The sequence below is a fragment of the Salmo trutta genome, chromosome 4 (genome assembly GCF_901001165.1).
Source record: "Salmo trutta chromosome 4, fSalTru1.1, whole genome shotgun sequence".
Classification (NCBI taxonomy): Eukaryota; Metazoa; Chordata; class Actinopteri; order Salmoniformes; family Salmonidae; genus Salmo; species Salmo trutta.
The window spans coordinates 58,232,819-58,346,462 of NC_042960.1; the positions used below are offsets into that span (position 1 = coordinate 58,232,819).

At 40.7% G+C, this 113,644-nt stretch overlaps 7 protein-coding genes and 2 pseudogenes across 12 annotated transcripts; 1 reads left to right on the top strand and 8 right to left on the bottom strand.

The window, feature by feature from the left end:
* Positions 1 to 1,105: 1,105 nt before the first annotated feature.
* On the bottom strand, positions 1,106 to 5,165 carry LOC115192713 (troponin I, fast skeletal muscle). The gene is made up of 7 exons (XM_029751500.1): positions 4,993 to 5,165; positions 3,540 to 3,570; positions 3,404 to 3,440; positions 2,195 to 2,323; positions 1,816 to 1,905; positions 1,556 to 1,729; positions 1,106 to 1,387 (listed from the first exon to the last, which is right to left on the bottom strand). Exons 2-7 carry the CDS (start codon positions 3,545 to 3,547, stop codon positions 1,307 to 1,309), a joined length of 519 nt encoding a protein of 172 aa, XP_029607360.1. The 5' UTR covers positions 3,548 to 3,570; positions 4,993 to 5,165; the 3' UTR covers positions 1,106 to 1,306.
* Positions 5,166 to 7,975: 2,810 nt separating this feature from the next.
* LOC115192714 (troponin I, fast skeletal muscle-like) lies at positions 7,976 to 24,987 on the bottom strand (annotated as a pseudogene).
* A 673-nt stretch (positions 24,988 to 25,660) lies between these two features.
* Positions 25,661 to 33,096, bottom strand: LOC115192711 (troponin I, fast skeletal muscle). 2 transcript variants are annotated; one of them, XM_029751496.1, is made up of 7 exons: positions 32,951 to 33,096; positions 28,304 to 28,336; positions 28,171 to 28,213; positions 27,888 to 28,016; positions 27,626 to 27,715; positions 26,153 to 26,329; positions 25,661 to 26,042 (listed from the first exon to the last, which is right to left on the bottom strand). In XM_029751496.1, exons 2-7 carry the CDS (start codon positions 28,309 to 28,311, stop codon positions 25,947 to 25,949), a joined length of 543 nt encoding a protein of 180 aa, XP_029607356.1. In that variant the 5' UTR covers positions 28,312 to 28,336; positions 32,951 to 33,096; the 3' UTR covers positions 25,661 to 25,946. The 2 variants fall into 2 exon arrangements, with proteins under 2 accessions (XP_029607356.1, XP_029607357.1); XM_029751497.1 differs by having other exon boundaries at positions 32,932 to 33,023.
* A 1,481-nt stretch (positions 33,097 to 34,577) lies between these two features.
* Positions 34,578 to 43,042, bottom strand: LOC115192712 (troponin I, fast skeletal muscle-like). The gene is made up of 7 exons (XM_029751498.1): positions 42,957 to 43,042; positions 36,647 to 36,679; positions 36,499 to 36,535; positions 36,192 to 36,320; positions 35,816 to 35,905; positions 35,528 to 35,704; positions 34,578 to 34,861 (listed from the first exon to the last, which is right to left on the bottom strand). The coding sequence occupies exons 2-7, from the start codon at positions 36,652 to 36,654 to the stop codon at positions 34,766 to 34,768; spliced, it is 537 nt and encodes a 178-aa protein (XP_029607358.1). The 5' UTR covers positions 36,655 to 36,679; positions 42,957 to 43,042; the 3' UTR covers positions 34,578 to 34,765.
* Positions 43,043 to 47,447: 4,405 nt separating this feature from the next.
* LOC115192715 (uncharacterized) lies at positions 47,448 to 53,982 on the bottom strand. Of its 2 annotated transcripts, XM_029751502.1 has the most exons (5): positions 53,725 to 53,982; positions 52,949 to 53,046; positions 52,751 to 52,837; positions 51,875 to 52,059; positions 47,448 to 48,625 (listed from the first exon to the last, which is right to left on the bottom strand). In XM_029751502.1, exons 2-5 carry the CDS (start codon positions 53,034 to 53,036, stop codon positions 47,720 to 47,722), a joined length of 1,266 nt encoding a protein of 421 aa, XP_029607362.1. In that variant the 5' UTR covers positions 53,037 to 53,046; positions 53,725 to 53,982; the 3' UTR covers positions 47,448 to 47,719. The 2 variants fall into 2 exon arrangements, with proteins under 2 accessions (XP_029607362.1, XP_029607361.1); XM_029751501.1 differs by having other exon boundaries at positions 52,949 to 53,982.
* A 6,109-nt stretch (positions 53,983 to 60,091) lies between these two features.
* Positions 60,092 to 65,477, bottom strand: LOC115192716 (synaptotagmin-1). 2 transcript variants are annotated; one of them, XM_029751503.1, is made up of 9 exons: positions 65,328 to 65,477; positions 63,299 to 63,421; positions 62,688 to 62,857; positions 62,362 to 62,448; positions 61,920 to 62,087; positions 61,599 to 61,766; positions 61,323 to 61,440; positions 60,861 to 60,994; positions 60,092 to 60,653 (listed from the first exon to the last, which is right to left on the bottom strand). In XM_029751503.1, the coding sequence occupies exons 2-9, from the start codon at positions 63,405 to 63,407 to the stop codon at positions 60,414 to 60,416; spliced, it is 1,194 nt and encodes a 397-aa protein (XP_029607363.1). In that variant the 5' UTR covers positions 63,408 to 63,421; positions 65,328 to 65,477; the 3' UTR covers positions 60,092 to 60,413. The 2 variants fall into 2 exon arrangements, with proteins under 2 accessions (XP_029607363.1, XP_029607364.1); XM_029751504.1 differs by lacking the exon at positions 65,328 to 65,477 and adding an exon at positions 64,823 to 65,281.
* LOC115192717 (cathepsin D) lies at positions 63,417 to 89,766 on the top strand. 2 transcript variants are annotated; one of them, XM_029751507.1, is made up of 9 exons: positions 63,417 to 63,565; positions 75,414 to 75,564; positions 75,747 to 75,870; positions 76,782 to 76,900; positions 76,984 to 77,180; positions 77,381 to 77,503; positions 88,613 to 88,757; positions 89,043 to 89,141; positions 89,507 to 89,766. In XM_029751507.1, the coding sequence occupies exons 2-9, from the start codon at positions 75,451 to 75,453 to the stop codon at positions 89,651 to 89,653; spliced, it is 1,068 nt and encodes a 355-aa protein (XP_029607367.1). In that variant the 5' UTR covers positions 63,417 to 63,565; positions 75,414 to 75,450; the 3' UTR covers positions 89,654 to 89,766. The 2 variants fall into 2 exon arrangements, with proteins under 2 accessions (XP_029607367.1, XP_029607365.1); XM_029751505.1 differs by lacking the exon at positions 63,417 to 63,565 and adding an exon at positions 74,937 to 75,095.
* Positions 89,767 to 91,607: 1,841 nt separating this feature from the next.
* On the bottom strand, positions 91,608 to 110,402 carry cdhr5b (cadherin-related family member 5b). Of its 2 annotated transcripts, XM_029751508.1 has the most exons (15): positions 110,183 to 110,402; positions 102,365 to 102,540; positions 102,104 to 102,154; positions 101,481 to 101,570; positions 101,114 to 101,200; positions 100,900 to 100,998; positions 100,570 to 100,746; positions 100,286 to 100,376; positions 99,995 to 100,092; positions 99,340 to 99,546; positions 98,772 to 98,888; positions 98,559 to 98,625; positions 98,161 to 98,352; positions 94,521 to 94,696; positions 91,608 to 94,130 (listed from the first exon to the last, which is right to left on the bottom strand). In XM_029751508.1, exons 1-15 carry the CDS (start codon positions 110,271 to 110,273, stop codon positions 93,576 to 93,578), a joined length of 2,274 nt encoding a protein of 757 aa, XP_029607368.1. In that variant the 5' UTR covers positions 110,274 to 110,402; the 3' UTR covers positions 91,608 to 93,575. The 2 variants fall into 2 exon arrangements, with proteins under 2 accessions (XP_029607368.1, XP_029607369.1); XM_029751509.1 differs by lacking the exon at positions 98,161 to 98,352 and having other exon boundaries at positions 110,183 to 110,401.
* LOC115193109 (uncharacterized) lies at positions 95,395 to 95,453 on the bottom strand (annotated as a pseudogene).
* Positions 110,403 to 113,644: the final 3,242 nt, after the last annotated feature.

Consider the following 113,644-nt stretch of genomic DNA (forward strand, 5'->3'; position numbering starts at 1 on the left):
TCAGAACAATGTTTGACCTCAGGAATCCATTTTTTAAGGATTTTTAAAAAGGAGAAAAAAGTGTTACTCACCATTTGCAGGACTAGAGTTCCTCAATCCAACTTCATTTGCATTGCAATACACCTGTAAATTGAATATCTACAAATAATGACAAATTCCCGAGAAAAAAGTGGGCAAGCAAAAAGCCCTCTGTGAGATGGGGAGAAGGAGCGAAAGATTGAAAGAGAGCGAGAGAGAGCGATAGAGAGAGATGGAGAGAGGATATTTATTTATATATATATATATTATATTACTAATTATATAATAACTATATTATTGTAAATTGTTTATTATATTCTTTATTAAATTTTGTAATGTTTAATTAAATATAAAACATATTTTAAATGATTAATACACATCTAAATTGTGTAACTAAATCAAGCCAATCGTTATTGAGTTTAAATTAAATTGTGTTTTCATCAAGTTATTTCGCATGACACATTATATTCTAATGACGTTGACATTTATGATGAAATGTTTGTAGGAAATATAATCCTATATTCTTACAACAAATATATTAGATTCATTCACTCTGCGGGGTTGCAAAAAGCAAATGTTTCCGGTTTTCAGGGATACAGTGTTTTCAACCTAACTTCAGTTTCTCCTGGAAACCGGAAGTGTGGACTCTGCTTAGCCGTCTTTTTACACCAGTATTATGTTATGCTAGGTGGTGATTTTCAATGTTCTTGTTAAGTCGATATTTCATTTGGGGCGGGAATAGAGAACCTTGACACAGCTGTCTGGTAGGTGCACATAAGTGACGTAAGTGCAACCCATTAATATTTGGAAAAGCCCTACTTATGGATGCCCCACTATTTCAGTGCCAAATTAGTAATAAAGAAATAAACATGCATACCAATGTTCAAACACAGGAGGTTGGAAAGGACGGGTTCGTGGTAATGACTGGAGCGGAGTGGGTGGAATGGTATCAAATACATCACACATATGGTTTCCATGTGTTTGATGCCATTCCATTTGCTCTGTTCCAACTATTATTATGAGCCGTCGTGCCCTCAGCAGCCTCCACTGAATTCAAGAAATATACATATCAAAAGTAACAAAAAAAGACTGTCTTCTTCAAAGCATTTATTTAATTACTGCGCTTTGGCATGAATGTTAGACATAGGTAAAATACGTTTTCTTCAATAGCTTTTTACTGTTGACATAAGACATACGTTTAAGTTAAATAGATTGACAAAATGACTCTAACTCTGTGACGGTACAACAAAATAACCTAAAAGATGTATTAAAAAACACATTCAGTCATTTATGCGGTCTCAAACTTCTTCTTCCTGCCGTCCATGCCAGCCTGTTCATCAACGTTCTTACGCCAGTCACCGACTTCCTCCTGCATGACATAAAATGTACGATGTGACATTCTTAGTGTTTGAGGATGTAATATGAAATTCATGTAACTGATCCTTTCCTCAAAGTTCTGAGCACGTTCGGGACAACTGCCGCCAACTCCTAAGGTACTGTGATTCTCTGCTTCGTAATTTTCCCCACAAATACCCACCTCCTCTTTGACCTCCTTCTTCACTTCTTTCAAGTTGGCTCTGAAATCCATGGAAGCCTTGTGCTTGGTGCCCAGCAGAGCTGCAAGCATAGCATCAGCAGACATACGCACTTTCTTCAGAGCTGGCTTCTTTATGCCCTGGATCTCAACCACTTTCATCTTCAGGTCCTCGATCTGTGAAGAGGGTGAATCAACACATAGTCAAGACCAGTGCTATATGTTTCCAGGATGAGGACAATATGGAATGCAACGTACTGTACCTCTTTGTCTGTCTTCTTCACTTTTGCCTCGGCGTCATATCTATCCTCATCAACCTTGTCAATGGTCTGGGCCAACTTTTTAAGCATTTCCTGTTGACACACAAACATATCACAGATCAGTTGTATGAGAAACACAGTGTATCTTAATGGTCTCTTCAGCTTTTGGCACAGATCAATCTCATTCAATTCATTTTCATTTCTATGCAAATCAAATAAATCCAAATGCAGCTTTTACACATCTCAAAATCAAATATGTAACATGAAAGATAACTAGGTTAGGATGTTTGTGGTACCAATTGTATGGTTGTATGAATTATTGTATATGTCTGGTATTCAAAGCAGACTAAATGAGAATTAACTGGTTAGAATGGTAAAATACCTGCAGCTCAGGAAGACCCCCAGACAATACCGGAGCAGGGCAGTTTTCGGCTATAAAAGCTGCCTTTTCCGTTATCAAGTCTGCTGCTTCTTTCTCCAGGAGGTCTTTGGCAATCGCAAGCATCAAGCTCTGGAGGCCAGGGGGAGAATAGGTGTCAGAGCAGCTAACATGACTACACCAAAACATGTAGGACTCACCAATGCAAAGTTAGGCCTAGCACAGAGTAGGTGAACGGATGATCATGTGTGGTTCCCAACGTGAAGCATGGAGGAGGAGGTGTGATGGTGCTTTGCTGGTAACACTGTATGTGATTTATTTAGAATTCAAGGCACACTTAACCAGCATTGCTACCATAGCATTCTGCAGTGATACGCCATCCCATCTGGTTTGCACTTAGTGAGACTATCATTTGTTTTCAACAGGACAATGACCCAACACACCTCCAGGCTGTGTAAGGGCTATTTGACCAAAAAGGAGAGTGAGGGAGTGCTGCCTCAGATGACCTGGCCTCCACAATCACCAGACCTCAACCCAATTGAGATGGTTTGGGATGACTTGGACCGCAGAGTGAAGGAAAAGCAGCCAAAAAGTGCTCAGCATATGTGGGAACTCCTTCAAGACTGTTGGAAAATCATTCCTCATGAAGCTGGTTGAGAGAATGCTAATAGTGTGTAAAACGCTATCATTTTATTTTAATATTAAAAAAAAGAAATTCACCTTTATTTAACCAGGTAGGCTAGTTGAGAACAAGTTCTCATTTGCAACTGTGACCTGGCCAAGATAAAGCATAGCAATTCGACACATACAACAACACAGTTACACATGGAATAAACAAAACATACAGTTAATAAATACAGTACAACAAAAGAAAACAAAAAGTCTATATACAGTGAGTGCAAATAAGGTAAGTTAAGGCAATAAATAGGCCATGGTGGCCTACTTTGTAGAATCGAAAAAATATAAAATATATTTTGATTTGTTTAACAATTTTTTTTGGTTACTACATGATTCCATATGTGTTATTTCATAGTTTTGAAATCTTCACTATTATTCTACAATGTAGAAAATAGTAAAAATAAAGAAAAACCCTTGAATGAGTAGGTGTGTCCAAACTTTTGACTGGTACTGTAGATGTTCAATCAAAGGAGAATAAGAACAAAACAGCTTTTCATATTGGAAGCTGAAATTGGGTTAAATCAGTATATTTACCTTCAGATGACCCCTGCGACTCGATGTCATCTTTTTCCTGTGAGAGGAAGAAGTAGATACATGAAATGTTTGCGATGCACTCAGACAATCAATCATCTCTCAGATTTTATTGAGACTAATGTAATATTATACTTACTCTGACATCTTGCTTGTTTATTTTTTCACACCTTGTATAAGACAGAAATGAAAAGATTCAAAACTTTGACAGAACAAGTGTTGTATAAATGTATATGTTGTACTGTGATAGACTCAGAAGTAATAATGCCAAAATGAATCCACCAAATTACAGGAGCACACAACAAGATATAGAGATCACTTTAATTACACAGCAAGTAGGAGTCTACCCTGGCTCACTGTACTGGGTATGTATTTATTTTTATTTTTATGCTGATGCAGGACATGTGGACAATCTGCGATTTTAGCATATTATTTGGCAGCTAGACACTGGCAATAGAACACCTTTCAACTAGTTTCACATTGCAGATATAAGCATGCAGTTATAAAATATTCACAAACATGTATCATATTGCTGCTTGCCACTTCGAACAATTTTATGCTTTAACAGATAGGGTTTCAACTTATTCAGATGCCAAAAACATATATCCATTCTCAATGATAGTTTCTTATTTCCCTGAGGAAGACAAATCTAAGCTGGTATTTGGCATGCTAAACTTTGATCTACTTAATTACTGAGCTGCTGACCTACATTTGAATATAACTACAACTACAACTACATTTTTGCTAATTTGTTAAAACAACGAGTCGCTCTTTATAATGTTGATCCTTTAAAGGGATAGTTAAACAATTTTTTTTTTAGATTGTAGCTTTTCTTACAATTTCTTTAAGTTGTTGTTGTTTTCTCCAAACCATTTCAAAATAACTAGCTAGCTAACCAAGTTAAATAACTAGCTAACCAATTGAAATACAGGTTGAAGGAAACCAATAACTAGCTAACCAATTAAAATACACAGTTTGTAGGAAACACCCTAAAGAAGTCGAAAATATGCTAATATTTCCAATAAGTGAACTATCACTTTAAACGGTGATATATTCACTTTTTTACTCATGAATGTTAAAATCTTGCAAATAAATAATGTAAAATGTTTTATTCATTCATGATACACAAAAGGTTTCATTTTCTGATGATTATTTATATTTAATTTCTGTCAATTCCAGACATCTAGAACAATACCTGTTCAGGAAAAAATTGCATGAGATTGCACACACATAGCAGAACAAAAACATCCAGGTAACAAGGTTCCCTTGAGCATCATGTTGGGCTGATACATGCAATCTGCCTATGAGGTAAAATATTTCTAGTGACCAAGAAGGCTCAAACTGTTGAGATAGCTATACTTCCTGAATAGGTAGATTCACATCTGGTGACACAAAACAATTCAGCAATTCAATTAAAACATTCAAATTCCTCTACCAACTGAGCTATACAGGACCATGTTACTACTGTGATCGTATTATCTGTCAATGTGCAGAAACCAACAGCTGCAACACTAGATCCAGTTCAAAGCAGTCGAGAGACAGGAGCACATTATGCATGCTGGAGCACTATAAGATCACACTATTATCCTCACCTGTGAGAAAAATAATGATGAAAAATGAAGAGCAGCTGTAAGATGGAGAGGGAGAGGATGGCAAGCCAATAGCAGATTACATGAGGGAGTACACAGTATTAAATACTGATGGGTGGACACCAGTGGTTTATCCCTCCCTCAACATGGTAATGTTTACTCCAGTAGGTTAGTCTTTATGGTAGTGGTCAGTGATGCTGCCGGCCCCCTGTCAGCCTGATATACTGCCCTGTCATGCCCTGTAACATGCCCGTTATCTAAATATAGGCTCCACATTGCCAAACCAGATAACTACAGTATCAATAATATTTCCATATCTTGCTCTGTAACTTAAATAATAACAAGCAATGTGCAACTGCTTGTCACAAGATCAAGTCTTAATCGATGAATGATAAGTGAATGTGGTCAAAGTAGGCCTACACTACAGGGCCAGATATAATAAGTATTGGAAATACAGCATCTTATGGTAGGAACTTACCCGGTAAAATAAGGGTTCAATTTAAAATTTAAAATAGGTGTCTGATCCCAAACTTTGACCTAGGGCCGGCTCCAGCCTTTTGGGGGGCACCCACATCACGGCAAAACATTTGAGAGGCACCACTTTTGACGGTGGAGAGAAAAATGCTTGTTTTAAAGGCCCAGTGTATTTTCCTTTGTTTTATACATATTTCCATACTATGAGTTTGGAATACACTGACAATTTTAAATGAAAACAATCAAAATCAAATCCAATTTCATTTGTCACTTGCACCGAATACAACAGGTGAAATGATTACTTAAGAGCCCTTTTCCCAACAATGCAGAGTTTAAAAGTAAGAACAATTTGCCAAATAAAAAAATGAAATAGTAGGGCCTCCCGGGTGGCGCAGTGATCTAAGGCACTGCATTGCAGTGCTAGCTGTGCCACCAGAGACTCTGGGTTCGAGCCCAGGCTCTGTCGCAGCTGGCCATGACCGGCAGGCCCATGGGGCGGTGCACAATTGGCCTAGCGTCGTCTGGGTTAGGGAGGGTTTGGCCAGCAGGGATATCCTTGTCTCATCGTGCACTAGTGACTCCTGTGGTGGGCTGGGCGCTGACCAGGTCGCTAGGTGTACAGTGTTTCCTCTGACACATTGGTGTGGCTGGCTTCCGGGTTGGATGTGCGCTGTGTTAAGAAGCAGTGTGGCTTGGGTTGGGCTGTGTTTCAAAGCAATCTACCTAGTTTGCCATGGATGGAGATAGTTTTTTTTGCAGTTTTAAAGCAAATGTTCTGCAATTATACAGATTTTGTAATGCCATGTTAATATGATATGAGTGAGAATGACTAACAAAACCTCTGGAGGTCAGGGACCCTGGGCACGAGCCCTGCGTGCACGGTCGGTATTCAGCCATGATTACTATAGCTGGCTAGACTTACTACCAATAAAAAAGTGTTAGCCGACATGGCTAATTGAGTGACTGTCATTGACTGACATAAAAAGAGAAAAACTGCTGACGCACAACCACATTTTGAAATTGCACCTGGTGTATTCTACTATTCTCACTCTGAAATAGTAAGTTGAGATCTGACTGAGTTCCCCCCAAAAATGTAATAAATAAATAATAATAATTTGTTGGGGGCCCTGCAGCAGCCGGGGGCCCTAAGCGACCGCTTATGTTGCTTATGCCTAGAGCCGGCCCTGCTTTGACTGTCCTCCATCCTGACTTTTTATTTAGGTCATTTGGCGCCAGAATAGCTGGCTGGCTAATCTTGTAGGCCTAGTTCTATATCCACCAGCCATCTGCTAAAATGTAATGGCCCCTCCTAGAAATCTTTTGGGGGAATTTGTGGTGGCAAATATTTCTGTGGCTCTTTATTACAGTTTAGTCATTTAGCAGATGCTCTTATCCAGAGTGACTTACAGTAGTGAGTACCTACATTTTAATATTTTTTTCGTACAGGTCCCACGTGGGAATCGAACCCAAAATCCTGGCATTGCAAGCACCAAGCACTACCAACTGAACCACAGAGGACTTTATATGATATTGTAGGCATCATCTAATTTGTCCTTTAAAGAGGGAGACGGTTTTGCAAATGTGCCTTACTGCAGGCAAGAAGAGATACAAACATGGGAATCATGCATCCTCTGGTTGATTAGTTCTAGAAGATTTTGTCATGCATTGTTCACACAGTTATTTCTCCAATAGGCTTTAACAATGCAATCACAACTACAACCATTTCTCTTTCATCTCATAAAGCACCATGATCTAAAAACAATCCTTACATTACTCACCTAATATCCTTTGTCCATTCAGTATATATATCTACCCAGATTTCATCTACCCAGATTGAATTCAACACTGTAATTGACAATAAAACCAAAACACTTGTCAATAAATCACATCAAAGTTGTAGTAAGCAAAAACGCAAAGATGATCTATTACACAGATGATCTATATCTGAATTGATTACTATGGCCAGCCAACAGGTTTCTTATTTCTCCCATACCTGCAGTTGTGTGCGCTACGGTGAGGCAGTAGAGGGCGTCATATCCATGCTAGTCCACCGCTGTCTTGCTCTAGCTACAGCGGAGTTGTCACAAGATACAACACCAACCTATGGTGTCATAAGACACAAGAAAACATAGGTTTTTCATCATGAATACAAGAAAACATCATGAATACTCAACTTAACCTGGTCAACACACTATGCATGCTGATTTTTGTGTGAGAAATACTTACAATCCAATATTCGGTAATGCTTTACAATAACTTTCACGAATTAGCCATTATAGGCCACAGTTAAAATACATGTTACTAATGCTTATGAAATGTAATGCTTTCTATGCTTCTAAAAACGTATACATGTTTATAAATGTTTACAAATAATGAAATACTTATTTACTAATAGATTATAAATAGTTTATTAATGCGTAGTCATGAAAGTTGTTATAACACGTTACACTATATTTATTCTTCATTTTTCATATAAAATTTGTGTTTATATTTTTGTATTAGTATTAGTATTGAACAATTGATTAAATCTACAATTGATTAAATCCTAGCCTAAATATGTTTGTATCAGTTTCCATGCACAAGATGCCCAAACAATAAAGAGATGCTACCAATTCTAGGAGTCGTTATTACAGCAGGATTCGGCAGAGAGAAAAAGAGAGAGAGAGGGAGAGAGAGAATATACAGAGCATATACCTTTTGGTGTGTGTGACATGTTCTAAGAAATGATGTCCTAAGCTTAAAGTTCTTCAGTCGTAAAAAATTTTTTTTACATCTAGCTTCTAATTGCTATCTGCTATTGAATAACATTGAATAGTGTGCTACTCATACCCAAATCAAGTAGGTAACTGCATAAGCTGTGTTCTCTTTTTTTTAATCACAAAACCCTAAAAGACATGCAAGCAAAATAAAACTGCTATTCCAGTTGTAAACGTTCAAATATTTATTTAATATTCAGTCATATATACTTAAGTACATTTCTTCATACAGTAAGTGTTCTTCAAAATATGTTCAAGTTGCTGTGAAAAGGGTAATTATCTCAGTCGACAGCATGGTCATACAAATCCATATCTGACTTAACCACAATACCCCTTTATATATCTAACACAAAATACAGCCATGGCTGACAACAACTGACTTATTTTTATGACACAGAGAAAGGCAGGTGAAATGGGACTGAGTCGTGCTACAGCGTTTATGCGGCCTCAAACATCTTCCTTCTGCCGTCCATGCCTGCCTTGTCATCAATGTTCTTACGCCAGTCACCAACTGCATTTTTGTCCTGTAAGGGTAGAGTGGGTGTTACAGCAGAGAGATCAGGTCAAGAGAGAAGCTAAGCTATTTGTTTAGGTTATTTAAAATTTGAGCTTTAAGGGTTTTGTAAAAAGGAAAGAAAGTACATTCATAGAGTGATATTAGTCAATATGGAGTGATATTAGTCAACAAAATAATATAATATGACAAAAATTATTGACTTCAAATGCAATGTGCTGTACAGTTGTGGCCAGAAGTTTTGAGAATGACACAAATATACATTTTCACAAAGTCTGCTGCCTCAGTTTGTATGATGGCAATTTGCATATACTCCAGAATGTTATGAAGAGTGATCAAATGAATTGCAATTAATTGCAAAGTAACATCATGTCAGTGATTCTCTCGTTAACACAGATGTGAGTGTTGACGAGGACAAGGCTGGAGATCACTCTGTCATGCTGATTGAGTTCGAATAACAGACTGGAAGCTTCAAAAGGAGGGTGGTGCTTGGAATCATTGTTCTTCCTCTGTCAACCATGGTTACCTGCAAGGAAACAAGTCCCGTCATCATTGCTTTGCACAAAAAGGGCTTCACAGGCAAGGATATTGCTGCCAGTATGATTGCACCTAAATCAACCATTTATCGGCTCATCAAGAACTTCAAGGAGAGCGGTTAAATTGTTGTGAAGAAGGCTTCAGGGCGCCCAAGAATGTCCAGAATGCGCCAGGACCGTCTCCTAAAGTTGATTCAGCTGCGGGATCGGGGCACCACCAGTACAGAGCTTGCTCAGTAATGGGAGCAGGCAGGTGTGAGTGCATCTGCACGCACAGTGAGGCGAAGACTTTTGGAGGATGGCCTGGTGTCAAGAAGGGCAGCGAAGAAGCCACTTCTCTCCAGGAAAAACATCAGGGACAGACTGATATTCTGCAAAAGGTACAGGGATTGGACTGCTGAGGACTGGGGTAAAGTCATTTTCTCTGATGAATCCCCTTTCCGATTGTTTGGGGCATCAGGAAAAAAAGCTTGTCCAGAGAAGACAAGGTGAGCGCTACCATCAGTCCTGTGTCATGCCAACAGTAACGCATCCTGAGACCATTCATGTGTGGGGTTGCTTCTCAGCCAAGGGAGTGGGCTCACTCACAATTTTGCCTAAGAACACAGCCATGAATAAAGAATGGTACCAACACATCCTCCGAGAGCAACTTCTCCCAACCATCCAGGAACAGTTTGGTGACGAACAATGCCTTTTCCAGCATGATGGAGCACCTTGCCATAAGGCAAAAATGATAACTAAGTGGCTCGGGGAACAAAACATCGATATTTTGGGTCCATGGCCAGGAAACTCCCCAGACCTTAATCCCATTGAGAACTTGTGGTCAATCCTCAAGAGGCGGGTGGACAAACAAAAACCCACAAATTCTGACAAACTCCAAGCATTGATTATACAAGAAGGGGCTGCCATCAGTCAGGATGTGGCCCAGAAGTTAATTGACAGCATGCCAGGGCGGATTGCAGAGGTCTTGAAAAAGAAGGGTCAACACTGCAAATACTGCAAATATCAACTTCATGTAATTGTCAATAAAAGCCTTTGACACTTACGAAATGCTTGTAATTATACTTCAGTATTCCATAGTAACATCTGACAAAAAATATCTAAAGACACTGAAGCAGCAAAATTTGTGGAAATTAATATTTGTAGGCACTGATACATAGCCTTGTGAAGTATCAAATCAAATGTATTCATATAGCCCTTCTTACATCAGCTGATATCTCAAAGTGCTGTACAGAAACCCAGCTTAAAACCCCAAACAGAAAGCAATGCAGGTGTAGAAGCACGGCAGCTAGGAAAAACTCTCTAGAAAGGCCAGAACCTAGGAAGAAACCTAGAGAGGACCAGGCTATGAGGGGAGGCCAGTCCTCTTCTGGCTGTGCCGGGTGGAGATTATAACAGAACATGGCCAAGATGTTCAAATGTTCATAAATGACCAGCAGGGTCACATAATAATAATCATAGTAGTTGTCGAGGGTGCAACAGGTCAGCACCTCAGGAGTAAATGTCAGTTGGCTTTTCATAGCCGATCATTGAGAGTATCTCTACCGCTCCTGATGTCTCTAGAAGTAGGGGTGCTGGAGCACCCTCTGATACATGTAAATATATTTGCCAAAATTAAAGAAAATTATAGGTTCCTGTCTGTACAAAAATAAATGAAATCATTCAAATGAATGTACCAGAGGGCTTAATTTAGCCACAGAGGATCAATAGCTTCTTTAGCTGTGGATTGTGTGTAATCACAAGCGCATACAGTCAGGACGCCTGCTGCAATTTGGGCAGCACTTGTGGCAAATATCAAACAGCTGATTGTTGAGTCGCCACTGTGAACAGTGAGCAGCTAAAATAGCCTGGTCTTTCGCAATATTTCAAAATACAATCATGGGAAAAACCGTTTGGAAAGCAAATAGCTACTGCTGAATAAAGACTATAATCTGTCTATAGTCTGTTGTTAGGCTAACAAAATATGTGACAGTGGTGTAAAGTACTTAAGTAAAAATACTTTAAAGAATTACCTAAGTCGTTTTTTTGGGTATCTGTACATTACTCGACTATCTATATTTTTTACAACTTTTACTTTTACTTCACTACATTCCTAAAGAAAAGAATGTACTTTTTACTCCTTACATTTTCGCTGACACCCAAAGGTACTCGTTACATTTTTAATGCTTAGCAGGACAGAAAATGTTTCAATTCACACACTTATTTAGAGAACATCCCTGGTCATCCCTGCTGCCTCTGATCTGTCGGACTCACTAAACACAAATGCTTCATTTGTAAAATATGTCTGAGTGTTGGAGTGTGCCCCAGGATATCCGTAAATTAAAAAAACCAAGAACATTTTGCCATTTGGTTTGTAAATATATGAGGAATTTTTAATTATTCATACTTAGATTCTTACTTTTGATACCTAAGTATTTTTAAAACCAAATACTTTAAGACTTTTACTCAAGTAGAATTTACTGGGTGACTTTCACTTTTACTTGAGTCATTTTCTATTAAGGTATCTTTACTTTTAATATTGAGCGAACTCCCAATATTGAGCGAACAGCATTGTTTTACAAAGTATCTTTGAGGGATAGGTTATTGGCACGAGTGCATCTGCCATCACCGCTGAGCGCACATACAGTGCCTTTGGAAAGCATTCAGACCCTTTGACTTCTTCCACATTTTGTTACATTACAGCCTTATTCTAAAATATATTAAACAAAATACAATCCTCAGCAATCTACACACAATACCCCATAATGACAAAGCGAAAACAGATTTTTAGATTTTTTTTAAATGTATTAAAAATACAAAACAGAAATACCTTATTTACATAAGTATTCAGACCCTTTGCTATGAGACTCAAAATTGGGCTCAGGTGCATCCTATTTCCATTGATCATCCTTGAGATGTTTCTACAACTTGATTGGAGTCCACCTGTGGTAAATTCAATTGATTAGACATGATGTGGAAAGAAAGGTACACACCTGTCTATATAAGGTCCCACACCCCTTGAAGTTTGCCAAAAGGCACCTAAAGACTCTCAGACCATGAGAAACAAGATTCTCTGGTCAGATGAACCCAAGATTGAACTCTTTGGCCTGAATGCCAAGCGTCACGTTTGGAGTAAATCTGGCACCAACCCTACAGTGAAGTATGGTGGTGGCAGAATCATGCTGTGGGGATATTTTTCAGCGGCAGGGACTGAGAGACTTTTTATAGTCCCATACCCCTTTAAACATTCAACCTCCAGCTGCATACCCCCTCTAGCACCAGGGTTTACACACTCTCAAATGTTGTTTTTTGCCATCGTTGTAAGCCTGCCACACACTGTCACGTCCTGACCCTAGTAAGATGTCATTTTCTATAGTAGAGTAGGTCAGGGAGTGACAGGGGATGTTTTGTGTTTTTCTATGTTTTCTATTTCTATGTTTGTGTTCTAGGTTTTCTATTTCTATGTTGTTGTTTTTTGGGTTGATCTCCAATTGGAGGCAGCTGGTCCTCGTTGCCTCTGATTGGAGATCATATTTAAGTAGGGTTTTTTCTTCCTGGGTTTTTGTGGGTAGTTGTTTTCCGTTTTGTCAAGTGTACCTGACGGAACTGTTGGCTGTCGTTTTGTTTAAGTGTCTTCATTAAAATCAAGTATGAGCACTCTACATGCCAAGCCTTGGTCCTCTTTATACGACCCGCGTTACAGAACTACCCACCATGATTGGATCAAGCGGCGTTCCCAGGCAGAAATGGACACCTGGTCTCATAAGGAGTGGACGGAGAGGAGAAACTGGACTTGGGGACAGGTAATCGAGCGAAATCGGAGCCTACCTGGGAAGAACGAAAGGCAGCCCCATTTTTTGGGGGGGGGGCACACGGGTAGTTTGGCTGGGCCAGGGGTGAGGCCTGAGTCAACTCCCCGTGCTTATTGTGGTGAGCATGTGCCTGCCTCTCGCACTCTCCCTCCAGTGCGCCTCCATAATCCAGTACGTCCTGTGCCTGTTCTTCGCACTCTCCCTCCAGTTCGCATCCATAGCCCAGTACGGCCGGTGCCTGCTTTGAGCACTCGGTCCTCAGTGCGTCTCCCCAGTCCGGTGAGACCGGTTCCAGCTCCACGTACAAAGCCTCCAGTGATAATCGATGGTCCGACGCCTGTAGAGATGATCCACGGCACTAAGCCTCTAGTGATGATCCATGGCCCGGAGCCTGTAGGGATGTTCCATGGCACGAAGCCTGCAGAGGTAATCCATGGCCCGGAACCTGTAGAGATAATCCTTGGCAAAAAGCCTGGAGGATTTATAAATGGTCCGGAGCCTGTAGGGATAAACCATGGCACGAAGCTTGTAGGAATAATCCATGGCCCGGCACCTGTAGAGATAATCCATGGTAAGAAGCCTCCAGTGATTATCCAGGGCGCGGAACCTGTAGAGATGATCCATGGCATGGAGCCAGCAGCAACGGTCACTAGTCCGGAACCTAGTATGACGCCTCCCAGTCCGGAACCTCCGGCAACGGTTCTCCGTCCGGAGCCTCCAGCAACGCTCCTCAGTCCGGAGCCTCCAGCGACGCTCCCCAGTCCGGAGCCTCCAGCGACGCTCCCCAGTCCGGAGCCTCCAGCGACGCTCTGCAGCCCAGAGTCTTCAACGGCGGTCTGCAGCCCAGAGTATTCAATGGCGGTCTGTAGCCCAGAGTCTTCAACGGCGGCCTGCAGCCCAGAACCTCCAACGGCGGCCTGCAGCCCAGAACCTCCAGCGGCGGCCTGCAGCCCAGAACCTCCAGCGCCGGCCTGCAGCCCAGAACCTCCAGCAGCGGCCTGCAGTCCAGAACCTCCAGCGGCGGCCTGCAGCCCAGAACCTCCAGCGCCGGCCTGCAGCCCAGAACCTCCAGCAGCGGCCTGCAGTCCAGAACCTCCAGCGGCGGCCTGCAGCCCAGAACCTCCAGCAATGATCTACAGTCCGGTTCCTTTGACGATGATCCACGGTCATGTGGTAATAAAGCAGAAGGATCAGCGGGTGGAGTACGCCCAGAACCAGAGCCACCTCCTATGCTGGAGATTAAGGTTATGTGGACTGCATTTGAGCCGCCATAGACAATTATCACCCTCCCTACCCTCCCTTTTGTTTTGTGTTTTTTTTGTTGGTTTGTTGCATTCGGAGTCTGCACCTTTGGGGGGGTACTGTCACGTCCTGACCCTAGTAAGATGTAATTTTCTATAGTAGAGTAGGTCAGGCCATGACAGGGGGTGTTTTGTGTTTTTCTATGTTTTCTATTTCTATGTTTGTGTTCTAGGTTTTCTATTTCTATGTTGGTTTTTGTTGGGGTTGATCTCCAATTGGAGGCAGCTGGTCCTTGTTGCCTCTGATTGGAGATCATATTTAAGTAGGGGTTTTTCTTCCTGGGTTTTTGTGGGTAGTTGTTTTCCGCTTTGTCAAGTGTACCTGACGGAACTGTTGGCTGTCGTTTTGTTGTTTTGTTTAAGTGTCTTCATTAAAATCAAGTATGAGCACTCTACACGCCGCGCTTTGGTCCCCTTTATACGACCCGCGTTACATACACACACACTAAACAATACATTTATTAAACATTTGTCACAACCCGTCTCATGGGAAGTGACAAAGAGCTCTTATAGGACCAGGGAACAAATAACAATATAATAATAATCAATCATTTTGCTCTTTATTTAGCCATCTTACATATAAAACCTTGTTTGTTCATCAAAAAATGGTGAATAACTCACCATAGGTTAATGAGAAGGGTATGCTTGAAAGGATGCACATAACTCTGCAATGTTGGGTTGTATTGGAGAGAGTCTCAGTCTTTTTCTACACACAGTCTGTGCCTGTATTTAGTTGTCATGTTTGCAAAGGGCATCAGTGTCTTAACAGAGCGATTTGCCAAGGCAGGATACTCTGAGCGCAGCCCAATCCAAAATCTGGCAGTGGCTTCTGATTAAATTACATTTTCACAGAACCGCTTGTTGCAATTTTGATGAGACTCTCTTGTTCAGATATCAGTAAGTGGACTGGAGGCAGGGCAAGAAAGGGACAACGAATCCAGTTGTTTGTGTCATACGTTTTGAGAAAGTACCTGCGTAATTGCGCACCCAACTCACTAGGTGCTTCGCTATATCACATTTGACATGGTCCGTAAGCTTGAGTTAATTTGCACAAAAAAATCATACAATGATGGAAAGACCTGTGAGTTGTCCTTGTTAATGCAGACAGAGAAGAGCTCCAACTTCTTAATCATAGCCTCAATTTTGTCCCGTACATTGAATATAGTTGCGGAGAGTCCCAGTAATCCTAGATTCAGATCATTCAGGCGAGAAAAAACATCACCCAGATAGGCCAGTCGTGTGAGAAACTCGTCACCATGCAAGCGGTCAGACAAATGAAAATTATGGTCAGTAAAGAAAACTTTAAGATTATCTCTCAATTCAAGAAACGTGTCAGTACTTTGCCCCTTGAAAACCAGCGCACTTCTGTATGTTGTAAAAGTGTTACATGGTTGTTGCCCATATCATTGCATAGTGCAGAAAATACACAAGTTCAGTGTACCCAAGTGGGGTCAGGAGCAACTGCTTGCACTCACATTACCACTCCACTATGTCTCCCTGTCATGGCTTTTGCACCAATCAGTACAGATACCAGCACATCTTGACCACCAAAGTCCATTTGATGTCACAAAGCTGTCCAGTACTATAAAAATGTCCTCTCCTGTTGTCCTGGTTTCCAAAAGAGGATGTCTTCCTTAATGACCCCTTATAAACGTAACTGATATTTATCAGGAGCTGTGCCAGGTCCGCCACATTTGTTGACTCATCCAGCTGTAATGCATAGAATTCATTGGCTTGTATGCAAAGCAGTAATTGTTTCAAGACATCTCCTGCCATGTCACTGATGCGTCGCGAAACAGTGTTGTTTGATGAAGTCATTGTCTGTATAGTTTTTTTGTTGGCCTTTTTCCCCAGCATTGTCCCAGCCATATCCACAGCAGCAGGAAGAATTAAGTCCTCCACAATAGCATGGGGCTTGCCTGTCCTAGCCACTCGGTAGCTCACCATATAAGACGCTTCTAGCCCCTTCTTATTAATGTCTTACTACTCGAAAGTCGTCTTAATTCTCGCTCAAAAAACTCCTGTGGCTTATTTTTCAAATTGTCATGTTTTGTTTCTAAATGTCTGCACAAGAGTGAAGGATTCATCGAGTTGTGAGATAGTACTTTTGCACATATAACACACTGTGGCTGAGGAAAGGCACCACTCCCAATATAAGTGAACTCCAAATCAATGTAGTTCTCATCATATTTGCACATCTTCGATGGTCCGACGTCCCTGTCTGTTGTTCGGTGCTTTCCCGGGTAAGGAGGCAGTAGCTCTTCAGCTGCATCAGATTCACAACTGTCAGTGTCCATGCTAGCTGGGCTAACAACAAATGTAGAATTACTGATGATAGCATTGGATGAATTGAACAACTTGTGTCGTCGACAGGTGCAGGTGTAGTACTGCTGGTTGTAGCAATACTACCAGTAGAGCTGGTATGTGTCTCTATGGATGCGGGCCTTACTTTTTTTTAACCATTTATCCATTTTCGAGCAAACGGAATGAGCAGCAGCTACGTTTGGCTACATATGGACCGCTGGTGGAATTCCCCCAAGAGAGTAACGGTTAATGTGATTGGATGTTAATTATTTGACTAGGCTACCTGTATTTGACATTGTGTTGTTATGACGCTGAACACTAGATGGTTTCATTTCATTTTTGCCAGTGAAACAAGGCTACTCAGGCAAGAAAAAAAACTCTATAAATGGACTGTTTGAAAATGTGAAGGAAAAAAAATATATATATATATATATTTAGATTTTTTGAATGTTTTATTTGACGTATCGACGGTATTTTGCGTACCCCAGTTTGGGAATACTTGGCCTAAGCTATTGGTTGCATTCAAGACTAGGTTGTTTCTATTGATCTCAGTTTTTCAGGGTCAGAGTACACTATCATTACGGTTGTTTCAGGGTCAGAGTACCCTGTCATTATGGTTGTTTCATGGTCAGAGTACCCTGTCATTACAGTTGTTTCAGGGTCAGAGTACCCTGTAGTTATGGTTATTTCAGAGTCAGAGGACCCTGTCATTATGGTTATTTGCTTGGTATTAAAAAATATTTTGCAAATGTCTCCCTTCATGTAAAATTATGTAGAATTGCATGAAATGCATTTTGTTAAATCATAGAATGTCTTCTGCTTCTGTCTTCTGCGCCACTATACGCAAATTCGATGATAGAGACAGGCAAAGCTTTATTATAAAGGTGACCCCCCCAACTCAAAACATCTTACATCTTCCCATGGGTATGCACTGATATCCTTCCATAGTATTATACCAATTCTCTGCTTTGTAGGTTTCCACACAAATACCCACCTCCTCTTTGACTTCCTTCTTCACTTCTTTCAGGTTGGCTCTAAAATCCAGACACCTTGTGCTTGGAGCCCAGCAAAGCCTGGAGCATGGAGTCAGCAGACATACATACTTTCTTCAGAGCTGGCTTCTTCATGCCTTGGACTCAATCACTTTAATCCTCAATCTGTGAAGAGAGGAAGTCAGGAAAAAGACTAGATCTGCACTCTTAACAAGAGAGAAAATCAACAAACATAATCAACCTCAAATGGCTACAATAGGATTTCATTTGACAGATTAATTATGGTTTCTGTACCTCTTTGTCACACTTGCCCAATTTTGCCTGCCAGGTCGTATCTTTCCTCATCCACTACCAATCTGGTGATGAATTGTCTTGCACAGTTCCTGCAGGAAGTTATTAACAAAAGGAACCTTGAACAACTAAAGATTGAAATTAAGAACTGAATGTAATAAAAACAACCCACATGCACTGTGGGGCAACGAAAGTGAATTTCCTGACAGTGTAGATTGAAAATGTAGTTTAAGCATTTGATACTGTACTTACAGTTCCGCCAATGACCCAGGCATGTCCAATGCAGCGCAGATCTCATCCATGTACATTTTTTTCTCTTCCACTGCCTCTATGGCCTCTGCTTCTAGCAAGCCCTTAGCAATCTGGAACATCAAGCTCTGGAGAAGGAGAGAGAAGCAGGAATAGTGACACAACTGGATGAAGGTTAACAGTGGAATACACATCACAACACACAAAGACTTTCATTATAATGTAATATTATAATATATTGTGCTCAAGATAAAGTTTAATTACAAAAAATTGAATTCAATTTGACTTGTGACAAATTACCTTCAGATGATGCTTGCGACTCGATGCCATTTTTTTCCTGAAAGAGTTGATCAATAGATGTGTGAATTTCCTAGAAATGTTTACATTTCTGATTTTAAAAAATGGGACATGGGGCACTGGAGAGGTAAAGATGAGTTTTCAACCATTAATAAAAAAAGGCCATTTATTTACATGGATGTCCAAGATCATGAAGTATACATCATAGAGTGAATGCTATATTTATTTTTCCACATTGAGCATATATAAAATGTCCCATCTTACCCCACTTGCCCCTAATTGGAGGCTATTCCATTGATGAACACCAATATAGTAGTGAAGTTAATATTATTCACACAGGGCAGACAAATATAGTCACTGATATCATAAGAACATATTGGAACTTACTCAGACATCTTGGCCTCTTGTTTGCTTCAGACCCCTTTGGAAAGAAACGACAATACAACAATGTAATAAACTCAACACAGAGAATATACAATACACTTGCAAATATTTATGCACTCTTGACAATTTTTTTTTCATTTGAATAGCATTTGAATACCAATAGCAATACTTTACCAAACAGAATTGACTTCGATGAATGAGAGGTAACATTGTGCTTTCTCATGTAACAATTAAGAATGTGCCATACGCACACTCCACAGCTAGCTTGAAATGGCGCCAATGGCGGCATCGAATTGGATCCTTTTCTACAGCACAACTGGTTTGGCGGTCACGTGTGTTTGCGACCAGAGGACCACAAGCTCAAGCCCAGCAAGGGGACAGGGTCGGCACTGTTAGCAGCACACTGACGCCAGTTTCACTCAAGAGGGTTAGGATAGTTATTTCCCTGCTGTGTTCAGGGAAAGGAGCTCATTTCTAAAATTGTGTCTAAGGAAGGAGACAGCTGTCTTCTTGGGATTCTCTTCTGATACTGTCAGTTGTCATCAGCAGGTCAATTATAACCTAACACTTTCTCATGTGCCTTCAAACCGTACTGTAGCACAGGACACCACTGAGACAGCCAAGGATGATTTGAAGGAGCTTCACCCCCAACATACAGAATAATCAATAGATTTACAACCACGCAGCCTTCGCCCCCTAAAAAAAATGATTGGACAAAATGATGAAGCATGCTACATGTACTTTACAATATTTGTAAGCATCTGCCAGTGACTGAGGATGTGGTCTTGAAGGACAGAGGTGATTATCTGTGATGTACGTGACGACCCAAGACATATTCGCATTCCAAATTAAAACGATTTCAAACTAATCTTTGAAGATCCAACAACAATCAAAATGGAAATGCTAGTAATTATAAACTTACAAAAAATCCTTACATTTGTAAACAAAACCAAATGTACTTTGGCATGATGCACAGGACATAAATACATGACAACTGACAAAATCGAATTAGATGTATGTCCACTGACGTCAAAGGAGACTGACGGGTATAGCTTTCTAAGTGAATTTCTCATGTAGGAGTCTGGTTTCAAAATATCAAGTAGCTGGCAATGTTCCCAAGAATTGGCTACACCTCATTGAACAGCGATGTTCGCCAGAATTTGCCAAGTCTGATTCGGTCACGTCAGTTACAAAATTAGATATATTTAACACTACATTCCAGACTATATTGAACTCAAACCAATGTATTAAACAAGATAAACATGTTTTCCCTGCACATTGTTATTTCTTGTGAGATTAATTTTATGACAATTTTATGATTAAAAGACAAGTGAGCAAAGTTGTTAAATAAGTGATAATGCTCGAGAAGCCGGTGTTTTTGCGCTTTTAACCAATCAGCATTCAGGATTAGACCCAACCGTTGTACAACGCTCTATAATATGGGTGGTTTGACAGGACTATATCCCCCCTCAACATTAAAGGTTTATCATTAGTTTCTTTATCATCAAAGCTTTATCTAAACCAATTTAAACAGTACTTTTGCACACAGAGAGACACCTGGTCTGATCTCACGTGTGCAGCTGATTGCAGGGTTTCCAAACCGAAGGAGGAGTGCTAATCCAGAACAGTAAAGCCAGTGGAGTTGCTGAAATCCTGTGATGCTTAACCAAGCTGAAAACAGGGAGCAGATAGAGTCAGGATAGACAGGTGAGAGGTTCTCACCTGTTTACATTTACATTTTCGTCATTTAGCAGACGCTCTTATCCAGAGCGACTTACAGTAGTGAATGCATACATTTCATACATTTTTCATACATTTTTTAAATTTTTTAAATGTATTTTTGTACTGGTCCCCCGTGGGACCCCTGTTAAAGAGAGCTGGCGATCGAGCAGTACACACATTTGGGACTGTGACAGGCAACTGAAATGTTATGAGGGTTTTAATGGGATACTGTGATGGGTCAGCAGAACTCTGCATTTCTCTTTATGGAATTGGATTGAAGCCCCGCTCCAGACCAATGGTTCAGCAAGCTGCTGTAACTCTAGCAACAACCCAACCTCCCTGCTGCCTTCATATAAATAAGCAACCCTTCAAGATTGTTATTCTAGTTGTATTGCTTATTTATTTAACCGCCTGTCAATTGCAAGATGAGTTACAAACGTACAGTGAAGACCAAGACTGTATAGCAGAATTTTTCAGCCTATTTGTTCTTGCGTTGATGCTGGATAATTAGTTCTGGTTTCGGAGGACTCTGCAAGTACTGTCTCCCCTCTAGGATCTTAGGGTGTAGGATTCCTGCTGTAGGCAGTTCCTACTGCAGGAAAAGAATCTTGCAGCAAGCAACAGGAAATGTGAAGTATTGTGTGTATTATAATTAATGGACATATTTGTAGGGGTTGATACATTTTTCGTAAGGGAAAATCAAGTCTGAAATTTTAAAGTGGGAATTACAAACTTCAGAAGCCTTTTTGAACCTCAAATACACTAGAAGTTTTACATTTCCTGCATTACAGGAAAGTTATCCTGCAACAGGGTGAAGAGTCAGTGGGATGTCTCTATTTTTTGTTATTATCTTGCTTGTCCTTTTCTGTACCCTGTCCAGTGCAGTTTGCTGCTTCTTTGTGCAGCCCACCAGCAACACACTGGCATACTCAAGGCATGGTGGGATCAGTGTGGTGTAGATTTCCACAAGGTCCTCAGTGGGAAGACTGTTTCTTGCCATCACAGTCAGGAAGGGTAGATGCTTTGAAGCCCTTTTCACTGCCTGGTCAATATGTTGGTTACCACTGAGTTGGTTGTCCAAGTGGAAGCCAAGGTATTTTGTTCCAACTGGAACAGCCTGTCTACCCCGGATCATTGGAGCCTGCTGGGGAGGATTTCTAGAGAAGCAAATTCTTAGTTGGACAGAAGTATGTTGTTGTCTGCCGCCCATTCATCCAGTTACTTCACCTCCTCTTCCATTGAGGTGTCATTTTCAATGTTTTCTAGCCTTAAAGAACAGGACAAATCAAAGATGACTCTCCGAGTGCACATGTGGAGCAGAAAGAGGTAAGGCGAGACAACCCCACCCTGTGGGACCCCAGATGTTACCTCTGTCCATGAGCTGTACATTCCATTTGCCATCCCCCTCTGTGTTCTCCCTGTTGTGTAGCTGTGAAGCCAGGTGAGTAGCCTTGGACACAGACTCAGACTGGTCAGATGCTGGAGGAGTTTAGCATGGTCGACACGATCAAAAGCTTTTGACATGTCCGCCAGCAGAACCTGAACCACCGTGGATTGCTTTAAGTCTGTCTCTGTAAGCCAGGTGTGTGTGACTCTGACCAGCACATTTGTTGTGTTGTGTTTAGCCAAGTATGCATACTGGCTTTTGCATTCCTGAAGAGCAACTAGGTAGAAGCTCTTCACAATGAACCTTTCCTGGAATTTGCCCAGACAGGATGGCGGAGAGATTAGTCTCCAGTCACTTTTCTTTGCAGGACTGGGGACCCCACTGAAGGTACATAACCCAATAGGTGTTTACTAAGTGTGTGACCACCAGAGATTGCCCCCCCCCCCCCGCAATCCTCCCTGATACACGTGTACATACTGGACTATAAATTGGGCCTTCATGTATTATACTTATGCTGAAATGCCATTTACTTTATGTTCTTATCTTTTCTTATTTTTTATTGTTTTGCATTGTTGAGAAGGAACCTGCAAGTAAGCATTTTGTTGGACATTGTATACTATGTGTTCTTTACATACGAATAATAAAACTTGAAACTAAACTGAAACTAGCTAGATCCTCCGCAAATTCCTTTATTAACCGGGGGGGACATCTGGACAAAATGCTTTCTATATAATAAGAATCATTTGGTGGGTGCTTACATTTGTCCTATAGTGTACAAAACATTGAGGACACTTGCTATTTCCATGACACAGACTGACCAGGTGAATCAAGGTGAAATCTATGATCCCTTATTGATGTCACTTGTGAAATCCACTTCAATCAGCGTAGATGAAGGGGAGGAGACAGGTTAAAGAAAGATTTTTAAGCCTTCAGACAATTGAGACATGGATTATGTACGTGTGCCATTCAGAGGGTGAATTGGCAAGACAACATATTTAAGTGCCTTAGAAAGAGGTATGTTAGTAGGTGCCAGGCAGACCAGTTTGTGTCAAGAATTACAATGCTGCTGGGTTTTATATGCTCATATCCCGCTGCTGTTTTTTTTGCATATCCCAACACCCCCTTTCACGGCCACTGTGTCTTAAAATAACTTGTTACATTTGTTAGAATATAATATGCATGTAAACTGTGCTACTGGACGAATAAATACATATCCTCAATATACAGTGCATTCAGAAAGTATTCAGAGCCCTTGACTTTTTCCACATTGTTACCTTATAGCCTTATTCTAAAACTGTTAAATAGTTTTTTCCCCTCGTCAATCTACAGACATTACCCTATAATGATAATGACAAAGCAAAAACACGTTTTTAGAAATGTTTGCAAATGTATGCAAAATTCTTTTGAAATATCTTATTTACATAAGTATTCAGACCCTTTACTCAGTACTTTGTTGAAGCACATTTGGCAGCGATTACAGCCTTGAGTCTTCTTGGGTATGACGCTACAAGCTTGGCACCTGTATTTGGGGAGTTTCTCCCTTTCTTCTCTGCAGATCCTCTCAAGCTCTGTCAGTTTGGATGGGTTGCTGACCAGCTATTTTCAGGTCTCTCCAGAGATGTTCGATCGGGTTCAAGTCCGGGGTCTGGCTGGGCCACTCAAGGACATTCAGAGACTTGTCCCGAAGCCAATCCTGCTTTATCTTGGCTGTGTGCTTAGAGTCATTTTCTTGTTGGAAGGTGAACCTTCACCCCAGTCTGAGGTCCTGAGCGCTCTGAAGCAGGTTTTCATCAAGGATCTCTCTCTACTTTGCTCATCTTTCCCTCGATCCTGACTAGTCTCCCAGTTCCTGCCGCTGAAAAACATCCCCACAGCATGATGCTGCCACCACCATGCTTCACTGTAGGGATGGTGCTAGGTTTCGTCCAGACGTGATGCTTGGCATTCAGGCCAAAGAGTTCAATCTCTGTTTCATCAGACCAGAGAATCTTGTTTCTCATGGTCTGAGAGTCCTTTAGGAGCCTTTTGGCAAACTCCAAGCGGGCTGTCATGTGCCTCTTACTGAAGAGTGGCTCCCGTCTGTCCACTCTACCATAAAGGCCTGATTGGTGGAGTGCTGCAGAGATGGTTGTCCTTCTAGAAGGTTCTCCCATCTCCACAGAGGAATTCTGGAGCTCTGTCAGAGTGACCATCGGGTTCTTGGTCACCTCCCTGACCAAGGCCCTTCTCCCCCCGATTGCTTTGTTTGGTCGCGCGGCCAGCTCTAGGAAGAGTCTTGGTGGATTCAAACTTCTCCCATTTAAGAATGATGGAAGCGACTGTGTTCTTCGGGACCTTCAATGGTGCAGACATTTTTCGGTACCCTTCCCCAGATCTGTGACTTGACACAATCCTGTCTCGAGCTCTATGGTCAATTCCTTCGACCTCATGGCTTGGTTTTTGCTCTGACATGCACTGTCAACTGTGGGACCTTATATAGACAGGAGTGTGCCTTTCCAAATCATGTCCAATCAAAGGAAACAAGATGAACCTGAGCTAGATTTTGAGTCTCATAACTAAGGGTCTGAATACTTATGTAAATAAGGTATTACTGTTTTTTTTTTATTTGATAAATTTGCACAAAAAAAATCTGTTTTCGCTTTGTCATTAAGGGTGTGTAGATTGATGAGGGAAAAAATATATTTCATGCATTTTAGAATAAGGCTGTAACATAACAAAATTTGGAAAACGTCAAGGGGTCTGAATACTTTCCGAAGGCACTGTAAAGACACTTACCACTGAAGTATCAATAAGATTCCATCTGATGTTTAAGTGAGTATTTATCTGTTGAGAGTAGGAAAGTAATAAATTACAGTAAATGCAAATTGTAGACAGGAAACATTTAACTACAATTTTGAAAACATAAAATTGCTTAGTCAATTTCTTTCAATTGTATGAAGCGAACAATGAAAAAATGTACTTGCTTTTACTTTGTAATACAAAAGGGAAAAATGCAAAATAATGAAGTAACTCACCTTAATTTCAGTGACAATGACAAAGACCTCAAAAAGACTGCAGAAAAAATTGCTGAGCCCAATTGTTGACGTTTTTTTTCTTCTCATATTAGCCTGAACTGTTGAATGAATAACTCTTAAAAACAAATATAAAATCTATAAAACAAATCTCATGATTTTACTTAACACGAAGTTTTCTTTATCCAACAGTAACTGAATAATGTTCCAGATAACGTGGTACAACATGACAGAAAGCATTGATTTCAAAACCTCTAGAAACATGTTACTGTACATGCTGCTCAAATTAGACTAGAAAATCGGAGACGAGTATTAAAGAGATTGAACGGGATTTTAAGATTATTCATTTTTTTAATTTGGAGGATGTAACGTATCATACAAAATGGGTGACGTTGCAAACAATTGTGCACAATTTTCAGGAGCCCGTTTTGACTTTTGAGCACTACTTTCAAAACTACTGTCTGAAATTAATCAAAACCTTTATAACGCATCTTTAACTATAGGAGTGATCTGCATATATGACTTTTGAAAAGAAAGCGATATGGGCAACTCAGCACTCCAGTCTAGAACATTACCAGGGAACCACTATAGTGGTTGCAAGATTTAGCATTTTAGTTCTCTTAGTGTATCAGAATGACAAAATATAAATACTAGAAATTTTGAATGATTTCCTTAAGATAATTTATTTGAAAAGTTTGTCACTGTACAGTAGGCTACTTTACTACAGGGAGTAAAGCAGTAATCCAACAGAGACCATTACACACATCTTCCTAAGACTTTCTTACTCTCTGTTTCTGTTTCCTTCTATTTATTTTGTGTCTTCAAAAGAAACAAAGATGTGTCATATAGTTACAGTACTGGTTGTAATGGGTATCAATCAGTATGTGGTTGACAGTAAGACATTACAGGACAGTAGTCAGTCACATCACACAAACACAGCCCAATGATCTAATTATCTCCCTGAAACATCTTCTTCCTGCCGTCCATACCGGCCTTGTCGTCAATGTTCTTACGCCAGTCACCAACGTCACGCAATTCCTTATCCTGTAATGGTAGAAAGGGTGAGAAGACAATGAAGTGTAGAATATCAAGGCCTAAAGTTCGTTCAACATTGACAATGTCTCCCGATGCGATATCCAACCTAATAGACCCACCTCTTTCTTCTCATCTTTCTTCACTTGTTTCAGGTTGGATCTCAAATCCATGGTCACCTTGTGCTTGGAGCCCAGCAGAGCCTGGAGCATAGCATCAGCAGACATACGCACTTTCTTCAGAGCTGGCTTCTTGAACTTGCCCCTCAGGTCAACTATTTTGATGTTTAGGTCTAAAACCTAGTGGGTGGAATTTTGGAACAGGAAAATCAGTGTTCAGGTGGGCTCAACAGAGGAACTGTATACATATAAAATATATTTATCATATACCATAAATATATATATATATATATATATATATATATATATTGTATATACAGTGCCTTCAGAAAGTATTCACACACCTTGACTTTTTCAAAATGTTATTTTGTTACAGCCTGAATTTAACATTCATAAACTTTTTTCTACACACCATACCCCATAATGTCAAAGTGGAATTATTTTTTGACATTTTTCAAGTCAATTACAAAATGAAAAGCTAAAATGTCTCGAGTTAATAAGTATTCAACCCCTTGGTTATGGCAAGCCTTAACAAGTCACATAATAAGTTGCATGGATTCACTCTGTGTGCAGTAATAGTGTTTAATATGATTTGTGAATGACTACCTCATCTCTATAGCCCACACATACAATTATCTGTAAGGTCCCTCTGTCGAGCAGTGAATTTCAAACACAGATTCAGCCACAAAGACCAGGGAGGTTTTCCAATGCCTCGCAAAGAAGGGCACCTATTCGTAGATGGGGAAAAAAATAAAACAGACATTGAATATCTCTTTGATCCAGGTGAAGTTATTAATTAAACTTTGCCAGAGAGGAAGAAAACCGCTCAGAGATTTTAAGGACTGGGCAAATTTTCAGGATAAAAATGGAACGAAATGGCGCTAAGCACAGGCAAAAACCTAGAGGAAAATCTGGTTCAGTCTGCTTTCCACCAGACACTGGGAGATTGATTCACCTTTCAGTAGGACAATAACCTAAAACACAAGGCCAAATCAATACTGGAGATGCTTACCAAGAAGACAGTGAATATTACTGAGTGGTCGAGTTACAGTTTAGACTTAAATCTACATTAAAATCAATGGCAAGACCTGAAAATGGTTGTCGAGCAATGATCAACCAATTTGACAGAGAATGAAGAATTTTGAAAAGAATAATAGGCAAATGTTTCACAATACAGGTGTGGAAAGCTCTTAGAGAATTATCCAGAAAGACTCACAGCTGTCATCACAGCCAAAGGTGATTTTACTCAGAGATGTCTCTGTATTTCATTTTCAATACATTTGCAAAAATGTCTAAAAACATGTTTTCAATTTGTCATGGTGGGGTATTGTGTGTAGATAGGTGAGAATCAAAATCTATTTAATCCATTTTTAATTCAAGCTGTAACACAACAAAATGTGGAATAAGTATTTCTGAAGGCACTGTATATTTATATTGAAGCATTAAAAAAAAGGAACAGACAAGACAGTTGCTTACCTCATTGCAAACCATGATCACTTTATATTCTAAGTTGTATCTCTCTTCATCAATCACATTAATTTTGTCGTACATCTTCTTGCAAAGCTCCTAATGAAAGAATGCAACAAAGGAAAATGTAACTGTCTTCATATAATACCTATTTTTATGCTTGAACTTAGTACAGCTAAATCGGATAAAAGCACAATTCATACAACACACTGTATCAAGCAGGTATGATATGTTTTCATATTGTCTGTCTTTGAATATCTGAATATCATACCATCAAATCATCCTTGGAGTGGGACATCTCCAGAGGAGGGCAGTTCTCTTCCATGTATCTCTCCCTCTCTTTAACTTTCTCTAATGCTTCAGCTTCAAGCCAATCCTTAGCAAGTGCCAGCATACAACTCTGGAGACAAATTATGACAGTTGACAGATAATTGACCTATATCTCCCTTTGTTTTACTACTTTTTAAAAGTATGTTATATTGTGATTTTTATACATTATTAAATGTTTTATTCTACGTAAAACATTAAAGGAATGGCTGTGTGGGATTCCTTACCTTCAGAGTGTGCTTACGGCTTGAGGACACGTTGCCTTTCTTGCTATTGGACCAAGGAAAGAAAGTCAGATTAAGTACAACTACCTAAACACTTGAAACACAACATGTAGACAATGTATTGGTCTATACTTACTCAGCCATCTTGGCTGTTTTGTGTCTTCACTTCCTAGAAATGCAAAACAATAGTAATCATGAATTATGTACTCATAACAGCCAACATTTTACCAACAATACTGGTATATCCTCAACTATACCAATTACAAAACTACACCAGTAAGATTACTGATTCTAGTATATAGGATAAGGTACATGGAGAATGCTGGACCGGTTAATACAAAAAAGTAGTCAAAGTCTGAAAAAAGTATATATTTTTTAAGCACATTGAATAAGAATACTCTAGGCTATTTCTAATTTGTGTAATTGTGTCTGTCCCTTTTTACAATTATCCCTGTTCTGCCCTACTTCCAACGGGGGCCATGGCATGCAGCTATGATTTACAACGGTCTTCTTACTTGCTTTTGTAATTGAGACAAGGGATAAGAATACATTCCGAATTCCTTAAACTCAGTAGACTCCAAATCTTTGGTCTAGGCTCTGGGTATTGTTTCCCTGGAGATGGGGAAGTTATCTTGTGTTGAGGAGATCTAAATTGGGCCCAGATCTAGTCTAAAATGGCTCTGTGTTATTGTAGGCTTGTCTCCGAGAGGTCACAGTAACCCAACACCGCAGCTGGTGGTGCCAGCCCTGCCAGCAGCCCTGCCATTGCCTTCTAGAACATCCCTTAGATGACCAAGACGTTAGGCCTTGTCTCAAAAATAACTGCTGCTGCTCCATCAGGTCAGTTCATTGTACTCACTCAACTGTCTCCATTCTCCATGATTAACTACACTGAATATACACTACCGTTCAAAAGTTTGGGGTCACTTGGAAATGTCCTTGTTTTTAAAAGAAAAGCAAATTTCCATTATAATAACATCAAATTCATCAGAAATACAGTGTAGACATTGATAATGTTGTAAATGACTAGCTGGAAATGGCTGATTTCTTTATGGAATATCTACATAGGCGTGCAGAGGCCCATTATCAGCAACCATCACTCCTGTGTTCCAATGGCACGTTGTGTTAACTAATCCAAGTTTATCATTTTAAAAGGATAATTGATCGTTGGAAAACCCTTTTGCAATTATGTTAGCACAGCTGAAAACTGTTGTTCTGATTAAAGAAGCAACAAAACTGGCCTTCTTTAGACTAGTTGAGTATCTGGCGCATCGGCATTTGTGGGTTCGATTACATAGCCAGAAACAAAGCAGTTTCTTCTGAAACTCGTCAGTCTATTCTTGTTCTGAGAAATGAAGGCTATTCCATGTGAGAAATTGCCAAGAAGCTGAAGATCTCGTACAACACTGTGTACTACTCCCTTCACAGAACAGCGCAAACTGGCTCTAACCAGAATAGAAAGAGGAGTGGGAGGCCCCGGTGCACTTTCCATTCTGCTTAGAGCAAGTTTGTGCTGTTCTGTGAAGGGAGTAGTACACAGCTTTTCTTTCAAAAACAAGGACACTTCTAAGTGACCCCAAACTTTAGAACGATAGTGTATGTATTATAAAAATGTGTTTAATAGCATCTCTTTTTCTATCCGGGGTGATTATTTTTCAGATTCAAATTCAGATTAGTTTATTGTGCAATAAACCAAAGCCATGAATGTCCAATAATACTGTTTAAAGCAGTACAGTTCTGAAAAACTCTCGTCCTTCATACCTGCAGAAGAGAGGGAACTTCACAGAGCTGAACATTACTTTTAAAATGTTTAATTGAAATAGTATCACTCCAGCTTCAATAAGCTCAACTAAACAGGTATAGATGTATTTACAGTACAGCAACTCTTGTGAGCTGACATGCAGGGATAGAAATTATGGTTGACGATGGCTAGAACTTTTCACACCGGGTTAGTTGAAAATGTACCCAACTAGTCCGCCGGCTAGTGAAATGTTGTCTTTTCAAACATCACATAGCACAGATTTTGGACCGGGTCTCGTAAAAATGTCAGTCTATTGTAGATGTAGAAAATAGTACAAATAATTTTTAGTATTTTCTACACTGTAGAATAATAGTGAAGACATCAAAACTATGATATAACACATATGGAATCATACAGTTATGAAAAAAGTGTTAAACAAATCAAAATATATGTTATATTTGAGATGCTTCAAAGTAGCCACCCTTTGCCTTGATGACAGCTTTGCACACTCTTGGCATTCTCTCAACCAGCTTCATAAGGTAGTCACCTGGAATGCATTTCAATTAACAGGTGTGCCTAGTTGAAAGTTAAATAGTGGAATTTATTTCCTTCTTAATGCATTTGAACCAAACAGTTGTGTTGTGATAAGGTATAGGTGATAGCCTATTTGGTAAAAGACCAAGTCCATATTATGGCAAGAACAGCTCAAATAAGCAAAGAGAAACGACAGTCCATCATTACTTTAAGACATTAAGGTCAGTCAATACCGAACATTTCAAGAACTTTGAAAGTTTCTTCAAGTGCAGTTGCAAAAACCATCAAGCTCTATGATGAAACTAGCTCTCATGAGGACTGCCACAGGAAAGGAAGACCCAGAGTTAGCTTTGCTGCAGAGGATAAGTTCATTAGAGTTAACTGCACCTCAGATTGCATCCCAAATAAATGCTTCACAGAGTTCAACAGACACATCTCAACATCAACTGTTCAGAGGAGACTGCGTGAATCAGGCATTCATGGTCGAATTGCTGCAAAGAAACCACTACTAAAGGACACCAATAATAATAAGAGACATGCTTGGGCCAAGAAACACGAGCAATGGCCATTAGACCGGTGGAAATCTGTCTTTAGTCTGATCAGTCCAAATTTGAGATTTTTGCCTTCAACCACTATATCTTTGTGAGACGCAGAGTTGGTGAACAGATGATCTGTGTGGCTCCACCGTGAAGCATGGAGGAGGAGGTGTGATGGTGTGGGGGTGCTTTGCTGGTGACACTTATTTAGAATTCAAGGCACACTTAACCAGCATGGCTACCACGGCATTCTGCAGTGATACACCATCCCATCTGGTTTGCGTTTAGTGGGACTATCATTTGTTTTTCCACAGGACAATGACCCAACACACATCCAGGCTGTGTAAGGGCTATTTGGCCAAGAAGGAGAGTGATGGAGTGCTGCATCAGATGACCTGGCCTCCACAGTCACCCCACCTCAACTTAATTGAGATGGTTTGGGATGAGCTGGACTGCAGAGTGAAGGATAAGCAGACAAGTGCTCAGCATATGTGGGAACTCCTTCCAGACTGTTGGAAAAGCATTCCAAGTGAAGCTGGTTGAGAGAATGCCAAGAGTGTGCAAAGCTGTCATCAAGGCAAAGGGTGGCTACTTTGAAGAATCTAAAATATAACATATATTTTGATATGTTTAACACTTTTTTGGTTACTACATGATTCCATATGTGTTATTCCATAGTTTTGATGTCTTCACTACTTTTATACAATGTAAATAGTCAAAGTAAATAAAAACACTTGAATGAGTAGGTGTGTCCGAACTTTTCACTGGTACTGTATGTGTAATATATATATATATATATATATATATATATATATATATATATATATATATATATACATATACACACCACCACAAGACATAAATCTGAAAGCGATTGTCAAATGTTTTCCTTCCTCTCAACACTATATTTTAGACATACCTACACAGCCTGTTACAACGTTATAGACATCTCTGATACATCACCTAATTGGCAATCTGGACAAATATATATATATATCTATATAGATATACATGTCTATAACGTTGTAACAGGCTGTGTAGGTATGTCTAAAATATAGTGTTGAGAGGAAGGAAAACATTTGACAATCGCTTTCAGATTTATGTCTTGTGGTGGTGTACCCTTTCTGCATGTCACATCATCACTCCATTTACATCTATCATTTATCACCCCATAGATAATTACACGGTCTGCTCACTAAAACACATTCAATACACTACTGGTACCTGAGAACATTTTCTTATGCAAATACTACTATTGAAAGTTTACAAATTAAGATACACCGACAAAATAAATCATGAAATACTGTACAAAACAAATAAAATATCTATAAAATGTATTGAAATAAACCAAGTAATTGAGTAATTGAGTTATGATTTTTGAAACTTTGGGGTCAATATTTTTCTAATTATATATCATTTGAGTCATTTAAACATTAGTGACAGACATTAAATATTTTTGAATAAGGATAAGATGTCATATAAAAAGAGCATTACTACATAAAGCAACAATCCAAACACATCAGTTTATGACTACAGGAAAGACATTTAACACTCTTGGACTAGAGCCAACAATAACAACCAAATACAAATGAATAATTAGCTACAGTGCAATACAATTGCAATACACAATACAATTCACATTCATTTCACAAACTAAAATGCATTTCACATGCTAAAATCTTTATAAAAAAATCTTATTTTCCTCAACCAACAGTCAAGTATTGACATTAAATAGGCATATCATTATAATTCTGCAATTTCTCATGAATAATTTAGCGCAAAGACCACAATGCTTCTGTATATCACAGCTAGAAAAAAGACCACAATGCTTCTGTATATCACAGCTAGAAAAAAGTAGTTTCTCCGAAACCTAAAACATGAGTAAAATCTTAATAAATCTTCTCTCCTTCAGATAGTGTCTAAGAAGTACAAAACAGACAGAGAGTGACATACTGTAAGCGTTGGTTCTCACCTCGGGACTAAAGAGAGCAGCACAGGCTTGTTAAGGGATCCCCAACTGACTGACTGACTGATCGCAGGCAGCTCAAGTGTTAAGAAGGTATATATTGCATTTTCTGATCCCTCGCTATAATCCTCCATTTCTCTTTATGGAAGCGGATTACAGACCAAACCAATGGGCTGACAAGGTCATGAAATACAGTACGGTGTTTCCCTGTTCCCTCCCCTCCCCCAGCGGCTCTAGTATAAATAACACGTCCTTCAAGATGGTTGTTCTTATTTCATCATCTTTTATTTAGCATATGCCATCACCCATAAGGAGCATGCATGGCCAGTACTCAGAACTTTAAAGGCCACTCACACCAACAGTAATAGAGAATGCTATAATTCACACATTTTCAGAAGGCCAGACGTGCAACTGGCACCCATGATGTTTATCGTAAAAGGATGCCAAACTATTGAACTGGTCGTACCTCGGAGGCATCATGTGTCTGAGATTTATGCCCGTGGCTTCTGAGGCGCCCAAAGGACCTGATGACAGTTCTGTCACTTTCAGATCTCCCACTGAAAGACAAGTAAGATGGACAAGGATGGTTCATGGATATCTTTTTCCTCTACTAACTCAATGTTTCACTATGGATGAAAGAATGAAACTGGAAACATCTTGAGTGCTACTTGAAACCATCCATCAATGCTACCTAATTACTAACATTTGTAATCAGTTCTCACATATTTAATCAATTAACAGAGCCATGGCCAGGCAGTAGGCCTGCCTCGTGGCTCACCTCACTTACCCCACTTCCCAAGAAGAGTTCTTCTCCTGTTCACTCACACACTCCACAGCTGCACCACCTGACAACATCTTTATATCCAATAAGTGGTTACCCAGACAACAACCAATAGTGCACTGCTTGTTTACTATCAACTGATACTGTACCTCTAGCAAACCAGAACATACAATTAGCCAAACCTCTACCCACTGGTTGAATCAACAATGTTTCAATGAAATTACATTGAACCAATGTGGAATAGACATTGAATTGACACCCATGCCCAGTGGGTAAGGTCAGAATGTGCTATTACTGAGGGTTTAATGTGGTCAGGTCACATTATATCTGTCAGTCAGGTTGTAAATCACTGGCTGGCAATTCCTCTAGAGGACTTGTGAATATGATTCTAGAGGGATAGACATTGGTGGCACTTCACTCCATATCACGTGATACCACTGTGCCTATCATGCTGCACAGGCTTACATGTCAGGCTTACATTTACATTTTTACATTTACGTCATTTAGCAGACGCTCTTATCCAGAGCGACTTACAGCAGTGAATGCATACATTCCATACATTTTTTTTTTTTTTTCTGTGCTGGCCCCCCGTGGGAATCGAACCCACAACCCTGGTGTTGCAAACACCATGCTCTACCAACTGAGCTACAGGGAGGGCTTAGATGTGCTGTAAGGTAATTGTGTCTATTGTTACAATAGATGTTACATCAGGAATAGCAAAAGAAGATAAAACTGGCAGAAAATATGTTTGTCATATATATTTGAACTAACAAACATAACACATGTTCTAGACTAGAGGTACATTTAGACAAGACAGAGACAAAACAGATCTGATCACATAGGTACAAGAAATTGTGGCAAACTGAAAAGCATTTATTAACACACGCTTCTGTTCCACTCAAAACATTTAATTGTCCTTTCGTTTTACCAACACATACACTGGTTCAAATGACACCATAGCGCTCAATAAGAGAAATGTTCAAAAAAGTGAGAGTTGTGTGTTGCTTAGCGGGATCTATACAGGGAAATTATAGACTAAATTAACCCTCGGACTCAAACATCTTCTTTCTCCCGTCCATTCCGGACTTGTCTTCAATGTTCTGACGCCAGTCTCCAACATTACGCAGTTCCTTATCCTGCAATAGCAACATAGTCAAAGGTTCAGGGTTATAAATTCAGTAAATTATAACCTTGAGATATTTGAGTGCTGAAGCCAAACAACATGTCGTCATGTCGGAGTGGAGCAGTTGTATAGCTGTAGATGACCCATGAACCAAATGCTATGAAAATATATCTGACCCTGTATCAGTGGTTTGGCAACTCTATACAACATCAAATCAAACAGCCTTATAACATGGGTGTGCTCTGCTGAGCTTATCTATGTGTGAACTCATTTCAGTATGATGAACCTCAGAGTAGATTAACAAGGCCTCAGGTTGGACAATAACAATGTCTGCCAATGGCTAATCTCAGACACTCAGAACAAAAATCTTGATTAAGTCCTAAGTCCTAAAATGTACTTTGTACTAACGAGACTCGTAAATTCTCTACCCCTCTAAACGGAAACTCTCAGCCAGTTTTGTACAAGTCTATGGGCCAAATGTCCCCTCCCCTTGCGAAATTGTGATTTGTCCAAATGATCAGTGATGAAAAATCTGATTCTCGCAACAAAGTTGTTAGTCGTCGCATCCCAGTCTGTCACCAGATTCTACCACCATTTATGTTACGTGCCTCTATCCACGAGAGATTACCCAAAGTGACATCTCTACAATATTCTGTTATCTTACTGAACAGTTACCCACCTCCTCTTTGACCTCCTTCTTTACTTGTTTCAGGTTGGATCTCAGATCCATAGACACCTTGTGCTTGGAGCCCAGCAGAGCTTGGAGCATAGCATCAGCAGACATACGTACTTTCCTCAAAGTTGGCTTCTTGAACTTGCCTTTCAAGTCAATAACTTTAATGTTCAAATCTTCAATCTGACCAATGGAAGAAGAGGAGAACAACATTGATCTAACCGGCACCACATAATTACTCATGGAATGCATTCCAAGTTTTAGTAGGTGTGAGGTAAAGTGAATACAGTTTACCTCCTTAGTGGCTTTGTTCACTTTGCTCTCCAGGTCATATCTCTCCTCATCTATCACGTCAATCTTATGATGCAGCTCTTTCAAGAACTCCTGAGGTGATATCAACAAAAATCAAGCATTAATAATAATCATCATCATTATAGTAATAAAACGATTATATAATACCATCACTGCTGCTGCTGCTACTACTACTACTAATCAAAATAACAATAGTGAACACTTTATTCAATACAGTAACTAATTATGTAATCATCTTATATATGAAGGCATATATTTTACATTGATTTGGGGTTTGACCAAATTTTGATTGTTGAGTGAACTACCACTTTAAATTGTGGGATTATATAGTATTGCCTTGATTGATTGTTTGGTTTACCTGTAACTGTTGAGTACCCCCTGGCAGGGACAGGGGAGGGCAGTTCTCCGCCATCCATCTTATTCTCTCTTGCTCTTTCTCCTTTGCCTCGTCTTCCAGTAAGCCTTTAGCAATGGAGAGCATCAAGCTCTGGGAGACATGAGGCATGCAGGTTACACATATGAAAAGCCCAGCCATACCAGAATTAGGACATTTTGTGTAAAACATGAACCTTGAGATATTGTATACTTGTGTTCCCCTCTATTCTCCTTGTATTGATAGGTGTTGACAAGTATCAAATTAAGATCAGATATTTGAAAGTGTTTACCTTCAGGTAATGCCTCCGACTCGAAGACATCTTTTTCCTGAAGAGATAAAAGTATGAAAAGGTGAGAAAATATCATGTTCATTTTCATGTATTATACATCGACATCCAAAAATATGAGATGTGATCAATCAATGTATAAGCTACTCACTCCGACATCTTGGCGTTTGTTTGATTTCACACCCTGTGAAAAAAAAGAAGGTCATTATTTCATATAAATTTCAAGCTAATTCAAAGAAATACAATTACTGCATTGCCAATCGCCTGTCATGTCAGTTAAATATTTTCTTAACTTCTATGGGCTAGATGGGACGCTAGTGTCCCACCTGCGGGACACAGCCAGTGAAATATCAGGGCGGAAAATTCAAAAACAACAAAATGTCATAATTCAACTTTCTCAAACATACAACTATTTTACACCATTTGAAAGATACACTTCTCGTTAATCTAACCACATTGTCCGATTTCAAAAAGGCTTTACAGCGAAAGCAAAACATTAGATTATGTTAGGAGAGTACATACACAAAAATAATCACAGCCATTTTCCAAGCAAGGACATGTGTCAATAAAACCCAAAACACAGCTAAATGAAGCACTAACCTTTGACGATCTTCATCAGATGACACTCCTAGGACATTATGTTACACAATACATGTATGTTTTGTTCGATAAAGTTAATATTTATATCCAAAAACAGCATTTTACATTGGCACGTGATGTTCAGAAAATGTATTCCCACCAAAACGCCGGTGAATGTGCACATCAATTTACAAAAATATTCATCATAAACGTTGACAAAATATATAACAATTATTTTAACTTCTAGGGGACCCCTTCCCGTTCTTATCCCGTTAACGGGATTGATTTTGACAACAGCCAGTGAAAAATCAGAGCGCCAAATTCAAAACAGCTAAAATCTCATAATTCCATTTTCTCAAACTGTCACGGGTGTCGTAAGGATTAGACCAAAACGCAGCAGGAATGTGTATACTCATCTTCTTTATAATAGGCAGAAAGAAGGAAAACAAAACACACGTATACAAAAACAACGACTATAACAGTCTTGTCAGGCACACAACTAAACAAGAAACAACTGCCCACAAAATCCCATAGCGAAACACCCCTCTTAAATAGGACCTTCAATTAGAAGCAATTAGGAGCAGCTTCTTCCAATTGAAGGTCAACCCAACAAACACCACATAGAAATAGACATACTAGAACATAACCCAACAAACCCCAAAACACTAAACAAACACCCTTCTTAAAACAGAACATAGCCCAACAAACCCTGAAACACTAAACAAACACACCCCTGCCACGTCCTGACCAAACTACAACAACAAATAACCCCTTATACTGGTCAGGATGTGACACAAACAATCAACTATTTTACACCATTTTAAAGATAAACTTCTCGTAAATCCAACCACATTGTCCGATTTCAAAAAGGCTTTACAGCGAAAGCATAAAATTAGATTATGTTAGGAGAGTACATTGACAAAAATAATCACACAGCCTTTTTCCAAGCAACTAGATGCATCACAAAAACCCAAAACACAGCTAAATGATGCACTAACCTTTGACGATCTTCATCAGATGACACTCCTAGGACATTATGTTACACAATACATGTATGTTTTGCTCGATAAAGTTCATATTTATATCCAAAAACAGCATTTTACTTTGGCGAGTAATGTTGAGAAATGTTTTCCCTCCAAACGACCGGTGAATGAGCACAATGAGCACACATATTACAGAAATACTCATCATAAACTTTGATCAATATAGAAGTGTTATGCACAGGATTATAGATACACTTCTCCTGAATGTAACCGCTTTGTCAGATTTTAAAAAAGGTTCACGGCAAAAGCACAATTTGCAATAATCTGAGTACAGCTCAGAAGAGAACAAGAAGCAAACAGAAACCCGCCCTCTTGGAGTCAATAAAACTAAGAAATTACATTATAAATATTCACTTACCTTTGATTATCTTCATCAGAAGGCACTCCCAGGAACCCCAGCTCCACAATAAATGTTCAATAAAGTTAATATATATGTCCAAATAATCAATTTTGTTCGCGTGTTAGGTTCACTATCCAAATCCACAACGCGCATGCTTACTTAGTCCAGACGAAAAGTCAAAGAAGTTATACTACAGTTTGTAGAAACATGTCAAACGATGTATAGAATCAATCTTTAGGTTGTTTTTATCATATACCTTGAATAAAATTCCAACCGGACCTATACGTTCTCTTTAGGAGTGAATATGAACTCAGCTCGCTCCCAAGTCATTGCGCATGACTGAGCCCATGCCTTATAATGGGACACCTACTTCCTTGTGCTGTTATTCCCATCAATTTCACCATAGAATCTTCAAACACCGTTCTAAAGACTGCTGACATCTAGTGGAAGCTTTAGGAAGTGCAAAATGAACGCTAAGTCACTGTATACAGTCTAGGCAATCACTTGAAAAAAACTACAACCTCAGATTTTCAACTTCCTGCTTGACAGTATCTCAGGTTTTTGCCTGCCATATGAGTTCTGTTATACTCACAGACACCATTCAAACAGTTTTAGAAACGTCAGAGTGTTTTCAATCCAAATCTACAAAAAATATGCATATTCTAGTTTCTGGGCCAGAGTAGTAACCTGTTCAGATTGGGTACATTTTTCATCCGGCCGTGAAAATACTGCCCCCTAGCCCCAACAGGCTTTAGGCTGCAAAACATTTTCTGATTTACAAATTGCAAGTGGAAAACACATTTATTTTTATGTGTACTTTCTGTTATCAACTGCATGGCTTTGTTTTACAGAATAAGAATACAATTCACAACTAGGTACATTTATGTGATATATACTGTAACTACAATGGTCAAATGTCCTAACTTTTGACATGTTCTAATGTTGAGTATGTTGATTATCAAACTATCAAATTGTTGATGTATTTTCAATTTATTTTTCAGACGAACATTTATTGAATTTAGGTGGAGATAATTAGATATTATTTTGTTCACCTAATCTAAACAGATGTACCAATTAATCTCTCCAGGAATCTCTCAAGGAGGATCAATCAGAAGTTATGCTGAGTTTAATCACCATGGAAGTTCCTTATACAGGGCAGTCATGCATAATTGTTCCACTGAGGGGAAACACTATAGCCTATCAACACAAGTGAGGGCTGAGGGGAAACACTATAGCCTCCCAACACAAGTGAGGGCCATTTGGCCCTGGAAAAGCAGCAGGGTCTAAATTAGTCTAAGAATATGAAGGCCAGCTGTTCTCCTTGAGTAGCTCCATAATGGAAGGCTGGGAGATTATCAACAACCTGATACCACCTCTGTTGATGCCCAGCCTACCCTCTAGAATATCCCTGAGATGGCAGAGATGTTACATCATCACATCTGAAATAAGGGCTCACCTGCCTGTAAAAGTCCACTTGATCCAGCACTTCAATAGAGCTTTGACTGTTTAAAGGGGCAATCGGGGATTCAAACATTAATAAAGTGGCCACCCTAACACTGTTTTGGGTAACAGCGGTGGGATGGGGCTGGAGAAATGTAATCACTTTCAAATTCAAAAACAGCTATATATCTTTAATTTAAAAGTAAAAAAATGGATGTACCAATCACAGATTGCCCTTTTATGGTTAGAAGACCTGTCAAACACCAAAATAAAAGCCTCTGGATAAATCTGCTGAACCTAAATCTCTTGTAAACAATGTATTGTAAATTGATAATCCCAGTGCTTTCATAAAGGATGAGATGTGGCTTTGAATCTTTATCTTTGGCAGATAGTACCATGGACACTGACTATCCTCAGTAAAAAAATCACAGTGTTAAATTGAACACCTTCTTAGTCATTATACGTGGCCCACCAAAATAGTGTTAAACTAACACTTTTGAAAGTGTTGATAAACTAACACCTCAAGAGTTTAGGGTCCCTAACACTATGGGTATTGCAAATTCCAACTTAAATGAACACTTTATTACAGTTGATGCTTTCTCAGTGTTAGGGAATTAGCACCTGTGGTGTTACAGTAACTGGTTTTTGAGTGTTGTTTTAACACTGTAGGCAGGGTGTAAAGTCTTATTTGCATATGTGTTTCCCAGGGTGCCTTTCGAGTGAATTTTAGAGGTACCACCCATGACTATGTTTGCTAGTGACATTTCTGTTAAATCTCTGATTGAAAAGCAGGTGGGAGGGGTACTTGTTATCATATTTCCTAACAAGCTTTGTTCCAGATTGATTGTTAGAAATAGTTTGTTTTAATATCTCTGTCTGCATGCACATTGATTAATTTATCTTAAGCTATATCAAAGGTAAATTACTTACATTTTCTAAACCAATCTAATCTGTAAAGGGTTGGATTTATTGCACCCGTTACTGAGATGGTTATTCCAGTTTACATGGTTTAGGTAGTGTTGTTTGTCAAGTCGTTCACCATAGCAATCATTCTGAATGCAGGTTGTGAGTGATAAAATATTCAAATTGTTGGATTTCCTCCATTTGGCTGGATTCCGATAGGAATTACTAATCACTTCACAAACCAGTGTATTGTGACTTGCAGGTCTGATGTGCAAGGATTTTCATACCACAATGTCGAGGATAACTAGGCCATAACTAAAGGCCTTATGAAATGTATAATATATGGTCATAAAGGGTTTACTTTAAATGTAAACACATTCACTTAGGAGGTCATTTCAGGGCTAAATGTTATTGAATGCAATTACCATGTCTCTGTCACTTACAAACACAGTCATGGGTAGGTATTGCTTACATTCAATTGAAATCAGTAGTTTATGTGTTGGGGGGCTAGGGTCAGCCTGTTATATCTGGAGTATTTCTCCTCTCTTATTCGGTGTCCTGTGTGAACTTAAGTATGCTCTCTCTAATTATTTCTTTCTTTCACTCTCTCGGAGGACCTGAGCCCTAGGACTATGCCTCAGGACTACTTGGCCTGATGACTCCTTGCTGTCCCCAGTTCACCTGGCCGTGCTGCTGCTCCAGCTTCAACTGTTCTGCCTGCGGCTATGGAACCCTGACCTGTTCACCGGACGTGCTACCTGTCCCAGACCTGCTGTTTTCAACTCTCTAGAGACAGCAGGAGCGGTAGAGATACTCTGAATAATCGGCTATGAAAATCCAACTGACATTTACTCCTGAGGTGCTGACCTGTTGCACCCTCGACAACCACAGTGATTATTATTATTTGACCCTGCTCGTCATCTATGAACATTTGAACATCTTGGCCATGTTCTGTTATAATCTCCACCCGGCACAACCAGAAGAGGACTGGTCACCCCTCATAGCCTGGTTTCTCTCTAGGTTTCTTCCTAGGTTATGGCCTTTCTAGGGAGTTTTTCCTAGCCACCGTGCTTCTACACCTGCATTGCCTGCTGTTTGGGGTTTTAGGCTGGGTTTCTGTACAGCACTTTGAGATATCAGCTGATTTAAGAAGGGCTTTATAAATACATTTGATTTTAAAGGCATGCTGGAAAATATGCAAACATGGCTTTACACCCTACAGTGTTAAAACAACCCCCTCCCCCAAATACTGTAACACTACATGTGTTATTCCCTAACATGGAGAAAGTATAACAGCATCAACTCTAATAAATGGTGTTAGGGAACCAATTGTTAGTTTTACACTATTTATAAGTGTTACATTTAACACTGTGGGTGTTAAATTCTGATCTAAAATTTGATGTGTAATGCCACACTTCATTAAACATTGATATAAAATATAGGATTACCTTCAACACACAAAGAAAGACATGTTTAGAAACCCTGACAATCACTTCATCACATTACCCTTGCAGGACGAAGGTAACAACTGATATTACCTCAGTGATAACCTGGTATAATCCTCTATGATCTACTTTATTATCCAATTCGGCAACCTGCGTTAGCTTCTTTATGCCTTCCCATCTCCACAACCAACATAACATCCTCCGTGTTTGAGATTATATTCCAGCCAAATCCTCCTCTGTGTTATATAGTGAAAAATTGTTTGCGTTGACACCAAGATAAACACTGGGGGTATCGCATTTCACATCCATCAGTTAAAGGTGTCTAGTAATGTCAAACAGCCCACATAAACAGCATCTAGGTCTAGAACAACATAGATTGTCCTTGTGTAATGTAGAAAGTGCTGGATAATGTCTCCTTCACAAATGTTTGCATTGTACTTCCATAAAAACCTACACTAATCATCAACGGATTGACAATATCTAATTGAAACGGCATGAAACCAGGCAAAATGCTTTAATAGGCAACACCCACCACAGAAACCACCACATCCAAACAAAGAAGCAATAAGTCCCAAAGCCTTAAAATAGAACCCGTACATAAACCGGCACAAACTCAATTGAAACCAGATGGACCACTGAATAAATCCAAACAATTCACCAGTAGCACAGAGCAGTCAAGCTAGAGCCGGCTTAAAGAAGAGCAGTTCTCACCTAGGAGCTGAGCAGGAAGAGGAGCGTGACAGATTTTGGAGGAGGGATGGGTGAGACCGGCTAGTGGCTACGGCAGCAGATGGAATCATAAGATGGTATATATTGCAATTCCCAATGGCCAAGGAAATCCCATCTTTCTGTTTATGGAAGTAGATTCATCCACAGACCAATAGGCAAGCACCTGAAATACTATATCTGACTCCCACCTCCTCCGTTATAAATAACCTTACTCTGATGATATTGTGATTGTTATGTGATAATTCCTTTAGACAACAGCCTTATTTAGTACAGAAGAAAGTGGTGGTCTGATGCTTCCTTTCTGATTAGTTGTGGGTAGCTTGGTTTACTGCTGCGAGTCAGATAGTCACTTTAGCTTCAGAAAGTGTGAAGAATTGAGAGACAGGGCTAGGGTTGTTAGTGCGTTTGATAGGGAGATGACCATTCAGAAAGAGTTCTACAGATAAGTGGCAGTGTGATAACACCACCACCAGTTTGAGCAGGCTGAAGAAAAGAAGGAGGGAATGCTCAGTGATGAAAGTTAAGGAGACAGCAGGTGTGAGAATGGTCCAGGGAATTTGTTTTGGCTGCACAGTGAAGACTATTCAGGAAGCTGTACATGAAATGACCAATAGACTTGTATAATTAACCAGAAGTAACAACAGCACAGTGCAAGCTACTTTAGAGAAACAGTGAGCAGTTAATGGTGATGTGTTAGAGGAGAATCAACATATACCAGCATCATGCTTGGGCATTTCTTCCAGAACATACCAGGTTGAGGTGGCGGTCACAATAGCACTGAGAAAAAGTGTTTATACTAAACAGAAGAACGTTTGTTTTAGTAATAATATGATATGTAATATCTGCCATTGAATATGAATGTTTAATTTAGTGCCATATTCAGTATGGTATGACGTTAGCTGAAGAGCTGTTTCTTCCAGACAGCCGGACTACATTGAATCTAACACTGTGTTACAATGGGCAAAGGGTTGGAATGATATCAAATGCCCGATCGCATGTAAAAAGGCTCTTTGCAGACGTCACATCACTAATGGGTTGGACAGGTGGGTAAGTGAATACAGTAGCCTCAACATGCAGCCTGGGAATGGGGGAGATGGGAGGGGAGGAGAGAGGCAAACTGTGGGGACATGTAGCACTTAAGGACCAGTGAGAGCCAGAAGAGGGACAAGGCGATGGAATAAAGGAAGGGAAAGCTGAAGTTGTGCAGGTCATAGAAGTCATGGAGGCTGGTGACAGACAGGCCACAGCAGCAGAGAGTGTGTTAGCCGTGTGTGGGATAAGGCTAATAATACTGTGATGGGGTCAGGGTCAGCAAGCCCCCCCTCACCCTCTGCAGGAATGTCTGATGTCGTCAAGATGCAATTTCTTCACGAATGTGAATGTTTAAAGCTGATTATTTTAAAACTGGTGCCTGGCTCCTTATTCTGCAGAGGGTATTTTGTGTGTGTGTCTCCTCTTCAGAGAGCAGAATAATAGTTTCCTGATGCTCGACCTCAAACTTTGAAGCCCACATTTTCCTATGATTCTCTAACCTTTCCGCCCTCCCCGAGTGTGCACTTGTTCACATCACGAATGATATTGATGGGGGGAATCCAAGATTAGCCTCGTGTAAATTCACTAGACATCAAACGGAAGAAAACGGACAGAAATGGGGATGGACTACCTGAACCTGAACTGATAAGAAACAAGTCTTTGATGCAAAACGTTTTGCAACATTTGCTATGGTATACACTAATGAATAGAACCCTGAGAACACTAAGACACAACTTTGTTTACGTTTCTATACAGAATAATCCGGTCAAACAATATACATATGGCAATGATGTAACGTCTTTTTTTAATATGTACACCTACCAAAAACTCGACACAGGAAATGCATTGCTTCACATATTCTGGTTTCATATACAGTTCAGTCAGAACATTCTGGGCCATTATACAGTTCACCTGAGAACAAGTTGTAAAACCAAACCAAAGTTGAGAGACGATCCAAAGACACCATCACAAGGGTCAAATAAACCTATAACCGTTTATTTTTAAATATAGTATATTCACCTTGAAAATGTTAAAACATCCGTCTATGGCCTAAATTGTATGGCGTGCAGAAGTGCACAAAATGTTGAATCATCACATCTAGGGTTGCAAAATTCCCAGGTTTTCCAGAAATCCCAGTTGGTAGATTCCAGGAATCAGGTGGAAATACACAGAAAATCCTGAATCCTCCGACCAGGATTTCTGGAACACCTGGGAATTTTGGGTCATTCTGTAACCCTGATCACATCATGGATGAATGGTCACAGCCACATTTCGCATAGTACATAAGACTGTGCACCCACTGACCACCAAAACATGTTACAGCAATAACCAATTCACATAACTGTATTCTTTCATAAAATCCTTACCTCATGTATTCCAATTAAAAACATTGAGAGCATCAATAGGCAACATTTTAAAGTAGAAAAATGTTTATCAACGCTCAACAACTGCATACAAAGTGTGCAAGTGTCACTGTACAGTCGCACAAGACAAATTCAAGCAAAGGCACCATACTCATATAGTGAAGCTTCCATTCCACCCATACTGGTCACAGAACAACAAAAATGTACTACAACCACTGCTGACAAAAATAAGCAACTCTAATATTACATCTCTGTCAGATAAAACAATAGTGGTTTATGATCATAACCATACTACAATAACATTGGACCAGTGGCATTTTATGAATATGATAAATTACTGTAGCAAGACATCTTTTTTTTTTTTTACAGAAATGTAACTATTTTCTAAATCATATGAGCCTCTACACAACTCCCTGGAGAGAAAGTTTTGCTTTCCAATGTTATGTTAATTTGAGTTGATTTTGCAATTCAGACAGTTCTAAAGTGGGCAACATTCAACCCTTGTGTTGAGGTAGAGAATGCTAACATTTAGCCTGTTGTGGCTGAAGCAAAGTAATGAAACCCTAATCCTAGACATAGTCACTATTGGTCTATGACTACTTCCAACATAAGTAAAATAATGGAAATATTACTTTTGAACAACTGTCCCTTTAAGGGAATAATATTGGGACCAAATTAACTGAATCGAACACTAAAGCACAAAGTCTTCAAAACAATAATTTTACAAAGACATTTCCTTACCACAGAACAATGATAAAAAAAGTTATGTTTAAATTAATGTCAGCTTACTAATACCCATCAAACTGTGCATTTCTGGAGAACCTTTTTAGGTAGTGCAATAGAATTTCTCGCAGTACAACACTGAATCACCATTCAGTCTGATTTATAATATACTAATACTGACATTCCAGAGAGATAGATACTGACCATCCATTTTCATTGCATACACAACAGCTGAATTTACAAAGCCACAGTTTCCAAGAAGTACCACAGCAAATGTTTACAACGGTGAGTTAAAGTGATAGGGAACGTCATGTAAGTTAGTTTTCCTCATAGAGGACGATCTATGATAATTCATTGTCTTCCACCTGGTCTTCTGAACCATAATGGAAAATGTCTGAGGAGGATACCCACATTGTCATGTCTGTCTGTGGCAGGAGGGTCACAGACCAATTGAGGTGTGAGGGAGGGATTTACAACAACAAATCGGCAACCATGTGCAAAGTCCCCTGCATGTCGCTGATATAGTACAGTAATGATCTGCTCCTGTGATTGGCCGAAGTAGATCCAAGAGAGCAGTGACGTCCTCCATTATTCACACAGAGCTTTCAGATTAGATCAGCAGTGTTTGCAGCTATATTGGAATGACATCATCATTAGTTCTCCTGAGAACTCCCATTCAAATTCCCCTGAAATAAAAACACAGCCACAATTAAACCAGCGTGGCCAAGGGCTTATTCAGCCTGAAGTCACAGTCTAGAATGAAACATTTTCCATATCTAGCAGATGTAAAGAGTAAAACATCTAATCGCTTATGGAGAAACATCAAAGTCAAATTCACGGGCTCAGAAGAGGACAAATACATCAACTTGCATTTACATTTTCACAAGCATTTTGATGCGTCGCAAGTACAGTGAGCTTCAAAAGTATTGGGACTGACATGTTGTTTTGGCTCTGTACTCCAGCACTTTGGATTTGAAATGATACAATGACTGAGGTTAAAGTGCAGACTGTCAGCTTTAATTTTAGGGTATTTTCATCCATATCTGGTGAACTGTTAAGAAAGTACAGCACTTTTTGCACATACCAAAAGTATTGGGACAAATTCACTTATATTTGTATTAAACTGGTCAAAAGTTTAGTATTTGGTCCCATATTCCTAGCACGCAAAGATTACATCAAGCTTGTGAGACTACAAACTTTTTGAAGGCATTTGTTGTTTGTTTTGGTGGTGTTTCAGATAATTTTGTGCCCAATAGAAATTAATGGTAAATAACATATAGTGTCAATTTGGAGTCACTTTTATTGTAAATAAAATATGTTTCTAAACACTTCTACAATGGTTCACCAGATATGGATGAAAATACCCTAAAATTAAAGCTGACAGTCTGCACTTTAACCTCCAAAGTGCTGGAGTACAGAGCCAAAACAACAACAAATGTCAGTCCCAATACTTTTGAAGTTCACTGTTAGTGGCAACATCTCCATATCCAGTTGACTATGACAGAAAGTAAAGCTGCCTTTCAAAAATTGTCCATAGAAAAATATCCATTGAATGCCACGGTTAGATTAGAAAAATAAAGGAGGGCCAAACTACAGGGAGAGGGGAGTGGAGGTGGAGGAGCCAGGTCAGGTCCAGGCCACTTTCCTTGAGATGGCCTGCTTGAAGCACTCTGGGTCCACGTTGCCTCCAGGCCGCAGAGCTCTCTCCAGGCTCACCAGCACATTCTGGTGACACTCCCTGATGTTAACAGGGTACTTGGCCCTCAGCAGCTCGTAGGCCGAGATCAGCCGCATATTCTGCTTCACCATGAGGTACTGGATGATACAGGTCGGAGCCAGGGAGTACCCGTCACGGCAGTGGACCAGCACTCGTTTCCTTTTTTCCGTGGAAGCCTCGATGCACTCGTTGATGTCCTCGAAGCAGTGCTGCTTCAGGGCGGGGCTTCCCTCGCCCAGCGCGTCTGGGACATCGCAGATGTCCACCTTGAGGCGGGACCAGCTGTGGCGGGCGCCTCGGGAGCAGGTGCAAGGGATAAGGCTGAGGCTTGGGCCGGGGTCCCCCGGCATGCTGCTCATGTCGATGATGCTGTCAATGTTGTTGCGACACAGCGTGCGCCCGTTGTACGCTGCGTTCAGGTTGCCCACGAAGATGTAGTCCGTCACCTTGGAGATGACGGGCTCAGAGTACTGGAAGTGTTCCGGGACGTTCAGTTTGGGTGTGTCTGGGGTGTCTGGTGGACCCGCCCTGCCCACTGCCCCCACCCCGGCCGGACCTGTGGCAGCCCTCATGCTGTAGTTACGCAGCTTCTTGGAGCCGGAGCGGGAGGGGGGGTTGGAGTCGGACTCTGAGCTGCTGTTCCAGGGAGGGGAAAATAGGGAGAAGCGGCTGGAGGACTTGCTCTTGGTGAGGTTCTCCACGGGGCTGGATAGGCCAGAGCTGGAGGCCGTGGTGGAACCAGAGGCACAAAACAACGAGGCCCTCTCCAGGGAGCCTGTGCTGCTGGCTGCTCCTGCACTGTGGGCCTGCTCCATCTGCAGGGAGACACAAACGACATCAAACACACACACAAAGCATACTGAAGTAGGGCACCATACCAAAAGATAGGACACCGATTTTTTCTAAGAAATTCATTTTGGGATGTCAGCAATACATTAAAATACTAGTAACAATCGGGGGTTGGAACCGAAAAGGTCATTTTTTGGGGGGAGGAACAGAACCAGAACCGACAACGAATGTGATCTAAACTGTTCTGGAACAGAGCCATTATTTTAAAAAGCATGGCAACCGGTTAACGTTATTTTACATTCCGGACATTTTTTTCCCAGTCCCACAAAAAAAACAATAAAGCGCCTATGCAGAGTCCTCACTGTCAACTCAGAAACTAATTCCAGTGTCTGCCTGCCAGCTGGAAATCTTTGTCAGTGTGTGTGTGTGTGTGTTGGCTACCTGCCCCTCCCCGCCGAGCAGTCTACTTACTGTTGCTACTGACATTACAGGCATCATTCAGAAATTAGGGAGAGATTTTACACTGAACAATTACATAAAACGCAACAATTTCAAAGATTTTACTGAGTTACAGTACATAAGGAAATCAGTCAATTTAAATAAATTCATTAGGCCCTAATCTAAGGATTTCACATGACTGGAATACAGGCACTCTGCCACCATGGGGCACTCTGTTCACAACGTTGTCATCAGCAAACCGCTCGCCAACACGATGCTATATAGACGCTGTCTGCCATCTTCCCAGTACAGTTGAAACCGGAATTTATCTGTGAAGAGCACACTTCTTTAGTGTGCCAGTGGCCATCGAGGGTGAGCATTTGCCCACTGAATTCGGTTATGACGCCCAACTGCAGTCTTGTCAAGAACTTAGTGAGGACGGCGAGCACACAGATGAGTTTCCCTAAGACGGTTTCAGACCGTTTGTGCAGAAATTATTTGGTTGTCCAAACCCACAGTTTCATCAGCTGCCCGGATGGCTGGTTTCAGACGATCCTGCAGGTGAAGAAGCCTGATGTGGAGGTCCACGGCTGGCATGGTTACACGTGGGTTGTGAGGCCGGTTGGATGTACTGACAAATTCTCTAAAACGACATTATGGTAGAGAAATGAACATTTTATTCTCTGGCAACATTCCTGGTGGACATTCCTGCAGTCAGCATGCCAATTACACACTCCCTTAAAACTTGAGACATCTGAGGCATTGTGTTGTGTGACAAAACAGCACATTTTAGAGTGGTCTTTTAATGTCCCCAGCACAAGGTGCACCTGTGTAATGATGGTGCTGTTTAATCAGCTTCTTGATATGCCACACCTGTCAGGTGGATGGATTATCTTGGCAAAGGAGAAATGCTCACTAACATGGATGTAAACAAATTTGTGCACAAAATTTGATAGAAATAAGCGCTGTGTGTATGGAAAATTTCTGGGACCTTTTATTTCAGCCCATGAAACATGGGACCAACACTTTTCATGTTGGATTTATATTTTTGTTTAGTGTAATTAGAGAACAATGGATTACCTTTCTTAATGCTAGTTAAGGACAATATAGATTTCATGTTTCACATTGGATTTATTAGCTACAAAAAGGTAAGACGTGTTTTTATTTTAATTCTGGTGCCGCTCTACACACACAAGCTTGTTAGCTACAGTGCATTCGGGAAGTATTCAGACCCCTTGACTTTTTCCATCTTGTTACATTACAGCCTTGCTCTAAAATTGATTAAATAATAGTTTTTCCTCATCAATCTACACACAATACCCCATAAATACAAAGCGAAACAGGTTTGTGGAAATTATTGTAAATGTATTACAAATAAAAAACAGAAATAACTTATTTAAATAAGTATTCAAACCCTTTGCTATGAGACTCAAAATTGAGCTCAGGTCCATCCTGTTTCTACAGATCATCCTTGAGGTGTTTCTACAACTTGGAGTCCACCTGTGGTAAATTCAATTGATTTGATAAAATTTGGAAAGGCACACACCTGTGAATATAAGGTCCATCAGTTGACAGTGCATGTCAGAGCAAAAACCAAGCCATGAGGTTGAAGGAGTTGTACGTAGAGCTCCGAGATAGGATTGTGTTGAGGCACAGATCTGGGGAAGGGTACCAAAAAATGTCTGCAGCATTGAAGGTCTCCAAGAACACAGTGGCCTCCATCATTCTTAAATGGAAGAAGTTTGGAACCACCAAGACTCTTCTTAGAGCTGGCCGCCAAACTGTGCAATCGGGGGAGAAGGGCCTTGGTCAGGGAGGTGCCCAACAACCCGATGGTCACTGACAGAGCTCTAGAGTTCCTCTGTGGAGATGGTTGTCCTTCTGGAAGGTTCTCCCATCTCTGCAGCACTCCACCAATCAGGCCTTTATCGTATAGTCGCCAGACAGAAGCCACTCCTCAGTAAAAGGCAGGACAGTCCGCTTGGAGTTTGTCAAAAGGCAACGAAATGACTCAAGATGCTCTGGTCCCAGATGGAACTCTTTGGCCTGAATGCCAAGCTTCACGTCTGGAGGAAACTTTGCACTCTCCCTACAGTGAAGCATGGTGGTGGCAGCATCATGCTGTGGGGGTGTTTTTCAGTGGCAGGAACTGGGAGACTAGTCATGATCAAGGGAAAGAGGAACAGAGCAAAGTACAGAGAGATCCTTGATGAAAACCTGCCCCAGAGTGCTCAGGACCTCAGATTGTGCTTTGTCATTATGGGGTATTGTGTGTAGATTGATAAGGGGGGAAAAAATGTTTACTTATTTTTAGAATAAGGCTGTAACGTAACAAAATGTGGAAAAAGTCAAGGGGTCTGAATACTTTCCGAATGCACTATAGCTAGCTTTTTAGCTTGCTCTGGTCTAGCTCTCAAAAAACTCATAATCAAGGGCTAGCTCTGGTCCAATGTTAGTTAAGCCAACTCTATGAAGTTCAAAGACATTCCAATGTCAGTCACATGTCACACCCTTCGCTACATTTGTCTGTCCAATGCATGTACATAGCTTGCCAGCTCCATAGCAAGCTGCTCTTTCATTGGTGAAGTAATTTGATTTCAGAGGTTTTAAAGGGAACAAAAAGGAATGATAAACAGTTTCTTTTTTGGTGTTCGAACCAGTTCAGAACTTTATTTTGCTGGTTGGAACAGTGGAACGGAAAGAAAGAAATTGTGGCTCTGGGCAAATAATTTCGGTTCCAACCCCTGGTTAAAATGCAAGTACTACAGCCACCCACATAGCTAACAGTACTCACTGATGGGGAAACCCATCAGTATAGGCCTAGTAGACAGACATACCTGGGCTTTGAGATTGTTCTTCCACTCTTGGGTCTCCAGAGCTTTGAAGCGGCCATTGCTATCTGAGGAGACGGAGAGGCAGAGGGGCCGATGGGCCCTTGGGACAAGCTGGGGGGTGAGGGCAACAGGGACAGGCCGAGGCTCGTGGTGCTCATTCCTACTCATCATCAAATTTGGACAGGAGCCTGAATCACATATACAGGTAGGAAAACATCCAGTGATTAGGCCTTGCCAAGTTCTGTAACTTTACAGTTCTAATGTTTCTTGAAAACTACGAGAAAGGCCTCAACAGCATAGTGCCTCATACAAGCAAAAGGATAGTCACAGTGCCACATCTGTGGTTTTATAAATAGCTCAACCACTCTGAGTGTTGCCATTTCTGTTCTACTAGTACAGGGTTTCCCAAACTCGTACAGGGTTTCCCCTCTCCAGGTAAACATTTTGGTTTTTGCCCTAGCACTGCACAGCTGATTCAAATAACCAACTCATCATCAAGCTTTGATTATTTTAAGCAGCTGTGTAGTGCTCGGGCAAAAACCAAAATGTTTACCCGGGGAAGGGGCCAGGATCGAGTTTGGGAAACCCTGTACTAGACAATGGAGCCTTTTATATTAGACCAATTGTTGCTTGCTGAGGGGCTAAACATTAACATTGAGATATCCCTGATTGACAAAGGCATTGTGAATATTTAACTGTGTTACAATGTGATTAGTTATGATAAGAATGAACCCTCTGTATATGCTGTAGCTAATGCAGTGTTAAAACAGATTGTTATCAAAAACCCAACCCCAACATTTAGGATGCAGTGCTCAAAATATATTGAAATATTACCAGGATAAAAAAGGGCACTGGGTTTTAGGACAAATATTTTCTTACCAGTGGCACATTCTGAGCGACTGATGGACTGTATCTGCAAACTATGTTGAAGTCTGAATGTGTTGTGAAGATGCTTCACAATCATGCCTGTGAATGAAAGAACATTGATATTTTCAGTTCTGTATTTTCATTTACCATTCATTCATACACAATGACTTAAGCAACATTGTTTTATGTGTACCCATGAAGAACAAGTACCTGTCTTGCCATTATGTTTGGGAAATACTTTTCTATCCAACAACTTAGGTGATATTAGGCATTTGTTCCATTTTTCCACGGTTTCCATTTTCTGCCTCCTGATGAGCAAAACAAACAGATTAATTGAGGATTCTGATGATCAACATTGGTTTCAACATTTTCCAAAGCCATCCGATATCAGTGTTGATAATGGCTGCTGACAATCTGTAACTATCAATCAACACTGCCTAGGTAACTAAATATACCAATTGTCATAGTAGAGAATCTCCCTCCGCCGCCGTAAAACTGAAATGAAAGATGAGCAGCATCATCATCATCAGTTAGCAGAGAGAGTATTCAAAGAGCGCGACATCTAACGTTAATCTGACTCATGTTGTGGTGGTGGCCGTCGGCTCGCTGCTGTTTTTACCAGCCAGTTAATCAGCTAGCGGTAGGATTCCTGGGGACTAGTGCCAAGCCGTGCATTGACTAACCGAGCCTAATCAAATCATTTTTAGCATAGCATATTTCTTCTAAATTAATGTATTGCATTATAACATTGCTGCCTGCTATGGTATGCCGTATGCACACAGCTTGCTAACGTTAGCTAGCTACTGTTAGCAAATTTAGCTAGCTAGAACAGGTTGGTGCAGTGTCGCTGTTTAATGAATGCTCGCCAATCAGCAAGAGACACACACACAAATGCGCATTCGAAATAATGTAGACAAACAGTACACTATTGCATAGATGTCCATACAACAAGAATGAAATTGATAGAAATTCCAGTTAGCACAAACCCCCCATCCACTCGCTCTTTGCAGCTCTCAGCCGAATGAACAGTACGGAAGCTCACGTGGACAAATCACCTCAATAACGAGACTAGGAATTCTACTGAGGTGTAATCATTTCGCCGATTCTGTTGCAAAACGTTTCGTCTGTTATTTTTTTTTGCAAAAAACGTCCATTCCAAGAGGAAAAAGCAAACGAGAGTTCCTATTGGACAAAATCAGGTAGGTCCCGCCCCATTTCGTTAAATTTTCTCTGTTGCTTCCGTTTGGTTGTTAAACGGTAAACGGTTTCCGTAATAAATACACCCCAGGTAAATGTGGTCCGTTGTGGCCCCTGTGTTGACAACTCTGTCAAGGAAAAATTGTATTGAATATACAAATAACAAAATTTAACAAATATTGCCTGCATTAGACGTATCAAATGTCATCAATTGATTTTATGGAATATTAAAATATAAATCTTGACATCTTGGTCTGATAGTGATCCAGTCCCATTGGTTTGGTATAAATGGGCTGGGGGAATGCTACTCTCAAATTCGTCTGGGCAATCGATTCAAGGGACTGACAGTCAATGACAGTTTTAAAAAAAAAATTTCAGATAACAAAAAAAGTGTAGAAAACAACCTTAAATGTTGTGTAATGATCGAGTAGGCTCATAGAATTATTATATTCTTCAATAATCAAATGGTTATATCATTAGATTAAATTACCATAGAACATAATATTATCTATCCCACATTGTTAGCCTACAAATGATTAAGGAACAATCTGGGATACTAAGCTGCCTATGCCTAATTCACATTCAAAAAGGTTTAAACACTCACCTTGTGTAGTGATAGCCTATGATTTTATTGGATTTTCTCTCGTTGTCTCTCAATTGACAAATAATCCTTCTTATCATGCCCTGGTTGCAATCTGCATGAAGCAAACCCTCATTGAGAGCAATCACTTAAACTGTATGAGGCAATGGTTTTCAAGGCGAGTTTTAATTGGGCAGCTTAGCCGCACTCCAGGTATCCTGGATACGCTAGTCACATGATGTCACCCTGCTGCATACAGAGCAGCTGAGCACATAGTCCATAGAGATAGAATAGTTGTATCTCTATGACATAGGCCCATAGGGATAGAATAGTTTTATCTCTATGACATAGGCCCATAGGGATAGAATAGTTTTATCTCTATGACATAGGCCCATAGGGATAGAATAGTTTTATCTCTATGACATAGGCCCATAGTGATAGAATAGTTTTATCTCTATGACATAGGCCCTCATCCAGAACGCCGCAGCCCGTCTGGTGTTCAACCTTCCCAAGTTCTCTCACGTCACCCCGCTCCTCCGCTCTCTCCACTGGCTTCCAGTTGAAGCTCGCATCCGCTACAAGACCATGGTGCTTGCCTACGGAGCCGTGAGGGGAACGGCACCTCCGTATCTTCAGGCTCTGATCAGTCCCTACACCCAAACGAGGGCACTGCGCTCATCCACCTCTGGCCTGCTGGCCCCCCTACCTCTGAGGAAGCACAGTTCCCGCTCAGCCCAGTCAAAACTGTTCGCTGCTCTGGCACCCCTATGGTGGAACAAGCTCCCTCACGACGCCAGGACAGCGGAGTCAATCACCACCTTCCAGAGACACCTGAAACCCCACCTCTTTAAGGAATACCTGGGATAGGATAAAGTAATCCTTCTAACCCCCCCCCCCCCTAAAGGATTTAGATGCACTATTGTAAAGTGGTTGTTCCACTGGATATCATAAGGTGAATGCACCAATTTGTAAGTCGCTCTGGATAAGAGCGTCTGCTAAATGACTTAAATGTAAATGTAAATGTATCTCCATGACATAGGCCCATAGTGATAGAATAGTTGTATCTCCATGACATAGGCCCATAGTGATAGAATAGTTTTATCTCCATGACATAGGCCCATAGTGATATCATAGTTTTATCTCCATGACATAGGCCCATAGTGATAGAATAGTTGTATCTCTATGACATAGGCCCATAGTGATAGAATAGTTTTACCTCTATGACATAGGCCCATAGTGATAGAATAGTTGTATCTTTATGACATAGGCCCATAGAGATAAAATAGTTGAATCTCAATGACATAGCCCATCTGACTATGGAGGACATAGGGAGATAGCAGGCCAGATGTTGTAACTGTGTCCTTGAAAACGTTACAATAGCAATTTCTATATCAGCATTGTAAGCTGCACAAGACTCTTTCTATTTAATATGCATCACGCAATAGGTAACATCAAAATGTTTATAATTTAAGGTGAATATGTCATAGTCATGATGACAGAGGAGTCAGTCCAGCAGTGTGTCATACTGCACATTTACTGACAAACATCATGACTGAGGTGCCATTGTGAAAGGTCCAGGGCATTTGTGGTGTCGGTGTGAATGAAGTGTTGGTATAGTGTTGGACACTTACGAATGCATGGATATACAAACACACAACGTCCAGAGAGTGGGTGGGTAGGTGTGTAGGTGGGGGGGTAGGTGTGTAGGTGGGTGAGTAGGTGTGTAGGTGGGTGAGTAGGTGTGTAGGTGGGTGGGCGTCATTTACATTTCAAAGAACCCCTCAAGCTTCTCAGATCTTAATTTTCAGGTGCAAGATATGCGTCGATAAGAACCCCGCGAGATGGCAAGGGAAGGCCCTGCCTGTTGCCAAGACACCTGCCTCTCCGAAGCCTTTCTCTCTCCTCTGTGCCTATTATTCAACACCTGCTTGTGACGCTTGGGTCTTTACGCAAACAATGACTCCAGAAGCACTTCAAACAATATGCTTAGAGAGAACTAACAACCACATTATGAATTAGATGGAGCCCCATTGACAGATCATCTGCTTGTTTTCTGCCCATTTGCCTCATGCTAAATGACTCTTGGTGTCATGTGATGTGTCTGGTACCATGGAGTGGGCTTACTAACTCTACCAGGGAGTGAGCTTACTAACTCTACCAGGGAGTGAGCTTACTAACTCTACCAGGGAGTGGGCTTACTAACTCTACCAGGGAGTGGGCTTACTAACTCTACCAGGGAGTGGTCTTATTAACTCTACCAGGGAGTGGGCTTATTAACTCTACCAGGGAGTGAGCTTACTAACTCTACCAGGGAGTGAGCTTACTAACTCTACCAGGGAGTGGGCTTACTAACTCTACCAGGGAGTGGGCTTACTAACTCTACCAGGGAGTGAGCTTACTAACTCTACCAGGGAGTGGGCTTACTAACTCTACCAGGGAGTGGGCTTACTAACTCTACCAGCGAGTGAGCTTACTACTCTACCAGGGAGTGAGCTTACTAACTCTACCAGGGAGTGGGCTTACTAACTCTACCAGGGAGTGGGCTTACTAACTCTACCAGGGAGTGGGCTTATTAACTCTACCAGGGAGTGGGCTTATTAACTCTACCAGGGAGTGAGCTTACTAACTCTACCAGGGAGTGGGCTTACTAACTCTACCAGGGAGTGGGCTTATTAACTCTACCAGGGAGTTGGCTTATTAACTCTACCAGGGAGTGAGCTTACTACTCTACCAGGGAGTGGGCTTACTTACTCAACCAGGGAGTGGGCTTACTTACTCAACCAGGGAGTGGGCATATTAACTCTACCGGGGAGTATGCTATCCATGGTTTATTGATCAGGCCTGTAGTCAGGATCAGAACGGGCATGTTCCAAGGTTCCCAGGGGCTCTTTGATGTTACTGTGCCCAGCGTTGGGAGGCTCACCACAGGCCAGGTCACCCAGCGGGAGAGCCTGTGTCACAGGACAGAGTGGCGGAAAACACAGCCATGACCTTTGGTTTGGCACTGCTGCTGGATCATCACTCAGATCCTTATGTTCTGGTAACATGTGCAGTTCTGCTCTCACACACACTGGTCATCCATTCATCTCTTTCCAGGAAGTAACAATTCACCGGAATAATGAAGAGGATTCTGAGAAAATATATTTGATTTCCATTGAAACATTATAAATGGAAATGAGAGAAGGTCTATTTAATTTCCAATACAACCGTAATTGTTTAAATTTTTTATTGGAGATTGAAGACATTTTCTTTGAATCCTTCTAATTTCCTCTTAAAGGCATAGCCCCTTCTTTGAATTTCACTCTATGATAACTGACCTAGCATGGTTAGAACTCAGTTCAATCAAAGTATCTTGATTTAAAGTCTAAACCTTTCCAAGTTATACTCAAACTTCCATATTTGTTGCAATATTGCTACATGTGTTGCAATACTAATGTATTAAGGCTATGTTTGACAACATGCACTCAAGCTATGAAAAAAACTCCTTTACTTATTTCATACAATTCAATATGTTACACCTGACCACCTGTGAGAGCAGTAAGCAACATCCCCTCTTGTAGTGGCCTCAGTGCTTCCAGTGCTCTGTCCAAAACATAGCTCCTCATTAGGTAGCTGTAATGAGCATGTGTACAGTAGGTGCTGACTACGCTGGCTCAGACTCCAAGCCCTGCTTCTGTTGTTTTATCCCTCCCATAGGGATCCATGTTAATCTAAAAGTATTATAGGCTGACACTGCTGTGGCTCCCTGATTTCCCACTGTACCAACCCTGTGTCAATTGGGAGAGAGGAGGCTGCTGAACTCAGGTTAATTGACCCAAGGTAGGACACATGATATTATCATCTGAGATTCAATCAGACACATTCAATCAGATGCTTTGGGGAAATTAGAAGCCATACATGGATTTATTGCATATTTCCATCAAGTAAGAGTTTTAGAATATTTCCATATGGGGCATTGTTTGTTGAATAACTTGAGGTAGACACTATGACAATTGTTCTTCAACTGAGACAAATTGTAATGATGTTTTTATGAACATGCCAGTCATATGTGCAGCGTTCAAGTTTACCTATAAGGCTATTCAACCTGAGGATAAAACCAATAAACATTGAACTACATAGAAAATAGTTGAGCTTCTATAATTGTATTATTCCTAAATTATCATGTGTTTATTATGAAATGTCTATAAAAATGGCAGCATAAACAGTGCCTTCAGAAAGTACTCATACCCCTTGACTTATTCCACAGTTTGTTCTGTTACAGCCTAAATTCAAAATGGATTAAATAGATTTTTTCGCAACCATCTACACAAAAACCTTAAAATAACAAAGTGAAAACATGTTTTTAGAAAATTTCTTGAAAATTAAATGCAGAAATATCTAATTTACATAAGTATTCACACCCCTGAGTCAATGCATGTTATAATCACATTTGGCTGAGATTACAAATGTGAGTCTTTCTGGGAAAATCTCTAAGAGCTTTTCACACCTGGATTTTACGATATTTGCACATTATTCTTTTTAAAATTCTTCAAGCTTTGTCAAGTTTGTTGTTGATCATTGCTAGACAGCCATTACTTAGATTTTCAAGCCTGATTTAAGTCAAAACTGTAACTAGACCACTCAGGAACATTCAATGTTGGCTTGGTAAGCAACTGTGTTTTCGGTTATTGTCCTGCTGAAAGGTGAATTTGTCTCCCAGTGTCTGTTGGAAAGCAGACTGAACCAGGTTTTCGCCTAGGCTTTTGCCTGTGCTTAGCTCTATTCCATTTCTTTTTAATCCCCAAAAAAACTCCCTAGTCCTTGCCGATGACAAGCATACCCATAACATGATAGAGCCAACACCATGCTTGAAAATATGAAGAGTGGTACTCAGTGATGTGTTATGTTGGATTTGCCCTAAAATGTAACACTTTGTATTCAGGACATTAAGTTCATTTCTTTGCCACATTTTTTGCAGTTTTACTTTAGTGCCTTATTGCCTTATTTTGTACAGGTTTGCTTCTTTTCACTCTGTCATTTAGGTTAGTATTGGGGAGTAACTACAATGTTGTTGATCCATCCTCAGTTTTCTCCTATCACAGCCATTGAACTCTGTAACTGTTTTAAAATCACCATTGTCCTCATGGTGAAATCCCAGAGTGGTTTTCTTCCTTAGTTAGGAAGGACGCCTGTATCTTTGAAGTGACTGGGTGTATTAATACACCATCCAAAGTGTAATTTCACCATGCTCAAAAGGATATTCAATGTCTGCTTTAAAAAAAAAATGTTTTACTCATCTACAAATAGGTGCCCTTCTTTGAGAAGCATTGGAAAACCTCCCTGGTCTTTGTGGTTAAATCTGTGTTTGAAATTCACTAATCGACTGAGGGAACTTACAGATAATTGTATGTGTGGGGTACAGAGATGAGGTAGTCATTCAAAAATCATGTTAAACACTATAATTGCACACAGAGTTCATGCAACTTATTATGTGACTTGTTAAGCACATTTTTACTCCTGAACTTATTTAGGCTAGCCATAACAGAGGGGTTCAATACTTATTGACTCAAAACATTTCAGCTTTTCATACAAATATTTTTTGTAAATATTTCTAAAAACATAATTCCACTTTGAAATTATAGGGTATTGTGTGTAGGACAGTGACATAAAAATCTCAATATAATCAATTTTAAATTCAGGCTGTAACACAACAAAATGTTGAAAAGTCAAGGGATGTGAATACTTTCTGAAGGCACTGTATTTTGCAGCGTTTAAAAGTGCTAGGGCCTCCAAGCTGCTATTAGCTTAGTGAAGTAGAAGGAGGAATCTGGTTAAGTTGGGCCATGGAGGAGGATTTCCTCTAACCTCTTCCCACAGCCACTTGAGTGCCATGAGTCTGGCAAGCGAGTCTAAGATTTCTCAAAAGTTCTTATTGATGAAGGGGATCCTAACTGTGTGTTTGAGGTCGAGGGTGGAGTCCACTTGTTCGTTGGAAAGCAGGTTGTGCCACTGAGCCACAGGCCTACGGGGATTGGACAGCATGTCTGCCCAGTGCCTCAGCTGGTTCCCTGCAGCATCACAACCCAGGAAAATCTTCCCTATGGCGTCGTTCCTGGTCAACTTGTCATGGTCCCACACGGAAATCATCAGGTGAACCCTCTGGAGGGAGCAACAGCAGAGAACAGTCACTGCAAACTGTGCTTCTAAAGAGAATGTCCCATAATCTTTTTGTTTAAATGATTTTGCCAACAAAATAACATTATAATGTAAAGAGATGGCCTCTTTTCTGGACCTCCATAGCATGCAGGCTGTTGAGCTTGTAACTGGCCTCATCTTAGCCACATTCTGAGATAAGATCATACTTACTTGAATTTGTTCAAACGACACATCAAACGTAAAGGATTCGTTGAAGTAGGGATTCAGTGTGGACTTTTTAACAGACGTCTTCTTTCTCTTCCACTTCTTCTTGTCCAGAGCTAGCTGCACTTTTACATAGGGATCTACAGTGTACATGAATACAGTAAAGAGTAGTTTGAGCGTCCACTGCCTCACAAATAATACAGTATTATTTGTGATAATCGAAACTGGCCTCAATAATAACGGAATATTATTTGTTTAATGAATAACTTAGGCTGGAATCCAGACCTGTTTTGTGGTAACATTCCACTCTTTGTTTCTCCATGTTACATGTTTGTCGCATGACACTGACTGAGAACAAGGAGTGGAATGTCAGCACAAAACAGGTCTGGATTCCAGGCTAATCATAACTAGCCTCTTCAGCAAAACAACCGCTCAGTCTTCCTCTCAGAGAGCCAGGCTTCCACCTACCTGATGAGCCCCCTTTGTCCATACTCTTTAAGTTCTTGGCTTCCAGGATGACAACAGTCAGCTTGTTAGTGGTGGGGACGTAGCGCAACGAGAAGCAGATCTCCCCCAGAATTTCATCCTGTAATCACATGTGGAAATTCAGTATGTGGGCCTATAGATGTCAAGGCAAAGTAGGCCTATGCCTAGATTTGAGAACTTTGTGATATTCAAATGCTGTTTGAAAAAAAACTTTTGACCTGCACTATTTGGTTCCAGAAATCAAGTAAATCTCCTGACCTCAAACTTGGAGGGTTCTGTCAGGTCTTCCCACTCTTCGATCACATGGTTCCAGTCGATGATTCCGAGCTGAAGCCTCAGTTCTCCGATGATTTCGTGTTTGGAGAATCTATCGAAGTCGAACACTTTCATGACTATGGTGGACTCATTGAGCTCAGCCTTGTCAATCTGGACACAAGATAGTCAGGCACGAATCAAGAGTGGTGCAGAAACACAGACTCACACTGTGTATAGTATGTGAAACAGTTTAAAAACCTCTCAAATTGGTATACTGTCTGGTAATACTGCTATAATAACATGTGTATATTACCCCTCAAATACCTTAAATGTGAAGTGTTCATTGAACACAGGGTTGAGGGTTTTCCTGTAGACCTTAGTCTCGAATGTCTTTGACTTGTTGGGAGTGATGTAGACTTTAACATATGGGTCAGAAGTGCCACTCCGGTCCATGGCTGTCAGAGCTGCAGCCTCTTTGAGCCCCACTGTCAGCTGCAGGGTATGAGAGATGGCAGGATAGTCAAAGATAGTAGGGGAAGATAAGGGTGCCAGGAAAACGCTATATCACTGTATGGTAGAAAAATAAATACACACTGAATTCTACTTCAGTGATATTTTGAAAAAGCAGACATTTCTCTTTATATGTGTGATAATTAATGTCTTGTTTAATCTGTGATCAAAGGAGACCTCTGGTTGTATGGCTTGTGGTGGCTACAGTATTTTGATCAAGTTACAAGTTCAAAAGACTAATTAAGTTAATTCTAACCTCTTGTGCCTTGTATTCCAGAGAATAGAGCAGTCTTCCCCGGTTTTTAGCTGAGCCGTAGCCTGCATCATCCGAGCCATGTTGGACCTGCCCATCAAGAACACTGTCATAGCTTGAACCAGCCAATCACATTCATCGGCCAGCCAACCAATCCTTCAATCAGCGGCCCATCCTAACAGACATAAGGAGCTAAAGCTGCACCTCTACCTCACTCCTTCTTCACAACGGCGACCAGTCTAAACAAAAATAAATGGATAGAATGGAGCAGACGCTCTGCGCTATTCCACCAAGATCTAGCTACGACGACTACTACTCCCAGTACTTACTAGTGATGTAGTCGAGGAACCATTCACCGCTTGTAGATTGATTTGATTGTCCGGCTTCTTTTTTGTCTTTTTCTTGCTCTTGCAGCAGCATTTCGCACAGATGCAGATAATACACACCAAAAACATCAAGACAATGACAGCAAAGATGGCGTAAATGGCCCATCTTGGCACTGAGTAAGACAAAAAAAAAGACAGCCGTTTGTCTCATTGTGACACACATCTGAAGCATGAGACAAGAGCACAGCCAGCAGGATTAAGGAGAGAGGAACTTGTAACAAGGAGAAATGGAGAGCTATTCAAAAATACATTTGCCTTGTATTAATGTGAGTGCAGCAGCCCCTAGCTGCCGAGTCTTGAGAGAGTCAGTGTAGTCAACTTGTCTCACTATGACACACATCTGAAGTATGCAGCAAGAGCACAGCCAGCAAGATTCAGGAGATATAAACTTGTATAATAAGTGAAAATGGAGAGCTAAGAAATGTGTGTTGGGAGTGGAATTAGATATGACACATGGAGACAGGTGCCAAGGCAGGCAGCTCTCCCCTGCCATGGGGGGGTCAGAGGAGGGGGGGGGTAGAGCGAGAGGCGGGGGGATTTAGGGGGTTACTCACAGGGAATCTTGTTCAGTAGTTGGTCTATAAACCCGGGAGCGGCGGTGGTGTGGCTGGCTGTAGTGTTAGGGGTTACGGTGCCCTTAGCTAATGTGGTTGTAGGAAACATGGTGTAGCTGTGACCTAGAATCGAGCGCAAACAGCAAACACAGACAATGAGGAAAAGCAATTTGGTTAGTTCATAGCTCAGGTTGCTACTGTGTTTATTGACACCAACTTCTACTTTAACACAGTTACTGTACTGTTGCTCCTCAGCAGTCTCCTCTGGTAAGATAAAGCACTAATCATTTTCTTTGCCTTAAACCATTTTTGTTAGGTTTACAGATAATTGTTTGGAGATCATAGCTTTGATGTTGAAATTTAAACCAGTGGTGGAAAAAGTACCAAATTGTCATACTTGAGTAAAAGTAAAGATACCTTAATAGAAAATTACTCAAGTAAAAGTGAAAGTCACCTAGCAAAATACTACTTGAGTAAAAGTCTAAAAGTATTTGGTTTTAAATATACTTAAGTATATTAAAAGTATAAATCATTTCACATTCTTTATATTAATCAAACCAGATTAAATGATTTTCTTGTTTTTTATTTATTTACGGATAGCCAGGGGCACACTCCAACACTCAGACATAATTTACAAATTAAGCATTTGTGTTTAGTGAGTCCGCCAGATCAGAGGCAGCAGGGATGACCAGGGATGTTCTCTTAAAAAGTGTGTGAATTGGACCATTTTATGTCCTGCTAAGCATTAAAAATGTAACGAGTACTTTTGGATGTCAGAGAAAATGTAAGGAGTAAAAAGTACATTATTTACTTCAGGAATGTAGTGGAGGAAAAGTAAAACTTGTCAATATTTTTTATAGTAAAGTACAGATACCTAAAGAACAACTTAAGTAGTACTTGAAAGTATTTTTACTTAAGTACTTTACACCACTGGTTTAAATTCAAGTTGTAGCCAACACCCATTCTTTCTTACACACAAAATATTGTGCCTCTGCTTGCAAAAACTTGGTTGCAATGACAGAGGAGAGTGGATACTTAGCCACCACCATTGTTAAACAACTGCATGGTTGAGTGATGACAGCTCCACACAGGCAAATTAAAGCAGGGTGTGCTGCACTCTCTGATAACATCACTTTCTAAATGACCACAGCACGGCGGATTACTTTTCTTTACTTTACATGACGTAAATACATTCATACAGGTGCTTTCCAATTGGAATGTGTCAAAAGTAAGGAACGGTCAATACAAAGAAATTCACACCCATTAGACATTGTCCCTAAAACCCAATACAAGGTGTTTTATACAGTAGCTGCTAGTTCAAAGACACAGTATTTGAGCGTTAGAACAAAGGTAATTAAAAAACAGAGTACCTCAAGAGCTTGTATCACAAGAGCTTGAGTCTTTGTTCACATGAACAAAGCCAACAGCCAAAACATTTTTTTATTAATAGATACCTATATTCTGAGAGAATCAGGTTCTACTTACAATATAGGGAAACGTATATGTAAAAACTATAGTACTCACTGTTTCAGTACCAGCGTAGTTTGTATCCTTATTACTGTAGCCTACTTGAAGACTGTATTACTTTATCATTCACCCATGCAGTTCTCCAGCAAAAGGGAGTTACAGGATTATAACAAATGAGGGGAAGGAAGTCACTTGGCCCGGAAAGCCTGAAAGTGGCGGGATTGGCCCATAAACATTTTGAATAAAGTGTTTGATCAAGAAGTGGTCTCATGTGGAAGATAAATAGCTATTCTTCTGCTAGACCAATACATGCATTTCACATAGTTCATTGCTAAGCAAAGAAAGGTAATCTCAGTTAGGGCGTAGCCTTCAATATTGTCCTGCAGTATCACACTTTCATTTACAATAAAATGTTTGAGTAAATTATGTTACCGATGATTTTTACTAGTATTAAACAGCTCAATAAACTGTGTATTCTGGTTACAAAAATCTTTCTGTAATGGTGATTGAGTGGGTTACTTCTAAATGTGTAAATATCACACTGGTAAATTGATTTACTCACCTTTTCTCCAATGATAATTGACACGTTTGTTTCCAGAAATGTGAAATCCAATGATGTGTCTAGTCTACTTCTTGATCCCAATCATCCCTTCCCTCCATTTTGTTACAACTTGTAAATGATAGGGAGCTTTAATGTATTTCCTCAACACACTATCACGCCTCATGTACACACAGTGACACCACCGTGTGTGTGTGTGTGTGTGTGTGCGTGCGTGCGTGCGTGCGCGTGCGCATGTGCGCGTGTGTGCGTGTCAGGGAACACGTACAGCATTGGAATGTTTGGTTCCACCTCAGGATTAGAGAAGAGAACAGTAGAACAGTAGAACAGTAGTCTGGATATGTTGTATAAACATGGGATGAACCAATACTACAGTAAGGTATCATATTCCATCTTGAAATGAAACCAAGGTTAAAAACACAAACATTTGCATTGACATAGGAAGTTGCCTAGACTAAACCGGTTCAGTTACAACAAAGTAACATCGGTCCCTCCATGAGTCAATAGTCAACCCCTCCATCGTCTGTTTATTGAGCAAATAACTATTGATATTTATCTCCAATCAGATTCAATCTACATGTGCTCTATAGATGGAGCTCTCTGACTTATATTCATGTTGAAAGTTGTCATGCATTTATAAAAATACATATTTAAATAGTTGCTAATAATAATCTGAGCTTCCGCTGAGGCTATATGGTTTCCATAACAAATCCAATCAAATATTAGGACTCTTATCAATAAGGTTTAGCTGTAGTTTTTCTTAATATTCATTTTGGAGTACAAATATGACCTTGATTATAATAATATTCGTTTTTAGGGGATAACTTGTGTAGTTTTGCTTGTCCTACTACTCCTGTGCAGCAGATGGCAGTATTGGTTCAGTATCTTTTTCTCTCAGTACGGAAAAACACTGTAGCACGGCAAACAAGGTATGGCAATCTGATGTGGGATATACAGTATATAAAGGCGATCCAAGCACCGTTCCAAATGATTCCTTATTCTGCATAATTTGTTCCTCACATGTTGAAGTTTGTCATTATAGCCTATTCAAAAAGACCATTGTGCACAAATGCCTATTCGTGAGTCTATTGACATTTTACTTTTGTTTACATAAAAAAAACTTGGAGTATGAGATTGTTTGGTTTTTTTTTTTTTTTCACTCTCTTCCGTATTATCAAGATGGATGGTTTCAATGGTGTGCAATCCCGATTAGGGTTGAAGGGCAGGAACCCAGTTACCGAGATTTATCGCCCAAAACCACTCCCTTTTCCCAATATAAATAACTGCGAGAAACCGGTAAATTATCATAAATTATTCATATGAACAGCATGACGTGAAACGAAACTGTTAAATTATATGTGATGCCTAAATCTGGATTCTCGTTGACCAGACTTTCAATTTCATCTGGAAAAATCGTACACATAATATTAGGAAATATGTCGTTATGAACACATGGAAATAGTGGTCTCAATTTTTGGGGGGATTTTTCTACATTGAATAAGACTTTTAAGATACATTGGGCTAAACATTTCTTAAAGAATCCAACTTCAAGTTGGAATTTCATCCCTCATTATATCTTCTTCCGTTTTGGTGGCTTCAAATGTATGTTATTTTGTAACTATAACATTGATAAGATTCCTACAAAAGTATCTGCTTTTCATAGACAAGTATTCTTAATGTGGTCATTAATATATGAACATAATTTTTCCTCACATAGATATTTCATTTGGAACAATAAAGATATTTTGTATAGAATCAAGTCTTCATTTTTTAAGAACTGGTTTAATAATCATATCCTACTGGTGAGTCAACTTTTTAATGAAGAAGGATTGTTACTCAATTATGAGGAATTTTTATCTCGTTACAATATCCCTGTTACACCTACTGTTGAGAGTTCGCCATAGTCTTTGATGCTATTCCATCATGTTGTTTAGAGTTGTAACCAGACCTCACCTTGAGCTGCCCTCGCTTAATCCAGTTGACTCTCCAATAGGAAACGTGTGTTTCTCCTTGCTCCCTCAGAACAACATATCCATAGTGCTTTATTTCAAAGGGATATTGTATCTATTCCTTATGTCACAATTTACTGGAATACATTTGTCTATAATGCTACACTACAGGACTGTTTTGCTAGCACAGACTGGAATATGTTCCAGGATTTATCCAATGGCATTGAGGAAAACATCACGTCAGTCATCGGCTTCATCAATAAGTGCATCGATGACGTCATCCCCACAGTGACTGTACGAACATATCCCAACCAGAAGCCATGGATTACAGGCAACATCCGCATCGAGCTAAAAGCTAGAGCTGCCACTTTCAAGGAGCGGGAGACTAATCTGGACACTTATAAGAAATCCCGCTATGCCCTCAGACGAACCATCAAACAAGCAAAGCGTCAATACAGGATTAAGATTGAATCCTACTACACCGGCTCTGACACTCGTCGGATGTGGCAGGGCTTGAAAACTATTACAGACTGCAAAGGGAAACCCAGCCATGAGCTGCCCAGTGACACGAGCCTACCAGACAAGCTTAATGCCTTTTATGATCACTTCGAGGCAAGCAACACTGAAGCATGCACAAGAGCACCAGCTGCTCTGGATGACTGTGTGATAACGCTCTCGGTAGCCGATGTGAACAAAACCTTTAAACAGGTCAACATTCACAAAGCCGCTGGGCCAGATGGATTACCAGGATGGGTACTCAAAGCATATGCGGACCAACTGTCAAGTGTCTTCACTGACATTTTCAACCTCTCCCTGACCGAGTCTGTAATACCTACATGTTTCAAGCAGACCACCATTGTCCCTGTGCCCAAGGAAGCAAAGGTAACCTGCCTAAATGATTACCGCCCCGCGGCACTCATGTCGGTAGCCATGAAGTGCTTTGGTAGGCTGGTCATGGATCATATCAACAGCATCCTCCCAGACACCCTAGACCTACTACAATTCGCATACCGCACCAACAGATCCACAGATGACGCAATCTCAATCGCACTCCACACTGCCCTTTCTCACCTGTTCAAAAGGAACACCTATGTGAGAATGCTGTTCATTGACTACAGCTCAGCGTTCAACACCATAGTGCCCACAAAGCTCATCAGTAAGCTAAGAACTCTGGGACTAAACACCTCCCTCTACAACTGGATCTTGGACCTTCTGACGGGCCGCCCCCAGGTGGTAAGAGTAGGCAACAACTGATCCTTAACACTGGGACCCCTCAGGGGTGTGTACTTAGTCCCCTCCTGTATTCCCTGTTCACCCACGACTGCGTGGCCAAACACGACTCCAACACCATCATTAAGTTTGCTGACGACACAACAGTGGTAGGCCTGATCACCGACAATGATGAGACGGCCTATAGGGAGGAGGTCAGAGAACTGGTAGTGTGGTGCCAGGACAACAACCTCTTCCTCAATGTGAGCAAGACAAAGGAGCTGATTGTGGACTACAGGAAAAGGCGGGCCGAACAGGCCCCCATTAACATTGACGGGGCTGTAGTGGAGCGGGTCGAGAGTTTCAAGCTCCTTGGTGTCCACATCACCAACGAACTATCATGGTCTAAACACACCAAGACAGTCGTGAAGAGGGCACGACAAAACCTTTTCCCCCTCAGGAGACTGAAAAGATTTGGCATGGGTCTCAAAAGGTTCTACAGCGGCACCATCGAGAGCATCCTGACCGGTTGCATCACCGCCTGGTATGGCAACTGCTCGGCATCTGACCGTAAGGCACTACAGAGGGTAGTGCGAACGGCCCAGTACATCACTGGGGCCAAGCTTCCTGCCATCCAGGACCTATATAACAGGCGGTGTCAGAGGAAAGCCCAGAAAATTGTCAGAGACTGCACACTGACTCGGTACCAGTGCCCCCTGTATATAGCCTCGTTATTGTTATTCTTATTGTGTTACTTTTTATTATTACTTTTTATTTTAGCCTACTTGGCAAATATTTCTTCTTCTTGAACTGTACTGTTGGTTGAGAACACGTAAGTAAGCATATCACTGTAAAGTCTACACTTGTATTTGGCGCATGTGGCAAATAAAGTTTGATTTGATTTTGATTTGATAATATCTGTTGGAAAAAAGTATGGTTATTACCAAACAAATACCTGCTTTGTCAAAGAGGTCTCTTTCAGAATGATCCATAAGTATTATCGTGCAAATCATTACCTGAAGAAATTCAAAAAAGACATTAACATTAACAATACTTTTTGTGTTGAGCATCCAGAAACAGTTTTGCATTTATTTTGGCATTGTCTACATGTAAAGAAATTATGGCAAGATAATTATAGTTTTATAATTGTTAATATTGTTGATGACTTTTGTTTATTATGGGAGAAAGTGCTGGTCGGTTTCCTTAGCTATAATAAGGTTAAAGAAAAACAATTTGTCCTCATACATCTAATAGGGGTAAATTCACTAATTGAGCAGTACATTAGGACCATTCTACAATATTTTAATAAGAAAGCTGTTAAAACAATCAATATGTGTGTATCATTTAAATTCTTTGTATAATCTGTAATTTGTTGTACCCCTTAGCACATGTTATCATTGTCTGTGTAAGGGTCGACGCTGGTAGAGACAGGTAGCAGGTACATGGAGGGAACATTTAATGGCGACGGACATGGAAGTAAACACATATCAACATTAATGCAGACACGGGGAACAAACGTGGGAGCAGACAGTTATAGACGGGGCAATAAACAAAGGGAAGGAGTCCAGGTGAGTCCAATGAGCTTTCCTGCGCGTAATGATGGTGACAGGTGTGCATGATGAAGGGCAGCCCTCGAGCGCCAGAGAGGGAGCAGGCGTGACAGTCTGTTTTTTTATACTTATTGTATGTATGTGTACTGGTGTTTCTCCAATAATGGTCAATCATCCAAAATACATTATCCCGTTAAGATGGATATTGGCATATACTGTATATAGATGTCCTAGCCTACCTCTTTCAGGAAATACATTCAATGCCGTATTAGCCTTATATTTAGGTAATGAATGATGGGCTATGCATAATAAGCTTCTAATTTGTAGCCTCTATATCTTGCGCAATACGCACACCACCTGTGCTCCGCTGACCTCTCTCCTTTTAAAAAAAGCTCCTTAGCTCTTTGAGTCCCATGCAAGATAAGCTAGACTAGAATAGCTTGCTGGTCATTTTTTGTGTGCATTTCTTATACCAATAGACTATTCAAAGAGGGATGCAAGCTCTTGTTTGCTGAATGTTAAATACAGCAGCCAATAGATCTCACGGGTAGTTTGAAAGAAGGGTGAACGCGCGATGGCCCGTAGGCTATAGCATTTATTTATTCAGACCCATAACCATTCAATCTTCGTGAAGAGAAGTGGAAGCTGTCTGCATCTAATTCTAGTCTTATATTATGCAAGCATGTCGTTAGAATTATGAAGATAAGGATAACGAAACGTATTTAATTGAACTGTTGAAAGCGAGGAACGAATGAAGCAACAATAGAGAGAGAAAGAGGACGTAGGCTATAATATTAGGGGAAATATTGTAAAAGATATATATATATATTACTACGCCTACTAATTATAGAAATAGGCCCTATTATAATTCGAAATTTAAATCAAATTCGCATGTGCTGCACCAGAATTGCATGTTCTCTCCCGACTTGCTCATGGTTTGAACGAGGAGCGTAATTCCAGTCCATATAATACAATATAAAACAATACACTAGGCCCACAGTAATACAGTTCACACTCAGAAAGATTAGCCTACTGGAGTTTGTGACATTTATTTACCCAAGAGAGCATATACAGTTGAAGTCAGAAGTTTACATACAATGAGGTTGGAGTCATTAAAACTCGTTTTTCAACCTCTCCACAAATTTCTTTGGTTAGGACATCTACTTTGTGCATGACACAAGTCATTTTTCCAACAGTTGTTTACAGACAGATTATTTCACTTATAATTCACTGTATCACAATTCCAGTGGGTCAGAAGTTTACGTACTCTAAGTTGACTGTGCCTTTAAACAGCTTGGAAAATTCCAGAAAGTGATGTCATGGTTTTAGAAGCTTCTGATAGGCTCATTTACATAATTTGAGTCAATTGGAGGTGTACCTGCAGATGTATTTCAAGGCCTGCCTTGAAACTCAGTGCCTCTTTGCTTGACATCATGGGAAAATCAAAATAAATCAGCCAAGACTTCAGAAAATAAATTGAAGACCTCCACAAGTCTGGTTCATCCTTGGGAGCAATTTCCAAACACCTGAAGGTACCACGTTCATCTGTACAAACAATAGTACGCAAGTATAAACACCATGGGACCACGAAGCCATCATACCGCTCAGGAAGGAGACGTGTTCTGTCTCCTAGAGATGAACGTACTTTGGTGCGAAAAGTGCAAATCAATCCCAGAACAACGGCAAAGGACCTTGTGAAGATGCTGGAAAACAGGTACAAAAGTATCTATAGCCACAGTAAAACGAGTCCTATTTCGACATAACCCGAAAGACCGCTCAGCAAGGAAGAAGACACTTCTCCAAAACCGCCTTAACTTCTTTGGGATAGGGGGCAGTATTTTCACGGCCGGATAAAAAACATACCTGATTTAATCTGGTTACTACTCCTGCCCAGAAACTAGAATATGCATATAATTAGTAGATTTGGATGGAAAACACTCTAAAGTTTCTAAAACTGTTTGAATGGTGTCTGTGAGTATAACATAACTCATATGGCAGGCCAAAACCTGAGAAGATTCCATGCAGGAAGTGCCCTGTCTGACAATTTGTTGTCCTTCTGTTACATCTCTATCGAAATTACAGCATCTGTGCTGTAACGTGACACTTTCTAAGGCTTCCATTGGCTCTCTAAAGCTGCCAGGAAGTGGAATGGGGTGTCTGCTGTCTCTGGGCAAAGTATAGGAGCAGAGTTTGTAAGTGGTCAGCCTGGGGACAGTGAGACTAGAGATGCGCTGTCACGAGAACTCGCCATGTTTTTCTTTCTCTCTTTGAATGAATACAACGTTGCCCGGTTGGAATATTATCGCTATTTTACGAGAAAAATAGTGTAAAAATTTATCTTAAACAGCGTTTGACATGCTTCTAAGTACGGTAATGGAATATTTTGACATTTTTTGTCACGAAATGCGCTCGCGCGTTACCCTTCGGATAGTGACCTGAACGCACGAACAAAACAGAGGTATTTGGATATAACTATGGATTATTTGGAACCAAAACAGCATTTGTTGTTGAAGTAGAAGTCCTGGGAGTGCATTCTGACGAAGAACAGCAAAGGTAATCCAATTTTTCTAATAGTAATTCTGAGTTTAGGTGACCCCGAAGTTGGCGGATGTCAAAATAGCTAGCCGTGATGGCCGAGCTATGTACTCAGAATATTGCAAAATAGCTTTCGCCGAAAAGCTATTTTAAAATCGGACATAGCGATTGCATAAAGGAGTTCTGTATCTATAATTCTTAAAATAATTGTTTTGTATTTTGTCAACGTTTATCATGAGTAATTTAGTAAATTCACCGGAAGTTTTCGGAAGTTTTATGCTAGTTCTGAACATCACATGCTTATGTAAAAAGCTGTTTTTGATATAAATATGAACTTGATTGAACAAAACATGCATGTATTGTATAACATAATGTCCTAGGAGTGTCATCTGATGAAGATCGTCAAAGGGTAGTTCTTCATTTAGCTGTGTTTTGGGTTTTATTGACACATGTCCTTGCTTGGAAAATGGCTGTGTGATTATTTTTGTCTATGTACTCTCCTAACATAATCTAATGTTTTGCTTTCGCTGTAAAGCCTTTTTGAAATCGGACAATGTGGTTACATCAAGGAGAAGTGTATCTTTTAAAATGGTGTAAAATAGTTGTATGTTTGAGAAAGTCGAATTATGACATTTTGTTGTTTTTGAATTTGCCTCCCTGATATTTCATGCTAGCGTCCCACGTAGCCCATAGAAGTTAATGATAATGCAGATGATTTTCCCAAGGTTGCTGTTGACCCCCGGTAGTTATTGGGGTCAAATTTGTCTCCACTTTTGTGGATTGGGGTGATCAGTCTTTGGTTCCGAATATTGGAGAAGATGCCAGAGCTGAGGATGATGTTAAAGAGTTTAAGTATAGCCATTTGGAATTTGTGGTCTTTATACCTTATCATTTAGGATACCATCAACCCCACAGGCCTTTTTGGGTTGGAGGGTTTGTATTTTGTCCTGTAGTTCATTCAATGTAATTGGAGAATCCAGTGGGTTATGGTAGTCTTTAATAGTTGATTCTAATATTTGTATTTGATCGTGTATATGTTTTTATTGTTTGTTATAGAGCCAAAAATATTGGAGAAGTGGTTTATCCATACATCTCCGTTTTGGATAAATAACTGTTTGCGTTGTTGTTTGTTTAGAGTTAAAAAATGTCGACGTCCTGTATCACATGGAGGGGGTCACCACGATGTCATGATTGATGGCAGACCGATGGGGAGAAGATACTGGATATTTTTCTGTTAGATTTTCAGATCAACTTTTTTTTGCAAGCTTTTTGGCTCCAGTTTAACATATTTCACTGGCACGTTTATCATTCATCATTCATACAACAGCTGCCACCTTCAGTATATCATTGAAGCAACTGCTTAAACAGATTGTACAAATTAAACAATCAAGATTAACATAATATTTCAATATTAATTTACACAACAAAGTAAAAATATTGTATAAACTCCAAGAGCAGAAGCACAAAATGCATTCTGAATGACACATATTCTTCCTCAGGTGGAGCGGTGCATGATAATAATTAGGTGGGTGCTTATATTTGTCCAGTTTCACACAAGTGTGTTTTATATGTATGCGTGAATTGGAAATGTGATTTTTGCATATCCCAACTGTCAGGTGCGTCGTAAAAAGTGGACCAAAACGCAGCGGGTGCAGTGGTCATCTTCTTCTTTTATTTTAATAAACATGAACACTTAACAAAAATAACAAACAACGACAAAAAACAGTCCTGTAAGGCTACACAGCTATACATGGAACAACTACCCACAAAACCCATGGAAAAACACCCCTACTAAATAGGACCTTCAATTAGAGGCAATGAGGAATAGCTGCCTCCAATTGAAGGTCAACCCAATAAACTAAACATAGAAATAGAAGAACCAGAACAAACATAGAAATACAATAACATAGAACATAACCCCCCCAAAAACCGAAACACACAAAACAAACACACCCCTGCCACGTCCTGACCAACTACAATAACAAAATGACCCCTTTACTGGTCAGGACGTGACACCAACTCCCCCTGACAGACCCTCTGAGAGTGAGGTCACAGCGAGGGATCAGCCATTATTGATGGCGACCATGGAGCAATTAGGGTTAAATGCCTTGCTCAAGGGCACATTGACACATTTTTCACCTAGTTGGCTTGGGGATTTGAACCAGCATCATTTTGGTTGATGTCCCAACACTCTTAACTGCTAGGTTGCCTGCCGCCGGCATAGTCTACATCAATAAGAATTAGCTTAGCTTCAATATTTGAACCTGTGAATTAGCCTCAGGTAGGTAATGTGTTGGATGACAGGAGTGACAAGTACACAGAAACAAGCAAACAATGATTTGTATAAACTTCTCTCAGGAGAGACGCTATCCAGTGTATGGATCCTTACTCTACTGTCCAACGCCACAGCAGTGGTAGAGAAGCCATCAGAATTTGCATTGACAACAACCACAAGAAAGACTCAAAATGAAGATTTTATATCTCTGTGCGTTAGCAGCATGTGCGTGGACGTCCGAGTCACTCATACGGTATGATACACAGAAGATGTGTTTTTAATAGCATTTTTAGTTCATTTATAAAACTTCATTATTAACTGCATTATTAACTGCATTAGTAATGTGTGGTTTGCAACTGCACATTACCTAAATTATGCAGTAATTCTATATGAATTATGTAGTGATAAAAAGAGATTGCTGCAGATCTATATAAAAGTATACTGCTTAAAACATTATTACTAGTCTAGAGACCTTTTTCGTTCATACTTAGTGAAGGCTCGACAAAGGTCCTAGAGGCACTGAGAAGATCCTTATGTCCTGTGTACCTTTTTTGTTTATTTTGCTATCCAGTATACCCCTCACAAAGTGTAACTCCTTGAGACAATCTATGTCTGACTCAGAGAGGGATTTCAGTCGTCTATTCCATGATTCCTACTCCGACAACTTTGACGACGATGACGCCAGTGGGTCCAGCAAAGTGGCTCTGAGGAACTATGTTGATGTAAGGGTCTGCTCGCCTTATAAGTCCTATAAGTCGTATAAGTCCTATAAAATTCTTATTTAATTTGCACAGTAAGTGGCCTTATGCACAGTAACTCAAGTCATACTTCACCCATTATGCATTACTCATTATGCATTGGTTTTGATATATCTTCTTCATCGTTGATGTGATTGTGTCTTCAGGCTCAGTTCTATGGAGAGATTAGTTTAGGAACCCCACCTCAAATGTTCAGGGTGACCTTTGACACTGGATCCAACAATCTCTGGGTGCCCTCTTCCAAGTGCTCCGTCGCTGACATCACATGCTGTAAGTCTCTCATCATGCACTGTGCACATGGGTAGCATTTTCTCAGACTATTCCCTGTAGCATATACACTTAAAGTACAAAACATGTTTACTGTAGGATTATCATGTATATTATATGTTACTGCAATGTAATGTTAGCACAGTCAGAGTATAGGAAAGTTAAAGGCGTATGGAAATATACACTGAGTGTACAAAACATTAAGAACACTGCTCTTTCCATGACAGACTGACCAGGTGAATCCAGGTGAAAACTATGATCCCTTATTGATGTCATATTTTAAAACCACTTCAATCAGTGCAGATGAAGGGGAGGAGACAGGCTAAAGAAGGACTTTTAAGCCTTGAGACAATTTAGATATAGGTTGTGTATGTGTGCCATTCAGAGGGTGAATGGGCAAGACAAAATATTTAAGTGCCTTTGAACAGGGCATGGTAGTAGGTGCTAGGCACATCGGTTTGAGTTTGTCAAGAACTGCAATGCTGCTGGGTTTTTCATGCTCAACAGTTTCCTGTGTGTATCAAGAATGGTCCAGCACCCAAAGGACATCCAGCCAACTTGACATAACTATGAGAAGCATTGGAGTCAACATGGGCCAGCATCCCTGTGGAACGCTTTCAACACCTTGTAGAGTCCATGCCCTGATGAATTGAGGCTGTTCTGAGGGCAAAAGGGGGTGCAACTCAATAATAGGAAGGTGTTTCTAATGTTTTGCACACTCAGTGTAAATTTGAAGTAAATGGATATAAGGTTTAAAAATAAAGATAGAGAGAGTTAAGAGTTAAAACCCAAGGCTGATCATGTATGTTAATACTAGGAATAAACATGAGAATTGTGACTTCCTGTCTTAGCTGTTTTTTTGTTCAGAAAACACCATATCAAACTGATGATGTATGTTTAGCGTTGTATTGCAGTGATTCACCGGAAATACAATGATACCAAGTCCAGCACATATGTCAAGGGTGGAAGAAAGTTTTCAATGCATTATGGACTGGGAAGTGTAACTGGGTATCTCAGCCAGGATACGTGCACAGTAAGTTTGGAAAGGAGGAGAAATGAATGGCTGCCACCGACAGATTATATAGTTTTAAATCATCTGATTTGCTCTTCTGTCAGATTGGAAGTGTATCCGTAAAAGATCAGGTGTTTGGTGAGGCCGTCAAGATATATGGAGCGAACTTCGTTGGTGCTAAGTTCGATGGAGTTCTGGGAATGTCTTACCCAACGGATGATGCCATGAGCCCTGTCTTTGACAACATAATGAAAGAGAAGCTGTTGGCGGAGAATGTTTTCTCCTTCTACCTCAACCACAAGTGAGTGGCGATAGTGAAGTGGAACGCAGATCATTATTGTATTTTATACATATTTATCCAGAAAGTCCCATTGAGAAGAACTCTTTCCCAAGGGAGATCTGAATGAGCTGTAGTTAACATGGCAGTTTTAGAATCTACTTGTGCCACTGGAAATGTACTGCAGATGCTGTCTTCTGATGGGCGCTACTGTTCTGTGACAGGATCTCCTCCAACCAGCCAGGGGGACAGCTAGTGCTGGGAGGGACTGACCCTGCATACTACACTGGGGACTTCCACTATGTCAACATCACCACAAAGGACCTCTGGAACATCCACATGGATGGGTCAGTGCTGCTAACCAGTGTATTTATTATAACCAGTGTATTTATTACAGCCAGTGTATTTATTACAACCAGTGTATTTTATTTTAAAGTAACTGTCCATTGTTTTCAGATTTATGAAATTACAATATGTGTGAAATAGTTTTTTCTCCCAAAATGTTTTAATTAAGTATGTTGAAAATCAATTTTTCTGTTTTGGAAGGGTATCGGCATATCCCAGAATAATGTGGGTGTATACCGGTCTTGTCACGGTTGTTGTATGAAGGAGTTCCACATCTTTATTTCTATGTGAAACTATGCAAGACAGACAAACTATAAACAAAAAACAATAAACCGTGACGAAGAGGTCCATCATGCATAAACTCAAAATAATCTCCCACAAACACTAGTGGGAAAAACAACAACTTAAATATGATCCCCAATTAGAGACAACGATGACCAGCTGCCTCTAATTGGGAATCATACGAAAACCCCAACCTAGAACACAACATAGAAAATGTAAACTAGACATAAACCCCAACATAGAAAAAAGAAACTAGAACCAAACATAGAAATAAATAAACTAGACAAAATCCCCCGGTCACGCCCTGAACTACTCTACCATAGAAAAATACGAGCTCTCTATGGTCAGGACGTGACAGTACCCCCCCCCCCCCCCCCAAAGGTGCGGACTCCGGCCGCAAAACCTGAAACCAAAAGGGAGGGTTGGGGGGGTGTCTAGTCTTGGTGGCGGCTTTGGTGCAGGACGAAGAACCTACTCATCCTGTGGATCCTCCCACATCGGAGGCGGTTCTGGTGCGGGACGAAGAACCCTCTCATCCCGCGAATACGCTAGCATAGGAGGCGGCTCTGGTGCAGGACGAAGAACCCTCTCATCCTGCAAGCAATGCAGACGTCGAAGTTCACCAGTCTCCATTAACTCTGTACATGATGACTCAGTTGCGACCAAGCAATGTGACTGCTACATCGAGGGTGTTAAAACCTCACTGGTGACTGACACTGAAGCAAATATGTCACTTTTGAACAAAGCCACTTATGACTAATTCTTCTCACGTTCCACTCCAGAGACCAGCAGTATTCCTCTACAGCTACAACCACACACCAATCTCAATCATTGAGACTGTCTCACTGCCAGTCTGTTACAACAAAACCACACCGGCCAGCCAGTTCTACGTTGCCTGCACCAGAGCCTATGGAGTACTCACAACTGTTTAAGGGGCCAGGTCACCTCAGAGGTTTTGTCCACTGGCCTACAGTCATCAAAGAGGTCAAGCCAGTAATCTAGCCATTGTGGAGGGTTCCGCTGACCCTTCGGGAGCCCATTGACAAGGGACTTGACAACCTACTTGACGCCTCGCCATGGGTCTCAAACCTGGTCGTTGTGCCCAAGAAAAATTGTGATCTTTGGATCTGCATGGACCTCAGGGCCGTGAACAACTGTTCCTCTTTGACGGCTTCTGAAAAAAAGATGCACCATGGACATGGACTCAGGACTGTCGGGATGCTGTACAGGAGCTCAAGGTGCAGCTTACATCGACACCGACACTGGCTCACTTTGACACATCAACACAAACGATTGTCCCCTGTAATGCCTCGACAGTGGCCCTTGAAGCTGTTTTGTCTCAACTGCATGGAGGCGTGGAACGGCCAGTGGCCTTTGCCTCACGGGCCTTGTCTCCGATTGAACAAAAGTACTCTGTGGGAGAGTAGGACGCCATGGCTTGCATGTGGGCGTGCGAGCGCTGGCACTTGTAATTGTAAGGCAGAACATTCAAACTCCGCACAGACCATCAAGCCCTCACAGCACTGCTGGCCACATAGGGCTCCGGACATAAGCCTCTATGGCTCTACTGGTCATTCATGACTTGCATTCGAAATGGGCAGAAGCCGTGCCGTTGTCCTCTACTACCACATAGATGATCATCCAAACACTGGATAAGCTGTTCTGTCAGTGGGGGTTGCCCAGCACAATTACGACAGACAATGGACCCCAGCTTGTCTCGAATAATCTGTCTGTGTACCTTGAAAAGCAATCCATCAAGCACGTCTGGACGGCTGTGTACCACCCTCAAACAAACAGGGGGTGGAAAGCTTGAACAGAACCCTGAAGGAAGGAATACGAGCCAACTTGTCTGAGGGATAACTTTTTGACGTGGCTCTGTGCCTTTAAAAAATATAGATATATTTCACCATTATTTAACCAGGTAGGCTAGTTGAGAACAAGTTCTCATTTACAACTGCGACCTGGCTAAGATAAAGCAAAGCAGTGCGACACAAACAACAACACAGAGTTACACATGGAATAACAAACATACAGTCAATTATACAATAGAAAAAAGTATATATACAGTGTGTGCAAATGAGGTAGGATAAGGGAGGTAAGGCAATGAATAGGCCATAGTGGCTAAAAAATTACAATATAGCAATTAAACACTGGAGTGATAAATGTGCAGAAGATGAGTGTGCAAGTAGAGATACAGGGGTGCAAAGGAGCAAAATAAAGAAAATAAATAACAGTATGGAGATGAGGTAGTTTGATGGGCTATTACAGATGGGCTATGTACAGGTGCAGTGATCTGTGAGCTGCTCTGACAGCTGGTGCTTAAAGCTAATGAGGGAGATATGAGTCTCCAGCTTCAGTGATTTTTGCAGTTCATTCCAGTCACAGGGCGGCAGGGTAGCCTAGTGGTTAGAGCGTTGGACTAGTAAATGAAAGGTTGCAAGTTCAAATCCCCGAGCTGACAAGGTACAAATCTGTCATTCTGCCCCTGAACAAGGCAGTTAACCCACTGTTCCTAGGCTGTCATTGAAAATAAGAATTTGTTCTTAACTGAATTGCCTAGTTAAATAAAGGTAAAAAATAAATAAAATTGGCAACAGAGAACTGGAAGGAAAGGCTGCCGAAGGAGGAATTGGCTTTGGGGGTGACCAGTGAAAAATACTTGCTGGAGCGCATGCTACAGGTGGGTGCTGCTATGGTGACCAGTGAGCTGAGATAAGGTGGGGCTTTACCTAGCAAAGATGACCTGGATCCAGTGGGTTTGGCGACGAATATGAAGCGAGAGTTTCCAGTCTAACCTAGGTATTTATAGTTGTCCACATATTCTAAGTCAGAGCTGGACGGGCGGGCAGGTGTGCCTTATACTACTCCACATCAGGGTTATTAAGCACTCCACCACTGGGGTGTCTCCTGCCTCCATTTCACAGAGACAAATCTGATTCTTCATGTTTTGAATCCTTCAGTGGGGTCGATCTCCAGCCAAAAAAAACAGCCCTCTTTCAGGACCCTGTCTTTCAAAGATAATTCGTAAAAATCCAAATAACTTCACAGATCTTCATTGTAAAGGGTTTAAACACTGTTTCCCATGCTGTTCAATGAACCATAAACAATTAATGAACATGCACCTGTGGAACGGTCGTTAAGACACTAACAGCTTACAGATGGTAGGCAATTCAGGTCACCATTATGAAAACTTAGTACACTAAAGAGGCCTTTCTACTGACTCTGAAAAACACCAAAATAAAGATGCCCAGGGTCCCTGTTCATCTGCGTGAACGTGCCTTAGGCATGCTGCAAGGAGGCATGAGGACTGCAGATGTGGCCAGGGCAATAAATTGCAATGTCCATACTGTCAGACGCCTAAGACAGCGCTACAGGGAGACAGGACGGACAGCTGATCGTCCTCGCAGTGGATCGGTACATCCAAACATCACACTTGCGGGACAGTTACAGGATGGCAACACCAACTCCCCAAGTTACACCAGGAATGCACAATTCCTCCATCAGTGCTCAGACTGTCCACAATAGGCTGAGAGAGGCTGGACTGAGGTTTCCTAGGCCTGTTGTAAGGCAGGTCCTCACCAGATATTCACAGCAACAACGTCACCTATGGGCACAAACCCACCATCGCTGGACCAGACAGGACTGGCAAAAAGTGCTCTTTTGTCATACGAGTCACAGTTTTGTCTCACCAGGGGTAATGGTCGGATTTGCGTTTATCATCAAAGGAATGAGAGTTACACCGAGGCCTGTACTCTGGAGCGGGATCGATTTAAAGGTGGAGGGTCCATCATGGTCTGGGGCGGTGTGTCACAGCATCATCGGACTGAGCTTGTCATTGCAGGCAATCTCAACGCTGTGCGTTACAGGGAAGACATCCTCCCTCATGTGGTACCCTTCCTGCAGGCTCATCCTGACATGAACCTCCAGCATGACAATGCCACCAGCCATACTGCTCGTTCTGTGCGTGATTTCCTGCAAGACAGGAATGTCAGTGTTCTGCCATGGCCAGCGAAGAGCTCTGGGACCTGTTGGATCGGAGGGTGAGGGCTAGGGCCATTCCCCCAGAAATGTCAGGGACCTTGCAGGTGCCTTGATGGAAGAGTGGGGTAATATCTCACAGAAAGAACTGGCAAATCTGGTGCAGTCCATGAGGAGGAGATGCACTGCAGTACTTAATGCAGCTGGTGGCCACACCAGGTATTGACTGTCACTTTTGATTTGAACCCCCCTTTGTTTAGGGACACATTATTCAATTTATGTTAGTCACATGTCTGCGATACTTGTTCAGTTTATGTCTGTTGTTGAATCTTGTTATGTTCATACAAATATTTACACATGTTAAGTTTGCTGAAAATAAAAGCAGTTGACAGTGAGAGGACGTTTCTTTTTTGCTGAGTTTATCATTAACATTATATCCTAAAGTCAGATTTCGTAACCTAATACATCCAATAATAATCTCATCAAACTTTACATTTCGTCGTCGTCATCTTCCAAGTTGTTTCCGCGGGAAGCAAATGGGTAAATTAGCATGACACGAGCTGAATTAAATAGAACTAAAAGGCTTTGAAAATAAAAGCTCGCAGTACGCTCAGTGCGCCGTTCTTTGAATAATGTTGTGTCTATATGTATGTATTACAATTAATAAACTTCAACAGTATTTACCACTCCTACTACTGGGACATCAATGATTACACATTGTAACTATGCAATAGACTAGAAACATGATTGAAGTAAAGGCTGATTTGTAATTCATATATACAGAAAATAAAACATATGAATATCTAACTCCCTTCATCTGATGTCACAGGATAGTATTTCAATGAGATACTTAATTTCAACCAGTTGAGAATGTGAAAAGCTTTATTGAAAGTTAATTATCCAGGTGTTATAAATACATAATACATGCATTATAATTATGATAATTGTAATATTATAAATGCAATTTCAATCTGTACTTCAATGTACATATGGTGTGCATCATAAAACGAGGAAGAAAGACGAGGTGGGAGAGATGTGTAGAAGACAGAAAGGGAAAGCGGTAAGAACAGAGGCAGACAGCATATGATTAATGAATTACAGTGCTACCCTAATATTCTCTCAGTTCATCACAATTACAGTGTCTCTAGTGGTGTCTCCTAACCAGTCTTGGGCCCTCAGTTGGCCTGAAGGTTATCTTAAGAATGGGTGAGGTGGCGATGATGGGACTGGCTTCCTCTCTCACATCAAAACATACCTGCAGACGAGAGACAGATGGATAGAGAGAGAGCATGATTAAGCCTTGTTTTTTTATTCTAACACAGTCAGTCATCATAATCATCAGGAGGTGAAATGCAAAACTGACCTTGGATCATTAACTCTGGGACTACTACATCTCGATCTGTATTTCAATGTAAAGCATCTCTTTAATAATACTTCCTGTTGACCCGACCAGGTGACCTCTCACCTATGATCATGCTGTGCCCTCTGTCAGCCAGTTTAGATGCGGGAGGGGTTCACCAACAGCTGATATAACCTACAGGATTTAGGAAAAGGGGGAGAGGCATGAAGTGAAGGAGAGAGACTGTTATTGTGTGTGGTCTCACCTGGTGTCCACACTAAGTGGCTACAGAGTACTTTATACTGAAAAACAGACACATGAGGACAAACAATTGAAGATAGTCATTATTAAACAAATACCACTTGAAGCTTGATGATGACTTGATCATTTCAACCAGCTGTGTAGTGCTAAGGCAAAAACAAAAATGTGCACATGTCTTTGGAGCATTCCGATATGCCACAGCTGGTGAGGTATCAGGTTCGCCTCTGTACATAAAGGGTGATTATTCCAACTCTCTGAAATGCTGCAGATCTGCCCACAGATGAGGTAGGAACACATATCCCACACAGAAGAGGTGGATAGAATTCAACAGGTCAAGGTACCCTTCTTCCTCCAAACTGTGCATGTGAGACAGGTTCCATGTACAACAAGACAGGCAGAGAGGAAGAGAGAAAAAGAACACAACAGTTTAATTACCTCTGGTTATGGACACTTGCCAGCAATAAAGCTTCCACGGCCTGTTCTTTGGACAGTGAACATCTTGCAATATCTACATTTTCAACCCCTTGATCAACTCACACTCTGAAAGTAAAGAAAACAGCTTATTTTTTGTAGATATGAAAACAATAACTGAGACATGACCGTTCAATCTAAAGCAGCAGATGTCATTTTCAGGATACGTCAATACAGCACAGAAAGCTTAACACCAGACTGGTATTGTGGTTGTTCATTAGGTGATGGGAAATATGCAATTTGTATACAAAATAATATACATACCTTCTTTGAAAATCCATCTATACTGCCAAAGATGACAATGTTGTATCTTGAAAAAATGCATTAGAATTAAAAGTGAAATGTTTGACCTATTAACATGCTTCATTATTACCAGTTGATGAAGAACTCCAATTTCATACATCAGTGAAAATTTGTCTACGAATAAGTAAGAATAAAAAAAGTTAAAATAACTTCTTAGATTTGATGGAGACATTATACATCTTAGTACCTTATCAATTTATGATTTGTATCAATGTGAACGAGAGACAGGGGAGCAGAAACAGTATTTTCTCTGAGCAATGCTACGAAGCTGGATCATTCTGGCAATGATACCTGCACCATCTACACGCTGTAAAGACTCCCTAAACTCTTTGCCATTGTACACGATGGCCCATTGCTCTGAGACTTCCTTTGACCATTCTAAAGCCGGCATGGGGCATCCTTCACTTAATGGCGCTGACTTTCTGGTCTAACTCTTCATCTGACATATCAGAATAGCATTCCCTGACAGACATATTGTGTTCTTTCATCCTTCTGTAAAAAAAGCTAACTGTTACAATGTCATGAAATATGATTATATATCGGCTATGAAACAAATAGGACATGGCCTGCTTATGAGGTGCCATGAAAGAAAGTTAAATTAATTCAACTAAAAATGGTGAAAATAGGTGTTCGGAGCTAAATGCTTTTGGTTAGCTTGAGAATAATAATTGCATGCTTTATCATTCTACTGTATGTATGTATGAATGTAATATAGTAGAACGTTATGAACCGACACTGAATCGTAGGAGCTAACTGCTAGCTATGTAAAAGTTGGACGGAAGAACGCCCAGTGCTGCTTACCTGAGATGCCATCATCACACAGTCCTTCGTAGGTGTCCGCTATGACTTCCTTTGTGTCGGAAAGAAAGGCTGAACCGTATTGGTTGTAGCCAAACTGACACTAAAACAATTGCAAAACGGAGGGTGGTTGATAGCGAAATTAAATTGGAGTTTGTTTTCAAATACATTTTTTGTTCTCTAAATATTTTGGCGGAATAAAATGCATGAAGTTTTGCTCCATTACAAAATATTTGATTGCAAACATTTTTTTTTACTTTGAAGCCTCGTTTTTGCCTTTAGAACAATCATTTTTTATTGAAAATAAAAGTTCTGCTCTTGACAAAGGCATCCGTTTGTTGCAAGTTGGGGAGGAGGGCTAATAGCTGAACAATAGACTATTCAACCTTTACTAAATAATAATCTAATATCCGAGCTAGGTGTGAAAAACACCCGTCCTATCACAGACCAGATTTGCCCTGACGACCAAGGGGGAGTTAGAGCACTGATTATGCTTTTGGGTCCCAATGCACTACTGTGTCTCTAACTGACAATGAATGGGCAATATAAACCAAATAATAAACTGATAAATGTGCACGACTTCAGATGAAACAAGCAGGGAGCAGGTTTCGAACACTCAATCTTCTTGCCCGAAGTCCAGCACGCTATCGATTGTGCACCAAAAGCATGCTCAAGCCACAGAGTCGATAGAGCGCGTCCTCACGGTAGCTTGCTACTCAATGTAATAAAGTAATGACTTTTCAAATAAGTTACCTTACACGTTATGTTGGCTGACAATTTGTTAGCTACGCTGTCCTTACGAACCACATAGCATATCATTACAGCAGTATGTACTGGTATGTTAGCTATCTACCTAACGTTAGTAGTTATACATCAAACTTGACAGTATATTAATGATAGGCTATCTAACTAGCCAACGTTTATTGACTTGATCATTCCAGTCATTCTTAGCTTAGCTAAATGGTTTAGTCGTTGTGTGTTCACAATGGACATTCGGGTGCTTTCGTAAATTCGCTCTGGCTCCAATTTCAGAGAACTCTCGTCTGAGTGTACCAGAGCACAGAATAATGAATTTACTAGCACTCAACACCTGTTGCATATGGCCGGTGTCAGTAAACGTCGACAAAAAAAAGCATAATTAAATTGTTTCCAGCAGCACAGTTAGTCACCAACGCTCTGGTTAACACAAAAACTGCCTAACTAGCTCTGCTAGGGCGAGTAAAATGGTCAGAGTGGTCTCATTTGTGTCTGGAAGTAGCTAGCTATTCTACGTTGTAGAATAATAGTGAAGACATCACAACTTTAAAATAACATATGGAATCAGTTAAGAACAAATTATTATTTACAAGGACAGCCTACTCCTTCCTCATGGTCGGGGAATTGAACCCCGGTGTCCCACGCTGTCACGATCATCATAATAACATTTGGACCAAAGTGCAGCGTGATATGGGTTCCACATGTTTATTGAATGAAACGCACAAAAACAATAAAGAACGAACGAAACGTGAAGCAAATGACGTGTTCACAGGCAACTACACATAAACAAGATCCCACAAAACACAGTGGGGAAATGGCTGCCTAAATATGATCCCCAATCAGAGACAACGAAAAACAGCTGCCTCTGATTGGGAACCATACCAGGCCCACATAGAAATAAACAACCTAGATTACCCACCATAGTCACACCCCGACCTAACCAAAATAGAGAATAAAAAGGCTCTCTATGGTCAGGGCGTGACACACGTGCCTGCAATATGGACGACTATCGAATGCTTCTCAAATATGACCTCTGGTGGTCAAACTAACACTAACTTGCATTAACAGAAAAAAATGGCTGACAATTAAATGACGTGCCACAGAATGCTTAATGACGCAACTTTTAAAGGAGGAACCACTGTACGCTTGTTTTTGTGTGAAGTCTTCGAAAAAGAAGAAACTGCATTAATAGGAACAGCACATACTAATATGAAAATACTACATGTCATGTCTCAAAATTGATATCTATCTTCTTACCTCTATATTGTTTTATGTTCTCCGGATATGAGAAGAAAGATACCGAGTTCAATGGAAAGCCTGTCAGGTAGCCTTAATTCTCAGACAGCATCCAGCCTAGCTGACGCGATGCTATTTACCAGATTTTTGACCCTTTTTTTCCTCTGGCCTGCATAGATTTAGTCTCCCTGTCATGCTGGTATAAAGGATTTTGGAGACAGGCACAGGAATACACAATAGGGGTTTTTAATACACCCAAAACAAACACGTACACAAAAACACTGGGCTGTACCCAAACAAAAGAGAGAGAGTAAACCTCGACACGGGACGATACCCGTAATACACAATATATATAGCACGCAGCATACCAGCTGCACCAACGTATAGGTACTCACACCACCAACGGACATGGGAACAATAACCGACAGCGAGAACAGAGGGCACATATTTAACATACTAATCAGGGGGAAATGGGAACCAGGTGTGTGTAATCAGACAAGACCTCCGGACTGGTGAACAGAATGAGCGTCAGTACAGGGGGGATCCGTGACACTCCTTAATTTTGACCATCCTACAAGAGTAAAAACTCTAATAGAAATCCAACGTATTATGATAGAGACATGAGGTTCATATACACAATTAGAGGATAATATACAAAATGTACATATTATTTTAGCCATTGGTCAGAAGATGTATTTTTAATTGAACATCCTATAGTTACTTTAATGTTTATTTAACAAGGTAGTCCCATTAAGGGCTTCAAGCTGCTGTCTTTTTCCCCCATCCCACACATACTTGAGAGATCAACTATACGTACACAATCAAACTCCTTAAAAATGACTGCTCCGCTACGTTCTATACTAAACAAAATATAAACACACATAAAGTGTTGGTCCCATTTTTCATGAACTGAAATCAAAGGTCCCAGAATGTTTTCACATGCACAAAAAGCTTATTTCTCAAAAATGTTGGGCACAAATTTGTTTACATCCCTGTTGATGAAAATGTTTCCTTTGCCAAGATAATCCATCCACCTGACAGGTGTGGCATATCAAGAAGCTGATTAAACTCCATGATCATTACCCAGGTGCACCTTGTGTTGGGAACAATGAAAGGCCACTCTAAAATGTGTATTTTTTCCCCCACAACACAATGCCACAGATGTCCCGAGTTTTGTGGGAGCATGCCATTGGCATGCTGATTGCAGGAATGTCCACTAGAGCTGTTGCCAGAGAATTGAATTTTCATTTCTCTATCATAAGCCGCCTCCAACGTCATTTTATAGAATTTGGCAGTATGTCCAACTGGCCTCACAACCGCAGACCACGTGTAACAACATCAGCCTAGGACCTCCACATCCGGCTTCTTCACCTGCGGCATCGTCTGAGACCAGCCACCCGGACAGCTGATAAAACTGAGGAGTATTTCTGTCTGTAATAAAGCCCTTTTGTGGGGAAAAACTTATTCTGATTGGCTGGGCCTGGCTCCCCTGTGGGTGGGCCTATGCCCTCCCAGGCCCACCCATGGCTGCGCTCCTGTTCAGTCATGTGAAATCCATAGATTCAGGCCTAATTCATTTATTTCAATTGACTGATTTCCTTATATGAACTGTAACTCAGTAAAACTGTTGAAACTGTTGAAACTGTTGTTCAGTATATTTCTCTAAATATTTGGGTGTCTTTGGCAGTTTGAGCGTTGGAGAGGATGTCAAGCTGTGTAAAGGTGGCTGTGAGGCCGTGGTGGACACTGGCACCTCCCTGATCCTAGGTCCCTATGATGAGATCAGTGCTCTGCAGAAGGCTGTAGGAGCTGTGCACTGGAACCGTGGAAAGGTAGAACATGACAGATGTCAGAAACTAGAATCACCTATTATTTTCTATCTCTTCTCTCTACAGTATCTCCCTAATCCTTTTCTTTAGAAAATGCATACCAACCGACGAGTATATCCTCCTGGTATCTACCAAACCAAAGAGGGTGAATATAATTGTAATCATGAAGCGAAATAGGTCCTCGAATAGCCATTTCACAACTCTAGAGATTCTGTTGACATTGAAGCATGTTAGCTATGAGAGGGTGGTTTTACTGTCTTTAAACGCTATCTGTTACTTGTTTCACAGTACACAGTTGACTGTGAGAAAGTGTCCTCCCTCCCCAATGTCTCCTTCACTGTCAGTGGAAAGGTCTACCCTCTGACTGGAGAACAGTATATTCTCAGGGTATGTACAGTACATAGCATATCAGGCAGTTTGTAAAGAACTAAATGCACTATAAATTTACTGTATATATATCATGTATATCATATGATACTGCAATGTAATGTTAGCATAGTCAGAGTCTAGGAAAGTAAAAGGCATATGGAAATATACAGTGTAATAATGTGGCATCATTATACAGGCTGTTAGAATAGAAACCTTGTTAATATATCTGTAGATGTCACTGGTGCTCCTTCTTACCTTCTTAACTGTGTGTGTGTGTGTGTGTGTGTGTGTGTGTGTGTGTGTGTGTGTGTGTGTGTGTGTGTGTGTGTGTGTGTGTGTGTGTGTGTGTGTGTGTGTGTGTGTGTGTGTGCATGATTGAACAGTGGACTACGAAGGGCAAGAAAGTCTGCCTTTTAGGATTTTCCCCCTCAGGCTTCCCTGGCTGGACCCTGGGAGATATCTTCATTGGAGCTTACTACACAGTCTTTGACCGGGACAACGATAGGGTGGGATTTGCCAAAGCAATATAAGAGGAAGGGAAAGTGGATACCTCGTCAGTTGCACAACTGAATACATTCAACCGAAATGTGTCTTCTGCATCCACATTTAATCCAAACCTTCTAGATAGCCCTGCCCAGTGAAATAATGTTGAAAAGAGTGTAATGCTAAAACACCTGATGGTATAAAATACAGTATATACACATGGGAGGAGTAATGCTAAAACACCTGATGGTATAAAATACAGTATATACATATGGGAGGAGTTATGCAAGATATGTAAACATCATTAAAGTGGCATCATTAATGTGACTAGTGATCCATGATTTCAAGTCTGTATGCAGGCAGCAGCCTCTCTATGTTAGTGAGGGCTGTTTAACAGTCTGATGTCCTTGAGATAGAAGCTATTTTTCAGTCTCTCGTGCTTTCATAGATTTAAAATTATTATTTTAGAATAACAAACTTTGTAAAATTATATTTGTTCTTGAAAAGGAGGATAAGCAGACAATTAACTTCTCTCACACTGATAGCATTTGTATCATAAATAATTTTCACAGCATTCAAAGTTTTGTTTGTTTTATGAGTAAGTGGGTACATTTTCCTGTGTTCATTTCCCTGGTTAATCTCCCTATTTAAACATGACCTCTATTTGACATTTTTGTGTGTAAAGAGATGAATGAATCAAATAAAGACTTAACTCCCAGTTATTTGGCATTTGTGTGTATGTCGTGTAATTGCAGCTGATTGGGTGTAGTTGTGAAGTTCCACCAACAGCGATGTTTATCACAATTTGTTATGGTTTTGCTGTTGCCATGAGGAAATGAATGTGATTTCCTTTGACTTTTGAATCACTTCAGCACATCCCCATCTATATGGACTCAGCATGCCCACTACATGCTTTTCGTCCTGCGTACATTTATACATGTGTATTATTCAATGTTATGAGGATATTACTTCCTATTCAGATTTGGAATTTGACATTAGGTATTAAGATAATAGTGATATTGCTGATACATGAATGCGTGTGGGGTCGTTAGGCACAACATTATTTTGGTAATTCGACACAAGTACTGCAGTGACAAATAGCTAACATATTTATTCAGTCCCTGTGATGGATTGGATTGAGAAGTGGACTTGTTCTCCCCAGGTATGTCATGGGTTAAGTTGTTCTATATTTGTGAGAATGAGTACATCTATGATTATTGTACATGGATTATTATTTTATTAGAGTACAAAGTGCACTAGTTTGCATCAGTATATTGCTCTTTACAGCCCCTGGCTGCTGGTAACCAGGGCCTTATCATAAACAAGCACTAACAATGGAGGACTTGTTGCTATCAGCATCTGTACTGCCACGTTTTTACATTCAGGTGTCTGTATTATCAAACTCATGTGAGACATGATCATTCGATATTTGGTTTGTCAAATCATACTTGAGTTCTTTATTATTACATAAATAATTTTATTTTTAACATCCATTATTTACAAAGATACAAGAAAGTTGAAGCTTAAGTTCAAGCTGTGAATGATCTTACCCGAACAATGGGAAAACAAAATGAGTAAACATTGCACTTAATGTTATTTTTTTCTGTTTGTTTTTGTGTATGATAACACATTTTCTAATAGTACTGTATCAAGCAATAAAGTGAGTTACTGATTAGTGAACAGCAGAGTTTCGGTAAGCAACAAGGAAGCATGACTCCGATGTGTACCAGGGTCAAAGCTCCACATGATTAGTGATGGCTTCTACTGTAGAGCAAGTATGGCAGGACTAAATGTTTCCAGGATTGATGAGAAAGCAGCAGAAGTTCTAACATGTTGTCCAATATAATAGTAGTCTAAAACCTCGTTCCTGCAGTCAAATTACCAAATCGCCCTCTAGTGGCCTCATGGGTGAAATGTTATTCATATTTTTCAAAATGTCATAATTAATAAACATAATTTTAAAAAATCTGTTGAAAAGCCAGTGTTTCTATGTCAACTGGTTTTGTTATATTTCAATCTGCTGTGATGTATATAAAGTGTAATATTGGTATGCTCAAAATTGAATACATTTCAACTCAATATCTGACATGATGCAAGTGTCTTCTTTTTTTAATAACAACATGAAGCCATTTCTGTTAGATTTTTTTGAATGATTAGACAGGAATCTATTCCTATTTATTTTATTTTCCTAACCATTTTCCTAACCTGTGGCTCAGTTGGTAGAGCATGGTGTTTGCAATGCCAGCATGGTGTGTGCAACGCCAGGGTTGTGGGTTCGATTCCCATGGGGGGCCAGTACCAAAAAAAAAAAAAAAATGCATGAAATGTGAAATGAATGCATTCACTACTGTAAGTCGCTCTTGATAAGAGCGTCTGCTAAATGATGTAAATGCCTCGCCTTTTCTTGCCGTAATAGGTTATGCCGAGTTCATGTGCTATCTGAGTTATCGGAAGCTCCTAGTTCAGCGGGAATTTTCAGTTGAGCGATTCTCCACCTTGGAATCACAAGTGGGAAATTGAGTTGCTGAGTTGTGACGTTTCACCACTGACCTTTTACCTTTTCAACCAAAAGATGACAACAAATTAGTTTTTGACAACTAAAGCCTTACCAACATGGAGAATGTGGCTAGTTTGACCATATGTCAATGTTAAGGAAGCTAGCTAACCTTATTATTATCAATGTTAGCTAGCTTATCAAACTAGCTAAAGTATTTTTGGTTGATGAATTGTTCCAACTTCAAAGGCATGTGAACACATTCATGTTGGACTTATGACTTCCCACTTTCCAGTTTACAATTTCCAATGAGCACATGAAGACACCCTGTGTTTTTCCGAAGAAGCCATACAAAAAAATGTGCCTACCATGCACATCTCTCATTTAATTGGGCCTAGTAGCCTAGTAAATAGATAGACTATGATTTCCAAGTTTTGCTTTATGCAATCTCATAGGAAGCCAGTTTATAGCCTACAGTCAAATTTACAGGTGAACATGCAGACAGTTAATATCTTACTTTGAAATATGTATGCTACTACTGTTAAAAGCCTAGAATTCCCAGGCAGTCCAGCATATTAGGTTGGGGGAAAAGTCAATGTAAAACATTGTTGAAGTCAAATGTTCGGCTGACAGGTCCACAACAATTTACCATCGTTTTCTCGTTCAGAAATTGTCACAGTCCTTTGCTAAATACAGCATAAGTTACTGCAAAAGATTAAAACAGTCTGCCAACACAGTAAATAGACCAGTAGTTTTTAAGTAAAATGCTACAGCTCACAGTTTTATGCAAAATACAAATTGTTGTTCAATATTTTGTGTATCAATCGATTATTGTGTTTCTATCTCCTGTCTTGGTATAGGCTTAAATAGGCTATGATGTCACGCTCCTGTTGCTCAGCAATACTGTAGCCTATACCCATACTGTCAAAGTAAAATTGTTTTGAATATACAGTCATTAAAGTGTTTGGCACTCACTATAGGCAGCATGAATGTTAAGTTTGAAAAAGTCACTGTAAAAGACAAACATTCTGCTCACACCTCTACAAAATGTGATCACATGTCCCATTGCTCTTTCTTTCAGAAACCTACGTGGCCTAATTCCAATAGTTCCAAATTATACAGCAAATAAAGGGCATTATTGTCACTATAAAAGGTGAATGGAGGGACTTTTTCTGACAGAGTTAGAATGCTTGTTCATGTGTGCACAGTTTTACGACAGGTCTGAATTATAACGGCAAAAATGTGTATGTAGAAAATGTGCCAAGTTTAGAAATCTCAATATTTTTAGACGTACGTATTATTTTCAGAAATGGCGCACACGGATATTTAGTGTGGAATTTACACAACAATTATAAATGGGACCCCAGCTGCGCAAGATTTAGCTTACCCGGTACAACTGAACGAAAAAAAGAAAACCTCACCCACCCAAACAGACAAGGCAAGCTAAATCCAGTGCAGGCCTACCCCTCTACTCCTCACAGGTCAGACGTCTGGATTTTTTCCTTCTCAGAATTCTCAAACCTCACCCCACGGCCATCATCCATATCAGCATCAGAGAACAACACCTTTGGGGTCTGTGGTGACGAGTTGTCATATTCTTCTTCCTCCTCTCTAAACCCCTCCTCTTCCTCATCATCATTATCGTCGTCACCTTCCCGCTCCCCATTGTCAGGTATGATGACCACTTCCTCCTTAGCATTGGGGTCGATGTCCTCTTTGAACCAGACTGACTTGTAGCCCTCCTCCACGCGCCTCTCTTTGGTCAGGATGGGCTTCACCTCCTTCTCGCTGTCAGCCTTATCAGACCCTGCCAGGCTGCTGGTGTCAAGCAGGAGGTTGGAGTACAGTGGAGCCGAGACCTTCATGACAGTCTCTTCCACAGCTCTGGAGGTCACTCCATTCCCGATGGACCGCTTCCCATCCATCTCCTCTGGGCCTTTGGATCCCACGCTGCCAGTGTCCCCGTCATTCTGGAAGCCCTCGTTGGTGTACTGCACCCCGTCCTTGAGTCCGCCGGGACCTTTCCCAAGCTGCAAACAAGCAATGTACCAGTCAGAAAAGACTGAATTTAGGGAGGCAGAGCAAAAATCTTTAACACAAATATATATTTTTTGCCATCAATTGATTACTACACTTCAAAATTGTTTTTAGCTGTCCACATAGGATAACCCTTTTTGTTTCCAGGTAGAACCATTTTTGTTTCCAGGTAGAACCCTTTTAGGTTCCATGTAGAACCCTCTGTGGGGTTCTACATGGAACTCAAAAGGGTTCTACCTGGACCCAAAAAGGGCTCTTCAAAGGGTTATCATATGGGGACAGTCGAATAACCCTTTAAGGTTCAAGATAGCACCTTTTGTTCTGAGTGTTGCTTTTAAAAGCTTTGCATTGCTATTTCTTCTTGCAGTGTAGAATGAACTCACAGAGCTACGGAAGATGCTGGCCTCTGACAGCTTCCTCCAATCTGTCTTGCCCTTCTGGATGCGGAAGACGAGCAGGCCGATGACGACCATAGAGATGACCAGTAACACAGCCAGGCTAGCACCCAGGGCAGCCATGTCCCCAGGACCATACCCACCTGGGGCCCCAAGAACCCCTTCTGCAGGGCCGAGGTCAAACACAATGTTTAAAACATGCCGCCCCTCACAGAAGTAAATACAACACAAGAATGGACATTGGCATCCAGCCAACATGTCTACAGGACAGCCATCTTGGTCAGGGAAAACGTTCTTTCTAGAGACTAATCAAATATGGAAAAATATTGTATAATATTGTATATATGCATCTCTATGGCCCACTCCCCCCTAAAACACCTACAAAAGGTGGATTAGGGAAGGGGTTTAACAATAACCACAGGAAGGTCCAAAGAAATACCTCTAATGGTATGTGTGAGTATAATTTCAGCAAGTTTGGGTAAGCGCAGGTTTGCAACCTTTGAACATTGGTTTTACAATCAGTGAATGGCTTTTGGGAGGTGTTGACAAGCCATGCGAATGACCTTGTGTAAGAAGCATAGGCAGCAGCAATAGGCATTATCAGTGAGGTTGTGTTTGGAGTCTCCTGAGAGAAAAAGAAGGGTGGTTAGGGGATACCCACATGAAAAAATACTATAGTATACTATGGTATAAATACTGTAGTATTGCTATATTTATATACTATAGTATTCACTGTAGTAATTACTGTAGTGTTTTTGCGGACATGATTGTAGTATACTGTAATAATTACTGTAGTGTTCTTGAGGACATTTCTGTAGTATTTACTACAGTGTTTTTATTTGATTATCTTTGACATAGAAGTGGGGGCTTTCTCCTTGAGGAAACCTACTGGACAAATACAAAAATAGCAGTTTTCCATTACCTGTAGGTAGGTAGGACTGGAGGAGTCTGAACGGATAGTTCAGAGCTTCTGCTCTTCTCTATAACCTGTAGGTAGGCAGGGAGGACTGGAGCCTGATTGGATAATTCAGATTCTAGTCTTTTCTATCCATGCCATTTCATGGGATGAGAGGGGGAGGCAAGGCAGTCAGAGGGCAAGGAAGGAGGATGTGTTTAACTCAAGGCTTGTTATTAAGGGTGCAGTGGATGGGTGGGGGGGAGTTCATTAGGGTCAGACCCACCTTTGCCTCCAGAACAGCTTGAAATGGAATCGTTACTCAATTGGTATCAAGGGACCTAACGTGTGCCAGGAAAACGTTCCCAACACCATGACAACACCACCACCAGCTTGTACCGTTGACACCAGGCAGGGTGGGGCCGTGGACTCATGCTTCTTACGCTAAATCCTGACTCTCAAAATTAAATTAAATAAAATGTTCTTTGTCACATGCGCCGAATACCTTACTATGAAATGCTTACTTACAAGTCGTTAACCAACAGTGCAGTTTTAAGAAAAATACGAGTTAAGAAAAATATTTACTAAATAAACTAAAGTAAAAAATAAAAGAGCAACAATAAATAGGGCTCCCGAGTGGCGCAGCGGTCTAAGGCTAGAGGCGTCATTATAGACACCCTGGTTCGATTCCTGGCTGTGATTGGGAGTCCCATAGGGCGATGCACAATTGGCCCAGCGTCTTCCAGGTTTGGCCGGTGTAGGCCGTCATTGTTAATAACAATTTGTTCTTAACTGACTTGGTAAGTTAAATAAAGGTTAATATTTTTTTTATATATATTCAAAAATAACAATAACGAGGCTGTATACAGGGGTTACCAGTACCGAGTCAATGTGTGGGGGTACAGGTTTGTCGAGGTAATTAAGGTAATATATACATATAGGTAGGGGTAAAATGACTATGCATAGATAATAGATAATAAAGAACGAGTAGCAGCTGTGTAAAAAAAGAGGGGGTGGGGGGGGCAATGCAAATAGTCCAGGTAGCCATTTGATTAGCTGTTCAGCAGTCTTATGGCTTGGTGGTAGAAGCTGTTAAGAAGGCTTTTGGACCTTGACTTTGCGCTCTGGTACCACTTGCTATGCGGTAGCAGAGAGAACAGTCCATGAGTAGGGTGGCTGGAGTCTTTGGCAATTTTTAGGGCCTTCCTCTGACACCGCCTGGTATTGAAGTCCTGGATGGCAGGAAGCTTGGCCTCAGGATATACTGGGCCGTACTCACTACGCTCTATAGCGCCTTGCGGTCATAGGCCGAGCAGTTGCCATACCAGGCGGTGATGCAACCAGTCAGGATACTCTCGATGGTGCAGCTGTATAACTTTTTGAGGATTTGAGGACCCATGCCAAATATTTTCAGTCAGGAATAGGCTGATGACTCTGCCATAATCATGCCACAACAGGAACCAGGATTTGTCGGACCAGGCAAAGTTTTTCCACTCTTCAGTTGTCCAGTGTTGGTGATCACGTGTCCACTGGAGCCGCTTCTTCTTGTTTTTAGCTGATGGAAGTGAAACCCGGTGTGGTCGTCTGCTGCAGTAGCCCATCTGTGACAAGGACGGACGAGTTGTGCATTCCCGAGATGCCGTTCTGCGCACCCCTGTTGTACTGTGCCGTTATTTGCTAGTTTGTGACCCGCCTGTTAGCTTGTATAATTTATGCCATTCTCCTTTGACCTCTCATCAACAAGCTGTTTTTTCGCCCACATACTGCCGCTGATTGGATGTTTTTTGTTTGTCGCACCATTCTCGGTAAATCCTAGACACTGTCGTGTGTGAAAAGCCCAGGAGGCCGGACGTTTCTTAGATACTGGAACTGGCGTGCTTGGCACTGACGATCATACCAAGCTAGTTTAGGTCACTAGTTTTTCCCATTCTAACTTTCAATCAAACAGTAACTGAATGCCTCGATGCCTGTCTGCCACATAACTCACTGTCTGTAGGAGTGAACCAAATGGAGGTGTACCTAATAAATGCATATCGTTTTGCAAAAAAAACATTTTAATTAATATCTAAATTTAAATTTTTTTAATTGTATTTATATTTGATATATTTCTTTATTTTTGTTAATAAAGGAAAGAAGAGTGCCAACGAGATGAGTTAAAAGTAGTTTGTGGGAGAAGAGTTAAAATAGCAGCAGAGTTTAGAAAGGTAAAAGTGTAAAGAACTGTTTGTAGATGCCAATAATGTTTAGTAAGTGAGAGGGGAGGGGAGGATCCGAACCCGGATTAGGGTAAGGGTTGGGGATAGGGTGGCACAAATTGGGATATGGTGGATAGGAATGGGTGGGGTGTATGCAAATTAAATCCTGTAGTATTACTATAGTTAAAAACTATAGTGTTTTTGCAGACACTGTAGTGTTTTTGCATTATTTACTTGACTTTAGTACTACAGTGTTTAAATGTGGATAATACTGTAGTATTTACTATCGTATTCTCCAATATACTACTAAATTATAAAGTAAGCGCAACACAATCAAGGGGGATACTACAGTGTGTAGTATAATATTCTACAGTATACTGAAATATTCTAAAGTAAGTACTAGACATGATAGAGGGATACTACAGTATGGAGTATAGTATTCTACAGTATACTACCATTTACTACAGTTTACTAGAGAATTCTATTGTAAATACTATAAAATTCTATAGTAAACTGTAGTATTTTTCCATGTGGGTACCTGTTGTGAAGTTGATGGCGGCATGGGTGGCAGTAGCCATGTCAGTGGTGGCCATGTCAGTGGTGGCCATATCAGTGGTGGCCCTGTCAGTGGTGGCCCTGTCAGTGGTGGCCATGTCAGTAGTGGCCATGTCAGTGGTGGCCATAACAGTGGTGGCCATGTCAGTGGTAGTTGGGGCCATGGTTGTAATCCCTGGGAGGAGAGCAGTGTCAGCAGCTGTTCAGCATGGACCCCCTCCCTGTCCCTCACCAGGGTTATTAATAGCATAGCATGGAGAATGACATAGGGCGCGCAATAGCACGTGATTTGCGTGTAATTAATGGAGAGCAGGGATGGTAATGGACAACCAGCGTTATTTATAACTATGTAAGTATATTAGCTACATTAATGGGTTTTACCTGGCATGACCTCCACCTTGAGAGATGCTGTAGTTGATTCTGCATTGGATGAGTCGATGGCATGCAACTGAGCAAACAAACAAAAAGTTAAACATTGAAAGTCTAAGTACAAGATAGTTTTTTTTTACGTCTTACTCAAACACCTACAGTAGACTTTACTTCAGTTTATTTGTAGGTTGTTGTTTTGGCTTAAAAGGAACAGAACACACTCACATTCAAGGAAACAGTGCCTGGCATAACGTTTTTAGTCATGAGGATGAAGCCTTGCGGAGTAATGGAGAATTCATCATGGCTTCCCTGAACCTCATATCTCACATCAGGGTTGAAGCCCTGTAGAGAAGGATTGGTTAGCCATAATGTTAGATAGGGGAACCATGCAATAAGGTCCCTGAAATGGGAAATGTAAGATCACTAAAGATCATATTTAGAGTTAGTGTGATCAATATCATCTGTAGCATATTTGAGGTCTCAATAAAAAATAAAATATCTCCAATAAATATCAAAGTCACACATTAATTGCAACCTTTTGTCAGAGATCTGTACTTTACGTGTGCAATGTGTTTTCACTGCTACCGACACAAGGGAATATCATTTTACATTTTAGTCATTTAGCAGACGCTCTTATCCAGAGCGACTTACAGTAGTGAATGCATACATTTAATTTCATGCATTTTTGTATTTTTTTTGTACTGGCCCCCCGTGGGAATCGAACCCACAACCCTGGCGTTGTAAACACCATGCTCTACCAACTGAGCCATAGGAATAGACCAATAGACCTTACATCAGCATAGTCTGTGTCCTTGGCCTGGACCCTGAGTGGCCTGTTTGTGGCTTTGCTCTCCAGAACCATGCTGTCTATGCCCGCGTCTGCAGAGATGAAGCCCTCATACTCCGTCTTCTCAAACTGCGGCGGGTTCACACTCTTTTTCACAACATCAATCGTGACCGTTGTGGTCGCGAACTGGTCGCCGTTGGACGTCTGTAAAGCCTGAGAATAAAAACGTGTTAACATTTTCTATCAATGATTGTATCTGTGCCACAAAAACATAATCCTGTGATGTCAACTGCATCATTATATTAATTGCAATAAGAGGTCATTAACTACACACTTAGAAAAAAAGGGTTCCAAAAGGGTTCTGCTTCTGTACCCATAGGAGAACCCTTTTTGGTTCGAGGTAGAACTATTTTGGGTTCCATATAGAACCCTCTGTGAAATGGGTTCTACAGGGAACCCAAAAGGGTTCCACCTGGAACCAAAAGGGTTCTACCTGGAACCAAAAGGAGTTCTTCAAAGGGTTCTCCTATGGGGACAACCGAAAAACCCTTTTCAATTCTAGATGGCACCTTTTTTTCTAAGCGTGTATAGACTATATGGTTGGCAGAGGTCTATATGGACATTATGGATTCATGAACTATTTCAGAGAAACTTTTATTACCAGAACTGTTAAGGTCAGTGGACCCGCTACATCCGCCGCTTTCAACATGGTGATGTCCCCAGTGTTTTGATTGATCTGAAAAATGCCAGATTCAGACCCTTAAAAAGAGAAAAAAAGACACGTGAGAGCCCTGTTAGTAGAGGTACTTTCATTGGAGAAGAAATGTGTTGTTGGCCAGGACTATAGGTGAGATAGTTGCTCTGTGAATGATAGCCGAGTCTGTCAGTATCAATGATCGTGATATTTCTGAGAGTATTTACATGTAAAATGTTGAATATTCATGATGCTTACCAGTTGGAAATCTGTACATTATCGGCACATTTAAGCCTTTGTCACCATCAATGGCACGCACCGGACCTGGCTGCAATGGCAATGCACCAACCTGGGACGTAAATGAGACTTTGCATGACTTACTGTGGCTACTGTTACTACTATTTCAATCCAACAATGTCATGGGCTAAGCTAAACACATAATGATGGCTAGCTGTACTGAGTGGATTGTGAATATTAGTCAAATGTATTATAAGATTATAACAACGTTGCTGTTTTTAGAGGAGGGAGGATGGTGGACGCACCTCTTGCTCTGTTAGGTTGACTTTTCCTGTATATCCAGAGCTGAGGCAGATTTTGGACATGTCAACTATGGTTTCTGTGCAGGGCTGGAACCATGGTGGACGGTTGTCAATGTCCAAGATGTTGACTTGGATAGTGGTTGTGGCAGTGAATGAAGGTGGTGTGGATGTGGGGGTATCCTAAAAAAAACACAACAAAGGACTCGGTGAAGATCTAAAGCTTGGATGCCGTCAAAGAGATGATGGTTTCAAACAATACAGTTTATTATTCCACGGCCCCAAACAATCAATCACTTTCATTATAAGAACTATAAAAACAGAACCAGCACTCACCTGAGCAGATAATATAAGTGTCACACTTGTCCCTGCGTCATAGTCAAGAACTTGTTGCACTAGTATATTTGGGCTGTTTTCTTGCAGTTTAAACCCCTCCTGTGAGAATTTAAAAGGACGTTATTTTATTTAAGATAAGTTATGTATGGCTGGGAGGAGCATTTCCTTTTTGCATTCGCTCTCATATTTAGACAGGATGAGGATGGAGACTTACTGTATCTGGCACTAGGCTGTAATAGAGTCGATCCTTATCTGCATCTGTTGCTACAATTGCACCGACACTTTTGCCTACAGGTGACAACTGGTCCAAAGAAAATAACACAAACAGTATTTATTTCTGTCACTGTCCTATGAGTAGTTTTTAAATATTTTTTTATATATAAAATAGAGTAAATGGAATCAGACATTCTACCATGAAACCTTAACAGGATTCTAGAAATATGGTAAAGTACTCATGGCTAGTATATCAACTGCTAGACTGTTTATCTGCTTAACTGTTTGACTGACTAGCTAAAAACGTGATCTAACTTCCCTATGACTGATAATGAAGTACACTAACTGAGAAAGAAATATGCACTCACCTCATCAACATTAAGAGTGTACTGGCTTTCTGCAAATACTGGCGGGTTGTCATTCACATTCTCAATAAGTACCACTACTATTAGAGTGAGCTGGAATGAAGATCACATTTGAATTACTGACTCCATAGAGGTATATAAGTAAAATGAGGTTTAACTTAGGTTTAATATTGCATGCCATCTGTTATAAATCTAACGATATTTAAGGGTTTTGCCTCAAAAAAGGTCACAGTAGCTTTGAAGAAATCTTTTTTAAGTCATTTTGGTCTTCAGGAGTGTTGTCCCTTGAGCACTACAGGTATACTGTATAATAGAAATCATGTGCTATTTGCACGTGAAAATGTCATGGAATGCAGTCTGGAATATTTCTCCATTTACACTTTGATAGTAAACTAAATGTACAGTGGATCTGTATGTGTATTCAATAAAATTACCATACACAAGTGTGTAGACTGAATGAATCTCAAATCCAAATAATTTTTATTATAAAGTCGATCATTGTATTATGGGCATTACTTTTTTTATTGTAATTACTTTTAAATGATTTATTTATTGGTCCAGCTTGCCCATACTGTAGCCACTCCCATTACATATCGATGATTAAAAGTACAAGAAAGTGCACTTACAAATTGATCACCTTTTTTACAAAGCAGGTCAACGGTGAAAGACGGGCTAGTCTGTGAAATAAACAAAATTACACATCAACGTCTCATCTGCATTATACAATTGACTATATTCATAATCAACTGCAAGAAAAGGGCTAATTAATGTGGAAAAGGCACCAGCAGAGCCAAGGGAATTAAGTGTACCCAACAACGCATGTGCCTTTCGTAGCTTAATCTAGATCCAAGATGAACACATATTCATGCTAAATAGTGATAACATACCTCATAGTCCAAAACCTTTATCGCTGTAAGATCATTGCCACTCAGACCGAAAGAGTCTGCAGGATTACTGGCAATAATTAGGCTCACTCCTTCTTCTGTGGTGATTGTGGTCACAACAGCACCAACAACGTTATTCTCTCTAATAGTGAGAGGCGTAGCCATAGGCATGGAGCAAACTGCAATGAAAGAGAGAAAATACGTATAACAATGAATGAACAGTACACAAATTATGTAACAAAAAATAATTGTCTGTTTTCAATGAAAGTATCATTCAAGCAAAATGTGTTTGAACTCTATGGATATTATCCCACTGGGCAAACAACGTCATTAAACATGGAGAATTGGGTAATATTTGGTGGATACAGTATGTTGATGAATGAGATTCCAACCTATTTTCACCAATTCAAAAAGACAGTCAAAAGTTTGAGGAATTCTCAATGTGTTATCACAGCACTTTCAACCATTTAAAAGCACAACTAAGTTCAAATGGTAATACAATGTCAGATCTTTTGTATTCATACAACAACTTAATGTGTTACATTAAAGTATATATTGCAAGTGATCAATGCTGTTCGAGATTCTGTGCAGATTATTACAGCAATTGTGAAGATTTCCACAGACCTGCGACCCTGAACAAGCATGCTTTCTATGATTACATAAAAATAATTTTATAGTTATATTAGGGTAACCTCAACATGTGGCCATGGATGTGTTACTCATTTTATGGTTGAATAAAAATGGTTACATTCGTTTTCAAGATATCCTTAACATTAGGCTATTTACTGCCTTACAAAAGTAATATTGAATTGTGTTTGGTTGACAACGCAACCAAAAATCAACATTTAAAGGAGATGTATCTACTGCTTGGATAGTTAGATCTGAGCCACTGGCTTAATCCTATTATTTGATGTATTTAACTTTTATTTTAGGTTGAGATGGAGACATGAATCCAACATATAATTTGTTAACCTGTAGAAAAGTTAAAAGGCTATTTAATGTATTACAAAAATCCTGAATCCAAGATGGCGTAGCAGTCAGACGTCTTTTGTCCTCGTCTTGACGTGTCCCGTGTATATATCCTTTTATATAATTTTCTTCGCATCTTTTTTATATTTTTTTCTAAACCTCAACTTCAAAACACTCTCCTGCAACCCGCCTCACCCAATGTGGTGCGGATCTGTTTTTTTCTAAAGTATTTTTATTCACCTCGAACCTGGAATCCCCCAACAGCAGCTAGCCAGCTCACTAGCTACTAGCTAGTAGCCACTGCTAGCGGTCATCAGCTAACCTTTAGCTCGGAAAGCTCTCGCCAGTTTGTACAACGAGACTCAAACCAGAGCATACCGGACCTATTTTCTCTCCATTTCCCCAGATTCCTACCGCAAGCTCTGGACATTTTCACCTGGATCATCGCAGCTAGCTAGCTCCTATCCAAGTGACTACTGGCTAACGTCGGTCTCGGAACAAGCACCAATTAGCCTGGAGCTAGCCCACGCTAGGCCTTTTTCCCGGCTAGCTAAAGAGGCCCATCTGCCACTCCTGGGCTACAATACCCGGACCCCTTCTATTGCTGGTATGGGGCACGGAACCCCGCCGATCCTTCACGACTGGACTACGATGTAATCTACTCGAGGGGGTACTCAATTGGCCTCTGCATCGCGACATCCCCTGAATGCCGCTAGCTGTCTAGAGCATATTGGACTGTTAGCTGTATAGATCCATCGGCCAATTTCTTGGGCCACTATACCTATTTTGCCAATTGGACTTGGACCCCTCTGCTACTCGGAAGCCTACTAATTCATCACGACTGGCCTATCGACGTCACCGCACGCGGAGGCTAAAACAGACTTTCCTCCATTGAGATGTCCCTCGAAGGCCCTTCTGCTAGCTTGCTAGCCCCGGTCTGCTAGCTGTCTGTATCGTCGTGTCTCCAACCAGCCCAACCACTCACTGGACCCCTATTGATCACCCGGCTACGCATGCCTCTCCCTAATATCAATATGCCTTGTCCATTACTGTCCTGGTTAGTGATTATTGCCTTATTTCACTGTAGAGACACTAGCCCTGCTCAATATGCCTTAACCTACCATTTAGTTCCACCTCCCACATTTGCTGAGACATCACCTGGTTTAAATGTCTCTAGAGACAATATCTCTCTCATCATTACTCAATGCCTAGGTTTACCTCCAATGTACTCACATCCTACCAAACCTCTGTCTGTACATTACGCCTTGAATCTATTCTCTCATGCCCAGAAACCTGCTCCTTTTACTCTCTGCTCTGAACGCACTAGACGACCAGTCCTGATAGCCTTTAGCCGTACCCTCATCCTACTCCTCCTCTGTTCCTCTGGTGATATAGAGGTTAATCCAGGCCCTGCAGTGCCTAGCTCCACACCTACTCCCCAGGTGTTCTCATTTGTTGACTTCTGTAACCGTAAAAGCCTTGGTTTCATGCATGTTAACATTAGAAGCCTCCTCCCTAAGTTTGTTTGATTCACTGCTTTAGCACACTCTGCCAACCTGGATGTCCTAGCCGTGTCTGAATCTTGGCTTAGGAAGTCCACCAAAAACCCTGAAATCTCCATCCCTAATTATAACATTTTCCGACAAGAGAGAACTGCCAAAGGGGGCGGTGTTGCAATCTACTGCAGAGATAGCCTGCAGGGTTCTGTCTTACTATCCAGGTCTGTACCCAAACAATTCGAACTTCTACTTTTAAAAATCCATCCTTCCAGAAACAAGTCTCTCAATGTTGCCGCTTGCTATAGACCACCCTCTGCCCCCAGCTGTGCCCTGGACACCATATGTGAATTGATTGCCCCCCATCTATCTTCAGAGCTCATGCTAATAGGTGACCTAAACTGGGACATGCTTAACACCCCGGCCATCCTACAATCTAAACTTGATGCCCTCAATCACACACAAATTATCAATGAACCCACCAGGTACAACCCCATATCGGTAAACACGGGCACCCTCATAGGTATCATCCAAACCAACTTGCCCTCCAAATACACCTCTGCTGTTTTCTACCAAGATCTCAGTGATCACTGCCTCATTGCCTGCATCCGTAATGGGTCTACGGTCAAACGACCACCCCTCATCACTGTCAAACGCTCTAAAACACTTCAGCGAGCAGGCCTTTCTAATCGACCTGGCCCGGGTATCCTGGAAGGATATTGACCTCATCCCGTCAGTAGAGGATGCCTGGTTATTCTTTAAAAGTGCCTTCCTCACCATCTTAAATAAGCATGCCCCATTCAATTTTTTTTTAACCAGGAATAGATATAGCCCTTGGTTCTCTCCAGACCTGACTGCCCTTGACCAGCACAAAAACATCCTGTGGCGTTCTGCATTAGCATCGAACAGCCCCCGTGATATGCAACTTTTCAGGGAAGTTAGGAACAAATATGCACAGGCAGTTAGGAAAGCTAAGGCTAGCTTTTTCAAGCAGAAATTTGCATCCTGTAGCTCAAACTCCAAAAAGTTATGGGACACCGTAAAGTCCATGGAGAATAAGAGCACCTCCTCCCAGCTGCCCACTGCCCCGATCAACTGCCCTCCTCCCCCCACAGCAACTCGCCCAACCCCTCCCCCCCCCCCCCCCCCCCACTTCTCCTTCACCCAAATCCAGATAGCTGATGTTCTGAAAGAGCTGCAAAATCTGGACCCCTACAAATCAGCCGGGCTAGACAATCTGGACCCTCTCTTTCTAAAATTATGTGCCAAAATTGTTGCAACCCCTATTACTAGCCTGTTCAACCTCTCTTTCGTATCGTCTGAGATTTCCATAGATTGGAAAGCTGTCGCGGTCATCCCCCTCTTCAAAGGGGGAGACACTCTAGACCCAAACTGCTACAGATCTATATCTATTCTACCTTGCCTTTCTAAGGTCTTCGAAAGCCAAGTTAACTAACAGATTACCGACCATTTCGAATCCCACCGTACCTTCTCCGCTATGCAATCTGGTTTCAGAGCTGGTCATGGGTGCACCTCAGCCACGCTCAAGGTCCTAAACAATATCATAACCGCCATCGATAAGAGACATTACTGTGCAGCTGTATTCATCGACCTGGCTAAGGCTTTTGACTCTGTCTATCACAACATTCTTATTGGCAGACTCAACAGCCTTGGTTTCTCAAATGATTACCTCGCCTGGTTCACCAATTACTTCTCTGATAGAGTTCAGTGTGTCAAATCGGAGGGCCTGTTGTCCGGACCTCTGGCAGTCTCTATGGGGGTGCCACATGGTTCAATTCTCGGGCCAGCTCTCTTCTCTGTATACATCAAGGATGTCGCTCTTGCTGCTGGTGATTCTTTGATCCACCTCTACGCAGATGACACCATTCTGTATACCTCTGGCCCGTCTTTGGACACTGTGTTATCTAACCTCCAGACGAGCATCAATGCCATACAACTCTCCTTCCGTGGCCTCCAACTGCTCTTAAACGCAAGTAAAACTAAATGCATGCTCTTCAACAAATCGCTACTCGCACTTGCCCGCCCGTCCAGCATCACTACTCTGGACGGTTCTGACTTAGAATATGTGGACAACTACAAATACCTGGGTGTTTGGTTAGACTGTAAATTCTCCTTCCAGACTCACATTAAACATCTCCAATCCAAAATTAAATCTAGAATCGGCTTCCTATTTCGCATCCTTCACTCATGCTGCCAAACACACCCTCGTAAAACTGACCATCCTACCGATCCTCGACTTCGGCGATGTAATTTACAAAATAGCCTCAAATACTCTACTCAAGAAATTGGATGCAGTCTATCCCAGTGCCTTGTGATAGACTGTCACCAAAGCCCCATATACTACCCACCACTGCGACCTGTACGCTCTCGTTGGCTGGCCCTCGCTTCATATTCATCACCAAACCCACTGGCTCCAGGTCATCTGCAAGTCTCTGCTAGGTAAAGCCCTGCCTTATCTCAGCTCACTGGTCACCATAGCAGCACCCACACGTAGCACGTGCTCCAGCAGGTGTATCTCACTGGTCACCCCCAAAGCCAATTCTTTCTTTGGCCGCCTCTCCTTCCAGGTCTCTGCTACCAATGACTGGAACAAACTGCAAAAATCACTGAAGCTGGAGACTCTTAACACCCTCACTAGCTTTAAGCACCAGCTGTCAGAGCAGCTCACAGATCACTGCACCTGTTCATAGCTCATCTGTAAATAGCCCATCCAATCTACCGCATCCCCATACTGTATTTATTTATTTATCTTGCTCCTTTTCACCCCAGTAATTCTACTTTGACATTCATCTTCTGCACATTCTACCATTCCAGTGTTTAATTGCTATATTGTAATTACTTCACCACCATGGCCTATTTATTGCCTTGCCTCTCTTATCCTACCTCATTTGCACATGCTGTATATAGACTTTTCTACTGTACTATTGATTGTATGTTTGTCTATTCCATGTGTAACTCTGTGTTGTTGTGTGTCGAACTGCTTTGCTTTATCTTGGCCAGGTCGCAGTTGCAAATGAGAACTTGTTCTCAACTAGCCTACCTGGTTAAATAAAGATGAAATAAAACATTTAATTAAAAAAAGTGATACTGAATTGTGTTTGGTTGTCAATGCAACTGTCACGTCCTGACCATAGTAAGTTGTTATTTTCTATGGTAGAGTAGGTTAGGGCGTGACAGGGGGTGTTTGTCTGTTTTGTATTTCTATGATCAGTTTCTAGTTTTGTATTTCAATGTTGGTTTTGTTTGGTATGATCTCCAATTAGAGGCAGCTGGTTGTCGTTGTCTCTAATTGGAGGTCATATTTAAGCTGATGTTTGTCCCACCTGTTTTTGTGGGTGATTATTTTTGAGTAGTGTGTTTTCTCTCTGCGTCATGCTTTGTTGTTTTGTTATTTCAAGTATTTGGTGTATTGGATTACATTTCACGGATTAATAAAGATGTGGAACTACAAACACGCTGCGCCTTGGTCCAATCCTTTAGACAACTGTGACATCAACCAAATATCAACATTTGAAGGAGATATTTCTTCTGCTTGGATAGCTCCATCTGTGACACTGAGTCTATCTTTAATTCTAGTTTGTCTACAAATTAATAATTGAAATGTTGGATTCACGTCTTCATTTTAACCAAAAATCTAAGTTAAAGAATAGGACTACATCAAATCAAACTTTATATGCACATTAAATACTGTTGGATTTGATTTAATTCTATTTTTTAACATACATTTTTGGTTGAGATGGAGATCCAACATATTTATTATGAAATCAATCAAAGCTTGAAACTTATATCTATTGTCTATTTTAGTTTAATCCTGGGCTGAATTTAAACAATAGCTGTTGATGACTTCCCAAATACTGTATGTGATTGATAAAGTATGGTTACACTTCATCTGCTCTGTTCAAAATCAAATGCGCCGAAAATGACAATGTTTTTATTTTACCAGACAAGTCAGTTAAGAACAAATTCTTATTTTCTTTGACGGCCTAGGAACAGTGGGTTAACTGCCTTGTTCAGGGGCAGAACGACAGATTTGTACCATGTCAGCTCGGGGATTCAAACTTGCAACCTTTCGGTTATTAGCCCAACGCTCTAACCACTAGGCTACGCTGCCGCCCCCCCCCCCCAAAAAAGTGTAGACTTTTCTGTGAAATGCTTACTTACAAGCCCTTTCCCAACAATGCAGTTAAAAAATAGAAAATGTACAAACAGATAAAAAGAAAATAGTAACACAATAAAATAACAATAACGAGGCTATATACAGGCTATATACAAGGTGTATCGGTACTGAGTCAGTGTACTGGGGTACGAGGTAGTTGGGGTGATTCATTCAAGTTAAAATGTACATGTAGGTTTGGTTAAGTGATTGACGTACTATGTACACGTAGGTAGGGGTGAAAAGCAGATAGTCTGGGTAGCCCTTTAATTAACTGTTCAGAAGTCTTATAGCTTTGGGGTAGAAGCTGTTCAGAAGCCTTTTGGTCCCAGACTTGGTGCTCCATTACTGCTTGCCATGCGATAGCAGAGAGAACAGACTGTGACTTGGGTGATGGAGTATTTTACAATTTTTTGGGCCTTCCTCTGACACCACCTGGTATACAGGTCCTGGATGGCATGGAGCTCGGTCCCTCTGTTGAGTCTAGTCTTTGGAATGACTTCGATAGCAATAGTGAATCTATTAAGTTAAGATTTCTCAACAATCATTCTCATGATAGCACGTTGGTTATAGTCAGTGACAAATATCAAAGCTAAGCCGGGCTTGGTTACAACTCTGGATGGGTTAAAACTTGGTTAAAACTCGGGATAGCTGTAGATATATCAACTACAGTGGATATTACGTTGAAGATCAGATGTTGTTTTAAATGTACAAATTCAACATATTTTATACAAGGTTTGTCTATGTTGAAAATTCTTACCGGGATGACATAATCCTGTGGTTGAAATTTTACCCTCAAAACAACAGTTTACGTTGATAACTTTTTTCAAATCCAATGTATTTCCCACGTAGATTCCATGTCACAATAAGTTGGTAAATTACGTTGAAACAACCAGTTTGTGCCAAGTGGGTAGCTTTACGGTTTGTGTAATTAAATAAGAAAATACAGGTAATACATATATAGCCTTAGTTTCATTGGTGATTAAAGGACTGAGAAAATGCTATATTTTTTTTATCAGAACTGTTTATTTGGGACAAATTCCAATTCCAAAATTAGAATTCCGAATTCAAAGTGTAAAAAAGTAATTGGACAACCAATCTGCAACATATTTCAAAAGCTGCAGACCCTGAAGCTGTGTCCCTGTCAATGTCCAATAATAATTTCAGTTTAGAAATACTTACTCTGTTGTGCTTGAGTTGATCTGAGAAGCAAAAACACAAGCAGAAAGCTCAACACGGTCCTCAAAATAAAGTGTGGATATTTCTTCTCCATTGCCCTGTTCAATTGTCCGATCAATCCTAATGAATTAAGGTAGGAATAGCAGGGCTTTTGTACCGACTTGTACTTGTCCGCATAAAGCAGTGACTATATGGCCTGAGGAGAGAGGACTGACTTTAGTCTCCACCTTTGTGACTATAAGGCTTATCTGCTGTTTTATGATCAGAGGAGAGGAGCATGTCTATGGTGGACTTTCCCCCCACATAAAGATACACATCCGTTGTGGAGAAATCATACAATAATAAGAACCACACGACTCATGTTTCACTCCTACGTGAAAGCAGATCTGTTTTTGAGGTTGAGATGAGATCTATTTGTCTGATCATTATATGAGAAATTGCAAGTTATCTGTTTTGAGGGCAGTATGGGAGAAAGTGATGGACCTTTTTGTCCTATAAACTATAGTGTCCAGAGAATAGAACAAACCTGTAAAGTATAGTGAATAACCTGTAAGAAGAAATCATTTGAGGCATGATGACCTCCCTAAACTTGGAGGATTAAGCCCATGTAAAAATGATTTGATGATTTGATATATTTGTCATATTTTCTATTATGGAACTACTAGTCCACCGGGTCTGAATGACAATGAAAACAGGAATGTGTGGTGGCCTTTGGTCAGTAGCAACAAACTTCATGACTGTGCGCAATAAATGTACAGCAACCATCCACACGAGGACAACAAATATCAGGAGTTACAAAGGCCTATATTACTGACTATCCAAATATCAACGTTACCTACTGCAGACACTACTTTAATGATTTGGGGAGAATTAGATCCATATGACATGACATGACAGGAGCTGAGCAAACGCTGGTTGGCTTGAACAAACAAGACGAACTGGCACAGACAGACAGAAAACACAGGTATGAATACCCAGGGGTTAAGTGGGGAAGATGGGCAACACCTGGAGGGGGGTGGAGGCAAGCACAAGGACAGGTGAAACATATCAGGGCGTGACATTAATAAGGAAACGATTAGTAGAAGATTGTTTCATCGTTTCGATGAAAGATGCTGGAGGACCTTTGAATGGGTGGAACACAAGGGCGTATACTATAGCATATAACCTATTTTCAGAGATCATTTTACTCCTGTTCAGTCTCACTGCGTTCATCTGTGACTTTACACCACAAGACTATTCAACTCCACCCACCAAGTGCCACTGTCATACTATGATGATTTTCATTATTTGTTTTTATGTAGTTTTACGTAGTTATGTAGGCCAGGTGTGTGGACTGACCAGATAGTGGCAAAAAAAAAAACAGTAAGCCTATACCAGTGGCGGTCAGTGCCGTTTAAGATGAGGAAGGACAATTTTTTTTCTTCTCATGAGTATTGCCTTTTTTCTAATTACTGTCACGTTATCCAAGATAGCAGGAAAGGGGTAAGTCCGGCGCAGGAGACTGAGGTCTGTTGAACAGATGTTTAATACAGCCAAAAGCAAACACAGCAACAAGGCAGGGTGCACAATCAACAAAAGGAAGGAGAACAGCTCCAAAATCCAAATAGACGGGGAGCAGCCCGGCAACCCTAATGCCTAACAAAATACGTTGCGCAATCCAATACATACAGTAAACCTGCCCACTACAATAAACGTAACAAGCAACAATCCCGCACGAATCCCAAACGAAACAGACAAACTAAATACCCCCCACTAATGACAAACAAGGAACAGGTGCAGACTAAAACAGACATAACCAACAGACACTGAAACATGGATCGGTGGCAGCTAGTAGGCCGGCGACGACGACCGCCGAGCGCCGCCCGACCGGGGAGAGGCGCCACCTTCTGTGGACGTTGTGACAATTACAGCATATTGGATGACTGTCATTCATATTCCATTCGCCCATTTCAATGTAACAGCGACAGATTTAGGCTACTACATGATAGTAACATTTTCCCAATACCCATCATGAGGTTGCTACAGCCTATAAATGAAAGATTACACAGTAGGTGCACACAGCTCGAGGAAAATTTTGAGGTGATGGACAGTAACACATGGTCAGACAGTGACACATTCAATACCCCCTTTCTCACTCTTGCCTGCATCTAGCTGATCTTAGGTGTAATAATTAGTCAGACAGTTGCAAACAAGAGTTTCTATTGGACAAATTCAAGTATGTTTATCCCCATTTCGTTTTCAATTGAATCGGCATAATGAATACACCCCTGATCACACGTAAACACAGTTCACATTCATAGCAGCCACGTTGTATTCCTTCTCGCATCTACGTGCTCTCCTCCTCTTACCTTTTCCCTTCTCTTGTGGACTTCAATGCACAACACATCAGCTGTATGTGACCAGGTCAAAAAAATCTTTCCATGCCAAACCATAACATAACTGCTACACACAGCCTACATCATTGTCACAATACTAGGTAAAAAGCTTACCTTGACTTGGAAGAGTTCCAGTGTTGTGTTGGATAATCATAGCCAGCTAGCTAACATAGCATACCTCTGTTTGAGCCGGGTGTTTGAGTAGGCTGAACTAAATAGCTGCATTTGCTAGATAAGCGAGAGAAAAAGTATCTCCTCTCTCTTGCTTCTCCTTAATTTTGAAGAAATTAATTTGTTCAAAACTGTTCAACTATTGTCTGTCTTTCTCTTTGAGTCAAATACTCACCACATTTTATGCACTGCAGTGCTAGCTAACTGAAGCTTTTGCTTTCAGTACTAGATTCATTCTCTAATCCTCTGATTGGATGGACAACATGTCAGTTCATGCTGTAATAGCTCTGATAGGTTGATGACATCCTCCAGAAGTTGTCATAATTACTGTGTAAGTCTATGGAAGGGGGTAAGAACCATGAGCCTCCTAGGTTTTGTATTGAAGTCAATGTACCCAAGGGAGGACGGCAGCTAGCTGTTGTCTGGCTACACCATGATGCAACCCTACAGAGTGCTGTTGAGGCAACTGTAGACCTTAATTTCAAAACTGTGTTTTAATCAATTATTTGGTGACGTGAATATATTTAGTATAGTTTTATCAAAAAAGGATAACTTTTTAAATGTTTCAGTATTTTTTGGGGGGGGAAATTCACTGAGCAGGATAGACCTCCCCTTCCTCCTCTGAGGAGTCTCCACTGGACTATACGCAAATTACTCAAAGCTGAAGCCTCAGAGTACAGGTGAGACCTCTGATAACCAACTCTGTGTTATGCATGTCAGGATGTCTGTCTGTGTGTTGCTTCAAGTACACATTTAATTCATAATTCCTTTAGCAGTTCCGCGCATTATGTTGATGTTCATTATATGCATGGTGCAGATTAGTTGACCCTGGTCATTTGGCCTGAGGAAGACTGTTGTCACCAAGCACATCGATTCACAACAATAAAAAATAACCTGCAGCTCATTGATGGATGACTGG

Bases quoted from the DNA above. Each gene is read 5' to 3' on its own strand.
- cdhr5b (XM_029751508.1), bottom strand. From the start codon at position 110,273: ATGGAGAAGAAATATCCACACTTTATTTTGAGGACCGTGTTGAGCTTT. The intron at 98,889-99,339 runs GTAAGGTCTATT...CCTTCTCTACAG, and splicing joins AGGACACAGACTATGCTGAT to GGCTTCAACCCTGATGTGAG. The intron at 94,697-98,160 runs GTACCCACATGG...TCGGCCCTGCAG, and splicing joins CGCCATCAACTTCACAACAG to AAGGGGTTCTTGGGGCCCCA.
- LOC115192713 (XM_029751500.1), bottom strand. The intron at 2,324-3,403 runs GTAAATATACTG...CCTGGCCTCCAG, and splicing joins GTCGCAGGGGTCATCTGAAG to AGCTTGATGCTTGCGATTGC. The intron at 1,388-1,555 runs GTGGGTATTTGT...TATGTCATGCAG, and splicing joins AGAAGGAGGTCAAAGAGGAG to GAGGAAGTCGGTGACTGGCG.
- LOC115192717 (XM_029751505.1), top strand. From the start codon at position 75,034: ATGAAGATTTTATATCTCTGTGCGTTAGCAGCATGTGCGTGGACGTCC. The intron at 77,181-77,380 runs GTGAGTGGCGAT...GTTCTGTGACAG, and splicing joins TCCTTCTACCTCAACCACAA to GATCTCCTCCAACCAGCCAG. The intron at 89,142-89,506 runs GTATGTACAGTA...ATGATTGAACAG, and splicing joins GAGAACAGTATATTCTCAGG to TGGACTACGAAGGGCAAGAA.
- LOC115192716 (XM_029751503.1), bottom strand. From the start codon at position 63,407: ATGTTTCCTACAACCACATTAGCTAAGGGCACCGTAACCCCTAACACT. The intron at 60,995-61,322 runs GTAGGTGGAAGC...TGTACACTGTAG, and splicing joins GGACAAAGGGGGCTCATCAG to ATCCCTATGTAAAAGTGCAG. The intron at 60,654-60,860 runs GTAAGTATGATC...TGCTCCCTCCAG, and splicing joins TGTCGTTTGAACAAATTCAA to AGGGTTCACCTGATGATTTC.
- LOC115192712 (XM_029751498.1), bottom strand. The intron at 36,321-36,498 runs GTAAACACTTTC...CATGTCTCCCAG, and splicing joins GTCGGAGGCATTACCTGAAG to AGCTTGATGCTCTCCATTGC. The intron at 35,705-35,815 runs GTAAACTGTATT...TCCATTGGTCAG, and splicing joins TGAACAAAGCCACTAAGGAG to ATTGAAGATTTGAACATTAA.
- LOC115192715 (XM_029751502.1), bottom strand. From the start codon at position 53,036: ATGGAAACCGTGGAAAAATGGAACAAATGCCTAATATCACCTAAGTTG. The intron at 52,838-52,948 runs GTACTTGTTCTT...TTTCATTCACAG, and splicing joins CAAACATAATGGCAAGACAG to GCATGATTGTGAAGCATCTT. The intron at 48,626-51,874 runs GTATGTCTGTCT...GTCTCCCTGCAG, and splicing joins AGAACAATCTCAAAGCCCAG to ATGGAGCAGGCCCACAGTGC.
- LOC115192711 (XM_029751496.1), bottom strand. The intron at 28,017-28,170 runs GTAAGGAATCCC...ATTTGTCTCCAG, and splicing joins GCCGTAAGCACACTCTGAAG to AGTTGTATGCTGGCACTTGC. The intron at 26,043-26,152 runs GTGGGTCTATTA...CTACCATTACAG, and splicing joins AGAAAGATGAGAAGAAAGAG to GATAAGGAATTGCGTGACGT.